This window comes from Psittacula echo, assembly GCF_963264785.1.
Source record: "Psittacula echo genome assembly, chromosome: Z".
NCBI lineage: Eukaryota > Metazoa > Chordata > Aves > Psittaciformes > Psittacidae > Psittacula > Psittacula echo.
Genome location: NC_137742.1, coordinates 78,037,698 through 78,181,876, shown reverse-complemented (window position 1 = coordinate 78,181,876; position 144,179 = coordinate 78,037,698). Strand labels below are relative to the sequence as shown.

The 144,179-nt window shown below is 39.7% G+C and overlaps 2 protein-coding genes across 5 annotated transcripts; one reads left to right on the top strand and one right to left on the bottom strand.

The window, feature by feature from the left end:
- Positions 1-54,003: 54,003 nt before the first annotated feature.
- On the top strand, positions 54,004-66,824 carry CCNH (cyclin H; the record flags this gene model as incomplete). 4 transcript variants are annotated; one of them, XM_080637396.1, is made up of 10 exons in its annotated part: positions 54,004-54,120; positions 54,266-54,388; positions 56,648-56,721; positions 57,016-57,226; positions 57,532-57,695; positions 60,050-60,120; positions 62,065-62,176; positions 62,761-62,821; positions 65,843-65,966; positions 66,482-66,824. In XM_080637396.1, the coding sequence occupies 9 exons, from the start codon at positions 54,004-54,006 to the stop codon at positions 65,879-65,881; spliced, it is 972 nt and encodes a 323-aa protein (XP_080493522.1). In that variant the 3' UTR covers positions 65,882-65,966; positions 66,482-66,824. The 4 variants fall into 4 exon arrangements, with proteins under 4 accessions (XP_080493522.1, XP_080493521.1, XP_080493523.1 ...); XM_080637395.1 differs by having other exon boundaries at positions 62,761-63,557; XM_080637397.1 differs by lacking the exon at positions 66,482-66,824 and adding an exon at positions 66,053-66,129.
- A 608-nt stretch (positions 66,825-67,432) lies between these two features.
- Positions 67,433-124,797, bottom strand: RASA1 (RAS p21 protein activator 1). Its single transcript, XM_080636948.1, has 25 exons — positions 124,101-124,797; positions 109,275-109,424; positions 106,449-106,584; positions 105,520-105,590; positions 103,562-103,679; positions 102,584-102,615; positions 100,936-100,988; positions 100,272-100,422; positions 94,009-94,087; positions 91,321-91,441; positions 89,572-89,728; positions 87,169-87,256; positions 84,463-84,540; positions 83,009-83,166; positions 82,653-82,729; positions 81,787-81,959; positions 81,416-81,575; positions 81,083-81,225; positions 80,259-80,374; positions 80,052-80,138; positions 77,357-77,424; positions 73,724-73,812; positions 72,051-72,128; positions 70,677-70,811; positions 67,433-69,835 (listed from the first exon to the last, which is right to left on the bottom strand). Exons 1-25 carry the CDS (start codon positions 124,550-124,552, stop codon positions 69,752-69,754), a joined length of 3,054 nt encoding a protein of 1,017 aa, XP_080493074.1. The 5' UTR covers positions 124,553-124,797; the 3' UTR covers positions 67,433-69,751.
- Between the last annotated feature and the right edge of the window lie 19,382 nt (positions 124,798-144,179).

Below are 144,179 nucleotides of genomic sequence, written 5' to 3'. Positions count from 1 at the left end.
ACATCTCTTGTATCAGAGGGCAGTATTAATCTCCTGTCTCTTCTTCCTCTGATGTACTTTGCTATCTACAACTGAAAAGTCCAGTACAGAGCCAGACTTTGCTAGGGAAAAAGAAGAATAATAAAAGCGGTGAGGGACAAATAAATTGGTAAGGATATTACTTTTAACTATTTTAACCCATTTCAAAAGGTAATAAATAGGGCTATTCACATGTATCCCTCAGGAACAGTATTCTATAATGATGAAAGGTAGACTATAAACCAGTGCATCTAATGTTGTTATGATAATCTTATATATACTTCGGTGGCTGCTTGCACTTAATTGTGGCATAAAACATTTTCAGTAATAAAGTTTCTTGATAGTGTTTTCTTTCAAGATTTTGTTTGGTTTTTTATTTTTATTTTTTTTAGTTTAAAGCTCAGCTAAACATTTCTATAAATAAACTGTATCAGTGTACTTCCACACAGCAATTCTTCCCCAAAATCTTTTCCATACATAAGCTCTGTCTCCAGCACACATCTATTATGAACCTCCTCAAGTTTCACCAGTGCAGGCTGTCTTTCTCATAATCTATCTGCTCTTTAGATGTCATCTGGAAAGATGAGACATCCTAGAACTTCCCCTCTCCCACCTTTCATATATAGCACCTCTTTGCTCTCCTTGTTTTGCTAAGCAAATTCTAGATGGATGAGTTATATCTGCATTCAAGAATCATAGAATCCCAGACTGGTTTGGGTTGGAAGGCACCTTAAAGCTCATCCAGTTCCAACCGCCTGCCATGGACAGGGACACTTCCCACTAGACCAGGTTGCTCCAAGCCCTGTCCAGCCTGGCCTTGAACATGGCCAGGGATGGGGCAGCCACAGCTTCTCTGGGCAACCTGTGCCAGCGCCTCACCACCCTCACAGGGAAGAACTTCTGCCTAAGAGCTCATCTCAATCTCTGTCAGGTTAAAGCCATTCCCCCTTGTTCTGTCCCTACAGGCCCTTGTCCAAAGCCACTCTCCAGGTTTCTTGTAGCCCCTTTAGGCACTGGCAGCTGCTTTAAGGTCTCCTCTTAAGGAGCCTTCTCTTCCCCAGGCTGAACAAGCCCAGCTCTCTCAGCCTATCTCCGGAGCAGAGCTGCTCCAGCCCTTGCAGCATCTCCATGTCCTCCTCTGGACTCGCTCCAACAGCTCCACATGCCTCTTGTGTTGTTGCCCCAGAGCTGGACACAGGACTGCAGGGAGGTTTCCCCAGAGCACAGTAGAGGGAGAGAATTCCCTTCCTCGACCTGCTGCTCACAGTCTGGGAATGAGCACATGAGGTGGTTCTGGGCTCAAGCACACACTGAAGATGGGTCATGGGGAGCCAATGCAAGCTAATAAAAGAACAAAAATAAGATCTAGAAAGTATTTTAATGTAAATGTTTCTCTTATTATTTTTATCTCTTTATGTGTTTATTATAAATAAACAGGCAGAAACATGGATTGCAGATTTTTTTTTCTCAAAACAAGAACAGAAGGCAAGTTTGCAGATGTAAAAGGTATACAGCAGTGAAAGAGGTCTGATGCTAGACATGGATGATATGACAACAGCAAAGTTTTCATAAATAGACTTGTTTGTTTCTGTTATATACCAGGCCAGCACAGAAGAGCTGGGAATACAGGACTGATTGTCTTTCACTAACTAGTTAGTCTGAGGAAGATGAGAAACAGGCACAACCCTAATGAAGTGAGATGCTGCATCTCAGACTGCATTTTAAACAAGGAGGTTGAGTTGATGAAGTAGTTCAATCCTTGTGCCAGAAGGCTTATGCCAGCACAGAATCCAGACTTTAACCAGTAAAGATACATCCAGTGGACCCCATGCCAACATGATATCCCAAAAAGCTATGTCAGCCCTGACTTTTGTCAGCCATCCCAGGGAAGCAAGAGCACAAGCGGGCAATCATAATGAACCCAAGAATAGGCCAGCAATGACAAAATATGTCAACGACCTATTCCTGTGCTCAGCATCATGACTGTCCAGGTCACTCCTAGAAGGAGCTTGTTCAATTTGTTCATATCTCCAGTGATGCTTAATTCAAAGCCTCCTCATGCAGGCTGTCCCAGCACTTCAGTACCACCAGAAATATTTCCTTATTGCCCAACTTCAGTTATTCTCTGCTGTGATTTAATATTACTGTTTACCTAGGTGTGGAGAGGTTGTTCCCTAACTCTGTAGCAGCTTTCACAAACCTGGAAACTGCAAGATGCCCCTTCAGACTTCTTATGTGGACAGTCCTACTTTGTTTGACCTTTCCACATAGACCATCATTCTGTAGACTTGTGCTCATTTTCATTTTTCCCTTGGAACTCCCAGCAACTGGTCCATATCTTTCTTGATGCATAGTGGCTAAGCCTGTGCATGCTACTGCAACTGAGGTCTTAATGATGAGCACAAAAATAACTTCAGGGCTTTACAGGCTGCATTTCTGTTTATACCTCCCACCATGATTTTCACTGTGGCACGGGACTTTCAACACATATTCAGCATGTGAGACACAGCAAGCCCCTAAAGCTTCTCTCCAGTTATTTCCCACTGTGTGCTGTTGTAGGTAATTAATTGTGCCCACATCTCAGTACCTAGTACATTGCCCTGCAAAGAGCATAAGATTACATCTATAATAATTTCCCAGGAGCACTTTGAATGCAATCCCAACCTCTGGCACACTTACAATGCCTTCCAGCACAAAACAGGTTGTTAAACTGTTAAAAAAAAGGCATATTCTCTGTCTCATGTTTCTAATGAGAATATTGATGAGTTGGCTGATGGACTATTGCATACCAACATTGATGCTGAAAAGTGACTACTGCTTCTGTACAGAAATGATGACAACACCAAATGCAGAAGAGCTCTTCCTTTTTAATATTCTCACATTTGACACTTTTTCCACTGTGGTTACCACAACACTAATGTAACATAGCTATTCTTATAGCAATTTCTGTCTTACTAAGTGGTGTTACTAAGGGTTTAACCTTACCTTGGCTACTCTTTCTTAAATATAAAAAATAATTAACATATTCTTTACAAACATTTTTATTACTGGGTTAGCTAAGAAATGCTGAATTCACTGAATTGAGTAATATAACTAAGCAGAAATTTCTTATAGTGCTACAAAGAAAAATATATACTGAAAAATGGAAAACAAAAAATGCAGCACAGAGATATTCTTGCATATTTTATTTATTCACAGTCTGTTTATTTTACAGTATATTATAGAAATCATATTCTAAGTAACTTGACATAACTGAAATTTAGCCAGTTTTGCATAAAGCCCACTGCAGTCATTTGAGGTCCACATTCATCTGTTACACTCAAGGCTCCCACATATGATAAATTTCTTGTACAGGTGATTGGGAAGGGGCAAGCTCTGAAATCCAAGGGTCTGGATGGAGCCTAATGAGTTCATCAATTAATTTGAGAACCACTGTAAGTTTAATTTGCCCCACATTGCAAGGAGGAGATAGTGGCTTAACAATATTCTGGAACTCCTTAAAAATGCTGGATCTCAGAAATACTTGGAATTTACCAAACTTTCTCATGTTCCCTGGCAAAAGTAGCTGGGTAGAAAAGAAAAAGGTGTTCAAACAATGTGACTTCATACAAATTAGTAGCGTCAGAACCCTGCAAAGAAGAGGTGGGACCAGAAATTCATTTTGTTCAGGTGTTTCTTCCACTGCTGTTGGACCTACTGTGGATGCCTTCCATGCTACTACTGCATATTATGAGGTAAGAAGTGAACATCTGGCAGGTACCTAGAAGGTTCAAGGTATTGGATCTCCCAATTCAGGAGAGACAGCCACCTCTAAACTGGCACTGATGACTTCCACCAGCTTCCTCTGCTGGGGTAAAATGACTCTATGTTTTATGTGACTAGGTGGGCCACAGCAGAATGGAGCCAAACCTGTCCTACTTCTTAATACAAAATGAAAGCAGAGGGATGACTTTGCTTTCTTGGAGTCCTTCCAAAGTTTGGTAAATTGTCCATTTTGTCTTGTTATCAGGGTATAACAGAAAAATTTTCTGCCATTTCCCGAGAAGCCACCTCTGCAAAGCCCAGGACAGTATTTCCAGTGTGGGTGACCAACATGCAGCTGGTGCAAGGATGAAACCTCAGCTTGCAGGAGCAGGAGTAGCAGCAGCTCACAGGTCTTCAGAATAGGATCGAATTTTGTTAACAATTTATTAAATATTGTACCCATTTTTACCCATAATCTTCAGTGTTTGAGGACATGATGTTGTTAGGGATGGTTTTTGGGGCTGTCACAAACATTTACATGAATGAAGTTCTACTTCAAGATCTTAACTTTAAAAATTCAGATCACTGCTGTTTTTAAATTTTTAATGAAAAATTGTCCTTCTCCCACACCAAAATATATTCCAGTTCCTCTAGAAACAGCTGGAATACATGTGATTGTTATATCATACAAAGCACTGGCAGAAAATGATCCTTAAGAGATGGGAAAACACACTTCTTTCAGCAACTTTTGACACAAAAATATCTGCAAAATTGCCATTCTTTTCTGCATCTGCTGATTTAACATGTAACAACACTTAAATCTAACTGCACATACCCTACTGTTAAGTTTCTTAAAATACTGCTTGAAGAAGACTTCAACAATCCAACAACAACCTTCTGGGAATATTTTGGGAGCTTATGGTAGAACTGTTTAGACCACATCAAATTAAATCAGCAGATACTATTTCATAGGACACCTGCCAAGCAGAACAAGGAGGTTTTCTTACAAAAATTATAATTTCTGGCAATCAGATAATTCCCCAGTAGAAAGTTGCATACTGATCAAATGCAGTAATTTAAGATTAGTTTGCAGTCTCTGACATCTAAAGTAGTACAAGGAGTCAAGAGTTCACCACTGAATTCTTAAGTGTAATATTTCCCCTAATACATACCATTCATTTTCTATTGCTTTCCTGGTCATTCTGAATGTACATTAACTTAAACAAGTGTTATAGATTTGCTAGGTTACTTGGGAGAATTTATAAAAATTGAGTAAATAATATAAACTTCAAGCTACTGGTAAAAAAGTAGAGCTATTGAGAGCAGGCTCTCTGTCTCTTCCTCACTAATTCTGGAGGAAAGTCTTTGCCTGCAGTGTGGCTGCCTCACATATGTATCACTACAAGAGAAACAAGAACAGAGCCCCAGATGCTTTGCAACAGTATGTCCCAGTTTATGAGACTGCAAATAGTCTTCCATCTTGCTTTTGTATGGCTTCAGTGCGACAAGAAATTTAATGCTGTTTTTTCACTCACCTGAATTCTAGGTATGAAAGACAAGCTGATTTGATACTCTTGATAATTTGATTGGAGCATGGTTTTCCCTTTTAGCTTCAGTGGCCAACAGTAGAAGTCCGTAATTAAAAAAAGGTGATGATTACAACTTTTTTTTACTTATCACTCATCAGCAGGATGTTTTACACTAAATGAAAGAGAATTATTCACTATTAGAAAAATATATGAATATATGACATGACATATATCTACATGATTATGTATCATCATACAATTATGTGTCATGCATATCTACAATGTATATATTGATGATTATGTAAATATCATAGCCATATACATAATACGTACTATATATGCATCATATATGATGTATATCTATATGTACATCATATCTATGATACGTGATACACATATAAGTATGTGTATCCCATATATGTAACATATGACATATATCATATATGATATCTATATGATATATACCATATATAACTATATGATATATAGAATACATGTTTTAAACTGCGGTTGCAAGGTTCAGATATGCTATGACACTGGAAAGCCAGGAATATTGTAAAATAACTTCTTATAAAACATGAAGGTCATTATGAAAAGCTCTGATTTTCAGCACATGATTTTGAGACAGAATGTTCATGCAATGACACACAGCAATGCATATCTCTGGTGTTATTTACAGATTGCCTTCTGCTCAGTGATTTCTACAAAGAATTAAACATGAACAGGAGGTTTCAGCACCAAAGATTCCCAAGCTCTCTTATGCCTCAGCAATGCCTCCTTGCTAAAATGAGATAATCATTTGCCAAAAGTCCCTTTTCAGCTTTCTTGTTGGCCCCTTGAGCACTGGAAGCTGCTGTAAAGTCTCCCCAGATGGACTGACACCCTGATCTTCAGACATGGTTAGGCACTCAGGGCTCTTCAGTTGCAAACCTTCCAGCTCTTTAAAGTCTGCTTTTTCTGGTGCTCAGTATTTCCTAAATATGGGGTTCCTTCAGCAATGTTTTGGTCTAGCTATTTTAAGATGAGTGATTTTGAAAATGTTGCCTGGCACATAAACCTCTGAACATGTTGAATGTCCTCCATATCTATGAACGTCAATGGGAAATAAGAGATGTTTATTGGATTTTTACTCCTTTCTTTAAATGAAGATAAGAAGATATTTTCTATAGAAACTGTTATAATTGCTTGCGTTCAATAGACATTTTATGTATAATTAGACTAAAGCTGGCTGACAAAGACATCATCATGAATTCAGTCCAAGAAGCAGCTGTGCACTATCTCAAGAAGCTGGTAAAATGTGGCTAAAGAAAATAAATGCCACAGATGTAATTAAACAATTCACAGCCATTTATTCATCCCATTAGATTGGACAACAAGCACCTATTCATATTGATGAGAAATTAAAAATATCAGATGCTCTACCCATATTTCACATTTCTATGCAATTGCCATCTTTAAAGAGTTTAAATAGAAATACCTGGCTGTACAAATCACCCATATATGACAACATGTCATGGAAATCTCCATAGCTGAAATTTCCCCCTAAGCACCTGGCCAGTTGCATGAGCTTAGCCCCATTAAAATAGGACTTTAGGCCCATTAAAATAGGACTGATATTTCAGCACAAAATTGTGCCTGGAACTGAGACTATTAAATTCCACAGTGGAATCAAGAAATCAGCAGTGGTAATACCAAAAATGTGTAAAGAACGAAAAATAAAACCACATTGAGTGTGATGCCAACGTTTTTAGGCTTCAAGAAGCTGGTTCACATAGCTTTATAAGGTTAAAACTTATCAACCCTGGTTGGAACACATTTGTTGCATAACACTGACAAAGATTTCTTAGAGACTGGAATTTTTCAATGGCAAAATTTGCACTATTCTTTTCCAGCCTCAGGGACATTTACAAAACAATCCAGCTAGATCAAAGTTAGGAAAAATTCACATTGCTCAAAATTTCTCTGTTTGGTAAGTGACCTGCAGCACGCAGGTATTTTTCAACATACAGATTTTGTGTCAGCCACTGGCCTGAAATGCGGGGAATACTATTAACCTATCCTCCTGTCTTGGGTTCAGCAGTAGCAGTGATTTTTTAACTTCTGTCGTGGTTTAAGCCCAGGCCGTAAATCAGAACCACGAAGTCCACTTCCCCCCCCCCACCTTTCTTCCCTCTGCTTCTGGAGGGACGGGGAGGAGAATCAAAAGAATGCAGCTCCTACGGGTTGAGATAAGAACAGTTTAATAACTAAGGTATAACACAAATCACTACTGCTACCACTAATAGTAATAATGATAAAGGAAATAACAAGCAAGAGAATACAACCGCTCACCAACCGGCACCTCACCCCCACCCTGCCATGATCCAGCCCTTCCGGGAACCCTCAGTTCTACCTCCTGGGCATGACGTGCTGTGGTATGGAATACCTCTTTGGCTAGTTTGGGTCAGGTGCCCTGTCTCTGCTTCCTCCCGGCTTCTCCTCCTCCCTGGCAGAGCATGAGACTCACAAAGTCCTTGGTCAGTCTAAACATCGCTGTTATCAGCTCCATTCCCAGGCCGAAAGTCAAAAACACAGTGCTGCAAAAGCTACTAAGAAGGAGAAAAACTGACTGCTGCTGCTGAACCCAGGACACCTTCTTAGTAGCTGGTGTAGTGCTGAATTTTGACTTTCAGCCTGGGAACAGCGCTGATAACAGCTATGTTTTTAGTTGTTGCTAAGTAATGTTTACTCTGACCAAGGACATTATGCCCAGTATACAAACTAGGGGCAGTTACCCAGAAGGGCCGGGCTGGCTATCGAACTGCGGGTGGTGAGCGGTTGCATTCTCTTCCTTTGTTATTTCCCTTATCATTATTATTATTGGTGGTAGCAGTAGTGGTTTGTGTTATACCTTAGTTACTGGACTGCTCTTATCTCAACCTGTGGGAGTTACATTCTTTCGATTCTCCTCCCCATCCCTCCGGAAGGTGGGGGAAAGAAGTGGGGGGAGTGAGTGAGCGGCTGTGTAGTTCTGGGTTGCCAGCAGAGCTTAAACCACAACAGTTCTTTGTGGTGACCAACGTCGGGCACGAAGGGTTGAGATAATGACAGATCTGACCAGAGTGTATTCAATCGTATTTGTGATAATCATTCATTGTTTTGGATTATATAGTCACTCGGCACAATGCTGATCTATTAGCTTTCAAAGTTGTTGCTCTTGATCTCGGAGTTTCAGCATGTCGCACCTTACTTACAGCCGGTATTTGCTGTTTTAGTGTTTATTGGATGGGGGGCTTGGGCTAAGGTTCTTGTTCCGCTGTACTTTAGGGTAATGACTTGTAATACAATAGATTCATTGATAATGAAACTGATCTGGCTTGCATTCCCAGTGTGGTCATCACCTCTATACTTTGGGAGGAATATAACAGAAATGTTTAGCAATTACACATCTTTTTAACCCTCCTCGGGTGGTCAACCTATGAAGGAGACATTCCCTTACACCCCCAGCTCCCCAGCCAGACTGTTTACAGCATCATTTAAGAGTTTCGAAGGTTTTGAATGGCCTTTGGATACCCTCGAGACCTGCCTGCTGATTGTGATGGGGATCACCATGCTGGCGAACATACAGAGTGTGTTTTACCCACGACCATTTCATCTGATCTTGAAAGTTAAGCAGAGTCGGGTGTTGGTCTTGTCTAGGGTTAGATGATGACACAGGAGGACCAGGAGATTTTCCCCAGGGCTGGACAGTCATGAGTGGCAGGGTGTGGGGGACAGTATGGGCAAGTATCTAGTCCAGTGGGACTGTCCAGTGCTTCGGAAGCATCGGAGATGGAAGGCAGCCGTATGGAGTCCCCGATGACAAGCTGCAGAAATTGCTGAAGGTGTGGGGCTTGAGATAAGAGCAGTCCAGTAACTAAGGTATAACACAAAACTACTACTGCTACCACCAACAATAATAATGATAAAAGGAATAACAAGGGAAGAGACTCACCACCCACTGACCGATACCCAGTTCTACCCAAGAAGTGATCTGGGCCTTCTGGGTAACTGCCCCCAGTTTATATAACTGGGCATGACATGCTGTGGTATGGAATACCTCTTTGGCTAGTTTGGGTTAGGTGTCCTGTCTCTGCTTCCTCCTGGCTTCCCCTCCTCCCTGGCACAGCATGAGACTCCCAAAGTCCTTGGTCAGACTAAACATTCCTGAGGAACAACTAAAAACATCGGTGTTATCAGCGTTTTTCCCAGCCTGAAAGTCAAAACCACAGCACTGCACCAGCTACTAAGAAGGAGAAAAATGACTGCTATAGCTGAACCCAGGACACTTCCTATAATAGAAGAAAGAGAAATGCAGTATCACTGTACAATCTCAAAGGAAAGGAAAAGAAGGTTGGGGCTTTCTGCTTTCTTAAATCATCCACCTCTAACTGTACCTCAGCGTGCAGTTTTTATTAATGCTCCCTCAGAGGAAAGCCTTCTGTAGGAAATTTCACGATCCATATTGTAGTGCAGACATCCTTCGTAACATACCCCTCTCAAAGGTGCTTGTACATATCTCTATTTATAAAAGAGCTTAGCACATCACAATTGTGTTCAAACTTTCAAAAAGATGCAGTTTCAATTTAATCCCCTATAGGATCTTCAGATTTTCAGAAGGGCTCAGTACCCCACAGCTCAGCTCTCATTGTCCCATACACAGCCGAGTTGCAACAGACTTTAAAATGTGCCGCTCTGTTTTGAAAATGTGTTTACTGAGTAATTAAGACTCTTCCTGAAGAAAAAATAAACAAACTAACATCAATTGACATGTCCGTTTTGAGGTATTTTCATCCAGAAGTGTTCTGAAGTCTGAAACTTAACATGAGAAAGACACTGCTCAGCAGTTTCAGTAGTTAAGGGCAATATTTGGGTTATGAGAATGCAAGGCTCCTGACTGAAATGGTATCCTGTTTTTCTGGTCAGCTCTGTTTATGGACTTCCTGCAGCAGCTAAGGAGAAAATGTGCCATTTCATTTGACAGGTTTCACCTTTCCAATCCCAGACAGAACATCAAGCAAGAGGAAATTGAGGTCTGTAATAGCCATTTGAAGCCAACAATATTTTTTAAAGCCTTCTGTTGAAATAATCCTAAAATTTTCCAAAGGACAGAGTTACCTAGGAGGTATTGAACAGTGGGTCTTTGTCCCATTTTGAAATCCCATCTGTCACTGGCCTTTCAAATTAGCCTAAAGGAATAACTTCTGTAGATTTAATTTTTTGACATTAAAAACCAAACAAACAAAAAATCCACAGAAAAACCCCCAAAACACCAACAAAAAAACCCAAAACCAAACTCCAAACTCTAGATAGCATACAGTGTATAGCAAATTGCATTTTTTATATAGATAGCTTTCAGATTCATAGAATCATAGAATCCCAGGTTGGAAGGATCCTCAAAGATCATCTGATCCATCTTTTCTTAGCAAAGCATGACCTAGACTAGATGACCCACCACCCTATCCAGTTCAGTCTTAAGCATCCAATACTGGGGAATTTACTACTTCCCTCGGGATGTTATTCCAATGGCTCATTGTTCTCATTGCAAAAACACTCTCTCTTGCATCTAACCAGAATATAGATAGCCATAGATAAGATTTAATCTGTTGACTGGGTGATTTAGCTTAATTATATGTTTGAAACCTTATTTAAAATTGAAGAGGAAACTTACAATGACTTTTATGGGCATACATTACTGTATTAGTATTAGTTCTCTTTTGTCTGAGTGAAAACACAAATATGGCACATTTTGGACTTCACTTCTGTGAACTTGGAAATTGCTCTCCTTGGCCAAATTAGCTCTGCTGAGGCAGTAAGACTTGGTTTGGTAGAAGCACACTGAGTCCAGAATTAGAAGAGGCAGGGAGGTATGTTGGAGTAGCGTAAAATTACTTATCCTTCCCAGCAGGTACTGCAGCATGATACTCTGGAAAGCTTAATTTTAGGCTGTTGGTTAAGATTGGGAAGGGAGGTGGACAAGAAGTGCACACTTTAAAAGCAATTTTCTTTTTTAAATTCATGGTGGGGAGAAAAAGGTATTTATGTTAAAGAAATACTATAGCTGTAGAAATTACAGAGCTGAGCTGTACTTTAAATGGGAAACATTTTATAAGACTGAAAAAAATTGAAGTCTGCACAAAATAATTGCATATGTAGATCGTTATTTTAGTTACACTCATTTTAAACTTCTCTAAATCTGTTTTAAAAATCTAAATCTAAATCATAGCCACCAACACTGATGCACCCACACAGACACACACAAAACACACCACACAGAACTCCTGCAACCACTCGTGCCATGCCAGACTGTTCTGATTCCTCACCAGGCATCCATGAATTAACATATTATAAATGTTCTTCCCTATATTGCAAAATTGATTACTGTCATGCTCACCAGCCACCACAACTCTGAATTCATGAAGGTTATACAAATAAGTCTGATTATTGACTTATGGTTTTATACCTGTCTTCTAATAAACATACTGACCAATTACAAAAGCAACAATTTTCCAATTGTTAGAAACAGGAAAAGATTTCATTTTGTAATAAAGATTTGCTAATCTATGTAATCAAATATAATTTGAATAAATAAAATACAAATTCCTGAATGTGTGTTAGAAAATTATAAAAAAAAAAAAAAAAAGGAGGTGAAACAATGTTATACTTAGCTATTCGTTTAAGCTCAAGGAATTAAAATAACCAAACTTTAAGTTTGGTTATTTTAGATAGGCAGTAAGCAGAAAGGTATTTTTTTTTCACCATGTTATATAGCTAATTCAACAGAAAGACCAGTAAAATGCTATTGCTTTCAAATGCAACCTGGTGTTGCTAACATGTTATCTATTTTGGGCCATCAGCTTCCTTTAGAAGTCCACCATTTCAAACAGAAGAGTGTCTAAGTTTCTTGATTTTGAATTCTGTCTAAATAGTAATGTTATTAAATGTGTACATTTTATGCCTTGGCTGGGCTTTTGTGATAACCAAATCTGACCTCCTCTTTATCACATGTCACACAAACTTAACCACTATTTCTACATTGACAATTAGCTGCTGGAATTATCTGAATTATCTAAATTATCTGAATTATCTGAATTATCTAAAAACTATCTGTTTCCCAGTTAAGTTTATGTGAAAACTTTTGTTTCTTTCAAATAATTTTGAATAATAACTTCTCCAACTCTTTTAATAACGTAGTAGACAAATTGATGATCCTCCAAGTTTTACACTATCAATACTTCTTTTTTTAATTCCACAGATTAATGTCACTTTCACAGTTGAATACTGCCTAATATTCTTGAAATATATTGCTGAAATAAAAACTCAAAATTTTCTGCTAGAATTTGAAAATACCTTAATGAATGGCTATATGGCAGGAAAGCACAGGGTGTTCTTCAACATATTCAAGTGCAAGGTACTGTCCTCAGGAGGGAGTAACCTCAGACAATTTGTGTGGCTCTTCAGTCTATTGGCCGTAGCTGCATTTTATTCCTCAAGCTTAGTTTTTGGTTAAAACAGTTCCCAGTTCCTGACCTTGAGAGTACAGGAAGGTGTGGCTTTTGGTGATACAAAGCTGGAGACTACACTTTCAGCATGAGAGCAGGAGATCATTCTCAGTCTTAAATCTCATGCTAAGAAAAGACAGCTAAGAGGAGCGTGATTAGAGCCTTCAACTACACAACAGCTGCTAAACAAAGGCTGGGAACCGTATCTCCATGTCTGAACAACGATGATGCACCATTAGAAAAAGCTTCAAACAGTAAGGGTGATGAAACCCTGAAAAACAATTCTTGGGGTTGCTAAAGAGTCTTGATCTCCAGAAACTTTTATGACTGGTAACGATGAGCTTATATCACAATCAACACAGGTATGGTCATTCCTGCCTCAGGAAAAGGCATAGACTTTTGACAGTCCCTTTTAGCCTTCAGTTTTGCAGCTGAACTGAGATCAACCAACAGGAATTTCTCATTCCTCCCTCCTTTGGTCATATTACTCCCCAAGTGCCTCTTCTCCACCATGCCATCTGCTATACCATGTCTTACAAATTCCAGATAAATTGTAAGGTCTTAAAAAGGCAGCCCTGTACCCAAACTCTAATTACTCCCTGTACATCCAAAGAAAGAAGAGGACCACACTCTGCACATCTAATAGCACTCAGCTACTCTGATAAAAAATATTTGAAAGGCTGTTTGCTTGGCATGGTATTAATGAGAAATCTTGTCTGTTCAGAGGCAGTAATGCCCCTTTTAACTTCATATCTTTAAGGAGCAGGGAATAATTTAGTTGAATAGGCAGTGGAGCACCTCTTTCCTAGTTCTCTTTTTAAAGAAAATATTAGTGGCATCAGATCTCGGGGTTTTATATTATTATTATTATTATTATTATTATTATTATTATTGCTGTTATTGCTGTCTAAAGCCACTCTTGAAACATCAGTAAAGCGGCAGTCTTTGTTACATTGGTGAAATGTGAATGCAGATGGATAAGGAGTCTGTTTAGATTCAAGTTCTCCATTCTTATAGAAGAGAAATGAGACTTCCCAAGATGTTGGCTAATCATCTCATAAAGAGAACAATTTTAAAAATATGCCTACCAAAATGATCCTGTGATCGTTATTTACTGGTTTCAGCTGTTGCTGCTGAAGACAAAGAATGGAAGAGCAATCTCTCACTGAAGATCTACACTCTTCATAGTTTTTATGATAAAGACATTTTTCAAGTGCAGAAAATCTACCTGGCAAACAAACCTGACCTTTTTTTAAAGATCACCACAGTCATTACACTTATAACTTGGATAAGTCTGATTAAAGTCAACAGTGAATTTTAAAGTGCAGATGTGGCCATATGCTAACACAATCATGGGGGTCTTCCAAAGTGATAATTTTTTCTTCCTTTTCTTTCAGCCTGACACCACCAAATCATACCAAAACCCCCATACGTTGTATACATGATTTTTGCTTGTTATACGGAGATGATCCTGTTATAAATAACTAGCTGCTGAAAGAAGAAGCAGTGAAGAGCACATAAAGGCCACATGCTGAAGTGCTTCTTCAAAGATTCCTTCTCACACTGCTGGCCAATCTCTCCAGGCTGGACACATGACAATGGTGGAGGAAAATAGTTGCTCACTGTGTAGTAAATGAACTAAGAAGGACTGTTTTCACAAGGATGTGTGCTCTGTGTCCCCTAATTTTTCCTGCGGCTCATCCATCTACCTCTCCTATCCCCTACTTGCCATGCCTGACAGCATACGCCACGATTATCTGTGTGCTGATGGAACAGCCAATGTGTGCATGCTGATTGACCAGCTGGCTGTTGCGTCTTATAAAGGACAAGGACCTGAATTATGACTTCCCTTGCCTCACCAGGAAGCACTAATTTGGGCTTGCATTTTCCATCCTGCCCACAATTTGCTGGTTACCGTCACTGAGAAGAGGATGGCCAAGTTCTTCAGTACTTTCGGAAATGGCCAAAAGTTTAAGAATTGTTCAGTGAAAGCTAGCAGACAGATAGTATGATCAGATATATATAATTTTCCTAAGAGTTGGGCTGATAGTGTGTGTACAACTGCAATTAGGTGCAAATTCAACATAAAATACAGCACAAAATATGAGTTTTGGTGACTTCATATATTACCATCTGCCATATGGGTCACAGAATCCAGCTGGGTGCGCATAATCACACTGTTCCAACTGTGAAAATAAAGCTTATTAGCTAAAGCTTCAGCATATTTCTACAAACCTACACCTTTGCAGATTTGAGTTTAGGTTCTCCACTATCTTCAGTGAAGCAGTTGGAATTTTCTTGCTTATTGACAAGCATATTTTTTCAACCCAAAGCAATTTTTGAGAAAATTTAGCTTTTGCATATCTACCGTGTGATTTTTGATGTTAGAATTGATAGAATCAATTGATAGAATCAACTTTTAGAGGCAATGTATGGCTTAGCTAAAGGAAAGAAAAATTTCTAAAGATGACCTTGATGCACAAAAGAAGCATAATAAATATGTTAATATTCTAAAAGGATTGTTTTGAAAAGCTTATATTTTTCTCCCTTCCAATAGCTAATTTATTTAACTGCAAGTCAACAATACACCAATATGCAAGTCACCTATACCTCAATAGTATCAAATTCCCTTTAACACAGAACTGGATTCCATGAAGTACTCTGCTTCTTCAAGTCCTTAAGCAAGCCTGATTTTAGTACTCCACGAAAAAGCTGGTAATGGTACAGACCCCTACCATTGCCATAATCTTAAAGGTCAGATATGACAGATTTTAATATTTTAATGGCAAAACTAGTATAAGATGAAGACAAGTTCTTTTGGCACAAACTAAGAAGATTTTTATGGCTTAGTTAATCAACTTAGTGGGAGGTGTCCCTGCTCATGGCAGGGGGTTGGAACTAGATGATCTTAAGGGCCTTTCCAACCCTAACTATTCTATGATTCTATGACTCTTATTTCCTGTTAGGATAGTTTCACATGCATTGCTATTCTTCAAACATGTTTTTGAGTGAGGACTAGTTCAGGTAAATCAATATCATTCAATTATGAAGAACTTAGTGGTTACCTTCTTGAAATCTTGCCCATCTCATAGCCACAGAAGGTATAAACTGCATTTTCTAAAAGAAGTTAATTGGATGTTGAAGACTATATATTAGAAAAAAACCTCTTCCTTGTGAGGGTGGTGAGGCGCTGGCACAGGTTGCCCAGAGAAGCTGTGGCTGCCCCATCCCTGGTAGTGTTCAAGGCCAGGCTGGACAGGGCTTGGAGCAGCCTGGTCTAGTGGAAGGTGTCCCTGCCTGTGGCAGAGAGTTGGAACAGGATAAGCTTTAAGGTGCCTTCCAATACAAACCAGTCTGTGATGCTGTGATTTTATAACAATCAGTAACAGGGTGGAAATGCCTTTAGAATGGGAGCAGTGACAGTCAATATGGTGCAAGTATTTGGCAAAGCAGATGCAGCTCTCAGCCAATGGACCAACACACACAGAGGAATGTGCCTGGGAAGTACCATTCTTCCTTGATGACATTTTACATGTGATGCAAAAATTCTTCATGGCTGCATTTTCACACTAATTTTTTAAGCGAAAGGCAAGCAGCTGCCAGCACTGAGTCCTGGTAATCTGTCTAGAAATGGAGTGTCAGAAGAAAAGCATGCTTTTTCAGCCAAGTCCTCTTCCACTTCATTTATGTGGAAATGGACTGGAGCAAAGGATGCAGAAAAGCAAGAAAGTAAAAAAAAGTCACTAATATTAAGGGCAGCCAAGAAAATATTTTTCACCTTCAAAACCTTTGGCTAAATTTAGATTTAAAGCTGCTGAGATTTCAGGCTGCTGAGATTTAAGTGGACGTAATGCCTGTGGATAGCAAAATGTTTAAAGTATTTGGCTGTATAAACAGAGTCCTTCTTAAAGAATAAATTTCACTTCAACTGAGGAAAAGAGGAAGCCTAAGCCCATCAGCAGTTTCCTAAGAATGTACAAACAGCAAAAAACTAGTGAGCTTCTAAGCAGAGGATCCAAAGTTGTGCTACCCATCTGTCTGAGAAGGCAGGATCACCCTGGTGCTCATGATGAGATCTTCAACTTAGTATTTTTTAACAGGATCACACGTAGTTTGTTTATTACCCAGAGTTCTGGTATTACACTGGACATGACCTGCAGGAAGACAGGAGGTATCAAACCTTCCACATCTTCATCCACAATCTTCACACTCATTGCTAATCTCTGGCTGGAGGCTCTGGAATGTCAGATTTGTCTGCTGAGGGCTCAGAGCAACTGTAAAACTGCATTTCAAACTCTCCTTATTTGTTTGGGTTTGGTTTTAGTTCTTGTTAGGTTTGGTTTGTTTTTGTTTTTTGTTTGTTTGTTTGTTTGTTTGTTTAATTTTTAAATTAGTTTGGGGTTTTTTTTTTATATAAAATCTGTAACTGCTTTTGTGTAATAAGGCTTCTTTCCCCCACAGCAATCACAGCCAACAAGGGCACCACCTGAAAACTAATAGGCTAAATAATAATGTGAAGTGTCTGCAGCTTTCTGTTTATCATATGAATAGAAGCAACAATGGTCACAGTAGGCAGGGCCTTAGCAGGAGGACATAAAGGATATACCTTCACATAGAGCTTTGTGTCAGTGTGTTACAAGCTCTGCAAAGGCAGAATGTGAATAATTGCACCAGATGTGTCAAAACAACAGCAAGCATGGGAATGATGCGGATTACTCAAACTTTCACTGCCATAGCTCCCAGGCAAAGAGGGGAAATGTGCATGTTTATGAGGAAATAGTCTTCTGTAGATTAATAGATTTTTAAACCAAAAAGAACTCCCTTACCATCATCTCTTTGTAGGAAATCATATTCAGATCAAGAACATGTTTATGCAGCAAAACACAGGGAGCAGACAGAAAGCTAACTTAACTTGGCTGTTTCAGTCATGAAAATGGGTCAAGGTAGGCTTCAGCCAACGTAGCTGGGACATAAGAACTTGGGAACTATGGATCAGTATATTCCTGGATATCACTATGTTGTGCCTTTGTTAGCATGTTTGCTTCCATTTTTGAACTTAAATTAGCATAACTGAATTAGCACTGACTACAGCTTCAGCTTTGTTTTGCTGCACTGTATAAATGTGAGACCAATAAGGTCAGGCTCCATCATAGAAAGTGTTTGTCACCTCCTCATAGTGGCACAAAGACAAATGAGAAGGGGGTGGCTGGGACAAATCTAGCTCATCCATACCAGGAGCTAAAACAGATATAAGCTTTCTCCTGTGATGAAGCCCAAAGGCTGTCACAAGCCCACTTCAGCAGCATGCAAAACCAGATCCAAAGAAGCACTTTGAAATATGCAACAGAGTGCAAGCAGTCTTCATGCACAGTCATCCTCCTGGTTTGTCTACTAGGACAATTAAACCCTTGTATCTCTTTGAACTTGCAGCTATTATCATGATAGCTGTAAATCTGATATACAGATGTTATTTAAGACTTGGAGAGTCTAAAAAAAATAAATAGTTCTCCAAATCAACTCACATTTACATGTTGTAGATACCCAAGCCTTGTGCTGGATCTCTGAATGGATTTATGTTTCACATACAAATGTTAACTGAGAAAAAAAGAGCTAAAAAAGAGAAATAATGCAAATCCAAATTATACTTTACTGGACGTACCAGTTGTGGGATTGCTCTGTTAAGTTCAGCCTAAAAAAAATGGGGGTTTTGGATTTGAGAATCCATTCAGAACTTCGTTCTAAAGCACCTGCAGCATGTGTCAGGAAATCATTAATATTTGATTGAAAACACATCATCTCTCACTAGGAATACACATGGCAATGATGAACCAACTAAGAAATACTGGCTCCTATACAAGGGTTCTGAAGGAATCTTCAAAGCATAGCTTGTTTACAGGGGCATATCCATAGAAATATCCCCAGAATGCTAACTTTTTCCACTCACTAAAATCTCCTTGACAACTAGCTAAGATGTTCTGAGATTAAAATCTTCTGTGAAAGAAGAGGAAAATTTGGAACCTCAGAAGGCTAAAGAAACTGGGGATTAATTGAATTAACTTCAGAATTTTAATTGGATATTGAATATTAGATATTAGGAAAAACTTTTCCTTGTGAGGGTGGTGAGGCGCTGGCACAGGTTGCCCAGAGAAGCTGTGGCTGCCCCATCCCTGGCCATGTTCAAGGCCAGGCTGGACAGGGCTTGGAGCAACCTGGTCTAGTGGGAAGTGTCCCTGTCCATGGCAGGCGGTTGGAACTGGATGAGCTTTAAGGTGCCTTCCAACCCAAACCAGTCTGGGATTCTATGATTCTTGAATGCAGATATAACTCATCCATCTAGAATTTGCTTAGCAAAACAAGGAGAGCAAAGAGGTGCTATATATGAAAGGTGGGAGAGGGGAAGTTCTAGGATGTCTCATCTTTCCAGATGAATGTAACAGCGAATCAGCAGAAAAATTTTGTACCTCTTCAGTAAATCCAAGGGCATATAATCAGAATAGATAAAAACCATATAGTTCCATTAACACCAGCTTCATGAAGTGAATTCGTAGCAGCTAAAAATCTGTCTTCCAGCATTTTGAAAAACACCTACAAAAGTTTGCTGGCTCTTACAACACACTGTAATATATAAAGGTGGGTGGGGTTTTTTCCCCACTTGGAAAGAAACACATGTTTTCTTAAAGCACAGGAGAACACATATCAGACTCAGTGTTGAAAATTACCATCAGACCATTGCTGCAGGTCGGGAGAAGACTACAATTTGGATTGATAGGAATCATTCTCAAAATATTAAAGTTGTGCTTCATTGCCAGTAAAAAAAGGAGTCTGATAAAGATAATAATAATAATCAAGATACCATTTCTGGATAAGCTGCAAGAGATGAAAAGTATTCGAGGAGCAGTAGCTACTGCTCTATAACTAAGCTGTGTTCTTCCCCTACTACTTACCTCAAAAACAAAAAGTACAGGTTAAAAAATGCAGAGAGATAGATAATGGAGCATCGGGGTGGCCAAACATCTTGATCTGCTCCAGCACCTCAGTATCTTTTGTTAAGATTTACATCATGATGCTGACCTATGTAGCAAAGCAATTTTTTCACAGCAGAAGAAAGAAGTCAGAGCTACCCAGCTGGATCAGGTAACCTTTCTTGTGCTCACAGCAAGTAATGGAGTCTTCCTTGTGAGAACAGGACTGACCAATGGATGTGCTGTCTTTGACCACTCTGAAGCAGAGTGTTTTTCATGTGATTGTTGTGTTGCTGCTTACAGTTGAACAAGCGGTACCTTGATTTTACCCATTTCCCCTCATGAAGCAAGCAAGGCATGAAAAAACAACACTTTTTCAAAACCCTGCTCATACTGACATTGGTATTTTCAAACTGAACTTTAATTCTTTGTCTCAAAAACTGTCATGTAGACTTGAGCAGCTCAGCTCCCAGTTAAAAATGGTAATGAACAGTGCCTAAAGCATGACATCAGGTCAGAATTTCTTGGATATTTGCTTTGTTGAATTTCATCCAGGCAGCCATTTGGCTTTATTTAAGGTGCATGAAAAAATGTACATGTGCACACACAACAGTTTTTCTGATCTTGAAATTTTAGTAATGACAGTGAAAGTGTTTAATTGTAGTGCAATTACAGTGTAAATGTCTAAGGCAAGGCTGGATGGAGCTTTGAGCAACCTGGTCTAGTGGGAAGTGTTCCTGCCTATGTCAGGGGGTTGGAGCTGAATGAGCTTTAAGGTCCCTTCTGATCCAAACCCTTCCGATCCGGTCCCTGTGATTTCATGATTCTACAGGCAGTTGAACTATCTACAAGAAAAACAGGAGAAAAACTCAGAAATTAAGAACACCACATATCCCTCATGGGGAATTATCATGATAGAAATGGCTGCATGCCAGCAGTGAACCATTAGCAAAATTTACTGAGGACTTCACAGCATTTCTCACATCTCTGGTACATTCATGGTAAAAACAGATTCAGGACTGTTATGATTAGACTTTTGTCATGTGATAGTTGATAGCAGAGTTTTACAGAGTAAATAGGACTGGTGTTCTCACCAAACCAAAAGGCCTTTCTGAGTGGGAGGTTTTGCAAAAGCATGAGCTTGCCCAGCCTCTGGAAGCTTGTTCTTCTGCACAGGAACTGCTTTCACCCTGGTCCACTGTCCTGCATCCCAACACGACACAACACAACACAGAGCTATATTCAGGTCTGTTCCAGACTCAACAGCTGCAGCACTGATTTTAATGGTGTGAAAACACTTTGACATCAGGTCAATATGCCAACAATGGAAATAATTGAACAGCTGCTGAAATGACATCCAATGAATAGTCTATTCAGAAAAGAAAGGACTACAATAATCAGAATGCTTGTAATTATAGAAAAAGTTAAAAAAAAAAAATCTCATAAAAATTAGATATTTTTATGTTTTTGTTCAATGCGGTATTGTACCTTGGCAGGATGGAGCTGAGTCACAACAGATCATTATCAAGTACAGAAAAAGTAAAAGTGTTGAGGATGATGTTATGACCCACTTCTGATGGCAGTGAACTAGGATGCTGAGCACTTCTTAAGTCATTTGGACTAGAAAGTGTTTTGTACCCTATAGTTGCTGAATACTAGCCAAGATAAGAAAAGCTGTTTTTAAAGGAGAAATTGCTGGCTAGGATTGTTGGCTGCTACCGCATCATACATTTTTTATGACAAAGGAGTAATTTTTATTCTCAGCAATCACTGCAAAATAAAGACAACTGCTCTTTACTAAGGGCATGACCTAAGGGCATATTGGCTTCTGTGAGTTTTTGGTGTCTCCATACTTCACCAGTTCGTTTCTTTGATTTCTTGCTGAACATTTTCATCCACTGCCTAGTCTTCTTCGGTACACAGTATGTCCAACATTCATTCCTGCATCTCACTAGTTTGTTTCAGCTCAGCTGCACATTACTATCTACCACAGCAGGTATCTCCCAGCCACCCTGGATAACCTGATTGGGTGACCCTTGATAACCTTGATTTGGAAAGTGATTTGGCCAGCCATTTGCAGTTCATTGCATAAATAAAGATCCAGGGGGAGAAATACCTTTCAGGATTGGAGCTGTGCTTGTACTCAGGTGTGCTGGTTTCCAACTTTGAGAAGCACGACCACAGGCTCAGATGTGTCTGCTGGCTCCAGCAGAGCAATTCTGACTTGCACCCTCTCAGGCTTGAGAGCCTCTCAGTCATTTGATGGGCACTGTATATTCCCAAAGAAATTATTATTCAAGTAACATCTTCAGTTAATCAAGTAGTATTCTTAATGGAGACAAAGAGCCATCTGCCAGGGCATTTTGATTAGGATTCCATTGTATTAATTTTACAGTAGTTGTGGGAAGATCAGAGCCAAGCAAAACAAATCAGGTTTTCTTCTTTCTCTTTTTTTTTTTTAACTCAGAATTATTCAATGCACAGGAATTGCCTTCCCTTGCTCCTCAGCCAAAAAAAAAAAAAAAAAAAAGACACCAAAACAACCTCAAAATCCACTCAAGCCCCCCAAATCCCACAACTTAACTTTATATTTTTCCTCTAAGTTTAATCACAAAAAAAAACCCACCGAAAAAATCTCCTCAAAAGCTGATTTAGTGTGAGGTTTACTAAAAAATGGGTCTGAGTTTACAAATGAAAGAGAAAGTTATCTGAATTTTTGGTTTGTAAGAAACCAAAGCCAGCTTCACTGGCATGGGATTTCCATCCAAACATTTGTATGTTTCCTGGAAAAACCTCCTCTTCTGTGGTGATCAGCAGCATGGAAGGCGCTTTACGTTTTAGCAGCTGGGTAAATACTTTTTATGGACTTTTGTGCATGTGTTTATGACAACACGGGTGGCACCACAGAATCAAAACAAAACCCTGCTCTAGGCTTTTGCAGAGAAATTGAGAAAAACACTTCCTTTCAAATATTTTCATGTGTTTATTGGCAATATCTTAGAAATGGCTTTCAAAACAGAAGAAAACAGGAGCACATACAGAAAACATACTTGTTTAAGACAGCCACTTGTATTGCAGACTGGGAGTTCTCAGAAACTGGCCACCCCCACCAGCCTTCGCATGGGTTACTTACTCATAGGAAATTGTGTTTCTTTATTCATTCATTCATTCATTCATTCATTCATTCATTCATTCATTCATTTATTTGTCTTGGTCAGGTCAGGAATAAGAAAAATAAAGTTTTGCTCTTGTAATCATCAGGAACAAGCTGTCATGGACTTGAAATACCAACTCCATCACAAAGTTCACCTGTTATTGTTAAAAGGAGAAAAGAAAAATATCCCAGTGTTTCAGCATTGTGTTTTGGTTGCTTAGATGTGATGTGCTATAGGCAGCTAAAAGGAATTCATTTACAGAATAATTCATATAAGCAGCAGATGGTGAAATGATAGTACCATCAGCTGTTAAAAATACTAATCTAAGCTAACTGTGAGAACTTGTACATGACCTAATCATCTACAGTGACAGTTAAACACTTCATGAATCTTTTTGCTATAGCAACCCCGGATAAGGTTCCTAGTAACCTCATAATATTGAAAGAAATCAGAAAAGTGTTTTTCAAATAATTTGCAGATACAAAAATTTCTAAAACAAACCTTTGTTTGTGTATCTGGATGAAACCGGAGAATGATTATAGATGCGCAGTCAGGCTGGCACACTGGCCTTCATTTTATTTCAGGAAAAATACTATTTACTTTCATGAACATGCTTGAAGAACTTGGAAAATTACTGTTCAAATCAGCAGCGGCATCAGGACCCCCAACCTTTTTAATAAACGACGGTTCTTTGGGGAGAGATGATGAGAAAAACTCAATTTTCTTTCCACATAAACATAATGACATGACTAAGATATTGCTAAAATAAAAGTACAACCTTTCTGTATCTCAGTTAATTAACACTGTGCCTTTGTCCTTTAATAAAAATACATGTGACTCTTTAAGGTAAGGATAAGCTATATGCTCTAACAGCATCAGGTGGCCCCGATTAAAAAGATGAATTTACATTTTAGAAGTCATTTCCTTCTCATGAAAAAACCCCTAACATACAATAAAGATTCTATATTCTAACTTTTGTATTTGTCATGATATTTCAAATTCCTCAGATGTTCCTTAGCATTGCCTTATAACTTTGATTGAGAAATCTTAAGAAATCTGATGGTTCTTTACTTGTTTATAGCTTGTGCTCACATTTATGCAAATAGGGAAAATATCCAGCAGTATCTTTTAAAAAAAAAATCACATATGTGACTGAATCTACAAAAGAGCAATCACAAATCATTTCATGCGTTCCTCCCAGGGAGAAAAAAAAAGAAAATCAAGAAGCAACAATCACAGGCAAAACTTTGCAATACAATTGCCTTGGAAAGGCTACAAATATTTCTCACAAAATAAATATTGTCCATTCCTGTCAGCCTTTTCAACCTCTTTTCTGTTCCCAGAAATTGCCAGTAATGAAAACAGAGCAGAGCCAATCAAACTGCTGTATACACTACTGCACTGTGGGAGCTGGAAGCCCTGAATTTAAAATAACTCTTCTGCATTATTCATAGACAATGTATGTTTATGTAAATTACTGAAGGCAGAAGTGTATATTAAAGCAGAAAAAGAAGTAAAACAAGTGATGTTAAAAAAACCCCACTTAAACTACACCTTAGCAGGAGATATATATATATGTATGTATGTATATATATATGTCCCTTCTACACCTAAAAATGAGTGCAATCATGTGCTGTACCATGTATGGAAAACAAATATACTTCCTGGTTTCTAGGACAGTCATATTTTTCTACACTTATGTTGGAGCAAGTACATAAACACAAAACTAAGTAGGTGAGCCTTTCAGACAGAAAGGCATTGGGGAGATTTGGTAGTGCTACCTTCAGGGAAGTTATACATTTAAAACTACAGGAGAGATATTTGCTGGAGCAGTTCTCACCTGAGAACTTGCAAAAATAGAAAAAAATCTTAAACTTAACTCTTTCAAACAAACCCACAACATTTCTAGGTCAAGGCTTCTCTTTCCACCCATTTAGACTAGTTACTATCAAGGCACATATACCATCTGCTGAAAGGAAGAGTTTTAGAGAAGATCTCATTCATTGCAAACACACAGGCAAGGGTTAAAATGCTAATTTCATTCTAGCATTATGAGTGACAAGAGGAGGAGGAACATTTATGTAAAGAGTTTTCTACTTTGAGGTCGACTCTGCAGCCCTCTGCAGCTGAGTAGTATGCATAGCACAAACACATTGACTTCTCAGATTCATATATTTGTATACAAGATTTAGTATCTTCCTTCTAATGTGTTTAAATTTGGCATTTTATTATTTTGAAAATCTCATAGTAATATATGCTATGCATTGTTATACAATATTAATGAATATGACACACTATAATGAATATGTTACACTATAAGAAATCGTTCCACATTTCATTCTTTAAATAGACTGCTGCTTGACCTAAACTTAAAGCATAACTTCTTGAGTGACAATAGCTGCAAATTACATATTCATTGTGAGCAGGAAACTGTTTTTCTGTTCTGTATTGCAATTTCGCCGCAATGCAATATAACAAACCCAACATCTTTAGAATACTGCAGATTTACAAATTGCATCTGAAATAGTCCATGTTCCTTTAAAAATACAGGTATTTCAAGTAACTCCTGAGTTATCCCACACAAACAAGAGAGGCAGAAGCAGAGGAAACTTAGGGTCAGGGTGTCTGATAGGAAAGAAGTGTTTTGAAAGAAATTTTTCCATTCTGCCACAGCACTGATTTTTCGTCAGTTAGCACCTGTATTATAACATGAAAATGTCCCAGAAACTCCACCGTTGAGCTGGTTTTAGGGTGTAGAAAATACTGTGGGAGGTAGCTGGACCTAGGGGCTACATGGGCAAGCAATACTCAGTGAGTAACTGACCTTTGATTCCAAACATCTCTCTCCAGAACACTGGTCCATACCTTATTTTTCCTACATGCACTTACACGTCAAGTACCTCTCCATCATCATCTTCCTGTATGTGTAGTGCATTCATCATCTGGGAATGCTCATAAGGAACACGTAGACAAGGGTTTGGCTCAAAAAATCTTTTGTCAAAAATCCCTCAGGGCAAAGAGCTGAGGACCTATACTATTATGTCAACTCTCATCTCTCAGGACTGTAATAAGAAATATTCAATGCCATAAAGTCTGAGAATAGAGCACTGCAATTAGTTTATGCTGTTAACCCAACGACAAGCAGGATCCACTTGACAGACTCTTCCAGAAAATAATGTTCTGCACATAGATGTCTCTGAAAAGACTTTGTGTCTTTGACTAATGGGTTGTACAAAACAAACTTGGCAGTCTTGGACAGCAGTTTGATACAGTTTGATCAAGTGTTTGATACAGGCATCTTACAATATTTCCGCGATATAGTACTCAATATCTCTGATACTGAGGAATGAAATGGTTATATATACTGTCTACATACTTTACCTGATATTTCCTCCATAGATATATATACACACGCATCAAATCTATCTATACCAAAATAAATGTGCATTATCAGAAAGATCAACATATTTACCTTTCTGACAATATTGTGAGTGTGAAAGGACCAAGTGAGATACAATCCAAGTAAGGCGATAAAACTACCTTATGCAATTTTAGGAAGCAACATAGATATTTAATCTTCTGCTGAGGCTGAGTTAAGGAAAAGAAATACAGTAATGAGTTGGTTTTGACTAGAGTGTGCATGGATTTTTTGAGAAAAATTGTCAGTGTAACCCTTAAGAGGTTTAAGAAATCCAGACTCATATCCTAGAGTCTCTCAGCGTGGTATTTTTGTTACTCAGGCAATTTAGTTAATGGCCATGTTTCTTGAAAGTTTTTGAAAATAACCTCTTGAACAGAAAATTTAGCATACTCATTGTGGTCCAAGAAGGGCAGCTCTAAGTCTTCAAACACGGCGCTCATCCTAGCCCTGAATGTCATAGCTGTTAAGTACTATGACCTGCCAAATTAGAAAGAGGAGTTCTGTTCTTTCAGAAAGGTCTCAGTGATATCCAACACATAACTCTGGAAGGCTGCAATAGCTGACTAAAAAGCTGAGACATTTAAATTACTGACTTTTAGTACAGAAATACTTTAACATATATTACACGATGGTCCTCTTTCAGTTTATGGCAAATTACAGTGAACACACTTCAGAGGCAGACATCCAAAGAATGGTTATCAGAACAAGGCAGACTCTAGGGGTGTTTGGAGCAAAACAATTCTCCAGTAAAATGACCTATACACTCACTAGGGAGTGATGCTATCTAAAAGCATTGGGGCAGGCACTACATGCACAATTTCACACCCTCATTTTCAAAGAGTTTGTAGAAGTACCAGTGTTAGAGATTTTATTTTAAACCAGTGCAGAATGACTATGGAGTCTCCAACACTGCTTGCTCATGTGCCCAGATAGGGTATTTTTTAGCTTGTTTGTGGCCTGGTGTCAGCCTTAAACACACGAAAAAGTACATGTACTAGATAATGGGAGAGCACTTGGCAGCCATCACCTACAACTGGAGAATCCATTCACCTCTGATAACGTCTGTACACAGACATAATCCAAATTAAGAACAAGCCTTGCCTTATACCTTGAGCTGTGGTCAGTAAACACATGATGAGACAGCAGCTGAAGATCTGGGGCTCATATTCCAAGCCCTTCCATAAGACTTGGGAGGGTTATATACAGATGCTGTAGCTTAGCCATAGTTGGATGATGCAGGTAGGTCAAACCACATGTGGAATAGTGTTACAGCAATGTATTCCACTTGCTACACAATCATTGACTGAATGAATAGTAAACCAATGGGAAGGCGTTTATTGCTAAACATGGAGAAAGACAGGAATAGCACAGAAATACTAAAAATTATCTGGGTGATTACAGAATATTGTGGGGGTTTTGTTTATGAAAACCTCTCTCTCAAAATGAATAATAAGTTGTAATGTAAAAATGGAATCACTGCAAAATGCCAGCAATTATTCTGCAAATTGTGCTTCTCATTGGCATGAAGCTGCAGCTGATTTACATACAGCAAAGTAAGAAATGAAGCAATGTGACACACAGGATTTCAGAAACATCAGACATTCATTCCTCCTACAAATTCTACCAGCTCCAACAAATAAATACTGCCACTTACGGATCAAAGACAGCTTTGCAATTGTTATGTGTTCACTGTATTCTAAACCTACTTGGTTTTCTTTAATGGGATTAGAACTGGGAACTTCAAGATCACACAATAGTTTCTCAAATATACCAAAGGAACACCCTTTTAAGTTTATTATGTGGAAAAGTCTATATCTTCAATTAGAATGCCAGGATTTTATGGAATGAGAAATTGTGCAGTGGAAGGATAAAACTCGCCAGAGACTTGATACTCTGGGCAAACAATGCATGCATGAAGCTTATGTGACTATCTGAACAATGTTAGCACAATAACAGCCTCTGCCTGCACTGAAACACTGCAAAGAAATAATTTCAATGTCTTTATACAGAAATGCCCTGGTTGAAACCTGCTAGTATTTTTGTACAAAACGCTGGCTATTCCAAATCGTGTTTTGGTAAAGTGGGAAAGTATCCTTGGATACTTGCAGTAACACTGATGCTGTACCAACAATAAAAAACCATAAAATTTACTTCTTAAAATATCAGCATAAACCCATGGTAGATGCAGATAGTACTCTATGATTGTCCAGGCAGGTAAACTAAACAGATGAAATGAGATCATAATTCCATAGAATATAGAATGATTTGCATGGGAAGGGACCTTAATGCTCATCCAGTTCCAACCCAGTGCCATGGGCAGAGACACCTTCCACTAGACCAGGCTGCTCCAAGCCCTGTCCAACCTGGCCTTGAACACTGTCAGGGATGTGTAACATGTTATTTTGGCACTGGATGCTAGATGATATTTCTTGTTCTGTATTTGATAGCAAATGGGTGGTATCATGACTTCTTGTTAATATTAGAACATTACAAGATAAATTAATAAATTACTTCTAGATATTGCCAGTGCTAAATCTTTCTTATTTCCCAATTGAGCAAGGCAGGTCCCTACTAAATATTCTGTCTCAGAACTTATCAAGAGGCACAAAAGCAATAAAGGCAGAGGAAGAAAAGTGTCCTTTAAGGACAGGCAAACACAGCAAGAATGACTAAACCCTTCTGGCTGCCAACACCATTGCTGCTGATGATGAACGAAGTAATATTTAGGCAATGGCTTTAGGTAGGAGCCCAGCAAAAATTAGGGAACACAGTAATTTTAAGCTTGAGGATCCCAACAGCACTTCAGGGATGCATGCGTTTTCTCCAGGATAAATTCAACATAATTGTGATGACTAAAATTTTAATTCCAGATTACTTGGTATACTACCTGCTTTGGCAATAAATCTTCCCAGCTCCACATTTAAGGGATTAATGTCAAATACAGAGATGGAAATATGCAGTACCTAATGCAGCTGTCTATCAAAGAATATTACTAATTTATTAATATACACCTAACTCTACATGAGGAGGAGTGACCAACTACACTTAAGTCCTGCCTTTCAACATGTAAAAAAGGAAGCCTGTGCTTTCATTCCACATAGTATGGGGATAAGCAGTAAAACCGTAGCTACAATAAAAGCAGCCTCAAATGCCATAAACGCAAACCAGACAATGTCACTTCTACCCAAGGGGAACTAAGCTTTTCTCTTTTCTTGTTTTATGGATTTTGAAGGGTACCTTGTTTGTTTTCGAACAGAATCTTAATATAGATGTTACACTGATTAACTATACCAATACTCCTGACTCCAACCACCCCAAATGATGCACCAGCAAGGGCTGGTGGAGGTGAAAGGAAGCCAGAGCATGTTCAATTACGCAGCTGCAAAAAAAATTACCACAAAGAGTATTTGGTCAAGCTCTGCAGCAGATTGGAGTCCAGTGCCATTAAAGATAGCTTCAGGTCATCCTGGCTGGCTTCAGTTTGATGCTCTGAAACAGTGCAAGTCTTTCATAGGTGATGTGTCCCATCTGCTAGTCCTGTGTGGATGCATTGTCCACCCCACACACTCCAAATGTGGCTGGATCCACATTTGAATCCTGAATTGATCCACAATTTGAATCACTGAATCCTGTCAGTTCAGGATCTGACCCAGCAGACAGGAACTGGTGGTAAGTGCTGCTGAAGCCTGTTTCATCCTTCTTGTCTCCAGATGGGACAGAGCTGTTCCTGAGATCTCCTTTTCCGGGTGGGACAGGGATAAAATCTGGTGCTCTATAGCAAATCTGTAAGGAAATCTATACAGTTTGAGGAGTCTAGGATTAACTACTGCAGTCTGTAGTGTTGTAGAAATGCTCCTTTCAGGCATAGCTAAACTGAGATCATTGTATCAAAAAGAAGTGTTTGTAGAGTATTTAATTACCAGAACATTCATATCAACAGTTATTTCAATCACTTAAAAATACAGAATGGTAGTATGACAGCAGAAATCACAGCTTTGATATGAAGTAGATTAGTATCAGGTTTATAGTTTTGTTATACAGAACTTAAATTCCAAGAAGTAAAAAATAAAAATATAAAAAGTAAAATATTTAAAAAAAGGACCAGTAAAATATAAATTCCATAATAAACCCCTTGCAAAACACAGCTTTTTAAAATCCTCCATGTGACAGATACCTATATGCTAAGAAACAGACTAGCTCTTTCACATTTTTCTTTTGAGAAGTTCATATAAAAAGTGGAAGACAGCAGAACTTTAATCAAATGACAAAACATGACATTTTCTGGGTATATGTGAACAAGCTCCAATCCATTTTGTAACATAACCACCTCCTAGCCTGTTTCTCTAATTTTCAGTAACACACAGTGGCTGGAATCTCCTCAGGTGTCTAGCAGCTCAGATTTCTGCAGCAAGTCCATTTGGGAATATAAATTGCCTCTTTGGAAAAGCCTTATCTCACTGCTTTGTGGATGCACTTAAAGCATTGCAACAAGGGCAGAAGACAGAGGGAATACTCAAGACCACAGAATCATAGAATCATTTAGGTTGGAAAAGACACCTAAGATCATCGAGTCCAACCATAAACCTAACACTGCCAAGTGCATCACTAAGTCTAAGTAAACCAGTCTAAAGTGCTTTTCCAAAAGAGTAAAAGCAGCACACAGTTTATGAAATTCCAGTGAAGGACAAACTCAGTCATATACCAATATACCAATAATCCATATCCTACATGACAAATCTCTTCCTAACAGAAAATAAACAAATAATCTATATTTTGCAAGATCATGGAATCATAGAATAGTTAGGATTGGAAAGGACCTTAAGATCATCTAGTTCCAACCCCCCTGCCATGGGCAGGGACACCCCACACTAAACCATGTCACTCAAGGCCTCATCCAACCTGGCCTTGAACACCGCCAAGGATGGAGCATTCACAACCGCCCTGGGCAACCCATTCCAGTGCCCCACCACCCTTACAGTAAAGAACTTCTTCCTTATATCCAATCTAAACTTCCCCTGTTTAAGTTTGAACCTGTTACCCCTTGTCCTGTCACTATAGTCCCTCATGAAGAGTCCCTCCCCAGCATCCTTATAGGCCACCTATGAGGTCTCCACGCAGCCTTCTCTTCTCCAGGCTGAATAGGCCCAACTTTCTCAGCCTGTCTCCATACAGGAGGTGCTCCAGTCCCCTGATCATCCTTGTGGCCCTCCTCTGCACTTGTTCCAACAGTTCCATGTCCTTCTTATGTTGAGGACACCAGAACTGCACACAATACTCCAAGTGAGGTCTCACGAGAGCAGAGTAGAGGGGCAGGATCACTTCCTTCAACCTGCTGGTCATGCTCCTTTTGATGCAGCCCAGGATACGGTTGGCTTTCTGGGCTGCGAGCGCACACTGCCGGCTCATGTTCATTTTCTCATCGACCAACACCCCCAAGTCCTTCTCCGCAGGGCTGCTCTGAATCTCTTCTCTGCCCAACCTGTAGCCGTGCCTGGGATTGCTCCGACCCAGGTGTAGGACCTTGCACTTGGCATGGTTAAACTTCATAAGTTTGGCATCAACCCACCTCACAAGTGTGTCGAGGTCCCTCTGGATGGCATTCCTTCCCTCCAGAGCATCAAGCGAACCACACAGCTTGGTGTCATCGGCAAACTTGCTGAGAGCACACTCAATCCCACTGTCCATTTCGCTGACAAAGATGTTGAACAAGACTGGTCCCAACACCGATCCCTGAGGGACACCACTCGTTACCGGTCTCCAGTCGGACATCGAGCCATTGACCACAACTCTTTGAGTGCGGCCATCCAGCCAGTTCTTTATCCACCGAGTGGTCCACCCATCAAATTGATGTCTCTCCAATTTAGAGACAAGGATGTCCTCTGCGACAGTGTCGAAGGTTTTGCACAAGTCCAGGTAGATGACATCAACTGCTCTGCCCCTTTTCATCATTTCTGTAGCCCCATCATAGAAGGCCACCAAATTGGTCAGGCAGGATTTCCCCTTAGTCAAGCCATGCTGGCTGTCACCAACCACCTTGTTTTTCATGTGCCTTAGCATGCCTTCCAAAATCTGCTCCAAGATTTTGCCAGGCACGGAGGTGAGACTGACTGGTCTGTAATTCCCTGGGTCATCCATTTTCCCCTTCTTGAAAATGGGGGTTATATTTCCCTTTTTCCAGTCATCGGGAACTTCACCTGACTGCCATGATTTTTCAAATATAATGGAAGATGATATAACTTGATTAAAAGCAGAAACACCCCTGTTCCCCAGTTTTATAACTTTGGTCTCAGCTTTCTAAATTGTTTTTCCTGTTTTCTGTCTTCTTTTATAATTCAGACAGATGCCAAATAACTCCCTTTCCAGCTGCCTAAAAACAGTGTGTCTGACTTTATCATCAAATTATAGAGTAGTTTAAGTTGGATCTCAGAGAAGGATTTATAATCCTGGATTTTAGCGATGGTTGTCCCATCGATGCGGTGATGTAGCCTTTTTAAGATGATGCCTTCTGGGCAGGGACTGCCTTAATTCTGTGTGCCCAGTACCAAGTGTAACAATGGCCCTTGTTAAAAATTATAAATAACTGTTACTATACACAGTTCAGAGCAATACTGAATAGCTCACCACCTCTCACTGTTTTTATAGTTTGCTACTCTTGGATTATCATAGTTCAGCACATCGTGTATGGTGGCATTATTCCAGTGAAATGTGCATTACTGTGGAATTGCAAACACATGACTTACAAACATTACAATACATATTTTTAGTTGCTTGATTCTAATTTTAATCAGCAATTCAAAATTAGCTCTGACAGACAAAACCAAAAATGTAGGAAATACAAGGTTACTCATCACTGTTGTTATACACATTAAAAGTGTCTTTCTAATAATAGTTTATTGTTAAGCTCTCTGCCATAAGACACAATGTCTCATTACCTTTGCCTGCTAAGAAAATACTGTAGAATGTCACTCATGTAAAAACCTCAAGACAAACGTATCATCGAGAAACTGATCAAACTCAGCTGTAGAAATTGCAATGCTTCCTATTGCCTTGGTCAGTGGTTTTGAGACGGCACACATTTTGCAGTCTGTGACTACCTCTTAGATCTATTTGTGTAAGCTAGAAAATTACCATGAGTTATATATATTATTATACTAAATGACTCTTCTCAGACTAGGTTTTATTTGGTGCCACTTTGTACAAACAATAAAAAATAAGAGTTTCTACTTTTCTATACCTCCCCTCACCAAAGATACTTACCCCAGAATATTCATGCAGACAAACAGGGTAGAATTACATTTAACAATTTCTACACTTAGCCTATCTAAAGGAATACTATCATTGGTTAGTTTTTAGAAGTTTATATCAGGTTTTGCTCCTTATCCCTAACATGCACCTCTATTTTCCTATCATTTATGTCACTTTCTTTTTTTTATTTATTTAGTGAACACTGACCTATCAGTGTAATTCCCTACCTATCAGTGTAATTCCCTTTTGTTCTAGTTGTTTAATTACAGTATGGAGCAAGTATTATCTATTGGTTAAAGCAGTGGGCTGAGTTTAAGGTCAATTCTTGAAACATTACAGATTTTTACATGACCTTGGATAAGCCATTCAATGACCATTTCTTAGTGCTTTAATTCCTATCTGTAATAGTGAAAGATGTAATAGATCCTAATTTTATTGCAAAGTTCTGAGGATAATTTCATAAACACTTGTGAGTTTCTCAACTGCTGTTTGATCTTGGCGCCTATAGGGACAGCCACTGCAAATAACAAATCCAATAGCAAATGAAATAGCAAATAACCTGGTAACTTCCTTCTTGACTTAATCATTAGCGACGTCACACACTTCTAAAATAGAAAATTTCTAGAAAAGAAAATTTTAAGAAATGAAAAGATAGATTGAAAAGATTAGAAAAGAACAGAGAAAAGAACAGAGAAGAAAAAAAAGGGAAGGGAAGGGAAGGGAAGGGAAGGGAAGGGAAGGGAAGGGAAGGGAAAGGGTAAGTGGAATATAGGACTAAATGCAATTTTAGATTATCTAACATATATTATGGTGAATTAACCTTTTTCTTTAATAATTAATTAAACAAAGCAATTTCAGTGTATCTCATTTCAGTATGGATCCTGGTGAAGCAAAACTTTCTCAGTAAAGCATTTGATGTGATTTCAAATGGGAGTTTAAAAAGGATAAAGATTGATACCAAGATAGTCAATGAACAATAGATTAGTAACAGAAGAGTGTCAGGCATTTACTAGTGGACTTTCTTAGGACTAATCTTTTCTAATATTTCCATTAGTGACCTTGTCACAAAAAAATCAGAGCGTGTCAAGCATACTTGCTAAGGACACAGGTTTAAAGTGTGAAGAGGAATATTCACATTGTGTAAGAATCATATTGAATTAATATCTCTTTGCAGACAATGAAGGGAATCAGAAAGGATTTTTAAAAGGATGGTCCAGAGTTGGATTTCACCTTACATGTTCTTTAATACCTCTTGGAAAACATGATTTGTCTGAGAAAAATCAATCTTCTTAACCTAGCACCAAAGCTGGGTGATGTGGCATCTTTGAGGTTGATGAAAGTCAGAATATCATAAAGCAATAAACAAGTGACCTTGGGGGAAAGAATAAGAGAGAAAGGATGTCATTTCATAGCTTGAAATACAGTGTTTACATATGTTTAGTTGTTAACCAGATTTCATGCTAGGAACTTTGAGTCCACATTGAAAATGACAAGAGGCAAAGGCAAGGTCCGAAAACAACACTTGAGGTATTGTTTTTCATAGGATGACTGCGATATAATGAAGCCATGACAAAATAAACAAATAAAAACTAAACCAAAAGAAACCAAACAAAAAGACCACAAACAACAACAACAACAACAACAACAAACCAAACAACCAATCATCAACAACAAAAAATATATCAGGAAAACTTCTATGACAGACAGGGAAGTGTTAATGCCACTGCCCAGAGCAATGGTAAGATGTTTACCAGGACATACAGTTTTGATCAAAGGAAATTTGGAGTGGACTTAGTGAAGAGAAAGTATATTTGTATGAGCTGAGAAACATAACGTCTGCCTTACACAACACTAAAAATGCTAAGCCTGACAACCTGTGGTCTAAGGGTGAGGAAGAAGGTGTGATAGCTATTGAACTATGCCGCTACAAAACCCAATGTGCTTAACATGGCCATGAATACATGTAAGCCAAAAAGTACATTAATGACTTCTAGGACAGCATATGCTATAACAACGTCCTATTCAGAATACTGGGTCCAAACAATGCACTAAATTTTAGATGGAGAAATTTATGGATGAGCTTTATGAATGGCAACCATACAGTTCTCAGGTTATGGCTCAGGGCTGCAATAAAATCATAAATAAATTTTTGACATGCATTCTGAAATCACCAGATAAAAGATGTTGTCTAATGTGCAAAATATGCTTTATAGTTAAATATATAAAATCATAGAATCATAGAATAGTTAGGGTTGGAAAGGACCTTAAGACCGTCTAGTTCCAACTCCCCTGCCATGGGCAGGAACACCTCACACTAAACCATGTCACCCAAGGCTCTGTCCAACCTGGCCAGGAGAATCTGCTCTAAGATTTTGCCACGCACAGAGGTGAGACTGACTGGTCTGTAGTCCCCTGGGTCATTCGTTTTCCCAGTACCTACAATAAATGCTTGGAGCGATGCAGAGATATTCCAGCCGCTCCAGGCAATGAGCCGGCTTCATTTGGAGCTCCGCTCAGATGCCTCTATACAAACGCCCATAGCATGGGAAACAAACAAGAGGAATTAGAGATGTGTGCACGACTACGGGAGTATGATACAGTAGGCATCACAGAAACATGGTGGGATGGCTCCTACGACTGGAGTGTTGGAATGGAAGGTTACAGGCTCTTTAGAAAAGACAGGCCTGGCACAGGTCAGGTTGTTATTCAAGGATCACCTGCTCCAAGCTCAGGAGTGTTGCATCCCAACTAGAAGGAAGTGCAGCAAGAGGGCCAGGAGACCTCCTTGGATGGAGAAGGAGCTGCTGAGGAAATTTAGAGGGGAAAAAAGAGGTTTATAAAAGGTGGAAGCAGGGACAGGCATCCTGGGAAGAATACAGGGATGTTGTCCGGGAAGCTAGGGATCAGGTTAGGAAAGTTAGGCCCAGTTAGAATTGAACTTGGCGAGGGATGTTAAGGATAACAGGACAGGATTCTATAGGTACGTAGTGAATAAAAGATTGACAAGGGACAAGGTGGGCCCTTTCTGAAAGCTATCAGGAGAACTGGCTACCTTGAATTTGGAGAAGGCTGAGGTTCTTAATGACTTCTTTGCCTCAGTCTTCACTGGCAAATGCTCTGACTGCATCACCCAAATCTTGGAAGGCGAACGCAGGGACTGTGAGAATGAAGACCCTAGGCCCACTGTAGGAGAGGATCTGGTTCGAGACTATCTTAAAAACCTAAGCATACACAAGTCCATGGGACCTGATTAAATCCATCCACGGGTCCTGAAGGAGCTGGCGAATGAAGTTGCTAAGCCACTGGCCATCATATTTGAAAAATCATGGCAGTCAGGTGAAGTTCCCGACAACTGGAAAAGGGGAAATATAACTCCCATTTTCAAGAATCATAGAAACATAGAATAGTTAGGGTTGGAAAGGACCTTAAGATCATCTAGTTCCAACCCCCCTGCCATGGGCAGGGACACAACACACTAAACCATGTCACTCAAGGCCTCATCCAACCTGGCCTTGAACACCGCCAAGGATGGAGCATTCACAACCGCCCTGGGCAACCCATTCCAGTGCCTCACCATCCTCTCAGTAAAGAATTTCTTCCTTATATCCAATCTAAACTTCCCCTGTTTAAGTTTGAACCTGTTACCCCTTGTCCTATCACTACAGTCCCTCATGAAGAGTCCCTCCCCAGCATCCTTATAGGCCCCCTTCAGATACTGGAAGGCTGCTCTGAGGTCTCCACGCAGCCGCCTCTTCTCCAGGCTGAACAGCCCCAACTTTCTCAGCCTGTCTTCATACGGGAGGTGCTCCAGTCCCCTGATCATCCTTGTGGCCCTCCTCTGCACTTGTTCCAACAGTTCCGTGTCCCTTTTATGCAGAGGACACCAGAACTGCACACAATACTCCAAGTGAGGTCTCACGAGAGCAGAGTAGAGGGGCACAATCACCTTCTTTGACCTGCTGGTCATGCTCCTTTTGATGCAGCCCAGGATACGGTTGGCTTTCTGGGCTGCGAGCGCACACTGCCGGCTCATGTTCATTTTTTCATCGACCAACACCCCCAGGTCCTTCTCTGCAGGGCTGCTCTGAATCTCTTCTCTGCCCAACCTGTAGCCGTGCCTGGGATTGCTCCAACCCAGGTGTAGGACCTTGCACTTGGCATGGTTAAACTTCATAAGGTTGGCATCAGCCCACCTCACAAGCGTGTCGAGGTCCCTCTGGATGGCATCCCTTCCCTCCGGCATATCAACCGAACCGCACAGCTTGGTGTCATCAGCAAACTTGCTGAGAGCGCACTCAATCCCACTGTCCATTTCGCTGACAAAGATGTTGAACAAGACTGGTCCCAACACCGATCCCTGAGGGACACCACTCGTTACCAGTCTCCAGTCGGACATCGAGCCATTGACCACAACTCTTTGAGTGCGGCCATCCAGCCAGTTCTTTATCCACCGAGTGGTCCACCCATCAAATTGATGTCTCTCCAATTTAGAGACAAGGATGTCCTCTGCAACAGTGTCAAAGGTTTTGCACAAGTCCAGATAGATGACGTCAACTGCTCTGCCCCTGTCCATTAGTTTTGTAGCCCCATCATAGAAGGCCACCAAATTGGTCAGGCAGGATTTCCCCTTAGTCAAGCCATGCTGGCTGTCACCAACCACCTCCTTGTTTTTCATGTGCCTTAGCATGCCTTTCAGGAGAATCTGCTCCAAGATTTTGCCAGGCACGGAGGTGAGACTGACTGATCTGTAATTCCCTGGGTCATTCGTTTTCCCCTTCTTAAAAATGGGGGTTATATTTCCCTTTTTCCAGTCGTCGGGAACTTCACCTAACTGCCATGATTTTTCAAATATGATGGCCAGCAGCTTAGCAACTTCATTCGCCAGCTCCTTCAGGACCCGCGGATGTATTTCGTCAGCTCCCATGGACTTGTGTACGTTTAGGTTTTTAAGATGGTCTCGAACCAGATCCTCTCCTACAGTGGGCCTAGGGTCTTCATTCTCACAGTCCCTGCGTTCGCCTTCCAAGACTTGGGTTGTGCAGTCAGAGCATTTGCCAGTGAAGACTGAGGCAAAGAAGTCATTATGAACCTCAGCCTTCTCCAAATCCTGGGTAGCCAGTTCTCCCGATATCTTCCGAAGGGGGCCTACATTGTCCCTAGTCTGTCTTTTACTCCCTACATACCTATAGAATCCCTTCCTGTTATCCTTAACATCCCTAGCCAAGTTCAATTCTAACTGGGCCTTAGCTTCCTTCACCTGGTCCCTAGCTTCCTGGACAGCATTCCTGTATTCTTCCCAGGCCGCCTGTCCCTGCTTCCACCTTCTATAAGCCTCTTTTTTCCCCTCTAAGTTTCCTCAGCAGCTCCTTCTCCATCCAAGGAGGTCTCCTGGCCCTCCTGCTGCACTTCCTTCTAGTTGGGATGCAACACTCCTGAGCTTGGAGCAGGTGATCCTTGAATAACAACCAAGAGTCTTGGGCCCCCCTGCCCTCTAGGGCTGTGTCCCATGGAACCTTACTAAGCAGGCTCCTGAAGAGGCCAAAGTCTGCTCTCTTGAAGTCCAGGGCAGTGAGCTTGCTGCACGCTCTTCTCACTGTCCCGAGGATCTCGAATTCGACCATCTCGTGGTCACTGCAACCAAGGCTGCCCTGGAGCATCACATTTCCAACGAGCCCTTCCCTGCTGGTGAGCACGAGGTCAAGCATGGCACCTCTGCTTGTCGGCTCCTCTATTACTTGCAGAAGGCAGTCGTCTTCCACACAATCGAGGAACCTCCTGGATTGCTTGTGCTGCGCTGTACCTTCACTCCAACAAATGTCAGAGTGGTTGAAGTCCCCCATGAGAACAAGGGCCTGTGAGCGTGAGGCTGTTCCTATCTGCCTATAGACCACTTCATCCACAGATTCCTCTTGATCAGGCGGTCTGTAAGAGATCCCCACAGTAATGTCCCCTATTGCTGCTCTCCCTTTAACCTTGACCCACAAACTCTCTGTCGACTGCTCACCTGTCCCCAGACAGAGTTCCATACTCTCCAGCCTATCCCTAACATAAATAGCAACTCCCCCTCCCCGTTTGATGGGCCTGTCTTTTCTAAAGAGCCTGTAACCTTCCATTCCAACACTCCAGTCATAGGAGCCATTCCACCATGTTTCTGTGATGCCTATTATATCATATCCCCATAGCTGTGCACACATCTCTAATTCCTTGTTTGTTCTGCATACTACAGGCGTTTGTATAGAAGCACCCTATTCTTCCTTTCTTTTAAAAAATGCCAGGCAACCCTTACAGCTTTGTTATAAGAGGAGGAACATGAACACAGGCTAACAATGTAAGAATCAAGATTGCTGCATGGATGGATACACATGGGTAGTAGAAGTCAAATTAGTTAACGATTTTTGGTAGTCTCTATAATGATATTCCATAGGATCTGCATTACAGAAGTCTTCTCTAATGTCTATAGCAGCACAGAAAGATGCTTGCCAGGCTACATTTAGACATTTTGTCACTGGGTGCTTTCATTATGCAGTGTACACAAACTGTACAGTACTTTGGCTAATAAAACAACTGCTCTTAATAGGATATTGTGAGCAATAAATGACAGCTACAAACAGAGAAGATGTTACTAGTACTGAAAGACTAAGTATTTATGTGGCATAGTTTTATAGTCATACTTGATAACAAGCACTGGTCCTGTTCTGCTTTCCATTGCTGTTTTAGATCTGTGCAATAGCTGAGCAGCATTTACAAAGAAGAATTGGGGTGGACTGCCTCTCTGTTTGCTTCTCTTTATTCACCTAACCCTTGTACTCTTAGAAAATGGTCACTTAGGAAATACCAAAGCAACTAAACTACTCTAGCTTGACTAGTTTATAAAGCTAACAGAAAGGTCACATATTGCCTTGGTTCCAATTCTGTCACCATCTTGAATTTACATATTTAAAGCAGGAATATGTGAGAGAAGGAAAATGAGTTGGTTGCCATTTCTCTAACTATTGAATTCACTGTGTGTGTGGGAGTAAAAATAAACTGAAATATATCCCTGGACACACCCCAGAATAGCCATGCCTTTTTCTTTCTTGAAAAGAACTTCAAGGGGGGTAATATGGAGACCTTCATATGCTCTGTGCTTGTAATTTCCAGTGGAGTCAATGATTTACAGCTGGTTTAATTGAAGCATAGTACATAACAAGCTGAAAAGTATTTCAGAAAGATAAATCTTGAAGATAACATACAAAAGTACTGAAGAAATAATGTGTTCAGAGGGCTTCTCCAAGCATAAACTGATCTCAAGTTCTTTTTGTGTTGGAGTTGATGATACTGGTCACCTCTCAAAAGTATTTATTACCTTAAAAGTAATACAGAAAAATTAATTCAACAGGGGTTTATATTTAATTCATTGAAAATAATATACCTATCCGCAGATTGAAAAGATTGTGGAATCTTGTGAATGATATGGTTTGTTTCCCTTCAGGGAAAAGAGCAGCACATTATTATGTAAGCATAAAAAAGACCTTCAGCTGTGCAAGTTCTCTGTCATCATAATTTTTCTTTTACCACTTTGCACGAGTACCACAGCAGTTTACACTAGCAGCACTGAGAGTGCCATGCCACTGTAAACAGCTCTACAGATTTTTCCTGCAGTTTCTAGTCTTTGATTCAGTAACACGACTTTTTCTTACCGAAAATGAAGACTGGTTCTGAACCGTAACTTCAATGAAGAACAACTTTCTCTGCCAATTAAGCTACCTCATATAAAGAATGCGTCATATTCTCTACAGTTTTGGAGATGGCTTCAGTATGATACCTCTAATATTTTTCCCCCCAAGAATCTTTTTATAGATTATGAATCACTTTCAAGTTACTCTCCGATGAGTCCACAGCACACAGAGTTTGAAACATGACCACAGTATTCTGATAAATGAAGCTCTTTAGGCACAAAATTTGTTTCATGCCAGAAGTGATAAATCTTATCCAGCACTTACTAATGAGATCTGGTAGTGTTTTTGAACGAACAGAAGGAAACTGCCTTTATTGGCATGATACCTGATTTTACTGGGATAAGTTTTCATGTAGGTGACGATTTTCCTCCTATAAACAAGCAGTTATACATTACATGCTTAGAGTGAATTTATGACTAGCTCCTACTATTGCAAAAATCTGTCAGTCCATGTTGTGTAAGTTGTTTTGAACCAGAAGACCACAGGCAAGCAAGTCACAGTCTGTGAATACCACCAAAATCTCCCTTAGCATTTTAAAGGAACATTGTACTCAAGTTCAGCTTGTTTATCTACAGGAAAAGATACCATGTTATAAATTTTCCACAGATAAACTTCAAAAAAAGAAAGTCTCTCATGCCCAGAAATAGCAAAAGTTTTCTTAGATACATCCTTCCTCTTTGTCATACTCATAAAACAACTGTAATTTTACACACTTTCACTTTTAAGCTTGTGCATAAGGCATACGTTGATGATGTTCCTGGACATGTCATTTCAAGACTAGTTCAGAATGTGGGGGAGATCACAGGAGTAAATCGTGAGCATTGAATTACAATCTGACAGAAGCCAAGCTTTAGTTACATTTGAATATGTATTTCAGGTCTTCATTAAGCACCACAGAAAACTCAAAGCCCAATTTATTGCACGTATTTAAATGACTGACTGTCATCATTGAGAGAAAAGTAGGCTACATTCTGTCAATACTCCTTCTCATCCCTCCGGAAGGTGGGGGAAAGAAGTGGGGGGAGTGAGTGAGCGGCTGTGTAGTTCTGGGTTGCCAGCAGAGCTTAAACCACAACAGTTCTTTGTGGTGACCAACGTCGGGCACGAAGGGTTGAGATAATGACAGATCTGACCAGAGTGTATTCAATCGTATTTGTGATAATCATTCATTGTTTTGGATTATATAGTCACTCGGCACAATGCTGATCTATTAGCTTTCAAAGTTGTTGCTCTTGATCTCGGAGTTTCAGCATGTCGCACCTTACTTACAGCCGGTATTTGCTGTTTTAGTGTTTATTGGATGGGGGGCTTGGGCTAAGGTTCTTGTTCCGCTGTACTTTAGGGTAATGACTTGTAATACAATAGATTCATTGATAATGAAACTGATCTGGCTTGCATTCCCAGTGTGGTCATCACCTCTATACTTTGGGAGGAATATAACAGAAATGTTTAGCAATTACACATCTTTTTAACCCTCCTCGGGTGGTCAACCTATGAAGGAGACATTCCCTTACACCCCCAGCTCCCCAGCCAGACTGTTTACAGCATCATTTAAGAGTTTCGAAGGTTTTGAATGGCCTTTGGATACCCTCGAGACCTGCCTGCTGATTGTGATGGGGATCACCATGCTGGCGAACATACAGAGTGTGTTTTACCCACGACCATTTCATCTGATCTTGAAAGTTAAGCAGAGTCGGGTGTTGGTCTTGTCTAGGGTTAGATGATGACACAGGAGGACCAAGAGATTTTCCCCAGGGCTGGACAGTCATGAGTGGCAGGGTGTGGGGGACAGTATGGGCAAGTATCTAGTCCAGTGGGACTGTCCAGTGCTTCGGAAGCATCGGAGATGGAAGGCAGCTGTATGGAGTCCCCGATGACAAGTTGCAGAAACTGCTGAAGGAGAGGGTGAATCAAGTCAGTTTGCCGAGATGAAAGCCATCCAGCTGGCCTTGGACATTGCTGAACAAGAAAAGTGGCCAGTACTTTGTCTCTATACTGACTCATGGATGGTGGCAAATGCCCTGTTGGGGTGGTTGCAGCAATGGAAGCAGAGCAACTGGCAATGCAGAGGTAAACCCATCTGGGCTGCTGCACTGCGGCAAGATATCGCTGCCCGGGTACAGAACCTGGTGGTGAAGGTACGCCATGTAGATGCTCATGTACCCAAAAGTCGGGGCACTGAGGAACCCCAGAACAACCAACAAGTGGATAAAGCTGCTAAGATTGAAGGGGCTCAGAAGGAATTAGATTGGCAACATAAGGGTGAATTATTTTTGACCCCGTGGGCCCATGACACTTCAGGCCATCAGAGCAAAGATGTAACATATAGATGACCTTGTGACTGAGGGGTGGACTTAACAATGGACGCTATTGCCCAGGTTATTCACGACTATGAAACATGTGCTGCAATTAAGCAAGCCAAGTGGTCAAAGCCTCTTTGGTACAGAGGACAATGGCTGAAGTACAAATATGGGGAGGCCTGGTAGATTGATTATATCACACTCCCACCAACCCGCCAAGGCAAGTGCCATGTGCTTACCATGGTGGAAGCAACCACCAGATGGCTGGAAACATATGCTGTGCCCCACACCACTGCCCGGAACACTATCCTGGGCCTTGAGAAACAGATTTTGTGGCGACACGGCACCCCAGAGAGAACTGAGTCAGAAAATGGGACTCATTTGGTGAATAAACTTATAGACACTTGGGCCAAACAACATGGCATTGAGGGGGTATATCACATCCCCTACCATGCATCAGCCTCTGGGAAAATCCAACGGTACAATGGGCTGTTAAAAACTACACTGAGAGCAATGGGTGGGGGAACTTTCAAACATTGGGATACACATTCACCAAAAGCTACCTGGTTGGTCAACACCAGAGGATCTGCCAACAGGGCTGGCCCAGCCCAGTCAGAACTTTTACATATTGTAGAGGGGGTAAAGTTCCTGTGGTGCACACAAAGAATTTGCTGAGGAAGACAGGTCTGGGTTATTCCTGCTTCAGGTAAAGGCAAGCCCACTCATGGAATTGCTTTTGCTCAGGAACCTGGACATACCTGGTGGGTAATGCAGGAAGATGGGGAAGTCCCATGTGTACCTTAAGGGATTTGCTTTTAGGGGAAAACAGCCAATGAACTCAATTGTATGCTGCTGCCTGCTATGTAATACTTTTATAACCCACCAACTAGATATCTTCAGATCACCGGTGACTGGCCCTGACTTTCCTCCTACCACCATTCCAACAAAGAATGAACTTTGACAAAGCCAAATGAGCTCAGCAGTGACCAGACAAGTTCCACGGTGTTATCAGCAGGCAACAGTCCAACATTGCACACCATCTCTCCTGCTCTGAAAGACTGTTACAAGAGATGGAGCCCAACATCATGGACCAGATGAACTCAGCAGCTTTATAGGGATTGGTCCACGCACTAAGGAATGATCTCTCTCTGTGTATGTGTGGATGTATATATATATATGAGACAAGAGTGATGGTATATTGAAGAATGTGGGATCTGAGCATGACGTGAATGGTATGGAATAAGGGGTGGATACTGTCCTGGGTTCAGCAGTAGCAGTGACTTTTCTCCTTCTTAGAAGCTGGTGCTGTGCTGTGTTTTTGACTTTCAGGCTGGGAATAATGCTGATAACACCGATGTTTTTAGTTGTTCCTCAGGAATGTTTAGTCTGACCAAGGACTTTGTGAGTCTAATGCTCTGCCAGGGAGGAGGGGAAGCCGGGAGGAAGCAGAGACAGGACACCCGACCCAGACTACCCAAAGGGGTATTCCATACCACAGCATGTCATGCCCAGTATACAAACTGGGGGCAGCTACCAGGAAGGGCTAGATCACTGCTCAGGTCAGGCTGGGTATCGGTCGGCGAGTGGTGAGCAGTTGTATTCTCTTCCCTTGTTATTTCCTTTATCATTATTATTATTGGTGGTAGCAGTAGTGGTTTTGTGTTATACCTTAGTTACTGGACTGTTCTTATCTCAATCCATGGGAGTTACATTCTTTCGATTCTCCTCCATTCAAATAACACAGGCTGTCATGCAAAGTGAAAAGAAAAAGGTTCTTAAATTTAATCTTAGTAGAAAATTTCCTTTCTAGTGCACATACAAGCTGCTAGCATGTGATCGCAATTACATGGCAACCAGTTTAACCACAGAACTACAGGACTGAAGAAAATTTTCAGAGTTCATCATGGTCTCCACTGGCCAAGTCAAAATCACCTCTTATTTGTGGCACTTTTGACAGACATGTCACAAGGGAACATTTCTACAGCAATTCGATGTTTTTGCTAACATCTGAATTGTGTTCTTCTTTCTTCTGTATCAGGCCAATGTCCTGTCCTTCAAAGACATGCAACATTTGTGGCTATGAAAAGTATTCTTGCCATACTTCTATTTACTTCAGACAACTCCCATCTTTAGAAGACTTTCAGAATTTTTCTTTCAGACTCTTGAAGTGGATCATACATTTTTATTGGAAGTCCCCCAAATGGGGAAGTGGTCCAGCTTACGTGTGCTACGCAAAGCAAAAAAGCAGTATTAATAATGATGTGCGCATCTGCAGTAGCCTGATGTTGGTTCATATTCAGCTTTTCCAGGGGACAGCTACCCACCAAGGAATGACTTATATAGATACTTTGCATCTTGCATTTGTGCAGCTGATCCCACATAACCATATTTTGCACTTTCCCAAAATTTTCTCAGAATCACTTTAAACCTAATTCTCTTATCCAAAGCACTTGTAGAGCATCCCAGGCTGCATTTTTCTGGAAATGTAATATTTGGACATGTAGTACATCATCCAGCTGAAACTACTGAAGCATACAAGATGCAGAACAGACCGTTAGGGAATTCTACTCCATCTCATTGATAGGTTATTCCCTTTTTTGATCACAAATCAATATTGTGATAATTGAAACAATTTCATTGTGTCTGGTTTAACAATAAAACTGGAGTGAACATAACCAATTCCAACTGGTAAGCTGGCTTTCCCCATGTCACAAAGTATTTTTACTCCACTTGTTAGATCAGACATTCAAGAAAAATTGAGGCAACTAATTTGACTCTGTCCTTCCTAAACATATGGAATATGTTAGAAGTTTTTGTGAAATAATTCTGAAACTGTTAATTATTTAATCTCAAGGAGAAGAGAAAATACTTCAGAGACTAATGTCCATGGTCATCAGACTGCCCTCCTAGTAATTTAAGGTCATTCAGACATGTACAGTCTCATCCAACTTATCTTTCTCCAGGGTCAAAAGAAAATTGTAAGCCCCCTTGGGAACCATTTATATTTCTAAAAACATTTCTTCTCAGTAGTTTGTTGGGAAAGATAAGGATTTCTTTCTCCTGAAAAGTTTAGCTTGAGAATTTTTGAGAAGAGAGTTGGGCTTGTTCAGCCTCAAGAAGAGAAGGCTCCTTAAGGGGAGACGTTAGAGCAGCTCCCAGTGCCTAAAGGGGCTACAAGAAAGCTGGAGAAGGGCTTTTGACAAGGGCTTGTAGGGACAGGACAAGGAGGAATGGCTTTAATCTGACAGAGGGGAGATTGAGATGAGATCTTAGGCAGAAGTTCTTCCCTGTGAGAGTGCTGAGGCCCTGGCACAGGTTGTCCAGAGAAGCTGTGGCTGCCCCATCCCTGCCAGTGTTCAAGGCCAGGTTGGACATGGCTTGGAGCAACCTGGTCTAGTGGAAAGTGTCCCTGCCCATGGCAGGCGGTTGGAACTGGATGAGCTTTCAGGTCCTTTCCAACCCAAACCAGTCTGGGATTCTATGATTCCATGAATGTATTCTAAAATATCCACTGTAACCTGAGGGTTCTCAAGGCACGTCAGGCTCCAGGCTACTGAAACACTCTTCCCTGCTTGCCCCCAAATCTCTACTCCTGTTCTTCCCCAAAGATGGCTCGGCAGCACAAAAGGTGACAGCAAACATGAGGCAGCTCAGTGAAATTTCAAGATCTACAAAGACATTTCCATAAGGCAGGCACCTCATCTCTGTAACCCAAGACCTATTCCAGCATGGAAGTTGCTTTTGAGTATCAAGAAAGAAGATCTATGCCATTTCTTGCAAACTCTTATGTTCTCAGGTCAGTGCTTATCAGGTTAGGAAACATTAGATGCACAGCTAGCCCTCACAAAATTGCTCACTGATGGGCTTAATAGTGTAATTTGACTAATAGATCAGAACAGTACTTCATATCATCCAATTTCAGTGCATCTACTTCTCAAATTCCTCATTCATTTTCTTTATATCTTTACAATGAAGCTATAAAAGCATTTGCCAGCCTTCATCAGATTCCTTTATGTAATAGTTATTTCAGGCACTATAGTTTAAGAAGGATCCAGTTCCTTCATTTCAGCATATCCTACAAACATGAAAGAAGAACATGTTTTCTTGCCAAACTGAATGCAATAAAGAAGTTAAATGAAAGAAAAAAAAACCAAAAAACAGCTAAACCCACTTATACAGCTCTGAATTCTGTGAAGAGCTACTTCCGTTAAGTCCAGCAAAGCACAACTTTCAGAATGCTGAGGTATATAGGAGATGTTTGGCTTGGAATTGCAGATGACATGATGATCCGTTGCTCAGGGTGGTATTCTGTCTTCTGGCACTGCAAGACAGCCAAACAGGGAGCACACCCCACCAAAAACGTGCTTATGACAAAGACGGAGAACAGAAGAAATTATTTGATCCCTGGTATTTCACAGATGAGGTGCTGGGTGTGAACAAATCTCTTCATTTCTTGTCCTAAATTTTAGAAATCTATTTTTATTTTCTATTACCCTATCTTCATCTTTAGAAGAAAAAGAGACAGGTATCTGATGTCCATATTTCCAATGAAAGGGCTGTGTAGAAAGACAGTCATCTCAGTCTTCTCTTCCTTCCAGAAACACCTGCCCCTTATTAAGGACGTGAGAAGAGGAGGAAGGAGGAAGCAGGAAGCAAGCTAAGTAAGCAAGTTACACAACACGTTTCCAAAGTAGCAGGGAAAATGGGGATCCTCACTATCCAGTCTTTCAAGTAACTACGCAGGATGGGCCAGGCTTTATCTCTCAGTAAAGGACTGTGGATAAGATGAGATAGAAAAACACAATTACAGAAAAATATTTTAAGTTAGAAGTTTATTTTCATTCATGAACACAGCTATGAATAATTGTGATTAGAAATCATGTAATTCCAACACAACATACAGATGTCTTAGGTAATAAGGAACAATGTAAAAAAAGAGTAAATATCACAAACTGTAAGATTCAAACTGTATAAACTGTATGCATTTAAGAAAGGAGTTTTGGTTCTCCTGGGTCACTGTCATGATCTCTGGAAGAGATAATGAATCCTCAACCTTGTCTCTCAGCCCACTTTGTCTTAACAACATAGAGAAAGCAGTGACTTCTTTGTAGGAAAAAAACCTTTTCTTATTAATATATTATGGTCCAAGAGCCATTTGTCTGATGCTTCCAGCTCCTGTGTCTTGCCATGATTCCATCAGCTACTGAAGAATCAGAATCAGATGCATAGTATCCAACTCCATTATCTGCAGCATTTAGACCAGAGGGCAAAACCTTACACAACAAGTGCAGAAGTAGTTTTGTCTGCTTCCACGTGGTTGTGTTGCCAGAGTAACTACATCCTCTAAAATCCTTGTGTTGCAGGACATCTGTCTGGCTTAACATGACCACTGGCTCACTGAGAGACAACTTCACAGCATGGCAGAAGCATGAGGATAAAGAATGAGGTTGGCACACCACACTTCCATATATGAGGTACTCACATGTAAAGGCTTCTTAGACTGCCATGGCCAAAAGCATGTGAAGTAATCACATAAAGTAACCTTAATTTTCAGGTTTTTTATGCCTTAGGCAGGAAAGATTGCTCATGGAGCTTTGCAGGCTGTACCCAGAGGGTCAAAACAACTGACAGATCCTTTAGTGAAAGCAACCTATCTTTATCCTTTCCAGTCCCTTTGCAAACACATACCAATTCGAAGTAAGGTCTCAGAAAGAACTCCAGCAGCAAATAACCCTGACATTTAGGGGAGTTCACATAAAACCTTACCTTTGCAACACACTTGTTCCTTTATGTTAAAGTGAACTGAAGCCCCACCCCTGAGCACTACATTCTGCTACAGTTCAGGTCCAGACCAGGATCTCGTGTTGTAGCTGACATTTATTTACTAAAGTGGTATCTGCCTGTGCTAACTAATTAAAAAGAAAAGTAAAGAACATCAGGGCAAAGTCAGTAAGGGGAAGTAAGAAGTAAAGAAGGAAAAGTAAGAAACAAGGGATGGAACAAACAGAACTTTCCCAATGAATGATTCAGGACATGTCAGTGAAGAACGGCAAAAATAACTGTAAAAGCCAGCCTTGGCTTTTGGTTTTCAGGAACATCTTCCACTGACTGCAACAGATGACCTGCACAGTATCAAAAGGAACATACAAATCTGATTGCTGAGAAGGAATTCATCCCTCATCACTGGATGAATGTGATGGCCCTAATTTAAGAATAAACAAATATCTGTGCCTCAGCATACTTAAGTTCTGCTCCCATGATCCATGATATCTTTAACATCATACACTTAACATGCTTCTGAAGTTGTACCTTATTAAATGCAGACGGTTTTCCTTTATAATTAAAGATGTAATTATTTTTTTCATTTTTTACTTTTTTAAAGTCTGTGTTTTTGCTAAGTATTCTAACTTGTATGTCCCTGTATTACATATTCATACTTAAGTGGATTATAGCTATATATACATACATTTTTGTACTGGTTTGAATGACCAGTATATTTTGCTAGCACAGAGTAGTGCTCCTTTGACAAAAGGATCTCACTGATGAGACAAGGGGGTGCACAAAATTACAAAATCGAACATATAAACCTTTAGAATCAGTTTTAAGTAATGTTAAGTTTGACGGCTTTGTAACAGTAGCAATGGAAAATTACTGAGGTGCATGATACACAGAAAAAAAAAAAAGTAGAGTACAGCTAGAGAACATACTGAGAATTCTTGTACAAGATAAACTGTTGTAGTTGACATAGTTTTAGGCCCTATGACCTTAGTACAAAAATGGACGTAAGAAAAACAGGCTAGAAGAACAGGATGCAAGGATAAGGAGTATCTGGAAATGGCAGATGTCCAGGATGGGCTGCAGTTAAACTAACTGATAAGGACAGGAGGATTGTTATGTCTGTGGTGTTAACGAACCAGTTAAGCTGGTATAAGCATCTACTGTGAGTGCTTCAAAGGCTGCCAGAAGTGTTGAAGATTGTTGGAAGAAGTAAACGACCCTCAGAGACCACCACCGCAATTTTGTGCGCATGCGGGGAACTTTCTGGAAAATAGTGTAATCCATACATAGCCTCATGAATATGTATATACGTCCAGGGACTATATAAGGACGGCTTGTGTAGCAATATGGGGACACACGTTAGGAGGAGCTATCCCCTGTGTCTCCCAGCACCGCAATAAAGAATACCTGCTTGTCAACTTGAAAACTTTGTTGGCAAGTTTGTTCCTGGAGTTTTCTCCGAATCACTGATACCAGTGACACTAAATGAAAAAAAAAGTATTACTTAGCATAAGCAACAAAAATTCTAACTAGTTAACTAGTGTTAGGACAACTGATAGGGACCTTCAAGCTCATCCAGTTCCAACCGCCTGCCATGGGCAGGACACCTTCCACTAGACCAGGTTGCTCCATGTCCTGTCCACCCTGTGCATGAGCACTGCCAGGGATGGGGCAGCCACAGCTTCCCTGGGCAACTGTGGAGACATGGTTAGCAAGCAAAGGTCATGTTCCCATGTCTGAGCTTAATTAAGCACAGATTCTGTGAAAGTGAGAAAAAACACCAGTTGTGTACAGTTGCCGACAGTGGAAAAACCCTGGAAGTTAACCAATAGAGATAGAAGACCAGCTGGCCAACCTTGTAGCTAAAAATTGTCTGTGAACTAGGAGCAGAGACCTTGAGGGGAGGATGTGTATATGAGCAGGGGAAAATCACCGAAAGTGCACCTGGAATGTACCCAATGCTGTATATGCCAACCAATCACTACAGGAAGCTGTGTGTACGTGGCAGTTTGACACTATATATACCCACTATTTGAGCACAATAAACGGATCACTTTTATCCATCATATTGATTGTGCATGTGTTCCCTCCGTGCGCGACGACAGGCAACCTGTGCCAGGGAGTCACCACCCTCACAGGGAAGAACTTCTTCCTTATATCTAATCTGAACTGTCCCTGATTAAGTTTGAAACCATCACTTCTTGTCCTATCACTACAGTCCTTGATGAGGAGTCGCTCTCCAACATCCTGGTAGGCCCCCTTCAGATACTGGAAGGCTGCTATGAGGTCTCCATGCAGCTTCTGTTCTCCAGGCTGAACATCTTGTCTTCCTATAGGAAGTGCTGCAGTTCCCTGATCATTCTCACGCCTTGTCTGGACTTCCTCCAACAGCTCCATGTCCTTCTTGTGTTGAGGACACCAGAACTGCATGCAGAGCTCCAAGTGGGGTCTCACGAGAGCAGAATACAGGGGCAGGATCTCCTCCTTCGACCTGCTGGTCACGCTCCTTTTGATGCAGCCCAGCACAGGGGTGGTTTCTGGGCTGCAAGCACACATTGAAGCTGGCTCATATTCAGTTTCTTTCCACCCAACACCCTCAAGTCCTTCTCCGCAGGGCTGCTCTGAGTCTCTTCTCCACCCAACCTGTAGCTGTGCCTGGGATTGCCCTGACACAGATGTAGGACCTTGCACTTGGCTTGGATGAACTCCATGGGGTTGGCACTGGCCACCTCTCAAGTGTGTCAATGTCCTTCTGGATGGCATTCCTTCCCTCCAGCGTGTCAACTGAACCACACAGCTTGATGTCATTGGCAAACTTGCTGAGGGTACATCAATCCCACTGTCCATTTCGCTGACAAAGATGTTGAACAGGATCAGTCTCCCAACACCGATCCCTGAGGGATACCACTCGTTACTGGTCTCCAATTGAACATTAAGCAGTTGACCACAACCCTTTGTATGTGGTCAACAAGCCAATTCATTATCCACTGGGTGTCCAGCCATCAAATTTATGTACCTTTTTTAGAGACAAAGATGCCATGCGGAACAGTGTCGAAACTGTCCTTAACTATTCATATCGTGACTCCACCACTTCCCTGGGCAGCCTGTTCCAATGCCTGACAACCCTTTCTGTGAAGAAATTGTTCCTAATATTTAGTCTAAACCTCTCCTGGTGCAGCTTGAGACCATTTCCTCCTGTCCTATCACTTGTTACTTGGGAAAAGAGGCCAACTCCCACCCCAGTACAACCTCACTACATATCAACCCTGATGTGAGTGGGCTAGAGAACTATTTATTCTCACATACTTCTTTTTAAACTCACCAAGATGGATTTCATTTGCTAGAACATAAAGAATTCCCTGCTTTCTTTCTTTCCTGTTGTGGTTTAAGCCCAGCCAGTAACTCAGAACCATGCAGTCACTTGCTCACTCCCATTTCTTCCTCCCAGCTCCCAGAGGGATGGGAAGGAGAATCAAAAGAATGTAACTCCCACGGGTTGAGATAAGAACAGTCCAGTAACTAAGGTATAATACAAAACCACTACTGCTGCCACCAATAATAATAATGACAAAGGAAATAACAAGGGAAGAGAATACAACTGCTCACCACCTGCCGACCGACACCGAGCCCAACCCGAGCAGTGATCTGGGCCTTCCGGGTAACTCCCCCCAGTTTATATACTGGGCATGACGTGCTGTGGTATGGAATACCTCTTTGGCTAGTTTGGGTCAGGTGTCCTGTCTCTGCTTTTTCCCAGCTCCTCCCTGGCAGAGCATGAGACTGAAAAGTCCTTGATCAGGGTAAACATTATTGAGCAACAACTAAAACATCGGTGTGTTATCAGCATTGTTCTCAGGCTGAAAGACAAAAACACAGCACTGCACCAGCTACTAAGAAACAGAAAAATGACTGCTACTGCTGATCCCAGGCCATACTCCTAACATATTATTATTTGATGTTGATAAATTAACGGTTTCACAGCTAGTTTGGGTCAGGTGTCCTGTCTCTGCTTCCTTCCGGCTTCTCCTCCTCCCTGGCAGAGCATGAGACTCACAAAGTCCTTGGTCAGTGTAAACATTACTGAGCAGCAACTAAAAGCATCAGTGTTATCAGCACTGTTCCCAGGCTGAAAGTCAAAACCACAGCACTGCACCAGCTACTAAGAAGGAGAAAAATGACTGCTACTGCTGAACCCAGGACAATGCTGTATGTATTTATTTCACTACACATCTCTGTGATGTAGGGTCTCTGTGGGCAAGGGTCTCTTACCTCAGGGGGTGTGAGTTTTAGTATTACAATGAACCAAACTCCTTTGGGGACACTGGTATCCTCTGTTTTGCTGATCTTTTCCAAATAACCTATGTGGCTTTGACCTTGGGTTTCTTCTTAATCTTTCTCAAGTTAGCTGTTACTCTTTTTCTGACCTAGATGCCTTTTTTCATACTTCTACCCTGACATTCCCCCTTCCCGTTCCGGGCCCGCCCTCCCGTCAGCGACCCTTAGGCCTCCCCCCACCTCCCCGCCGCTGAACTACACCTCCCAGCAATTCCCCGCCCACACCGGAAAGCGTAACACCGGAAAGCGTGGGGGCCGCCGTCATCATCATCGTCATCATGTACCACAGCAGCACCCAGCGCAAGCACTGGACCTTCTGCAGCGGGCAGGAGCTGGAGCGGTGCCGGGAGGAGGCCAACCGCAATTTCCACAGCAGGGCGGCGGCGATTGGGAAGGTGTGGGAGTGGGAGCCGTGAGGGGGGAGAGGAAGAGGGCGGCCGGGAGGGGTATGTCAGCCTTCCGGCCTCCTCTGAGGGGGGGAGCTGGGGTGAGGGGAAAGGCGCAGCACATGAGGCGAACTTATCTTTGCTCACCCTCAAGGTCCAGCAGAACGACCTTCGGCTTCTAAAGCCCCATGAGGAGCTGGCGATATGCAAGCACTACGAAAAGCGGCTGCTGGACTTCTGCTCCGTCTTCAAGCCTGCCATGCCGAGATCCGTGGTGGTAAGCGGCAGAGCCTGTGTGTCTTGTTCTTTGGATATCTTTCAGATTTTTTTGTCTAAGAGGGCTGCAGTCTGTGTTTCAGACGCTTTTTTCACTCTATTTTCAGAGTAGTGTAGATGTTCCAAAGCCAGAGTATTATCTATAGAATCAACGAGGTAGGAAATCAACTGTAAGATCATCAAGTCCACCCTTTACCCCAGAACTTTAGCTGTAGCTAAAGGAGGGAGTCCCAAAGTTGAGCTGTCACCCACTTGTTTCTCAAGCACTGGTGCTTGTCTGACCACAAAGCATGATTTACTGTCAGTAAACTAACCTACAGAGGTTAAAAAGTAAAAGGAAAAATACCTTTGAATGACTTACTTTGAGCACATTTCAGAAGGGAGAGAGTGGGGACTCACAGCTGTAGCAGGGAATAAAGTTGTGCTGCCTTTGTCACCTAGCCATTACTATGTATAATCTGTATTGTCTTCTGTGAGTTCCAAAGGTGCTGCTGGTCTGGGTACTTGTCCATACTGGCCCACACATACTGCCACTCATGACTGTCCAGCCATGGGGAAGATCTCTTAGTGGTATTCTTAGATCATCATTTAACCTTAGGCAAGGCCTAAACCACATGCAGCAACATGCTGGTTCCCAGCAAAAGGAGCAGGCTGGTTTCAAGGGTACTCAAAAGACATTAAAAATCCTTAAAATTCTCAAATGCTGCTGTAAATAGCCTGAGGGGGAGGGGCAGAAGGTGTGGGAGGATCCTCTTTCACAGGTTGGCCCTCCGAGGGGGGACAGAAAAGGGGTGTAATTGTTAACATTTCCCATTACATGCCTCCCAGAGTACAGAGGCGGTGGCCATGCTGAGAGTGCATGCCAGATCAGTTTCATGATCAATAATTCTATTGTATCACAAGCCATTGTCATAAAGTACAATAAAATGAGAACCTTAGCCCCAGCTGCAGAGCTGATAAACACTGTAACAGCAAGTACAGGTTGCAACTAAGGTGTGACATACTGAAACTCTGAGACCAAGCACAACAACTCCAAGAGCCAATAATTCAGCATTGTGGCAAGTGACTATTAATCCGAAAGAATGAACGCTTATCACAAATACAATTAGACACCCTCTGGTCAGATCTGTCGTTATCTCAACCCTTCGAGCCCCACGTTGGGTGCCAGAAACGACTGCCGTGGTTTAAGCACAGCCGGTAACTCAGAACCGTGCAGCCATTTTCTCACTCCCTCCCTTTTTCCCCCGCGCCTCCCCGGGGGCTGGAGAGGGGAATCGAAAGAATGTAACTCCCACAGGTTGAGATAAGAACAGTCAGTTACTAAGGTACAGTACAAAACTACTACTATTAACAATAAGGAAAATAACAAAGTGAGAGAATATAAAACTAAAAGAGAAAGAAAAAACAATAAACACAAGTGATGGCTTACCAGCTGCCAACCAATACTCAGCCCAGCCAGAGCAACGATCTGACCTTTCGGGTAACTCTCCCCAGTTTATATACTGGGCATGACGTGCTGTGGTATGGAACACTTCTTTGGCTAGTTTGGGTCAGGTGTCCTGCCTCTGCTTCCTCCCTGCTTCCCCTCCTCCCTGGTAGAGCATGAGACTGAAAAGTCCTTGATCAGGGTAAGCATTACTGAGCAACATTAAAAACAACGGTGTGTTATCAGTGTTGTTCTCAGATTAAAGCCAAGCCACAGCACTGCACCAGCTACTTAGGAAGGACTTAAAAACAACTATTACAGCTGAAACCAAGACACCCTTGTTAGAGTACATGTGCTGGATTAGACCTGGCAAGTAATGTTTACGGAAAACATCTGCTTTCATGCCGATGGCGTTCAGACCAGCATGGAAATTTGGCATTCGCTGCAGTACTTCTCGACACACAGAGAAGCATAATTGTTAAACACATTGGGAAACTTACTGATCTAAAAAGTCAGACGTTCTGTCTGGGACTACTCACAACTTTCAGAATCCTTTTCAGTCTTTGATTTTTAAACTTCATGTAAGTTTCACATTTTTCTCATGAAGATATTACAGGCTTTTTGAGCATAAATATTGTAGGCATACATATATTAGACTTTCAAATGGCCTTTGTGTATCCAGTATGTCTGTAGTATATATTCAAACATGCCTCTTCTGTTTCATGATTTTATTTTTTTTTTTTAGTTTATTTTTCTTTTTTCTTAATCTGTTTTTGCTTCTACACTTACTTTTCCCTCCCTTGTTTTGTTTTGTTTTTTTTTTTTTTAATCTAGGGAACAGCTTCCATGTATTTCAAACGTTTTTACCTCAATAACTCAGTGATGGAGTATCATCCTCGGATAATAATGTGAGTTATCAATGCATCTTAAGTTATTCTGTCAAGCAAAATATTGGAGGTTTAACCTTTTTTTAAGATTTTTTGTTTTTCTTTTTTAATCTGTAAAGACCGAAAAAAAATGAGAAAGGACATCTGAGAGCTTAAATACAAGTAAAGGCAAAGTATGGTCACTTCCAGTTTCCATTTGGAAGATTTTTGTGTTCAGAATATGGTGTTTTGAAGATAAAAATTTTCTGAACAGGACTCTTGATAGGAAGCTGTGTACTACATATGTCAATTTTTTTCCTTTTTTCCCTCCTCAAGGCTGACGTGTGCATTTTTGGCCTGTAAAGTGGACGAATTTAATGTGTCCAGTGCACAGTTTGTTGGTAACCTTCGAGAAAGCCCTGCTGGACAAGAAAAAGCTCTTGAACAAATACTGGAATATGAGCTACTGCTTATTCAGCAATTGAACTTCCATCTTATTGTCCATAATCCATACAGGCCGTTTGAGGGATTTCTAATCGATCTGAAGGTAGTATTGTTTAATGTGCTACATACCCCCTATACGGACATGATATAAATCTGTCATGGGTTGTGTTAAAAAACTTTATTTGCTTTTGTGCCTATGATTGTAAAAGATTTAGTTTCTAAAGTGATAGGCAGATATCTCGGAGGAAGTTGGTTTAGTTGTGGCTGTAAGCACTTTAGATTGTTTTTGGAGTAAGAAGATGGTCTGCTACTTTTTAGCATTTCAAAGTACTATTGAATTATGTAGTCTGAGCTCACAAATGAGAAGGCAAGGAACACCTACTTACTTTCTGAATACTTCCTTTTCAGACTCGCTATCCAGTGCTGGAGAATCCTGAAGTTCTGAGGAAAACAGCTGATGACTTCCTCAGTCGAGTGGCTCTGACGGATGCATACCTGCTCTTCAGTCCCTCACAGATAGCTCTTGCTGCCATATTATCCAGTGGTTCAAGAGCAGGAATTAATATGGAAAGGTAATATTTTCTTTTTCATTATAGGTATGATTTAAACATCTTATTTGCTTCCTGTATACAATAGTTGGATGGTAGACATTCTTAAGTAGTACAAGCGTGTACTGTACACTGACTCTGATGTGTTCTTTAAATATTTTCCAAAACTGAAGCAGTGCTGATTTGGTTGGTTGTTTGGTGGGTTTTTGTTTTTGGTTTTGATTTTTTTTTCTGTTGTTGTTTGGGCTTTTTTTTGTTTGTGTTTTTGGTTTGTTTGTTTGGGGGGTTTTTGTGTATTTTTTTTGTTTTGGGATTTTTTTCCCTCCATTTTCAAAATGTAGGTGACAAATGCAATAGTTGGTATATGGTTTTAGATTTGGAAGAAAGGGAAAAAAAAAAAACCTCCAAATGGATGACTTTGCCCTAATCAGAGCAGCACAGGATTTTCAGACTCATCTTGAGGGTTAGAATGAAGAACGTGGAAACACAGTAGAAACTGAGAGTATTGAAACACTTAAGGAATCACTTACGTTAAAAATTGTAGGTCTTTTTTTTTTGTCTCAAGTTGCAGTCAAATGAAATTACACTGAAATGACAGCTGCTAGGTGTGTGGAAACTGAGTGTTGTATTTGACTGGTACAGCTCTTCAGTTTCCATCGAAATGGACTAAATGGTGTCAGTCCCTTTAAAACAGCATGTAAATGCTGTTTTAAATCAGTCCCTTCTTCCTTTATTTTGTTTAGCCACTGGTGTTTTCAAAGGTATTATCAAACACTTCGATATCATTACTGAAATGCATGTTTTGTTTGGTTTCTTTCCTTTTAAGGACAGAACTCACTCCTTTCAGAAAAACAGCTAAGGTAGTTGCTGTAAGTAGCTGCAGCTGGAGTGTTTTAATCACATAATGCTGTGTGTGAGCTATTTGCACCTAGAGTGTAACGACTGCAGGCAACAGGGGCTGATGCAAAATGCAGACAGTTCTTTTTAAAGATATTTCACTTCCATCTGCTCTAAATGAGTATCAAATCCCTCTTGTTCTGAAGGAGCAAGACAGTAAGGAGTGTCCTCCACAATGTTGACTGTCTGAACAGTGTAAAAACATTCAGGTGTTTACTGTGACTTGAAACTTGTTGGATTTCATACTTAAACATATATTCTGTACTACTTGTGCCAAAATTCAGAAGAGCATGCCTACAAAAAGAACTAGAATAATTTGTAGATAATGTGTGAATCGAGGTATGTCCACTTTTGTCTTTGCATATTTGTGAAGAGCTCAAGTCTTCATCACCTGTCTGTACCATACTGTTGCTATAACCTTGTCATTTATTGTTTTATGTGAGTTTGACATGCTGGGTATGAGAGAAACTAATGCTGCAGCTCAGGTCATGTGGACGTGTGGGTAGGTACACACCTGCAGGGGTGGGACAAAGCATGGAAGATTTGAAAATCTGTTGCTGCCATGACCTTCAGTGTATAGTTCAGTCTTGAAAAAGTGAAGGCTTCAGGAAAACATAGGTGCTCTGGCTAATAGGTGGCTTCAAATTAATCTTCAGTTCTGGTATTAGCACAAGGTTAAATAATACTCTTAAATTTGAGCTCTACAAGAGCACTGGTGTTAAGAGAGCAGCTATCAGCTTTGCAGTGGCTGGTGCATCTGTCTGGGAGCTGCAACTGATACAGCTGATAATGTCAGAAATGAAGTAAGTTTGAAGTTAAAACAGACTGAACAGGTTGATACACTTTGGAGTCTTTGAATTTTTTTAATTTATCCGTAACTACATTCCCTGGGAAGGGATATAACTACTTGGTTGTTGCCAGTCCTGTTGAGGGTTGTTGCTTATGTGTTTTGGTGTTTTACTTAGGTGCTGTGTGTATGTATTAATGTTCTTACTAAAAGGAAGCTGGAATCTCTGAGGGAAGAGGAAGGGATGCACAGACTCTTACAAGACAGCTTTGAGCCTTTGCTTTCAGCTGCCAAAAGAAGTTACTCCATCTTGCAAACTTTGCTGTCTCTTGGTCTGACTGAACACTTCTGTACTATTTGCTTTTCCAACAGTCATACTACGTAATAGTGTGATGTTAACATGACACTTGACAGTCTTAAATGTGAGTTGACTTAAAACAGTGAGGCTCAAATCTAATTCCATACATGGCAAGAGAATACTTTCTTCATGTTCTTACAGAAGAAGAATGTTGCAAATTACAGATTTGCTTTTTTATCATTTTATAGCACTTGTATAACCAGAATGTTCTTGCTAGGTGTAATCATGAAGCTCTAGCAGATGTAAGTAATGAATAATACATACTTTATTACCTAATTTTAGCTGCTACAAATAACACTTTAATGTAAGGACTTACTCTTCCATGTCTTTTTGCAGTTATTTATCAGAAAGTCTTAAGCTGAAAGAAGACAGAACAACCCTAGCCAAGCTACTAGATGGCATGAAATGTAAGTAAACATTGGGAAAATATGATAAACAGTATTTCTGAAGTAGGAAAAACAGCTTTTAACAAACAACAGAAACTTTAAGCAGAAGTTTGTGCTTCCAGGGGTTTTCTTTACCTGGTTGCATGTGTAAGGGAATTAAAACACGGATGGTAGAATGAACTACCTAGCTTGTGGATGCAAGGGGAGACGGTGAGGCTTTCCAGTGATATGAATAAAAGAAACTGAAAGGCAAAGGGCCTGATGCTTCTGAGAATATAAGTGCTACAGACAGTTAAGGGCTAGCAGCTGGCTACAAAGTGAGAACTTTGTTCTGGGAACTAGGTTATGGGTTTTGTAGATCGGGATGAAATGACTCTTTTTCAGCCACTGTGTCTTAAAAATTAAAAAGCCTGCACATAACTACTTCTACCACCAGAAGGTATCTTTTCTAAGCTAAATGATTAGTGTTAAGTGATATGCCAGGATTTGTATTTCACTTCTGTTTTGCAGCAGTAAAGATGTTTCAAAAGATGTTTAGGTTTGCTAGTGTGAGAAACATATAGATAAAAATAATAAGAATGCCAGCATGGTTTAGCTAAGATAATGGGGAATGTAGTATACTGATTATTACCATTTCTAAATTAAATAAAAAAGATGGGATACAACATTTCCAGTAATCAAATAATTATTTAATGCACTCATTTAAAATGGGAGGGTGATAGCATTAAAAATGCAGTCCTTTGATTAAACTGACTGTAGTAGAGAATGCACTATACAAATCACTAGGATCTGCAAATAAATTTAAGTTGAATTTATAAAACTTAAGATGCTCTTCCCTTTCTCTTCCTGCTAACAAATTCAATCTTCAGGTTTCCATTGCTGTGATGCAAAGGAAATGCTGGGATCACTTACTCTTCACTTGCATTATTCTGGAAGGTAGCTTCAGCCCAAAGGCAACTCTTCCATAAACAAATGATTGCTGGAATGAAATTTTGTAATCTCTGTGTATGATTAGTTTAACAGAAAAATGCTGATAGGATTAAAAAAATCTTGTTTCTTGCAGGGTAGCTGTAAATTTAAGTTTAATTCTTAGCAAGACTGAAAGCAGTCTTTTCTTAAGAAGGAGGTACGATGCTGAATGTGAAAAATACCTATGCTTTTCTGAGGCTTGTTAGCAGAGAAACGTGAACTCTACCTTGCTATAACTTACCTTGAGGAAATCCAAGATCAGTGATACTAATGACTTGTTTCAGTGTAGTTCTTGTGCTCGGCTTCTGCTGTACCTTGATGATATTTAAAACTAATGCTCAGAATAAGATGATAGTTAAGCCTTTTTGATCCTATAAAGTTTCAGTGCTGGTAGGATGGGAACTTCTCTAAGTGAGCAGTTAGGGGGAGTTAGTATTTAAATGTCTGATGCTTGCTTTGACAAACATAAGGTTTTTACTTTGTGATCTTTCTGTCAGCTGTTTTAATATGTTGCATGTTGCTTACAGTGTCTTTTGACTCTCTTTTAAAAGCTACATATGGTGCTTTCAAAACAGTGGGGTCCTCCATGAGTTGCAGGAGTCTATCCTACCTCGCCATGATCTGCAGCACGGGCTGCAGGGGAACCTCTGCTCCGGTGCCTGGAGCACTTCCTCCCTCCTTCTGCACTGACCTGGGTGTCTGCAGGGCTGCTGCTCTCACATACTCTCATGGCTCTTTTCCAGCTGCAGTTGTGCAGGTTTTTTTTCCCTGTGTATGTTCTCCCAGCAGTGCTGCCACTGTTCCTGATGTGCTCAGCCATGGCCTGTCTTGTAGCTGGCTGCATTGGCTCCATCAGACATTGGAAGCTTTGAGTAACTTCACACAGAAGGCACTCCTCTAGTCCCCCACTGCCAAAATCTTTCCATGCAAACCCTGTACAACAAGGTAGAGCAGAAATTATTTAATGTCCTTAGGGCTGTGTTGTTGCCATTGTAGGCATGAACAATCTTATAAGGAAATACGAGCTGCCAAAGTCTGAAGAGGTTGTTGCTCTAAAACAGAAACTGGAGAAGTGTCACAGCTTGGATCTTTTACTTAATACAAACTCGTAAGTAAATACTTAGTCTTTGATGTTAAACTTCTACCATTTTATTGCCATGGAAACATTAGTTTTCTCTGTGTGAGTGATGGAGAATGAAGACATCTAAATACATACACCAGGATGTCTGTTCACATGCTTAGTGTGCAAAAGTGTCTGCTGGAATCTGAGAACCAAGATTCAAAAGCAGTGCTTCCAGTAATTTATAAATGTCTTCTTTTGTGCTGACTTGCACAAACTAATTTGCAAGCTCCAATACTGATTATTTTGTAACAGAGCATTTGAAACCCTGGTGGCTTCTAACATCTGCCCACTTGATGTCATACATAGTGAGAATCAAGGACTTTAAAATCATGTGGTTAAAATAAGAATTGTGTAAAGGGTTAATGTTTTCTTAAGACTTAACGTTGATGGCATAGAACTTCGTGATTTTCTTTTCTGCCCTTTTCACTTTACTGCCCACTGTGGACTTCTAGCAAGCTGCTAGTTTAAGCACTGGAGGTTTTTTATGTTACAGATAGGTCCATAATCTTAATTTTGTGGCCAAATAAAGAGACTGACTTACAAAATTTTTTTTTCTGCTTGGGGGTTAGGAAGAAGAGGAAAGGTTATGAAGATGATGAATATGTTGCAAAGAAACGTAAAATGGATGAGGTCAGTAAACCTATTGTACAAGTACTTTTTTTCCACTTTAACTGCCATGACAAAAGCAACACAGCTACTGAGACAAACTTCTGTACCCATTAATATTCTTTTATGTGTTGTTCAGGCAGAATACATATATCCTGTACTTAGGAGGGTTCTTAAATACCCCAGTCTTTTGTGGGGAGGGGAAGGAACATGCAGGCCATACTTCCTGCGTTCTGTGAACATTGAAAGTATTTTAACAAACCACAGACCAGCATCAAGATTTGTACTTCAGCAGGGGAAACTCCCATGATGCCAGTGAGGGGGAATAGCTGTGAGACTGAGGTTTGGAGTGCTGTGATGAAAGGAGTTTTTGAAAGCCAGGAACTGAACACTTGTGGGGAAATTCCAGCTTTACAGGTGGAAACTCACTTAGAATTATGGGTGAAATAAATGAGTATTTGCTGGAATAAAATCAAAGTAGGCTTTTTGAAGGAAATTTTTACGTGTTGATTTTTTTTTTTTTTTTTTTTTTTTTTTTTTTTTGCTGACTAGTGTTTCTAAAACTGTTTTCAATGCTTTATTTGGCGGCTTGCACAACGCAGAAGTCAGCTGCTGGACTGAATTTCTATGTCAGCCAGTTTGCTAGCAACGCTTGCATAAATTACAGCTGGGTAGCTAGTACCCCGGGTTATAAGAACAAATAGAAATAAGGTGGAGATGGACTGAGGAGAACTGCTCAACAGATGAAAGCAGAATTAAGGTAATCCTTCAGAGCTAACCTGAACGCTTTTCAGAGCTTTTATTTATGACATTGACTAGAAGCTGTAGAGTATGCATTCTGGTGGAGCTTTGCGAAGAACTATTTTTAACTGGACTTCTCTTGATACTGAAGATGTTGTCCATCTAGATGATCTAGGACACCTTAAGTATGGCATTTAGAAAAACTTACTAACAGCTGAAGAGGGCTGTCTCTTAACATAAAATACAGGATGTGTGTTTTCACTTCCGTAACTTCCACTTTCTCACAAAATGGCTGAGAACAGATTCTGCTGAGCTCTGGAGACTTGCTCCTTCCCTGCCCTGGTTTAATTTAAAGGTGCTCTTATTCTAGTTATGCTGCTATGGCTTGAGGCACTTTGTATCTTTGTTTGTTGGTGTGTTTTGATATTGTGTTGTTTTTCTAATAAGCATATATTCAGAATCCTTTTTTTAAAGAAATAAACTGGTTTGATAAATTCGCCTGCAGTATTTCATGATAAGCTCTTGCACAGTGTTAACAGATCCTGGAACTGAGGATTTTTAAATATTGGTGTACCTGAATTGTGAAGGATTTGAACTTGTATAATTTCATTTCTGAGTAACTGTCACATACAAGAGCATATCTGAGCTGGCCAGGACGTAAAGGAGCAAGTGTGCTTAACTTTTTGAAAGCTTGTAGTGCCTGCGTACTGCTTAAGCCGTGAGACTTCACTAATACTGTAGTTAGCTGATAGTAACGATGTATGTATTTCTTTAAATAATTAGGCTGTGGCGTGCAAGTGCACAATCAGTTCTAATCTATTTGTAAGATTTTTGTTTCGTGATTTAATCACAGCTGAAGTTGATATCAGTGTCAAGGCTGTAACTGGTATGGAAATGATACGCTATGAAATGATAGAAGAAACATACAGATAGTGGTTAAGCATGGCTGACTCAGATGCTATAAAAGTGGTGAAGCCATAAAACCCACAAGATACTAGGAAAAAGCTGAAATACGAGCTCTTGGGGAAATATCTATGTTGTCATTCATGAAGAAGCATGAGCTAAACTTCATGCAGGTGCTGAAATGTGCAGCTGCTAAAGTGATACTGTCCCTATGACTTGAAGAGTAGGCATGGATTTTTCTTTGTGAGGGTGGTGAGGCCCTGGCACAGGTTGCCCGAGAAGCTGTGGCTGCCCCATCCCTGGCAGTATTCAAGGCCAGGCTGGACGGGGCTTGGAGCAATGTGGTCTAGTGGGAGGTGTCCCTGCCCATGGCAAGGGCTTGGAACGGAGTGAGCTTTAAGGTCCTTTCTAACCCAGACCAGTCTGTGATAACTAGGTTTAAGTTTAAAGGGCTTCATCACCACCAGTTGAAATATCTTAGTCCTTTTTCTGTTTATGGAATACTTCTATTAGGCATTAAATCCTGGGCATGAAGAGCATAGCAGAAAGCAAGAAATAGGCCTTAGTTCCACGAGGCTTTCAGTCCTGTGTTCTGGAATTAGCTATTAATAGCTAAACCAAATATATATATATATATATATATATATAATCTTCCCCATGCTATATTTGCTTGGCTGTTATTTCTGTTTTAGGCCCTACAGAAGGCTCTGGAGCATGCTGGATAGAACTGCTTGGGAGAGGCATGCAGGAAACATTTTAAATTAACCCATGAATCAAAACTTAATTGGAGCCTCATGCCAGGCTGGGTCCTAACTAGAGCAATGCCTTTAACTGCACTCACATTTAGCAGTGGGAGAAAGTCTGAACAGGAATTCAGATTGTGGGGAGTCTCAGGGAAGGAAATACCTTTAGTGTCGTTCAGCAGTTCTTGGCCACGACCTTAGCTGAGGCATGTCATGAGAATCTGAAGGGGATCTTCACAAACGTGTTTCATCAGGTGACTTCGTGTAGGCTCCTCATTTCCAGTTAACCAGTTAACTGTCAGTTAACCAGGCCTGGCAGCTGCTACCCAGGAGGCAGTAGAATGGAGCCTGCAAGACAAGCAGGGCCCAGCGTCCTGACAGGAACGTCCTGACAGAACCTGGCAGGTCTGCCAAGTCATGCGGAGAGGTGCTATGCTTCAGATCAGTCCAAATTGCTGTTCAAGTCTGTTAATGATAGCAGGCACAGTTGAGAGTTATGGAATCACCTGTGCTGCTTGAATTGTGTTTGACTTCTAGTAGAGGTTTCTGTGGCAGCATATGCTGTGCACCTGCATTTACATGCTGCCTGGCCCACTGTAGTATAAACCACACGAAAGTCACTCATTGCTCAAGGTGTTGCTGTTTTCCCTTCCATTAGGAAGAGTGGACTGATGATGATTTTGTGGACTCAGTGTAACCTTGAAGAAAGATGGAATCTGACGACAGAAACTGAAGTGTCGTGTGAACCTGTGTGCCACAGGTTCCTTACTCTCTGTCATGAGGTATTTATTCTGTTGTTTTTTTAATGGCAATAAAGCATTTAAATTCACTAAAATGATTAATTCCATTAAACGTTCATCTATTCAAGGTCACACATCAGTACGAATCATAGAATCAGCCTGGTTTGGGTTGGAAAGGACCTTAAAGCTCATCCAGTTCCAACCCCCTGCCACAGGCAGGGACGCCTCCCACTAGACCAGGTTGCTCCAAGCCCTGTCCAAGCTGGCCTTGAACACTGCCAGGGATCAGGCAGCCACAGCTTCTCTGGGCAACCTGTTCCAGGACCTCACCACCCTCACAGAGTAAAAACTTCTTCTCTTTTATCTAACCGGAACTTGCCCTGATTAAGTTTGAACCCATCACCTCTTGTCCTGTTGTTACAGTTGCGGATGAAGTGCCCCTCTCCAGCATCCTTGTAGGCCCCCTTCAGATATTGGAAGGCTGCTATGAGGTCTCTATGCAGCCTTGCCTTCTCCAGGCTGAACAGCCCCAACTTTCTCAGCCTGTCTTTCTACAGGAGCTGCTTCAGCCCCCTGATGGTCCTCGTGGCCCTCCTCTGGACTTGTTCCAACAGCTCCATGTCCTTGAGTTGAGGACACCAGAACTGCACACGGTACTGCAAGTGGGTTATCATGAGAGCAGAGTAGAGGGGCAACATCACCTCCTTTGACCTTTTTGCTTTAGGACATGTTTGCTTTAAGAGATCAGACACTTTGGAAGAGTTTTGGTTGAGGACCAGTTTTGAGGTGTGACCGCAGAGTGGCAGTAGCTGATTTTGACTGGGTATTTATTGAGGTGAATAAACACAAGGCAAGGGCAACAGGCCCATCTGTGCTTTAGAGCAGGGTGTGCTCCCCTCTTCCCAAGCTTGTTGGAGCAACTGAACGAATCTAGCTATGGCTGTAACACTTGGTACCTTTGCAGCTGTTACATGCACTGAGAGGCTGCAGCAACATACTTTACAGTATGGGAAGTCTTAATCACACCTCTGACTTTACAGTTGTGATCTCAGGTGGGATTGCTGTGGCTTAATTTACCTCAGAGTAACTGAGAAGAGTGAAGTCCTCGTAAGCATTTAGGTGTCTTCCGTATCTAGAGCAAAGTCTATTTCCTTTCAGTACCCTGTTTTAGAACACGAAACAGTTCCATAAAACACACCCCTATGTGTAGCATCAGGAATTTCTCAGTGTCTTCCTTGTCAGTCCATATGTAACAGGCACATAGCCAACCAAATCTGTTCTCACAGTTTGTATTTTTACACTGCCTCCACCCCACCAGCTGCATTTAGCCACTCTGGTTTTGACATATCCTTCTGTACCTGGGCCATCAGCTAACTGGTGAGGGAAGAAATGCGGCTATCACAGCTTCACTCCACACCTGGCACCATTCACACAACACTCATGTCATCCAGGAGAGAAAGTGCGACTGAGCACAGCTGAAGTCATGTGCTGAGGTTCTGAATGGGCTGGGAGCTGGAAGCAGAGCATGCATTACTTCATCACACAGAATAAACTGCAAACTGGGAGGTGTACAGGGGGAGAATAAGGTTGTTAATTATATTTTCCTCTGAGGTACAGTTTATTACAGGCATGACAGCCATAGGTTAAACAGCAGCTTTATGGGATGATCTGAAAAACAATTCAGTAGCACCAAGATCTTGCATTACCTCTCTGCCGAGTGTGATGATCAGGAATCCTCAGCTACAGCACTGCAGGAACCTGAGCAGCCCCACAAGGGCCCGCTGCAGGCTGAGGATGTGCAGTGACCTTGCAGCAGGGACCCAGAGAGAAAGCTTGCATGAGTTATGAGTGGAAAAAGCAGTTCTTATAGACAGGAGATAGTGTGGTGGTTCTAAAGGTGTAACAACTGTGTTCATGTTACACAATTGCCTTGTCTGTCGATCTCAGCATCCTTTTATTCCTGACTGTATCACTGACTAGAGAAGTCACAAATGTTGATGATTAAATACCCCCAGAATCAACCCCATATTTTAGTTTTAACGAACAGTTCATGGCAGTTTGCTCCTTTCTTCTGCTTAAGCAACAGCCACCAGCATCAGTCATGATGGCCGCACCCAGCCAGATACGGGAAACACCACAACAGCTCAGCGCTGTACCGCTGGCTCGGGAGCGAGTTGAGCACACACCAGCTGGAATACGTCTGGTATGAAAACGTGACTATGAGTCAGTTATCTCACTGCATTTGTTATGGAGCCCATAACAGACTCTGTAACATAAATGTCCATAACCTAGTGGACAGCCCAGGGCTGGTTAAGCATGCCAGGATCTCCCCTTGAGTAGGGACACCTTTTGGGGTCATTGCTCAAGCTAGAGAGGTTCCTTGCCGCATCAGATGCTCAGCAAGGGAATAAGCACACTGAAACTATAAAACCTCAGCTAAGGGATAGGAGGGATTGAATGTGCATATATCCTTTAAACATAAACCACTGACCAACTCTGGGACTAAGTTTGGGTGGAGCCACACCTTGACTCCTCTCCAAGGAAGAGTCTGGAATGCAGGGGTGACCTTCTGCACCTAGTGACTCAACAGGAGTATCTCCCTGACTGTTCCCTGTCCTCTAATTCAGTAAATACTCAAGTGCACTTTGCCACCGAAGCTTGTTAACCCACTATCACATTTACCACTGAACTTGAACTCACTCCTTTATATCACTCTCCTCCTACAAGTAAAGTGCATGACTCCATCCATGACACAGATCTAGCACTGGCTGTCTTGCTCTGTGAAAGGAATGTAAACGTTAAGGCACATGGACAAGGTAACACTGTTGGAGGATTTACGCTAAAGAAGAGACACCTTGTGAGCATTTCAAAGTGCATTGTGTGAAGACACGGTAAAAAATTTCCACAGCAGCCAAAGTTAGAGCCAGTTTCCATCAAGAGTTGATCTGTAGCTTGATTTATTTTTAAAAACTTGTCTTTTCACTTATAAAAATAATATTGATGCTAGACTTACAGCACACAGAAGACTGACCAGTACATATTTTATAAAATGGTTTAATGAATGCATGCATGGCTGATACAACAATCAATAAATTTACTGAATTCAACTTATTTACTGTTGTAAACATTTTACAAAAGCATTGTGATTTAACTGGATACACAGTCCCTGATGGAAGAACTATTCAGACTGAATCAGTGGCACATCAGAAAAATAAAGCTGACAAGACCCATTCTGCATATTCTCTTTCGACATGATTCCAGCCAGAGAAACAGCATGGTACAAAAAGTGTACAGTAAAGATTGTTCCTATGATAACATCAAATTCTTGTGAATACAAGTTAAAGTGGTTTGAAACACTCAAAAGTAGCAATTATTGTAACCAGTCAGAAATTACAGTAAGAAATGTTATCCAGTTATATGTGGCTGTCAAAGCAATGCACTTCATGTCAGTTGACGATCCTCTTCCAACAAGACGAAACTTTGGCAATCGGAGGTGCTTAAAGTGATTTTCAAAGTTCAAGACACAGTCACAGCACTTTCTGTGCGGAAGGTGAGCTGTACACCAAGGCTCAGAGGTTGTGAAAACTGTTTCCAAATGGAAAAAAAATATACCCCCAAAAAGTGCAAATGTCCTGCACAGATAGCTTAAAAAAGCTGCTGGTACTGTCATTCACCAGCAGAATCTTTGTTTTTCTTTTTGCATAGTTCACACATCACTGGGAATGTGACAGGGTGTGCTGGTTTTGGCAAGAGCAGAAGAAAGTGATACTGGTGTGAGTAGCCATGTTGGGCATGCTGGATCCATGCAGAATTCAGGTAGAGGGCTGCTACCTGATGTTGTTAGACACGCAATACTGATTCTGTTTTTGTTGAAGCAGTTCAGTAATAGCCAAAAGCTTCTTCAGCACGTGCTGCATGTGGAAAGAGTCAGTAAAACTGTAGGTTAGCTACTGGAGACAGAAGAGTCATGTGCTTGAGAAGCATCTTCAGCATTAGCCTATCAGACCTACTGCTAGGAAGTTTAAAATATCATAGACTGGTTTGGGTTGGAAGGGACTTTAAAGCTCACCCAGTTCCAAGCCCCTGCTACAGGCAGGGACACCTTCCACTACACCAGGTTGCTCCAAGCCCTGTCCAACCTGGCCTTTAACACTGCCAGGGATGGGGCAGCCACAGCTTCTCTGGGCAAGCAAAAACAATTAAAAAAAGGAAACATAATTTGATAGTACGACATTACCTTCAAAAAACCAGTGTTACCAACTCCAGTCTTTCCATTCACAGACCTATTTGCTGCTTCATGGCTAAGAAAGTGTCCTGCTAACACTTGTAAGAAACGCTTGCCAGGTTTGTTCACAAGTGTACTGGCAAGGTAGGAAGCAGAAACAAAGCATCAACAGAAAGCTAACCAAAGGAAGTTTAGTTCTCAAGTGGGAAAAAAAAAAGATCTGAAAACAAATGATCCAGAGAGCCCATCAGGAGACAGTAGTTTTGTGGGTTTAGGCTTCCTTTAGAAACTAAAACTTCCTCTGGAAACTAAAACCAAACCCTCTTTGGTTTTGTTGCATGAAGAAACAAAACTATGGACTAAGCATCTGCCTTCACTACTAACAACCTCCTAGTGAATGGTACAAGCTTCAAAACACTTACCAAGTCAAACTTGAACAGACACTATGGAAGAGTCCTGGCACTATGGTTTAGCTCCAGACATGCTGTCAGTACCCAGAGACTCATTCGTTAGGCATTGCTGCTTACCTGCATCACACCTCTCTCGTTACTGAGTGTCCGGAGCTCATCTGAGTGTGCCACGCAGATCTCATGCAAGGCCGCCAGGTCACGAGACAGGTCAGTCCTCGAGTGCTCGGTAGTGTCTGGAAGCTCAGGAACATTCTTCAACAGAAAAAGCCAAAGAGCGGGTTTAGGGTGCACATGGGTAAGTTACAGCTCCACAGCTCCTCTGCTAATGTTGTTGCGCACTACAAACACCTACTGTGATGTTAATCCCTCCAGCTATATCTCCATCTTTCTACTACAAATGATGTATACTACAATTTCTACTCCTGCTAGAAGGGCTCTTACTAGAAGATCTGGTAGTGCTACACCACCACTGAGATGACCACATACAGCAACTCACAACCTTCCTCTAAAAGAGAAGGGATCATAGAATCATGCAGTACACCTTCACAGTAAAGAACTTCTTCCTTATATCTAATCTGATATGAGGAATGGGTTTAAACCCATTACCTCTTGGAGGTCTCCACTTCTCCATTCAGGAGCTGCTTTTTCCCCAGTCTAAATTGAGAGAACAGCAGCAACAAAAAACCCCAGCAAAATCTGCAACTCAGTAAATTGGTCATAAACCAGTAGTATTGTAATTAAACCAGCAAATTAATCCAACACACGTTTTCACGTTTTTCTGAAAAATCAACAATTTTCAGAGCCCTTGTGCAAAACCTGTAATTTAAAGGAAACTGACCTATCATAGTATGCAGAAGTTAAAATTTAACCAGAAAAAGGTGACATATGGCAACCTACCCAAATGCCACACTCACTGAGTTTTTTGTATTTGAGTATTTTATATCTTATCAAAATATGTATGTATATAAAATATATAAAAAATATAAAATATATACCCAAGATGTCTTGCGGATGACTTTTAAGGGACCAATTGAGTAAGATCAACTCATTTTTTTCATCTTGGTTTTCAAAATGGTTTAAAACCAGACATGTATAACAGGAGGACCTAACTCCTGCTACAGCTGTCATGTACAAAACAGCAACAGTTTAAAAGAAGGCTGTAACTGCAGCTCACTTTCAAACTACAGTATCTACAATGGATGCAGTGACACATCTGCTAATGCACAACTGAAATTCAACCTGTAATTTTTAAAAGCAGAATAATAATTTCCATCTCTGGTCAAAACCGTAGGAAAAGCTATTTAGCAGAATTTTTGGTTTAAAACCTATTATAAAAGATTAGTGTTTGCATAAGAAAAGTGTATTCAGTTACAAGCACTCAAAACTGTGGGGGTGGCAATGCATTTCTGGGCTAGTTGATTAGAGGTGGAAAGACTGTTCATTTACAGTGCTGCTGTGTAACTTCCACTAAAGATATTTTTAACCACTTACCCCCAGTTCGTCCAAGAACATGATCATGCGATGTTTGTTGCTCTTGATGAATGGATTCACCCCTTCCATATATGGCTCCTAGTAAATTTTAGAAGTATTTATTAGCAAAAAAACCCCAATCAATGCCAAGATACTTGTCACACCTGCTGTAAACAGTGCAGTCAGACAAATAACACTGCATATAATGTGTGTAATCTGGAGTGATTTTCTTTTCAAGTGAATTTCAAATGCAGGTGTGCAGCCACTCAAAAGACTACAGAATTCAGAATTTTCTTAGAAGGATCAGATATGCAACTCAAATACCTTCTTGTACATGCCTACTGATGTGAATTTGCATTGAGGCGAATGTCTCTTGGTACCTACCTGAAGTGAAAGCTCTACTTTCAAAGATATATGATCCTTGTTCTTCCATTAATGTTTACATTCCAAGTTATGTATTTTAGAGAAATAACTTTATAACACCTGCCCGAAGTCACTTTCATTATGCCTAAATCAGCAGATTTATTTTTCAACTATGTTTTGGCGTGGTAACAAAGACAGACCAGTTGTTGCTGTCATTCTTAGTGTTATTACAGAAACTTTATTTAAAGCTGTGTCTTTTTGGTGCAATATATATACTTGATTTACAACATTATGTCTAGCAATAGAAAAGTGAAAGTGAGTGCAAGCAAAAGAGGTGCTTTGAAGTGCTGTACAACAGAACATACCAATATAAGGAAGAATTAAATGCAGGATGAAAGTTGGGGAGGAAGAAAATTCAGCTCTTCACTTGTTTCAGGATTGGATCACCTATACCAAGCTGCGAATTTAGGCCTGATTAGTCTCAATCTGAAAGTTAATTACTATATAGAGTCAGAGCACATGTGTGGAATGCATTTCAAGGTTGTGTATGGAAACACGACAGTATAACTGGAAGATGACTCCCCTTTGATGTCAAATAATCAATCAAAACGCAAAAAAATCTCCCATGCTTTATTTAAGGCAGAGTATTTATCCTTCTGATTCTCTATGCTCTAGAAGTTCTTATAATGACTTTTTGATATATGGATATTCCAAAAGAAAACGTGTTCATTTTACCATCCTGGATGCTTGTGGTGGGATGGCTGACTGCCCTTCCTCTCCCTCTGATCCCCTCTAATATAGGAAATACTCAAAGTATGATTGCTGGCTTTTCTGTTGCACATGGAAAAAAGAATGCTCTGCAGACTCCCAGGGTTGTCTTTGGAACAAGTACCTGCTGAGTCTATCTGTGTTCTCATGGCATCAACATAAGGTTGCATCACACTCTGTAATACCTACTGTTACGGTCATTCATTCATCAATTGTTTTAACAGACCATTGCTGGTGTTCCTACCAGAGATTCAAAACCTTAATGGAATCTACCAAGGCATTAACATGAGTTTATAGATGACCTCTTCCCAAATGATTATGACTCTTCTTCCCAATCTGACCAGACTTGATGCTACTGCTCTGGGCCAGATCAACACCTCCTTTAGCTCTAAATGAAGAATACAAACAATTGCAGTAACGAGGCCTCCTTGCTAATGAGGACAAACAGACCATGTGTCAGGCTTTGCAGGAGAAAACAGCAACAGATTTTTGCATGCGTTACACAGCAACATTGAAATGTACTGGGAACAGTTCTCGGCTGCGCTCTGTGTGTAAAATAATACCTTGGCTCCAAATTCAACCAGATTTGCTAAATTCTGCACAGATTTGGCGACCAGCGTCAGCGTTCTTGCAGCAGTGGGGGAAGGAGAATCTGGCAGAAATACAGAGCAGAAAGTTATTGGTCATTCTGTTTAAAACTGACAGCAGGTATGTGAGAGTAAAGCTCTTCCCAGTTCACACCTTTTCATGGAATAATATATTTTTAGTATTACAACAGAACTGCATGTGGAAGACGTCACTTTGTTGTCATGTGTTCAGCAGTAGCAGTCATTTTTTCTCATTCTTAGTAGCTGGAGCAGCACTGTGTTTTTGACTTTCAGCCTGGGAACAGCGCTGATGACACCGATGTTTTTAGTTACTGCTCAAATGTTTACACTGACCAAGGACTTTGTGAGTCTCGTGCTCTGCCAGGGAGGAGGGGAAGCCGGGAGGAAGCAGGGACAGGACACCTGACCCAAACTAGCCAAAGACGTATTCCATACCACAGCCCGTCATGCCCAGGATGTAACTGGGAGCTACCCAGAAGGGCTGGCTCACTGCTCGGTCGGGCTGGTTTTCAACGGGTGGTATTGTATTCCCTTCCCTTGTTATTTCCCTTATCATTATTATTATTGGTGGTAGCAGCAGTGGTTTGTCTTATACCTTAGTTACTGGCCTGTTCTCATCTCAAACCATGGGAGTTACATTCTTTCGATTCTTCTCCCCATCCCTCTGGTGGGGGGGGGAAGGGGGGGAGTGATCAAGCGGCCTGTGTGGGTTACTGGCTGCACTTAAACCACGACAGTTCTTTTTGGCGCCCAACATGGGGCATGAAGGGTTGAGATAACGACAGATCTGACCGGAGTGTGTCCAGTCATATTTGTGATAAGCATTCAGTGTTTTGGATTAATAATCACTTGTCACAATGCTGACTTATTGGCTCTCAAAGTTGTTGTTCCTGATCTCACAGTTTCAGTATGTCGTACCTTACTTAGAGCCGGTATTTGCTGTGTTAGTGTTTATCAGGTGGAGGGCTTGGGTTAAGGTTCTTGTCTCGTACTTTATGGTAATGACTTGTAATACAATAGAATCATTGATCATGAAACTGACCTGGCTTATGTTCCCAGTATAGTCACCACCTTTCTTCTTTGGGAGGTATATAATAGAAGTGCTTAGCAGTTACACATCTTTTTTCTCCTTCTCGGGTGGTCAACCTGTGAAGGAGATATTCTCTTATCCTTCCCCCCGGCCCCCGCTCCCGGAGGGACGAAAGAACTGTTGTAGTTTTAAGTGCAGTCAGTAACCCACACAGCCTGCTTGCTCACTCCCCGCCCTTTCTTCCCCTCCCCCCTCGCTCGTGGAGGGACAGGGAGGAGAATCGAAAGAATATAACTCCCACGGGTTGAGATAAAAACAGTCCAGTAACTAAGGTATAACACAAAACCACTGCTGCTACCACCAATAATGATAAGGGAAGTAACAAGGGAGGAGAATACAATACTACCCATCGATACCCAGCCCGACCCAGCAGGGAACTAGCCCGTCCAGGTAACTCTCAGTTACATCCTGGGCATGACGTGCTGTGGTATGGAACACCTCTTTGGCTAGGTTGGGTCAGGTGTCCTGTCTCTGCTTCCTCCTGGCTTCCCCTCCTCCCTGGCAGAGCATGAGACTCAGAAAGTCCCTGGTCAGACTAAACATTTGAGCAGTAACTAAAAACATCGGTGTTATCAGTGCTGTTCCCAGGCCGAAAGTCAAAAACACAGCGCTGCACCAGCTACTAAGAATGAGAAAAAATGACTGCTACTGCTGAACCCAGGACATTGGTGAAATACAACTTATGCTGCTTTAGTAATGTGCAAAAAAATACATTAAGATGAACAGCTGATCTTCTGTAATAGTAGCATACAGAACAAGTATACATAAAGTGGTGTTGTAAGAGGTGAAATAAGAACCATTCTCAAAAAGATAACACAGTTCTGTTGGAAGGAGGATTAATTTGTTCCTAAAAAAAAAATAATTTGCCTTTAGAATTAAGATCAAAAAGCAAGTTTACCTTTTCCCTTATTTGTGTATTTTCCACAGAAGTGGGCTCTGATAAGTTACACAAATTATACTGTAAGTTACTGCGTAAGGAAACCAAAATAAACATGACATGCAATCATGGGTTGTATTTCCATGAGATTATAGTCCTTGCTGTCTAAACATCACACTTAACACTTCACATTTAAATCAGTTAGAAGTTCCTTTCCCAAGAAGTGACATTACCTAGCGTTGTCTGACACAATTATTTTTTCCTCCAGTTAAGTGGCTGTGTTGAAAGCCATGTTTGAAGTTCTCCAAAATGGGTGTTGTTATTATATAAGCTATAAATATTATAATTCAACTATAAATATTATAATTCTTCATTGTCTACCTTCATCTTTTGTTGTTTTTTCTTCCCTTCCCTCTCCAAAATTCATTAAAAAATAAGTTCTAATTTTTCTGGCATAGCTGCGGCAATGCAGCTTATGTCAGTTATTCATCCATCTAGTGCTTGGTACAATACAAGCCTTGGAAGCAGCAATGCTGGAAAGCATTGCTAGCCTTGGAATCTGGAACTTCAGGTTAGAAGAACTGATCTAAGGAAGTGACTGACTTTAAGAAACCTCAAAAGATGCTAGAAATAAAAGGTTTAACTTTTGAAACAATGATTATTTTCTTTTCAGTCACAGCTGTTGAGGCGATCCTGGGCTGAGCCTATACACCCAGCCTTCAGAATACTTTTTTTCTTATTACAGAACAAGATATGTTGGAAGCTTTCCTCTTTTTCTTGAACAGCCCTAAAAAGCCCTGCATGGAGTCTGTATGTTCACCTTAGCAGTAGTCTTGAATAATAGCTGGATGTACATCAGCAGGACTTTAACAGACAGGTTGAAAAGTGATTACTCAAATTTAGAACCAACTTTTTACGCCTGTAGACATGGTGCAACTCAAGTTAGGAGGTACTTGAGAATTACCTTAAGAAATAAAATCCTAAAGAAAGGACCACTGTGTCAGGCCATATCTCTCAGTGCTTCCTCCAAGGCATGTATGGAAATGATTACTGGGTGGCAGAAAGGAACCCTCTTTTCCATACAGCCCTTCTCTGTATAGAAATTATATACTACACTTTAGTGTAGATTAAAGAGAGATGATAGAAAACATGCTACATCATCTTAAAAACTGTCTATGAATAAAGAAAAAAAGGCTTTCTAAATCCGATTTCTGATTTCCTCTTATTTCCATTTTACTGGTAGAAATTTTACTGGTAGAAATCAAAACTCAGCTAGGGAGAAAAGGAGGAAGAGCAATGGCTCATGCAAACTAAATGCCCTCTAGCTTGGGGTGATCTTTGCCAAGGAATAAAACAGAAACAAAGATGAAGTGTAACATAGGCAAACTTTAAACTAGGCAACTCAGACATCCAAATATTTTACCAGAGTTTTCAGTAGTTAACAGCTTTTCTTTGTTTCCTCTCACAGAATAAGTTAGAATGCCTACAGACATTTCCAGGTGCTTAAGGCAAGGGCCATGGGATAATCCATGCTTTTGCCCTTAAAGCTTCATGACGGGAAAGCCGCATGTTTCATGCCTACTATATAAAGTATGAATTAAAATCTGAAGCATATAGTCACCTGAGATGATATTAAACATCCTTGGATTCAGGATAGCAGGACAAATCAGGCGAAGAAAAACAAAGCCACTGAAATGAGAAGAAAATTGTATTTTGTTCAGCAAAATTAGAGAATTAATGTAAAAATTGTGTATTCTTTACGGATTCAAATTAGCACAGAATCTTTTTGAGACACACACTAACCAACCAGCCTGTGCTCTGTGAATACGTTAAAATGACAGCTAAATTATCATGCTACGACTTCAACTACGGTTAGAGCTGAACAAATAGGCATCCTGATTTCCCAGTTAAGGTAAACTGTTGAAACCATATGGGAAGATCCTAATTGTAAAGCTAGTATCAGACCACACCAGCTTCAAAAGGAGGAGGCCCCAAAGGTTTTCCATTGTTTGCTACCACAAGGCATCCATCCCACAGCAACTGCTTGCCAAGCCAATGCAGCAAGGAGTGTAGGAGCCGGTGGGCAAAGGGAACCTTTTGTTTGGCAGCAACACAGCCTTAAGTCAGCTTAAGTTGATCCATATCCTGATGACAGTATGCGACAGCAGAGAAATAGCAAGGGATCTGCTACTTTCCTCCATTAACTAATTGCTGCCATCTAGAAAGCTGGGAAAAAAGCACTCTGTTTTGATGGCAGAACTAGCAAATCATTAACAGAAACCCACAAGAGCCTCCAGTTGCATGAGACAAAGATAACTTCATGTTAATAGCAGAAATAAAAACTATCCATCTCTGGTTAACTTCAATTCTGGCTAATTGCTATATCCTGAAGCAACATGTGGACCAACTAAAGCAATTTAAATCATCTGTAATTTGGTTTGGAGTGCTTGGACACTGCCAGCAGACTGGTTCTCACCACAGCAATACCAAAGCCAGACCACTTACAAAAGAAGGAAGGGGACCTTGCCTGCTGATAAGTACATAGTGACAGTAATGTACATATTACTTGAAAATGACACACATAGTAGTAAGGTTAACTTACCTTCCATATGTACAAGACATCCAATATATAACTTTTAGGTACTTATTCCTTCAAGAGCCATGAATTATGGGCTACGAGTTCCCAAGACAGCAGTTTTTGGCCATATGTAAAGCTATAATATCTTATATGGTGTAAATTTAAAGCTATCAGGAAGTAATTAATTTTGAAGTCATGGCATACACAGCAATTTCTCTTTTAAAGTGCCCAAACTTGAATGCCAGTGAGGTATGAACCTAGTATGGACCCTGCTGATACAGAAGAAGAAGCTCTGATGCTTCTTAGCCTTGTCAACCTGCCTAAATTAAGTCAGTATCTATAAGGGGGTTTATTACCAGACAGAAATCACTAGTGAGGCACTTGTGAAGACTATCATCACAAGAGAGCAAGGGATCCCATATTTACAGCATCCAGGGTAGACCTCTGGAAAACCCTCCATGCGAGCTGTGTCCACTAGGGAAAGCCACATGGTTCTCTCTGGAGCTGGGGAGGAACATACAGAGACGTGGTACTCATGGCTGAGCCCTACAGCCTCTCAGAGAGGGGCTCTCACAGCAAGAGCAGCCTCCATAATGCCCCTGCATCGTATCCTGGATGACGTAACGGCTTCTGGTGTCAAAATGATAAATGCAAGCCAAAGACAAGTTCTCTGAAAGACTTCCTCCATGGGAAATTAACCATGGCAAATCATATGACTGCCAGACACCACAACCCATGAAAGATGTGGCTCTGACACCCTTAAAAAACCTGGTAGGATTTAGGAAGAGTGTCAAGACCACATCTTTGTCAAAGGTTTTTGTTTGACCTGCACTGGCAATGGACAGTGTTAGAACTTTTGTATTACATTCGCTTATGGATCTGTACTGGAGTTTTTGTGGCTGGTATGAGTTCAGAGGAGTCAGGTTCAGTAACCTCCTGCAACATTTTTGGGGAAGCTCTGGAATGTTTCAGCATAATTGGCAGGAACAGATAAATGAAACTAAACCATGAAAGCATAAAATTAATGCTCGTTTTGGAAACGAGCAGAGTGTTGATTCACAGCGATCAGAACCAGCAGCCCACCATCAAGTGACCAGGAGCCTTCTCTGATGCAGAAAACTACATATGCCAATGCTAACAGTACCTCGGCAAAATCTAACAGTCCAGTTGTCTTTGTGAGAATGTATCTGACTCCTTACTGTGTTGGGTCTGCATTTTAAAGTGCATGGATCTTAAAACATGCCAGATTTCTTCAGCAATTAACACACACTACATAGGAGTCCCTGGGAAGGGCACAGTCCTCCCAAACGGCATATGACAGGAATGTGATCTTCAGAGCTCACTGCTCTCTACTGGTATCAGAAAGGTCAACTACTGCTTTGAGAGAAATTTTTCTTTCCCAGCATGAAAAAGGAAATCACTACTTCAGATTAATTTGTAAAACTTGACAAAACACAAGTAAATTCAAAGTTGAAACCGTTAAGTAGAGCTGCACTGGCCTCTATTCTACACCGTCTTATTGTGGCAAGGCTCTATGTACATAATTAAGAATCTAGCAAGCTCATAATCCTTAACTGGGATATCATGCTTCATCACCATAAGTATCTTAAAGACTGCTGTAACCTAAGTAAGTAAGGTACAGTTTTGTCACTGAAAAGAAACATAGATGAGCAGCTGAAGTATGTCTTTAACAAGAATTTAAAATATTATTTTCAGGGTAAAGTGACAAGTAACTTACCTAACCACTCTGGTTCTCATGGTGGTATTAGCTGGCCACTTGTTTTGAACAGACTTCTGTAGGCACCCGTAAATATACCTCAATGTCCTGCAAAAATAAAAGCTACTTACTCATTCCATTAAACTCACAGGAGCAGAAGGTGAACCAGTTAGACATCATTTTAGGATGCAGCATAATTCACACCAACAGGAGTTTTCAAATACTTACGGCGGCAGTATCTCTGCAGCCATGAATATTTTCTCCACCAATTCTGAAAGTATACTGAGTAGATGTGCCAAATTAGTGTTTACATCTTCATTTTTTTCTAACTTTGATGGATTTAACTACAACAAAGAAGAGAAAAAGATGTTTCTCTAACTAGAACTACATATATAGGTTTTCAATATACACACTGAATGCTACTTCGAAGTAAGTTAATTATTCTGCTGCTGTACAAGTCTCTTACAGAACTCACAAATCTCTTTCAATGTCTGGTCAGGAAATATGAAGAGGCAATTGTTTTGAGTTCCAATACACTAGGTTTTTAACAGCTCATATATTCACTGCTATCGATCGGCATGACCGCCCATCATTTCCACAAGTAAGTTCAAGTGAAACATAGAAATTAGCAGGGTTATTTTAAAAACAGCTTCAGACCCAACATCAATCATTTAATATCAGGAATTTTAAATTAAAACTAAAGTTCAGACATTGACTTCTATGATATCTTTAGTTTATTAGAAATTACTTAGGTCAGGACATTTGGTAACTGCTACAGAACAGCCTAAAATTGCTAAAGATAAATAAGTAATTAAAAGTAATTTTAATTAAAAAATTTAAAAAGTTTTACTGTGAATAGTTTAAAGCCAAAATCTAGGAAAAATTATCTCTCTTAATGAACCCATTTCCTATCTTTCTCATGTAAATAAATTTCAGTTTTGAAACAATAATAAATGTCTCTGAAGCTAAAATTTAATGCAAATGCCAAACATAACCAGTAGATAAGTGTGTCAACAAACCAAAAAGTTTTAGAACTTAGCTCAGGGTATCACCTCACAGGACTGCTTGCTCTCCATTATCTTTAATATAGAGTCTTTCAGTGCATGGTGAACAAAACTTGTTGCTGTGGCTTTCATGTACTGCTCCATAAGTGTACTTGCTAAAGTGGTGGCACGAAACAAGGTAGTAGCTTCATCTGGATGAAAAGATGGCAAAGCGAAAAGTTGAAAGGAGCAGATAATAAAAAGCAGAGGAAAAATGAGAGATGTTTACACTATGACATATGTTGTAACTAAAGGAGGAAGAAAAAAAAGGTGGGTGCTGGAGCCCTTCCCTCCCCACCTGCCCAGGGTTCCACTGAACAGCAGTGTAATTCAGTGCAGTACCTTCCATGCTTATCTCCCTGTCATTCAGTGTCCGTAACAACAAGGACTCAAGCTTTTCATGAAGAAAAATCTTCAGTAAAATGCCAGCCAACAGTGTTCTATCCTGTCCACAAACGTGTGATAGGGCATAGACTACATGAAGTTCTTTCTGGAGTATAAGCTGAAAGAAGAACAGAATTTCAGAATATTCAGAAGCTTCTCCTAACATATAACAGCTTTGGAAAGACTAGTACCATACATCTGTAAGTGATATATAGATGTCACTATAAATACCATTTAGTAATGTCAACCAGTCTCATTGATAAGTGTCTCAAACAACCAACAAACTGAGATTTGACAGACAAAACAAGGGAAGTTGAACAACTTCATACCTCTTTAAACTCATTGTACTCCTCTTCTGGCATGATCTTCTCCATAGAGTATCGTGCTCGAACACGCAAAGATCCTGGCTCAATACCCTTTAATGGTACATGGGAACTGAGTTGAAACCACTCATCTGTTGCATGTCCTTTTTGTAATCGGCTTAATTGGCAACGCATAAACACTTAAGGGAAGAAAGCATTGTTCAAGTACGTTATCTCCAACAAAACAGTCCTACTATTGAATAAAGAACCAGTTTATTTTCAGCACATATCATCTTGTTTCAGCAAAAGACTGTTAATAAGAGTAACCAAAACTTTTGCCATCAATATCTTGACAGATTCTCTCTTCAATCATTTAACAGACTCCTGTAAACTGCAGAAATGCAAAGCATTCTGTAAAGAATGTATACTATACATTCAAAAATGCCACATGGGTACTGACAGAGTTTTCTTTGTAACACCTAAGCAGTGACTGAAAAAGTGCTACCCTGCAAATCCAGGTAGCAGTGAGGAACTAAAACCTGATAATGTGCTCATAATTCTCTGTCCTCTTCCCAGCCTCAGACTGATACCACCATCAGGTCTGCTCCTTGACCACTTTGTTATTCCTTACTATATTTATTATAACGATGAAAGACAACTTGAGATTGTAAACCTGAGTTTATTACTAAAAACCATGCAGGTTCTCATTGTAAAAAACATTAATGGAATGCCAGTACCAGACAGACAAAACATACAAATGCAGCAGTACAGTGAGCATGAAAATGACAGTGTTTGCGACAGTGTGGCAGTGTTTGACCAGAATAATGAAAACCATGCAAAAATCCACTGCTGCAATACATATGCATCTTTTACAGAAAAAAAAAAATACTTACATATATCCGGATCTTTACTTTTCTTTGTTTTGTTACTAAGACTTATCTCAAATCTATTAATATCAGCTGAAAGATCACTAGGAGAAAAGACAGAAACCCTCTATTAATATTATACTTGGCTGGCGTTTAAGCTTACTCTAGACTCATTTCAATCCTGCCAAAGACATTTGTATTAACAAAATATTTAGGGCCTACAGAAAATTCTGCCCATGCAGAATTTGGCTGAAACGCTGCTGTACAAACACACATACGGTATTTTTAAAAAGCATATGTAAACCCAGTACACACTGTTAAACATCTTGAATGCAATGCAACTAACAAGTGAAATTCAGTAATTAAAGAGGATTAAAACTTACTCAAAGACAAATTCTTCTGACCACACAGGGTTCTGCCCTTCCCTGATGTGTGTTTTCGCTACTTGGACGCTGTTCAGGTAGATGTTACAATATGGATTAGTAAAATGCTTTACTGGGAGCGTATGAGCTTCTTCTACATGCAGAATAAGACTGCTGACCTAAAAAAAAAAAAAAAAAAAGGGAAATACACAAAATCTACTTTTGTGGCTACACCAGAAATACGAAACACATGAATGAATGACTCTCTATCCTCTACACAGAGGAGTAACGTTAATATATGAATACTGAATATAAACTAAAATTTTCTACTAAGAGCAGCAAGTAACATAAGTAATGGAACAACATTTAAGAGACACCAGTAACAAAAGAAGAGTAACTCAAGTAATTAGTAAAGACAAATCTCCAGCCCCATGTTTTTAAGCATCTTGTTTTCTTTTTTTTTTTTTTTATCTTTGATGCATTAGGTCTTGCACCTTCTTTGCAGAGAAAACTTTACTGAAATCAAAGACAGGTACCTTGAATAAAAGCCAAGCATGATTCCAAACACAATGGCTTATTTGCTGCTTTCCTAAGAGATTACATAGAATTACCTTGTTTAACACATTACATTCTATTCTTTTATGTAGCTGATCATTTTCTTCACTTTTTGAATTAAAGGATTATTTCAGATTTTCATTCTTTCTGCTTTGTTTTTGCAGCTTGAACCCCCCAATTTCACCTTCCACTTTATCTGTGAATTGACCTAATTTAGTTCATTTATACATAAATATCCAAACATCTCTAATACTAACTACAGAATAGTTGTGTGTTCTGAAAAATATCCTATTCTTTTCTCTGGTGTCTGTTAAAACAACTACATTCAATGCTCCTAACATTCAAAAATATCAGGAATTCTTGAGTTATTTTCCTGTTATTCTCCTGTCATCACAGATTTCACGATTTATGACTGACTGTCCTCTACCTCTGAGGACTTCTGGCAAACACAGCACTTTCAAGAGTACAAGAAAGATTAAGCCATAAGCATGGTTCACCATGTATTTGTTACTGAAAATTAATAGTCTTAGTTACATATCACATAATTTTGTCAATTTTTTGAAGTTTTCCATAAGTGGAAATAATTTTTATTATTTTAAAATAAGAAAATATTTTAAAAGTTTAGGTGATACAAATGCTGATTTCTTTACACTTTTATTCCAATTTAGTTAGAAAATAATATGTAGCAAAGCACATCAGACTGGCTAACACCATTCTCAGCTGTACATATGTGCTGACTATAACAAAGTGTAAGTCATTCTCTTTGGTTTCACAAGGGCACAAGGGCATTCACAAGGAAACTAAGTACATGCAGGATTTACTACTGCTGAAAGGAAAATTCGGAGATCTGTTAGTATAATTTTGCAACAAGGAGAGAGAACACTCCTTCACATGCATGGCCAGCCCCATATCAGCTTCACCTGACGAAGACGTTTATTTGATGTTCCTGGACTGGTTTTTCTTAAACTGCAAAACATCTGCAGAGCTTTCATCCAGTCCTAAGAGAGAAGGATACAGAAGAGTGTAACAAAACAAAAGTCAGATACAGCTTCTTTCAATGGAAGAGACATACCTAAAAAGAATACCTTAAATTTTCCCTTTAGCTTGGCAAAACTTAAGTTTTCTGTAATTCCAAATTTTGGAAGTGTGAATATTAAAGCAAAATTCTTATCTTTATGTAGCAAAACCTAATAAGGGATTTGCAAGTCTGAACCATTTTCAGAAACATCGAGCATTACTAACAGAAATACAGTGTGACCTTTACCAATTTTCCACTCTAGTAACATTACACAAAATTACAAATGGTATAAAAAATGAAGCAAAACTTATTTACTGCTGAGAAAATTAAGGTTAGCAAGCCAAACTGTTCTGATTATTCTCTACAGTACTTCTATAAGGCTAATAATACTGTGCATACTTCAAACAAACTAGAACAACACTAACAGAGAAACACAGAGCATATATCCAACATTCCCCAGTTTGTCTGCTCACAAATGTGTACAGCTGAGCGGGTGGATGGATTCCATTTGGATCAAGGAAGTAAACCAGTTGACTAACACCAAAGTGATTGTAGAACCTTTGTGTGTGTTTTTTTTTAAACAAATAAGCTGCTAAGAGGCACTGCCAACTTGCCAGGCCACCAATGAAAAAGTCACTGCAGCATGAGAAAGTTTCTAACAGAGGAGCTTTGCAAGGGGCCTTTGGAAGGTGGAAGCTATGAAGATATGTTATAGCCTTGTTCTCTATTTTTTGTCTCCTGAATTTTGTATAGCTCTTGGAAAGCACATAATTTAGGTATTGACCAATAGCTTTATGTCTGTGTCTCAGAGATCCGCCATGCATTCTCAAAGTAAAAATTAACAATGTTATTAAAAAAACTCACAATGCTTTTTCAATTTTACCCATCACATTTTAAAGACACAAGAAGATGTGCTGCACCTATTTTCAGCTAGGCCGCTTTGCGAGTCAGGTTTCAGCTTCCAAATCCTTCCACAGAAGCAAAAGCTTCCAACTTGTTTCTTTATTCTCAGGAGTAGCAATTGAAGAAACAAATGCCTCCTAAATACTCTAACATAAATATTTCCTGGATGCACAGTACGCCTCCCTATTCACTCATAGCAGGAAAACCTTTCCCCTTTAATGCCAGAGCTTACAGCAGTGAGAATGAACAATGTGCCACATTGTAAGCACAGTGACACTCACATGTAAGGCTGCATTTTACATTCCCTTTTACTTCATACAAAGCACAAAGATGCAGTTCTCAGAATGGTGCTGCTTTGATATTTATTTACTGCACTGTAAGAGCCTTAATACAGAAATAAAACTGTTCTATGAAATGTTGCAGAGTAAAGAAAGATGAACTTTCTTAAAAGAGAAATATCTATAAACTTTTCTGGGTCAAAGCCATATTGTAAAAAAATTAAAAAACCCCAAACAACAGTATTCTGCATAAATGCAGTGAACAGCCTGTTAAGCCGATCAAAACCAAAAGCAGATTATGCCAAATGGTCACAGAACAAGACAGGACAGTCCGTCTTCTACGCATTCTTAATTCTTTGGATTTCTAGAACACCAAAGACATTGCAAATGTGACAAAAAATGAGTTTGCAGAGATGTGTGTGGTAATTGATGTACACTCAATTTCTATACAGTGCCCTGCTTCTTAAAGACAGCACATGAAAAGTTGTGCAGCAAATGACACCACATCATTCTGATGTCATCTCAGCAAATTTCATAAATTTGTATTCATTTAACAGGAAAATTTGTACTTTCCTTTTATATAAAGCACAAGAAGAATACTAAATTTATATAACCTCTGTGGTCTGGTGGATAGCAAGCTATTATGAATGCTGTAAACAGCTTTAAATCCATTCTAATAAAATCAAATGCAAAGCTTCACTTCTGATGCAACAGGTGTATTTCAGAGCTGTGGACTTTCAGAGGTGTACACTTGATACATAAGGATATTGTCTCATCTGAGGTATGCTCCCCTGCTGGTGAGTGAATTTCAGAGAATTAGGCTTCTATGCTACAATCCTTAGTAAGCAAACATAACCTCTAGAGTTAGTCACTGAATTAAACCAGAAAATCTTACTTTTTGTGCATCATCAGGGCCCAGGACTATGAACAGCCACCAATTTTTGGACAGAGCAAATAACTGGAAAAGGCAGCTGATCAACATTCTTTGGTCATTGGGTACAACATAAGTGCATTAGCATTTTGGTGCGTATCAAGAACATGCACTTTGAAGGAAAACTCCCACTTACCATGCTCTGGTTTATAACATGCAAAAATCCTGGAGAGTAAATTATTCTATCTGAACTATGTCAAAAAAATGTGTTCTCCAGAAACATTTAATGGAAAATAATGGTGGTTTAGTCCATGAGACCCAACTGGACCTTCTACAAAGTAAAACCCACAAGTGCATGTAATCTAAGTGCTGGATTCTCAGCATCAATCCTTGCCCTTACAGATCCACTGCTACTCCATTATAAGACGTGCTGACATAGACATACTCACTATTTGTTATACACTTGCTTCTTGTTTTCAAAGTGCAATATCATTAAACACCAGAAGACAAAAGAAAAATTACTTCTTAAATTACATTTACCAACAAAAGCTCTCACCTGTGCTTGTTCTGGAGTTTCGCCTGCAAAGTAAAAGATGTAATGCTCTTCACTAAAGTGCTGAACTACTATCTGAAAACAGTTTGGCCTTAAAAATAAACAAAACAAAAAATGTAAGTTTTATTAATCTTCGTAATATTAACTGACACCTTGACTTGTTGATCTATGCCATAACAAAGTTTCCACAGAACTAATACATTTCTGATGTTTGGCTGTAAGAAGCACCGAACATCACATCAATCTCTGTTTATATATATGCAGCATCACCACACGTGGAAAGAGGAAGAACTCTAGCTAAAAATAAATCTTAGGTCCTTTGAAACTGCATTTTGGTTTGAATGCATTATGTCATTTTAAGAATACCACATTTCAGTTCAGCTAGTTTGTTTCAGAACACTGAGAAACTTTCAGAATGGTCTGTACTGAATAGATGTGTGCTGACTTTCAGTTAAGGCAAAAAACAGCTGTCTGGTAATGGAAAAGACTTGCTGACAAGGACTATTCCTAAAGGCTTTAAAAGCAGCAGATATTCAGCATTAGTTCCCAACCACTTAATTATAAATTAAGGATGTGTTCTTTCAGGAGTTCAGTAAAAACATTAACATAAGGAATCCTCTACCTGAATGTGTCTCTAAGCTCTCACGATCAAATACCAATCACCAAATGTACGTGACAAACCTCTACAACCTCAAATGCTACATTAGCACCTTTGCCATTTTGCGTACCTCCACCCATTTGCCAAAAAGTTAATAAAATATTTTGCTTTGTTAAACTACAAGGTATTTTTAAAGTGTGCACTTCACAGTCACCTTTCACACTGCTTTCAAGGAAATTTAGTTCTCCCAAAAGCCGTGTTACATAGAGGATCCTACTTCATCTGCAAGGGAGTTTCAGTCTTCTGTTGCCCCTTCCATTTCACTGCCTGGCAAAACACTGACACAGCACTCTGCGGCCATGTCAGAAAGCAGATCTGGGGCTACTTAAATCACTGCCACCAAAGAACCATGCAGAGCTGCAGACTCCACTGTACTTTGGAGAAAAGAGCAAAGGTAGTTTCTACCAGCTACTTAAAATGTAGGGGGAATTTTGTCTCAGCTACATTTCCTCACTAACAGCTTCCTAAGCTGCTGCATCCATGCACCTCCTCCGACTCATATTGTCACCATCCAAATACACTTTAACCCACAGCACAGTGTTTCTTAAAAGGTGTTAAGAGTCAGTGCTCCTTGTATACAATACACACCAAAGCCTCCTGCACAATTGTCACCTTACACAAGGAAAGTATTAGTATTTTTTTCCTTACTTTTCTGGTAGTCTCTATCTATGCTCCTCATTCCATTAGTTCAACAGATTTTTTTTCAAAATTATCAGAAAAGAGTAAAAAACACCAGATGAGATCAAACAAAAGCACCAGTCTTTGCAGCTTAAGAAATGCCACTGAGTTGAAGCATTTGTCTTGAAGTTTGCTCACAAAAATAACTAGAAGTTGATTACGTACCATTTTAAAATAAACATTAATATCTGTGAGATAACCAGACTTACTATCTAATACTTGTAGGAGTAAGTATACTTATTTTTTCAGTAAGACAATTTAATATAGGATGGTAGAGGTTTTTTTATAACTACCAATGAACACATATGTATACCCTTAATTAAAAATTATATCCAGAAGATTTTTGATTCTCAGCTTCCTTGCTGATAATCACATCCCTTGTAGTTGGCATATTTTGAATATAAAAATCTTACAGTCAATAAGCCTTGATGTGAAAATTATCTGAGAATATAGTAATTGTGCAAAAACAACTTCTAAGGATGTTGACTTATAAGAACTAGCTTACTATTGAGCTGGTCTAATCCAACAAAAGTACTTGTTCTTAAACAGAAAAGCCCTTACAGACTCCATCCAACCAAGTTAGCTTTCAAATCCTATCAAAAGAATGTAGCTTTTTCTGAATTGACAAAACTCTTTATCTTGTCAATTCCTGGTTCAAAAGGACTAAAACTCTCAGTTCATAACCTCTAATGTCTGTAAAAAGAAACATGGAACAATTAATGCCCTCAATATTCAAAAATGACAATGTAAAAAGCTCAAATCATCATCACATTTTATTTCACAATAAAACTTTAAGACTAAATTCTAAAATTTATAACTATATGTAGTTGTGTTTATACATAGTGACTAGCAATCGAGTTGCCAGGCTAAACAAGTTACTGTTCTTCAGCTACATCTGCCTACATATGTTCTGGCAACCCACATCAACTACAGACTGTTGGTGTGAACCAAGAGCCACAATGCTAGCCAGGGCTATTGGCCTGCTAGCAACATACTGCCCATGTCTTGCACATGCTTCAAACTATCAGTCAACTCACCTGCTGCACACAGGAGAATTAAAAGTGTCCTACCTGCCAAACAAACTGTCGTGTACTCCATAGACGGAACACACGCTAAGGTCTATTAGTCCTTTGGGTTTTGTGGCTCGTTTTTCACTTTCAAAATAAATAAGCTGGGCATCATTTCCCTCTAATATGAAGTACAAGTTTTTCCATCTCTTTCCTTTACCTGTAGAAGACAGAGTCAAACAAAATAAGTTATGATATTGTTTAGAAGAAAATGTATATTTTATAAGTGAAAGAACAGGGCAGCAAAGCTTTTGTCAAATTGTTAACAGAAGAACAATGTACAGGTAATCGCACTTAAGTTACAGTATCATTATACATACACAATTTCATGCAACACACGGCTAAAACTAGACCCTTTTCACAGATGCAGGTAGAGTTGTAAAAGGTTCTCTAAACATTTTCACTGATTTCAACAGGATCAAGCAAGTGCATATGAGCTACTATGAATAGCGAGTTACTGAGCATTAAGACTGCATCTACACAGTTACAATTTTAATTAAGATAGAGACTCCTGACAAAAGTTACTTCTAAACTCTGACCAGCGTTTAACAGACTGCATCACAGTACCTTAAAACAGCACGTCTGAAGAACAGAAATGGGAATATGTTATAAAGAAACTTAAATCAGAACCATTGCCCAGACAAAACCACACTTGATTTGTATGGTTCCACTAGTTTCAGAGAAAATGGTTTCTGAATCCATTCTGCAATGGATTAGGTACCCTCTGAAATGAATGTGCTAAGTCACAGTCCCATTTAGAAAAAGCTTTTAGCCTTAATTTTATACTTTAGTAATAAAAAATTCACCTTGTGCTTCAAGAAACGAGTACTGGCACTGTTTTGAAAAGACAAATCTGACATCCACTTATTACCCTGTCTCCCAGAGGCCAGAGTGATTTTTTTTAATTTGTTCTGTATGCAGTTCTATGTGCATCTACCTACACCTATACTGCAATCCAGTTTGCACATTTACAGTATCTCATTATCACTTCTAGCTAAAGGTTTTCAATTAATTCTTATTTGATTCCTTACTCTATTGACATCCCTCTACACCTTCTCTCAAAATGAGCCTTCTCAATAGAAGAGATGCTCTCCTTGTCCTGTTCAGAGGGTTTACAGTTTGGAGTGGTTTGGTTTTTTGAATATCTCATTTATATTTGGCTATATTTTATTTTACATTTTATTTACTTTATATTTGGCTATTTCATTCTATGATTCTGTATGTAAAATCATACCTTCTTTCTCACTCTTGGTCACTATCCAGATTACTATCTGTAACTTATCTTTCTAGTTATGGTCTCTGTCATTTGCAGAAATCTTATTACTGATAGCTTTTGTGCTTCCATCAATGTTAATTTTTAAAAAGGTAGAAATATAGCACTTAGTAAGGGATTAGCCTCTTAAGAACATCAAAGACTTGCTCAATGGCAGTTCTTCAGGGTTATATTGAGATGAGTCAAGCAGTCAGCTTTTCACCTATTTATTAGATGTTATGTTGACTGTGTCAACATTAGCATCCTAAAAAAGTCATTATGTATCTTGTACAGCAGAATATACATTTTAAATTTAAGATTTAAAACATGTAACTTGGAATAACAAAATTTAACCAGCTGCACTCTCCAACAAATGTACAGATTTATAACATTTTAGCTAATGATCCTTATGTGTCCCTTCCAACTTGAGATATTCTATGACCCATATATGCATTTTAGAAAAAAAAATAAAAATATCTGTAGAAGTAAATATAACTCACTTTTTTTGAGAAGATAACCTTTTTTGATAATATTTTTATAAAAGGCATCCTTTGTTTTCCGACGAATTGTATTATAGATTTCTTTTCCATCCACGGTATCATTAAGCACTTGTTCTTGGTGCTGGTAAACATGTAAGAAAAAAATATTTTAAGCTCAGAAAAAATTGCATACTATGTAGCTGCAACCAGGATCATCTTCTTGAATGCTACTAACTCACTACTATTGTTCTCTCATGCATTCTAATAAAGCAATATAATTTTTCATGCTAGAAATTTAACTATTTCCATATTTCCACAATTACGATAGAAGAACAAAATTCTGAATAAAGATCAACTTCTACAAAGGAACAATGTGTCTTTTTCATATTAAATAAAAAGCAGCATCTTTCACTGCCATTTCTCTCACATTTATGCCAGTCTTTAAGGCTCTGTCTTCTACCAAAGATTTTGGGACTGAGTAATCATGGATAAACTCTGAAGCACCAAGAATGGTGTAGATCACAATTAAAAGTGACTCAACATTGCACAGTCCCTCATTAATCTCATTAGAACTCCTAATGTCCTAATTGAGTAGAACCCAAGACAAAAGAAAACAGAAACAGGAAACTGAAAAAGGATAAACTCACACCGAAAATTACAGGATCTGAAAACTCAAGTAGTGGATAAGAATGGCCGAAAGCCAAGTTTGACTTCACTGAGTAAGCTGATCAGCAAAAGTTCTTTAGCCATAAGAAAACATGAAAAGAAACTGTCAAGCAGTGAGAACAGCATCAAGATGAACAGGCTCATACTAAATATTCTACTTTTCTTCTTTCTTTGCACCTACAGGAATTATGATTTTGGACAACATGACAAAAGTAAGACAAAAAATACTTTGGTAATGCTAGCACAAATTACAGGACCTACAATAGAAGCAACATCCAGATGTGAGCTCAAGATTGTCTCCAAAACATAACTACACAAGGAACAGTGCACATAACAGATCTAGAAGGAAATATTTATAAGTAAATTCCATATTAGACAGAAGTCAACCAGACTGGCCCTAAAGGTATAGCAACACTTTTGCATGGTTGTTTTTCCCTCAAAAACATAGATCATGGTAGTATGTGGAAGTGAGATAACACAAAGCTGAACATAAATTGTACTTCCTACCACTAATTTTTTTATGAAAAAGGTCACAGATATAGCTGAATAGGTTAAAAGAATCTGAAGTAGTTTCACATGGAAAACTAGCTAATGCAGAGATTAGTAATACAGGAATCGTAAGTGCATATGCAAAAAGTTAAAATGAAATAAATCATTGCCATGATTCAAGAGGAATGATGGAGCATGGGAAAAGTTAGTAGTGAAGATTTTCAAGGAGCAGTCTCAGGATTCACGTTTGCCCAACTACATTACCAAGTGCAAGTTAACAGCAGTAAAAAAGTGCGAAGTACTGATGACACAACACAATTCGCAGTTCAGGAAAGATTAAAATAACAAGATGCTGGGAGTGGACAGAGCTAGGACAGCTGACGCCAACTGATCCAGGGGATATTCCCTGTCATAAAACATCATAATAAGCAATAAAACTGTGTGTGGTTGTCTTCCTCAGAGACTGGCTGAGCATCAGCCTGATTGTGGGAAGTGGTGAATGATCACCTTTGCATCACCCCCACCACTTCTTCCTTCCTTCGCTTATTAAACTGTATTAATTTCAACTTAGGAGTTTTTTGCTTTTGCCTGCAGGAGAAGGGAGGGCGCAGGTAAAGGTGTGGGTCCTTAGCTACTTGCCAGGGTCAACCCACCACAGAAGTGATAGCTATTCTAGGATATTTCTGTTAAGCACCTTCCAGAGAAAAAGGGAATTACCCATGGTAATGGTACTCTCAACTGTTCTTGCCAATCACATTCAAGAAAGGTACACTAGCACCAAAACTCGTGGCAGCAGGACAACTATGAGAACATTACAAAGACAGGATCAGCTTTGAAATGGTTAGCTTAGTGAGCTGACTAAGAGAAAATACAGGAAATATTCTTGTATTAATATGACAGATCTCACAAAGGACTATGAACTGACTGTAACTCTATTTAGGGAGGAAATCAAAGGCCATTCTAACTTTTCCTGTTTCTAACCACTGAAACAAGAAAGTTTGGGAAAAGAACAAAATACACAGGTATACTTTGTATGTATACATGTATATACATAAATAGCTTTATAGCTATAAGCTTATTAAAAACTAGATGATGTGGTGCGCTTATCACTGGTGGCCTCTCCTATGACGAACATCTACTCTGGGGTAAGAACACTCCAGAAAAAGCTTGGCATCATCCCTGAAGCTTTTGTGTGCATATAAGTTTCCTCTGGCAGAAGAAAAATCCTGGACACAGAAGACAGGAGGGCAGCCTGCTTTCTCCTAACATAGGACTAAGGCACTGCATGGTTGAGCCAGGTACCAGAGTTAGGGGCACACTGCAGAGGATGAGCACCTCAGAGGACAGGCAAAGCCTACCATCTCTTCTGTTGACAAGACAATCTTTGGTAAGTGAATACAGTTGAGGATAAATCAGAAGAAACACACAAGCTGAAAACATTAAAACTGAAGATGATGCTATTTAACTACAATTATTGTAATTCAGTTTGTAAACTGCCTTGAAGATAATTAGGTCTGTGTCTTCAACAACAAATGCCCAGAGATGAAATCTTACCTGCATTGGAACAGGATCTTTAAGGTAATATCCTTCAACAATCTGTTCTTTTCTATAGTGCTCAATGATGTCACCAATACTGTTTCAATATGAAAAAGAGGATTCAAATGTTAAACAGGTTAGTTTTCCCTCAATTTGAGAATCTGCTTTTCCATACAACCTCCAAAAACTTTTCCACAAAGTTTTAATAAAATTAAGTGTTAAACATTGTAATCTCCTTTGTAGTAATGAGAATTTACTAATATACTGAAGTCAAGAAAGTTCACAAAACTGTATTCAGAATGTATTAACTCTAAACTCTGCAGAACATTTCAATTTGTTGCTTAAAATGCCAAATGAGGACACTGCTTTTTCCACACTCAAGTAGCACATGTGCATTTACCGGCTCTTCAGCCAAGCTGAAAATTGGTATTTCATTGGCAATAATTTCCAGACTCCTAGAGTAACTAGGGAAGAGGAATGTGAGATACCACATGTGCAGAGCAATTCTTTCTAGGAGGATGGAAATATAAAAACAGAAAAGGCTTGTAGCAGAAAAAGAAAATACAGATTATACTGGGAAATCACTGAACTACCCGGTTAAATTAAACACTCAATCAGTAGCACTATGCTACCAGGAAGCATTCATTCTAAACACCAGATTCAGACTGCAATTGCCTTTGGAAGCCTCAGGAGAGAAGTGACAGGTACAAGCTGAAATTCAAGGCATCTGAGTTGCTCTAACTTATTTTCGCAGTTACTGGGATCTATACTGTAATAAAGAACAGCAGCATGAATATCTATAGAAATTAATCATTTGTATGCAAAACAGCAACAAAAAAAAAAGGCAGAAAACAAACATGCTGAGTGTGTCTTCTCACTTCATGCATACTTAGCTGTGTGTGCAAATAAGGCATGCATCAATATTATGCATGTTACAACTGGACTTAGTTGTATCTAGCACAGGAACAATATCTGATACTGTAAAAATAATCTCAAATTTTAAATAAAGCTTTAGCAAGACATCTATGCTCACTTTTCTTTCTCATTATGGAGCTATAAACTAATGCATGCTTGACAAAATAATGCATTTTCCTACAAACAGTTTTGGCTTTAAGTATGCTGAATGACATACTTCTTTTTCAGTATTACTGAAATCAAGTCATTAATTCCAACTTTTACTGAAATGCAATTTGCACATGCCATTTTCTGCATAAAAATTTAAACTTTACCACACTACAGAAAATACTGACTCAGTCATTATATTTTGCATGTTGCACAGCTATTGCCAGCATCTTGTAATAAATAAAACAGCATTTTATTATTTTTCTCACTCATCAAATCAAGCATACCTTGACTGTCAAAGCCTCCTCTCCCTCCTTGGTTGAAAATGCCATCAGGAGTTCCTTAATATAAGGAGCAGGTGCCTAATTTCTTCCAATTTTTTAAAATAGGCTGAGGAATGTATTTGAAAACTCTTTTGTAGGCAAAAGTACATACAAGGACTTTATGCCTTCATGGAGTGACTAACAGATTGGCTCTGCAGGCCTCCTCTCCCACAAGTGAACTTGATTCAGAGGGACACTCATATACTGCCTTACACTATGACAGATCAAATGCCTGAACCAACTCAACGCTGCAAACACAAAGATTCCAGGTATCTCACTTGCAGACTCACATTCTGTAGTGTACCTGGAGGCAGACAAGGTACACTACAGAATGTGAATCTGCAAGTGATTCAGAGATATCCAACATGTAAAACGTCAAGCATGAAATCAGACTGACCAAAATCTTATCTACGGGACAGGAATGAATCACACCCTTCTTCAACATCTGACAACAACAAAAATGCACAAAAATGCAACAAAGGGAAGGATAAATAAGCATGTATCAAAAAAAATGTAAATATGTTAAACTCGTTTTAATATACAGAAATAAAAATGGATCTCAACAGAAATAAAGATGGATCTCAATACCACATTATAGTTACTTTAAGAACTTTAGAATGCTCAGCACACTGTTAGGTTTGGCTTCTTAGGTTCTCTGAGTCTTGGCTACTTGCATGATTTAAAAGTATCTCACCATCATGAGCAGTATCAGGTTTTTTTAACACGTAGAGTGAATTGAGAATTATCCCAACAGTTCACATTTCAAATAATAAAGAATCCAGGCAGCAGAACTAAGCAACACATTCCAATCATCTACTAAATTTTCAAATTGAGCTGTCTCTTAAATCCAAGATAACATGAAAGTTTGTTCACTGTATAAACTATTGGGCCAATGTTAATCATTGCCTTTGACAGAATCAGAACCAGCCCTAATTTTAGTTTTTTGTGAATGCTACCTGTTGAATTTGGCAAGACAGGCATAGAGAAGAAAATGACAGAGAAATGACCTGGTATGCTTTTCCTACCATATGTTCTAAAATCGTGACTGAAACAATAAATGCTATCTTACATGAAATCTACTGTGAAACACATATGGAAGTTACTGTCAGGACAGCTGAACAGGCCCAAGCCCTCAGTTCAAAGCAGGGTCAACAATGGCAGGTTGCTGCAGCCCTTGCTCAGTCACATCCTGAGCATCTCCAAGGATGGAGTCTCCCATACCTTTCAGATAACTTTTTCCAGTGCTCCACCATCCTCACAGTAAAAGCCATACACTAGCAATTGCTCATCTTTGGACTGACATCTCATGACACTAAAATACAACTGGCACTAAAATACAACTGTATAAGATCTGCCTGGGATGGAGTTAATTCTCTTCATGGTGGCAAACAAAGTGCTGCATTTTAGATGTGTGACTGAAACACCTTGTGGACAGCACACCAGTGTTTTGACTATTGCTGAGCCACACAGTGGATGGGGTGGGCAAGGAGCTGGGAGTAGACACAGCAGGACAGCTGGCCCAAACCAGCCAGAAGGATATTCCCCTCCACAGAACGTCAAGCTCTGCAATTTAAGCTCAAGAAAAGGAGGATGAGGATGTGAAGAAGCCTATGGAGGGGTGGCCCCTGCCACCAGCTGAACATCCTGCAGTGTTTGCTCATTCCTTGCCCCCAGGACAGGGAAGAAAACAGGAAAAGCAAATGTGACAAAACCTGTGTGTCAAGATAAAGACAGTTTAGTAAGCGAAGGGTGGGGAAGGACATCAGTGATTGAAAAGCAATCATTCATCACCCCTCGCAAGCAGACTGATGCCCAAACAGTCTGAGCAACACCCACCTTGGAAGATGAAACATCCCCTCCATTTTTTATTGCTGAGCACTATCTCTTTGGTCAATTAGCTTCTCTGGAAAACAGAGAAAGCCTCAACACTGTGCAAGCTCTGCTCACCAAGAATCAAAACACTGGTGTGTTACCAACAGTTTTAGGCGCAAATCTGAATCATGGCACGAGCTAGCTGATATAAAGAAAATTAACTCCATCCCATCCAGAATCAGCACAAGCAACAAGAAATGGCTTTGGCAGTTTTTCTGTAAAATTGTAGGAGATGATCAATAGACTAATTTGTTATCTGTGAAATAAATACAGAAAGATCACAGAAGCTAAATGCTTTACTAAATTCCATGGGAAAATACTTCTTTGTTACATAGTCAAGATAATTCCTCCAGTACGTATGCAACATGGGTGCTGTACGTTCAGACCTTCAGGTGGGCTGCCCTGCAGAGCTGATACAAGAGAACAAAATAATAAAAGCAGACCTCTGTATGACAGACTGCAAACACAGACTGATGGTCACACAGAAATTTTAACATAGATTTACATGGAGAGTGGTGGGAGCACATGCAAAAGGCACAGGTTGGAAAAAATTAGTCTTCCTAGTCAGCACAGAATATGAAACCCTGAGATACACCCAGGGCCTCTTTCCCCATGATCATCCAGAATAATTCTGGAATACAAGCAGATACACCATTGCATATATAGGTTATCATGATTCCAGTCCCACCTCTGAATATTCCAAATACCCAAAAAATAAAATAAACTTCTTTCATTTTGTGCTTCCTTCCTAGTCTTCAGCTTCCTACTTTTGCATAGAAAATCTTGGTCTACAATTTATTGAGACCAATACCCTGAAAAATAAAGAGCAGATTGCTTTCATTTTATCTTTTGCCTCAATTACAATCACAAAAACTGTAGAAGAATATTGAAAATACTCTACTACCAGGGATTATTTAGTCTAATAATAGTATCAGATTTCAAAGGAGATATTTTGAGAGCATTTATGGAAGCAGCTTAACATAAAAAAAGCTTATAGTTAATAGAAACTGTTAAACAGATGCATTTAAACAAGCAGCAGCACTTCTTCTACCTGGATTTTTCACCTTGAAGGTAGACACACTGCATTTTCAGATAAGCAACAAAAACCAATCTCTTATAAGCACCAAGAAATGCTTACAGTTTCATTAGCTTGCATAAATTCATGCTTTGTATTTCTCTGTTCTGGATTTAATGCCGTGTTTGTTGTTCTTCAGCCACCACTTCCGTTTATTCCACACAACAAAACCACATTAGTCATCACATATTTAAAGATTTCTTTCTTACAGTGTCCCTCTTAAATGAACTAATACAACTGAAAAGTCCACAAAGTTATTTGCTCTTTTTCTGCTTCTAATTTATTGCCATCTACAGATTTTGGGCAGTTAGCATCTTCATTTTGAGGCCTTATTATCTTGCAATTCATTATCTTGCATACTTCACTACGTGTCTGCGCTTCCAGGAAGTTTACCAAGCTGCAGCATATACTAAGTTGGAAGAATTTGAGCCTATGAGTATAGCAGTAATTTTCCAGAACACACAACAGAAATGAAGCCTTTTAAAGCTATGCAGATTCTGCTTCACACTGAGGAAGATTTCTGCAAACTAGGTACCAAAATATAAACAAAACATAAAAATCTAAAAGACTTTGTAATAACTTACTGCTACTTTACAATCTTGTTTTCCATACCATAGAAAAAATCTTCTTCAGATAAATGTAATTTGTATACATGCCTCAAGTGAATCCAGCACTGTACTCTAAAGTAATAACTTACTTTATGTTATAACTCTGTGAAGGTATACTATTCAATGCTGCAAAACCATTTGAAACTAATAAGAGTTCCACTGATTTGCTGATTGTTTGACATCACCTCGGGGGGGTCTCCTACCCTATCAGCCTCCTGAAAAGCCACATAGCTAGAGAACGGGCGAAAAAGCATTTACCTTTACGTAAGAATGACACTGAAGCTAGCTTGGTTTTCAATGAGGATGTCTGGAGACCAGACTGATTAATGTAGAAGGTATTCAAGCAGCATGGGTGTGGGGTATGCAAAGGTTCATAAGGGTCCAATTGTTTAGCCTCACACCATCATCCATTTGAAGTCATATGAAAAAGTCCACTGAACTTCTTAGTTAGGAGACCTCGACATTTCCTCAGACACACCAGCTGCTGGATCTCTACCCACTCAGAAGCCAAGCTGGAAGTGAGAGAAATTCTCTATTGGGATGACGAATGCCCTGGTTCTAGGTGAGCAAGTCTGGAAAAGTGATGATTTTGTGAGACAAGGTAATGGCCTCTTTTAAAAGAGGAAGGCAAGTTTTCACCACTGAGAAGTCTTGCATCTGCAACTCCTCTAAAAGCAAGATCAAGAATTGATCTGTACTGATAGCTTCTCCCACAAAAGGGGAAACGTATCTCTTGTTACTTCTTTTTCTTTTTGTACAAATTTCTGTATTTTTGTACCAATGGCAAAAGAAATGTATCCCAAGTTTGCTCACTCTAAACAAAGTGATTTGTACTTCTGACCCAAGTACAAAACATATATTACAACACAATTTAATGACTTTTCCAAACCATTATGGTATTTTTTCCCTTTTCTTGTAAATACCCATTTTTATTATTTGAAAACTTTACTGAATGTCTCAGATAAAGATGTTAATTTTATTTTCCCTTTTCAAATAATCAATACCAACAGTAGTTTCCAAGACAACACAGCACTCTCTTACAGATCCACAATTAATGGATTCACATGATCCATACAATCCATGATCTATAGCATGAAGAAAATGGTTTGCAGAAGAAAGAAAAATACTTCAAAATAAACAAACTACAATCAGGCTTCTGCAAGCTTCAAGAACTTGCTCAGTTACAAGTAACTACGAAGCAAGTTAGAGAAAATGGTTAATATACTATTAAGAAAACTACAGTCTTAAGATCATAGCAGAAAATAATTATCAGGCGCAAATTAGACAAGTTCTTTACACAAGTATAAAATACACACAATTCATTTTACTACTAAAACTTACCTATTGTAGTATCTGCCTCCCATCATAAACTGATTGTTTGATGTTGGACATATTTTAAAACGCTGAATATTTTCACTGGTCCGAAAATAAAGTGAATAATCACCAGGTGTATTATCTGAAGGCCTCACAAGAAAACTGCACACCTGACCAACTGAAAAGATACCATAATAGCGTTACTTTTCTTAGTGAAGCTACAGATGAGCCCTCATCAAATCTATTTCCACATAAATTAGCAAGAATTGCACACTTGAGGAAATGCAAAGTCTGTAAGTTAAGTCCCAACAGTAATCTCAAACTCAATGAACTAGCACTAAATTGTTGAAATTAATGCAAACTGGTTTACCTGTGGTGGCCTAGCCACATCTTTGCCACCTCTTTACAAAAGCATACAAAAAAAGTTTTACAACAAGTTTTCAAAAATTAGTAACTCCTGTTCTAATATTTAAAGTATGTTATTTAACAATGTGGGTTAGAAATCTTGGTGGTTTTATTTGAAAAAATTGTTCATTTGAAGAAATTGTTCCTCTATAAGGGCTAAAAAAGGTTTGCAATATATTTCCTTTAAGTATATAAAAGCATATATTCTCCACAGCATTTTGATGAAGACACCAATAAGTAAAATAATCCACTACTACGACAGTATTTCAATCAAAAATACAAGTACCTGTCATCAGCAAATTGTAAGCCTCTTGTTTGGAGATCTTCCCATGGTACCATCTTAACAAAGATGAAGAGAAAAATTAGAAAGCAAGACTACCAGCTTTCTTTTTTTTCTTTTTTTTTTTTGGCTCTGGTGACATCCAAGGTTCTGGCACCTATGAATTAATCTTTATTTAAAAAGACCTAATACATATAGATGAGATAATGATTATGCTACTTATGATTCTGTTCTATCAACAGCATGAAAAAAACTAACAGTAACAGGTATGTAAATAAATTAATTTCAATCAAAATGGCTAACATTTGGAGTTGACATTCAAATCCAACTGTGTTTAGAGATTAAAACAAACTGTCTAACCAGCAGATAATTTAACAGGCATCATTTGAAGTCAGTCACATACAGCAATTTACTTGAACCATAAAATCCAAAGCTCAAACAAGGTTAAAGACCATATAGAAAAAAATCTAAGTGAATTTTGCCAGAAGCTGTGGAAGTAGAACCTAGCTTTGTTACTGTTGGATACTGCTGAACTCACACCTTATACCTTCCCAGAGTCCTGCATCAGAGCAGTGCCCTAGAAAGGTTCAGCAGTCTCTGCCCAGTTTCAGCCTGAGACAACTATACTAACAAATTGACTTAATAGCTTGTTCTGTCCTTTAAAGGAAAGCTAAAATATAGCCTTTTTGTGTATCAGAAAGCAGCTTTAGATCTAACTTCACTTTCTATACTACAATTAGAGGATAACTTCCGGCTACTGGAATGCTTGAAAGAATTATGGTCTCCCTGAGATTCCTCTGAGTGGCACAAATAACTGTGAACAGATAATATCAAAGCTTCTAGCATCTGTTACCAAATTTGTTTGCAAATAAATAAAAACACCTACATTTGAAAGCATCCCTACTGCCAAACTGACTAGCAGATCACTAGCAAAACGTAAACAAACAACAAATACACCAGTGATTTTCTTTCTCCTATTAAGATAGTGAGAAATGCCTTTTTCAGCCATCAGCCTCTTGGATACTGCAAATTGGGCAACAGAGAAAAAGCAGCAGGTGAAAATATAGCAAGCAAATAGGAGGACAGATGAAATAATAAAGCCACTGGGAGTTTTTTGAACCTTCTTTTGCCACTCACAATTACTACTGAAAATAATCTATCAACAGCTTGACATACCAATACATTGTTGATTCTTAGAGTGTATTCAATATTAAAAAAAAATATTTATTTCATTTAGTTGATTTTTTAAAATTGCATTCAATATTAAAAAACCAGCTGTAAATATCCACTAAAATTTTTTCACTGGAACTCTGTTCTCTCTCCAGCATTTAGAGTTGTGCAGATCTCAGTAAAGGCTACCTCTAAGGCAAACACTATATTCGACAAATACTCCATTGAACATATCTTGGCTGAAAGTGATCATACAGGGACTCATCTAGAATCTCAACACTGCAAAACACACTAGCAATAGACATACCTATTACAGGACTCTTTAATATTAATTATCCATGCATCTTCAGCAGCTAGTATAGAAAAGAGTCTTAAGATGAAAAAACAAATGTCTTTGGTTCACCTTCCCAAAAGCTGGGAAATTTCATAGCTGAAGTCTACAAACACTTATGATTGCTTTTAATAACAAAACCAAAATCCTTACATTTTGCCTTCATGTGGATCTTCTTCTCTTCCCTAATGAGAAAATTAACATATTAAGTGCATGACAACAGTACAGCTAAGAGAAAAAGAACAAAAACGAAACAACAAACTTTATAGGTTAAGACCTTATGCAAAAAAAAACATCAGAAGCCTAAGACGTTTCTGAAATAAAGGGCTTATTGCAGTTCTATGAAAAGAAGATTTCCTCTTTATTCACGAAGTGGAAACTCAATCAAAATATGTTATTTCAGAAGATTGCTTTTGTCATGTTTCAAGTCCTTCTTTAGAGGTGGTAACTTAAAATCTCAGCTTTCTTAAGATTAACTTAACTACTGATATATCGGTCTACAGTTCAATAGTCTAGAATTGCCACATCAATTTAGCCTTTCACAGCTTGACACAGATCTGTGATTAGCTGCAGGTAACACTGCAAAACACAGGTATTATGCAGGAAAATATTATCAAAAATATCTGATTCTAAAGCAATGCTGTTTTCTTCTTCTGAAGTACATTAAACCACTTGTTCCCCTACAGCAACTGAATTATCTGCAGGTCACCTGATTAGCTTCCTAAGCCTACACAAGCCCAAATATATTTTTAACCCACAATTCATCTTTAAGAAAAAAAGAGAAAAACCTACCATAATGCAAAATTACATTCTGGCAAATATGAAGAAATGCAATTAAACGAGTAACAGATCTTTCACCAGGACAGTACAGCTTAGTAAGCTGCCTAGTGAATTTACTGTACTATTCAATTTTACTTCTCTGTGGACAACATGTGAATAAGCTTTTTTGATACTGAATTAGGTTTACAGGTTTGTTATACTATTTTAAACCAAGCAGATCCAATTACTAGGCTTAGAAAAGTATATAACTAAAAAACTGGCAATTAACTGTCACTAGTTTAGGTTTATTTAAATATTATTTTGCCAAAAAAAATAATTCATCTAAGAAATTTAAACATAAAAATTACTTACCACTTCTTCTACCAGGTCTTCCACAATAAGACCTTGCTCATCTGTCCGTAGGTTTGTAACCCACATCCAGCCATCTTCCAGTTCGTTATGGACAATAAACATGTCTCCTTTTAGGAAACTGAAGAGGGTTACAGAAAGATTTTATATCAGAGATACAATCATAGTAAAAAATTTATGAATGTAATGAATTCTTGATTGCAATTTACTCAAAATATATGAGAAAATCTGCTTGTGAAAAGGCATGAATTAATACCCCCAGCATACGATGTGTATTTTTCCTGACAGTTAATCTGTTACTATATACGAGCTTATACTTTTATGTTTAGTACCTAATATATACTTCAGTTCCACCAAATTCAAAGTGTGCTAAGGATGCATAAAACAAAAATAATACAGCAATATTAAGACAGTAATACTGTTCTTTTATCAGGAGGGATCAATTAATAAACACAAGCAAAATAACCAGAGATACCCTTAATAGTCTGTAAGAAAATAATACTCCTTTCATGAAAATTAGTATCATATAATAAAAGTTTGTGAAATCTCTTAGAACATGATATTCTTTATGTTCTCACATATGAAGAATAGCGCTACAAATGGAGTACAGAACAGCTCCCAGAGAAGCCATGTGATTAGCTACAAGAAAAGCAGAAACAAGAAGCATTAACATGTCTCAGCTATGCCACGAACAGAACTGTAACTGTTTTAGCCATGTAGATCTCAAAACTCAAGCACAGAACTTCGCATTTTAATTTCATCCTAAACAAGAGAGAGAAGTATAATTTTCTAAAATTTCTGTTATGATAGCACTGTAATAAAATGTTTTTTTCCTCTCAAGTTGGTAGGCACTTAATGGTCTCAATCTATCTTTTTGCTCTTACGGATAGTAGGAAGCCTTACTTGCAATGTGCAATTGAGAGTCCTTTCTCTGTTTTACCCCCTTCTAATCTGGAAAACAATCTCAAAGACAAATATCCTCACAGCATCCTTTAAAGAGGTTAAACAGGATTGGACAGTGAGCCTTGAAATAATTTCCATCTCAATAAGGATATAAAGCTCTCATATATCTTTCTCTGTATCTTAGGTTAATATTGCCAAAACCAAGCCCATTTCCAATTCAATCGGTGTGTTTAATCAACTGAGTCTGTCTCATTAGAGAGATTACAAATTGATACAGTATAACAATTAACAGAAAGTATAAGAATATGAGAGATAAACCTGCAATTCCGTAATTTTTTAAGATCTTAAAATTATGGGAGATTACACACTTAAAATTATCATTTTATTCAACACAGAGTTTTCCCAAAAGGGGGGAAGGATGTGAAGGCAATGGAAGGGAGAATCATTCTTGCTCCATTTTATGGACAGAGAACTTAGAAAGAACAGTCACCAAGTTTCTAAGCACAGGTAAGAAAACGAATACTAGAACACTGAACAAGGCAAAGCTTCTTTAACATTGGTTCGTTCTTCTTTTCTCGAAGAAAGCATTAATTACTCTATTCTTCCATTTACAAGCAGTCAATGCTCACATTCTCTGACCACTGTCTAGTGGTCAGAACTTGTTTGGCTTGAACTATTTATCTGCTATCAGTTCTGTGGCAGTCTGAACAGAAGCCTTGCTCATTCATTTCACATTGTAACACATGGCATTTCTGCACATGATTCTTTCATACATAAATACCTTCTGGGAAAAAAAAACGTAAGGCTTTATGAAGCGTACTTCAAAATAAGAACATTACTAATTTTACTTCAATAAACCTAATGTAATTTCCTTACAATTAATACAAACACGAATGCCCTGAAAGTGCTATTGCTATTTCCAACAGGAAAAAGCTATCATCCTTTAACCTGTGTTGGGATGCAACTGGATAGCATTTGTGCATGAACATATACTTAAATCATTAGTATTTATAAATACTCTTAAGAATTTCACAACCACTACTATCATTAAAACATACCTTATTTCATCAGTTTCTGGCACTTTGGTGTAAGGTAAAATTGCTCGAACTCTCCTTCTGTCCTCAACAGGCTACAATTTAAGAGAAGACAGCAAAGGTAGTACTTTTCCCTCGTTCTAGTGTAACACCGTTCTTCCCACTGTTAGATTATTCTGAGTCAAAAGACTAGGAACAGTCACTTCTACCCCCCTTGCCCATTTTAGATATTCAAAGCTCAAAACCCCTGAGAGCTAGAAAAGTATAATTCATACAGCTAGCTACAAGAGTTCTCATTTTGTTTTGATTTCTAGCATGATAGATAATGTATGCTTATCATCTTCAAAATAAACTACCACTATGATAAATCCCATAAAAGTGTACTTTCAAACTTTCTTCCACTTAAAGAATGGAAATTTCTGTAAGTTTAACATTCAGAAACATGTTTGTTTAGGTTCTGTTTGGCAGGCGAGCTTTATTTTAATTACTTCTGTTGTTTCAGATGGGCACATGGAAGAAGCCCCATTTTCAGAAACTTTAGTTACTTTCAGGATGTGTACTTTGAAATCCTGTTAGATAGACAAAATATCACAAAAGAGTAGAGGTTACATTACATGGTGGTCTTTACTAACCAAGAACTGCACATTTTCTTGTTTACCTCTCTTTACTCCCAAAGCTATTACATTTGGAGATAAACACAACACCTGATACCTAGCTCTCTCATTACACATTTTCATGAAATAGCAGTTTGGGGGGGGGTGTTAACCATTACTTTGTATCAGCAAGAATGCACTCTTATATTCCTTACACTTCAACTTATGCTGAGCCTATGTAGAACTACAGTAAACTTTCTATCATGATTTTTCCAAAGAAAACTGTGAATGGTGATTAAAGTTACCAACAATGAAATAAAAGACACTTAGAAATTTTATTATAACAGTTTTGGTACTTGCCTCTGGAGGTGCTACTGGAAATAAGAGCTTTTCCCCTTTCAGCAAACAGGACACATGACTGTAATAACCGATTAGGTCCGAAAGTGAAGCAAAACGACGCCCACCAATGTAATAGTCTCCACACATGGCAATAATCCTGTTAATGAGAAAAACCAGCTTGACATAAGGTAATATTCCACTATGTTGCAGGGCATATACCTTTCTTAACAAGCCTATATACATTCAGCAAAGTATTAAAATATTCTAACAGCAAGTAATGGCACATGATTATACAACGCAGAACACAATCACCTTCAAAAATCAGTCACTTTCTTACAGTTAGTTTAGTACCCATATTAAAAGTTAAGAAATTACACTGGAATAATCAACATATCTCCTAGACCCAATTGCTAGTGGAAAAAAAAAAAACATTTCAGTAGTTTAACACAACCCCAAATTCTTAGAAAACCATACATTTTATTCTTAAAGGGTTGTGTTTTTCTTAAAAATACAGAGACTTGTAAATGCACTGACATACCAAAAACATGAAGTACCAAGTCTGTTCACATTACTAGGCAATACTAATTCTGAAAGCAGCTAGGAATTGTTTATTTAGGTAAAAGAGTTAACAGTATTTAAAACATTCCTGTTAAACTGAAGAGTCATTCGTAAAAGTGAAGAAGTACTTAATCCGAAACAATTTTAATATCTTTGACCAGACAGTCCAAAAAAATAATCACATTGTGTAAACTGATGGCATCAAGCAGACCTAGATTTTTCCAGAACATAGAGATCAGACAGCAGTCCATCCTTACAAAAATATAAGAAATTAAGAAACAAATTACTACCAAGCTAAGCAAATCTTGGTGTTAGGAAATAGCAAAAAAAAAAAAAAAAAAAAAAAAAAAAGGAACAAAAAACCCAACAAAATCTAAAAGCTGATGTTAATTGTCTCTCCAGTTTCCAGATGAGATGCTAATTATCTTAATGATATTTCAAAATACATTACAAAAAAACCCCATATTTGAATCTTCTTAGTATTTGACCTTTTCAGAATGCTTGTGAACAACCCAAAAACAAAAGGGGGAGAAGAAATTCCAAATGTTAAACTACTAAGAAACTTATTCTTCATCCTAAATGACTACACTATTTAAATCTTCCTTCTCAATTCTTGAACTTAATTATTTTTTCCAACCAATGATGTAAGATGTTTACAAAGATGAATCTTCAGAGATGAAATCTAAAGCTTTTAGGCATATAGCACCGCAAGGCGAGTCAGAAAACAACGTAACTTTAAGGGCATAGGCTAGATCTTTTGACATTTTCTGTGAGATTTCCTGCTAAATTATTCAATACATTAGGTTCTAAATTAAATGCAGCGTTTCAGATTATTTTCTCAATCTTAGGTGAAACCTTTCTTCAGAACACTGAGCTAGCAAATACAGAAAGACTTCCATAATCACAGAAAATTCTGAAGGGAAAAGATTAAAAGATAATTATTTTCCTTCAAAATCCTTTCTATCACTGACTCACTGAAAAGGTAACACTTCAGTGAATAAAAGATTTAGTTTTGAAGGTTCATATGCTGCAAATCAGTCATATGCTGCATGAGCATATATGTTTGTATGCAACTTTCAAGAGGCACCAAAACTGTTAAAATAGTTTAAGACACTTTCATCTAAAATGTTGGGATTTCAGTTCCACGGAAATCTAATAAAAGTTTAATGTGAAAAATAAGAATTTTAGGGAACAAAATATGAGGGACATTTTTTATAAATGTAAGTTATTAAAATTAATCCAGGACTCTAAAACAGCACTAGGAAGCAAATATTAGCACAGTTTACTTTTCTGCTACTGCTACATAGTAACCAGTTACCCAACGCTGAGAAGCTGAAACTGTATCTCAGATCACAAGATGCAAACAAGATATTATTTGTGTGCTATATTGTTTGCACTTAAGAGGATTATGCCTTTCATGTTAATGGTACATCAGGACCTCTAACCACATTTCTTCACGCGGCAGATGCAACCAAATCCTCCCAGCGTTTGCAAACCATGAACATAGTGGCTCATATGTTAGCATTCTGTATAATTCCAACATTCAGAAGTTAAAGAAATGGCTTTGAATTTTTTTGTTGCTATCAAGGCAACATTTGCTTTCAAAAACATTTGCTTTCTGATTTGCTTTCTGTTTTGTAAAGATGAAAATATTCCATTTGCTGACTAACTCAACCTCTTCTCAATACACCTGATTTACACTAAGAATAAATGAACTTACTAATGTACACAGTTTGGAAATGATAAAATAATCCTAGTTAGAACACTGGATAAAGAGTTACTTGTATTTAGAACAACTAATTCTAGCACACACTGAGGTTGTTTCCAGCAAACCTTCAGATGAATAAATACATAATTCTCCTTATTTCTTCCTGGGTTTTGAGGGTTTTGGTTTCTGGCAGGGTTTTCCCTCAAAATTAAGGAAGCAACCACATGTGCCAGCACTTAAGTAAGTCTTGTGAGATACAATGGCTACTACGGAACAGACTCAATCACCTAGACTAACTAATAAAACCTACATGTTGTTATAAGCATATTCACAACCTCTGTGAATACACTTCAACAGCCAGATGTTGGGGTTTGATCACATTTTTATTCTTTAGCCTATAATTTTTAAACAGCATATCTTGAAACAATTAAACAGTAGTAAAAAGCTGTACCATGCAAGAATAAACATATTGTTATAATACATATTGTTATAATACAATGATTATTTTCTGTTTGTACTCTATCGTGCTCTAAACCCAAAAGTAGATTACAGTATTTTAAAAGAAAACATTTAATTCTCACCTAAAATGATTGACATTTGTTTTACTAAGGAATGAAAGCACAAATGAACCTGGTCTCCGATCACTCTCTCGAATAAGGTAACTTCCAGGTTTCCCAGCTTGCCGAAGACGTTCTTCTGCAATTGTTCTGTCAAGTTTTCCATGATACCACCTGAAAAAGAGAGTAACAACGGATGTCCCTTAGAATGCCAGGTTTTTGTATATTCTGACAGAACAGACCTATAAAACTACCAAAAGCTTTCAGTCAGAACTGATGTAACTCTAAAGCTTTGATTTAAAGTTATAGCAGCTTTACATGCTCAGCCTCCTAGTTTACTTATTTCAAAGAAACAGTATTTTTAAGGCAGCATAGTTTTTCCAACATTGCTTCTCCCCATGAAGCACCCAAAGGGTGGATTCTCAATCCATATACCATGAGCTTTTCTCTCCTCCTTAATTTGCTTATTTTAAATAAAGAGAACCAGAAGTGAGTGATCGGACTTGGAAGACTTGATTTTAAGCCTACACAGGCTGGATTTTATAAAAGCATAAACTAAGAAATAAATTGTAACAACCTGTTTCCAGGCTGTCACAGATGCTGCTGTAGCAAAGCCTGCACTGAACTGGAGTGACAGCAGTCACCAGACCACCATCCAGGCCCAAAACAGTCTTTCCTAATCACAATGTCAATTAAAAGCACGTGCAGATGTGTGGCAAATCACAGACTGCAAAACATGACAAAGAAACACTTCAGTCTGAAGTAAAGGTTAGGCTGTTACCATTTAAGCATTCATTTGCCTTACCTTCAGCTTATATACACAGTTTTCATCAGGACACTCATTCTACTCCAAATGAAGCAACAGGTTTATAAAAGAAAGAAAAAAGACCAAAGCAACAGCAATGTGAGCACCATTCAAATATAAACACAAGCATTGCTCTCATCACCCTCACAGCCACAGCATGTTCCAGAACTACATACTGTAGTAACTTATTGGCTCTCCATCCATCAACTAGCTATGCTTAATTCAGTCTTTCATTTCTACACTCAAGAAAACATCAGCTTCCATAGAGCCACTGTTTTAGACAATTTAAATCCATTACCACTTCACAACATTTGCTTTTTAGTTCTGACAGTTCACATATGTCTTGCACGAGTCACAAAAAATGCATTTTGAATGACAGATGCAAATGGCCTTTTGAACTAATATACATGATAATACCAAAAAGTGCACAAGATTACAGTTCCAAAAAAATTAATAGCTGGGCTGTTGATAAAATCTAACCAGAAGCATTTATTTATTTACGAAAAGGAAGCAAAAGCTTTGAGAGCTTTTGTCAGAATGAAAACCAGGTAGACCAAACCGGTAAGTACTATTCATACCAGCAAAAGCAGCACCAACACAGATACTGTTTACCCTGGCAAAGCTCTGTGCTTGCTAGTATGGCTCTCTTTTGCTTCTCTTCCTCGTCCTGATCAAAACAAGTTAAATCAGAAAAAGTGCTGCTGTGTCTGTACAACATACAACTCAAGGCTGCTGCAGGCCCAGATCCTGCCTCATAACATTCCAGGAACTTTCCTGATCATGAAATTCGTTGAAGTCAACATTCCACAAAGCCTATTTTAAACTAACAATAGTTTCACTAAGGACTTATCTGTTCCTATTTATCACACATTTGAGAGAAATAATCCTAACTCTATCAACAGACACGTTGCATTACACTGACAAAGGCACGCTTTCAAAATGGGAAGGTGGGACTGCTATTAAGAATGCAAATTACTAATAAAAAATATACTAGGAAAACAGGCACAGATTGCTTGCAACAAAACATTCACATTTTCTATAAGGGATTTCTTACAAATATAGCACAAACTTGGGTGTTCCAATTTTAAGACCAGAAGCTTTGAAAAAAAAGGACACCTTGCTAGTGACAACAATATATATTGGAATATCCCATACACTGGATCATTTGCTCTAACAGTGAACAGGAGATAGGTAGATGGATAGATAGATGATTGATTGATAGATAGATAGATAGATAGATAGATAGATGAGATGCTCTCCCACTCAACAGTTTTACATTAAGTCTAATAGAAGACACTGCGTGGTAAAGCTGAAGCAGGGTTAAATTATTTGCTCCTCCATTTCAGAAAAGGTTTGTTTTCCAAAATAAAAAATACGTAGTTAACTGCTGAGTGCAGTCAAATTCAGTGTCACTGAGCACATCTGAAATATTAAAAGCTGACAGGAAATGAACTGTATTTTACAGCTTGCACAGATTAATGTAATGCCCAAATTACCCTGTACCACTACAGAAATAAGTATTAGTACTGAATTTAACAACCAACTGATATAAAGATACATATGGCAGTGAAGCCATTAATATTGAGCAATGACAGCAGAAAACAGAGGAAGTGATATCCTCAGGAAGTCTCTAAGGTAGAATACATCTTTAATAAACCGGATACACACTTAAGTACAAACTTTAAAGACACCAATTCAGTACGCAAAACGCTTGTTGATGAAAAAAATCCTGCATTTTCCCAGAGAGCAGAATTACATTACTAGACAGAACCACTTTATTCAAGCAATACACAGCCTAAGGGTGTTGAAAGACTTCATTTTTAGAAGCGCAAGTCTTATATTTCATCCAGGTATCACCTCACCTGTTTTCCACATTATATGAAAAAGCATTGTGCAACTTTATATCATTAACTAATTTGATAGCAAACAGTAAAGACTTTTTTTACAGTACTCAATCTGGTTTAAGGAAATCAAGTGCTCAATTAAAGACTGGCTTTTTTATTTTTTTTTTTTTAACACTTCAGTTCAAAGGTTGTGAGATTTTATTGCTTTGAAATACATCCATAGATCAATCTTCCTCTGAATACTGGCTAACGTACTGAGCACAAATTCATAGTAGTGAAAAAAAATTAGTAACACTTAAGTTGTATTATCAGCATTAAAAGAAGCACAACAGAAATAACTAAACTACAGGACTTGCCCTACTTGTAATTTCATTAGAGAACAGAGAGCAGAACACTAAGAAGGAAAGCACCAGGCTACCATAAATTCTGAAACAAAATAAATCCAGATCCTCTGGCTTTATTCCCCAATCAGGTATCTCAATGAAGATCAAGTTCAGTGCTTTTTGAAAAAACATCACAAGAAACTACCTTTCCCTCTTCAAGTTTTATAGGTCAGGATCAACAATTCTGGCATTTTGTAACCGTGACAGTTTCAAGTTTAACGTGCTCACAGTCAGAAGCAATGCTGATCCAGATCTCTTGATTTACACTGAATATAGCTTCTGGGCAGACATCAAAGGGAGTCCTAAGTACTACCTACAGTACACTACGAGTCTCATTAAAGGAATTAAGGTTTGGGTAGGAAGGTATCTAGCTGTTTGTGAATATGAAGTTGCCCCTGTGGCTGTGACCAAATGTGTGCACTCAAAACCATAATGTGTGCACCAGCACCATCACTGCCAAAGACAATCCCTATTATTTCTACTCAGTCACCTCTGCTTGCTTGCTTAGTCCTTCCTAGGAGCATTTTTGTATTTCTAACGTCAACTTTGCAAATTTTTAAATGCTGACAATCCACAGTGTTTTGAGCACACATAATTAAATGACATTCTCAATCACAGCTAGTGCTCTGACAATACAATAGCTATTATGAGGCACATTAAAAGAGAAAACCAAGTAGCCTTACAACATAATCTTACGGAGTGATTCAATCAATTACCAACTATATATCACAATTTAGGTGCTTGCTTCTGTGACCACTCATTTAACTGCTGTAACCATGCATTTAACTGCTGTAACAAAACCTCTAGAATGGTTCTGTATTTTGCTTCTAAGAAAATACCAATAATAGGCTCCCATGCTTCACAAGCCAGTCAGAAGCTCTGCAAGAATGCCCTCCCATGTGCCAATTTAAATCAAAAGCAGCATGTTCAGAACTCCAACCCAGTGTATCACAATGTTAATCATAGCAAACAGGCAGAAGCAGGCACAATAGTGTCAGAAACAGCTTACGTATCCATACAAGCAACACAGAGCTGCACTGGAGTGGTCCTCAAGCTACACCCACAAGCCATTAACCTCATGAAATGAGCTGCACTGCAGTTAGAGCTGTTATCTCCAGCCTACAAACAAGAGCTCCTTAATTTTCCATCAATGCATGGAAGGTGCTGGCTATCAGACACCCAGTCACACCAAAAAGCACTTTCTACTGTGGGTAGGAATGCAACTACACTGCAACCCTTTACAAGGTCATGGTACAGCAACAGGACTTCTGTCCCCCAATATGGATGCCCCACAAGGTCCATGCAAGGCACAGGCTCTTTACAAAGAGGTAGCAGATGGTGAATATATATCATCTGAAAGGAGGCAGCTGCTATTATGTGCGGAAGCATGTCACACTGTTCAACCAAATCCTTTTATTTACATATTTCTTTTTTACACATGGAAAAAGCAAATATTATGAAGCTTTGTTGTTCCACTAAAAGATTCTGCTGTTGCAGTATGCTGAAATTTTTACTTAGGAATGCAGTAGGTAAGGGAGCAGGAAACGCAGGAGAGAGTGCTGAAGGGGTGTAAAAGTGTTTTTCAGCGACATAATACAAATGTAGGTGTTGAAAACAGCTGCAGTGCAGACCTCTATTTCCGTCTAGAAAAAGTTATGGTGCACAGGAAAAACAGTCATCAAATGCCATATCCACTTCACTCAAAGCTCTGCTGAGCCACACCTTGCTGCTTCAACAAAATCCACGGGAGGAATGGAAAATTTCCACGAGTCATGGTCAGCACTCCCCTCCTACCAATTCGGTCACTGCCTTAGTACCCTGCACATGGTACCAATTCTTGCTACCGCCTCCTGAGAACATGAGCTCTGTTCCCATTTTACTGTGAGGGTGGTGAAGCACTGCAATGGGCTGCCCAAGGAAGTCGTGAATGGTCTGCCTCTGACAGTGTTCAAGGCCAGGTTGGACAGAGCCTTGGGCGACACGGTCTAGAGTGAGGCATACCTGCCCATGGCAGGCGGGTTGGAACTGGATGATCTTAAGGTCCTTTCTAACCCAAACCATTCTACGATTCTATAAAAGGACAGCAAGAACAACTACCTTGAACTGGGAAAATCCTCAATTTCAAATGGCACAAAGAAACCTCAAGTAGGGCTTCTTGAAGACAAAGGTTAGAAAAAAAAACCAAAAATGCCCAAAACCAACCAACCATCAACAAAAAACAAACAAAAAAAAAACAAACCCACAGCAAAATATCCCATATTCTGATTTGTTTCTTCTTATTCTGTTGACACCAATCAAACCCCCCCTCAAGTTTTCCATCTGAAGACTTGATGCTCTATTCACCATTCAAGTTTCATTTCAGTCTTGCAGTTTTTCTCAGCCTAAAATGCATTCTTAGTTTTACCATTTTTATCCAAACTCTGCCTTTTAACACTTTATCCCTCATCTTTGCCAGATTTGTAAGGCTGCATTACCTCCTTTACGCACATTATTTGTAGAGATTAAATTAAGGTAAGCTTCACTCAGACTTCACTAAATTCATATCCTTCTTCTGTCCTGTTAGTTACCAGTCAATAGTAATCAAATTTTGGCTAAGCATCTGCAGTTCCCACATCACAAAAAACTTCCTGCCAGAAAAAGCTCTGCAAATATGTATGAGCTACTACATGAATGCAGCTTTAAGATAACAGAACAGGAGTTGAAACTAACTTGAAGCAAACTAAGTGTTCTTTGTCCAGTTAGCATGAAATCAAGTGTTAGACACTGTTCTAGGAGAGAGAGGGTGGGGTTTTTATCCCTTTTGCATCCCCATGCATTTTTCTAAGAGGCAGCACAAGGCATGTTACCACAGAATCATAATATCAGCTTGGTTGGAAAAGACCTTTAAGATCATCAAGTCCAACCTTTACCCCAGCACTGCACTGACAAGGACACCATTAAACCATGTTACTGAGGCCCTCACCTACACAATTTGTGGACACTTCCAGGAACAGTGATTCCACCACTGCTCTGAACAGCGTGTTCCAATGCCTGACTACCGTTTTGCAGAAGAAATTATGCCTAATATCCAGGAATATATCCTTAACCTCCCCTGGCACAGCTTCTGGCTGTTTCCTCTTGTCCTATCACTTGTTCCTTGGTAGAAAAGACCAGCCACCTCCTGGCTTCATCTTCCTTTCAGGTAGTTGTAGAGAGCAATAAGGTTCCCCTGAGCTTTCTCTTCTCCAGACTAAACCTCCAGTTCCCTCAGCCGTTCCTCATCACACTTGTGCTCCAGGCCCTTCACCAGCTCCACTGCCCTTCCCTGGACCCACTCCAGCAATCCAGTGTCTCTCTTGTAGTGAGGGGCCCAGAACTGAATGCAAGATTCAGGATGTGGCCTCATCAGTGTTGCACATACCCATGCAAGCCTAACAAAGAATAACTGTGCTTTTCTTGTTCAGCTGTTCCAAAACCCCTTAGAAACAGCAAGTGAAAAACTGAACCATGTCACACTTCAAGGCTAGGAACCAGACAACTAACTACACCACAGGCACACCTTGGTATCCAATCTGATAACTGTGTCATCTGCAAACACCTCTGAAAGAAGCCACTAAAACATTTTCAGCAGCGTTTACATCAACTCTGGGCTAGAACAAAAGAGATCAACAAACAACCTTGGTACATCTTAGCAAAAAGACTATGCAAAGATGAAAGAACAAGATAAACATACAGCCAAAAAGCAATACACTTAAATAACTTCACTAATGAAGAAAGGTTCTAAGTTTCAAATGCTGTAACAATGCTATAAGCTTTAATAAACAGAGGTGAGACAACAGCATAATATCCAACACAGCCAAAAGATTTGTTCCAATCCTACCTGATACATATTTATTGACAAGAAGAATGATTGATTGCCTATCTCACTTTCGCAAAGTCACAAATAAGCAGATGAAATATAGCTAATCTGGCTGGAAAAACACCTCTTGAAACAGTTTGCATTTTCTTACTGAAGGATCAGCTTAGGAAGTGAATTCTGGAACACATTAAAGCTTTTAGCAAGAAACTTCCCATTTTCACAAGCTTCCAACTTGCGCCCTTAGGTTAAAACCAGGCCTTTTTTCTGTTTGAACTAAGAGTAACTACTACAGAAACAATGTTAATACTGCTACACAAACCAGCAGATACTCTGTGGCAACAATCAATGAATTTCTGAGACTATCATCTTGCCTGTCATTCCTCTCATGAAATGTACCAGAGGCTCCTTCACGTTCCTCCTCCTTTCAACTCACCACCTCTAACCAAGCACAAGTTTTTGTGCTGTGTTCCACTCTCACCTCCTCTCGCAGCCTGGAATGTCTCTTTAGAGAGGCACATCACGCCCATGTATAGGTAACTACTTCTATAATGAGGAATCCCTGACAGTTATACATTAGATATCAAAGACAGGGACAGTGCCTGAGTTAATAGATGCCCAACACTTCCCACATGCACAATGAACAACATTAAGGGAATATAACCTAGACAGTACAATCCATACAAGGAATCCAACCGTGTGACATAAAAGAATTGTGTGTACAACTAGAACTACGAAAAGGAAAAATAAAAAAAATAAAATAAAAAAAACCCCAACCAAACTGTTCTAGATTTGAATATAGAACAAGAAGATTATTAGAGAGGCTTGATAAAATTTTGCTTTTTAGAATAAGGACATTTCTCTGATATTTACATCCAAAGAGTAGAAAGAACAACAAAAAAATCTCCATCAATGCTTAGACAGCACAAAATCATGGAATCACAGACTGGTTTGGGCTGGAAGAGACTTAAAGCTCATCCAGTTTCAACCCCCTGCATCATCAGCAAGTTTGCTGATGACACCAAACTGGGTGGTGAGGTGGACACTTCAGAAGGCAGAGCCATCTTGTAGAGACCTGGGCAGCTGGAAGAGCAGGCTGGTGAGAACACTAAGGAGTTTAACACAGCCAAGTACAAGGTCCTCCTGCTCCTGAGATGGCACAGTCAAAGAGCCCAGTCCAGACTGGGATCTGTGGGGCTCAGAGCAGCCTGGCTGACAGGGACCTGGGCATCCTAGTGGACAGGGAAATGAACACAGATTGGCAGTGTGCTGCTGCAGCAAAGAAGGCGAATTGGATCCTGGGCTGCATCCAGAGGGGCATTGCCAGCAGATAGAGAAGTGATCATTCCACTCTACCCAGCTGCCACGCTGCACATGAAGTGCTGCATCTGGTTCTTGTCCCCATGATATGAGAAAGATGCAGACAGACTGGAGAGGGTGCAAAGGAGAGTCAGGAGATAATAAAAGGGCTGGAGAACCTGCCCTATGAGGAAAAGACAAGGAGTTAGGTCTCTTCTCTCTGGCAAAGAGAAGGCTCAGAGGGACCTCATCATACTACTTCTTGTTTTACAGTGAGAACAGTCATTCATTGCAACAACCTCCCCATGGAGGAAGGAAAACCTCACTGGAGGTTTTCAAGATGCAGCTGGACAGGGTGCTAGATAATACCAGTTATGTTCCCTTTCCCACCACAGATTGGACCAAACCATCTTTCGAGGTCCCTCCAAACCTAGGTTGTTTTATGGTTCTCTAACTAGTATATTCCAACCCCAACAAAAGTGTATACTTACAAACACCCACACCCCCCCCCAGACATTTAGGGCTTGAGGATGAACAGCTATTACTATTTAACAAAAAAGGAAATCCTAACAAGAAGAACTGATTTCGTATGAGGCTGGCTTGAGAAGCAGGTGAAAAGACTGAAATTTTAAGATTAAAATTACTATTTCAGGGCCTGATCACCACAATAATCAGTCTGCTAGCTTACCAGCACTTTTCTGTACCAGTACTAGAACTGAGTATCCTGAGGACCTTGATAATCCATTCCTGAAATATGACTGGAGTTTTCAAGTTAATATAGCAACATTGATTTTTATACTTTAATTTGTACACACTAATACTTGCAACAAAATCATACCTTAGAAGGAAAAGGTAGATATTTCAAGCAAATCACACGTCGTGTTTCAGCCACTCCTCTCAGTTTTGTATTTTCTGTGCACTTGGTAACTCTATCCCAGCATCCAGGTCATTCATCAAACTGTTAAATAGTGCTGGCCTCTGCGTACACCCTGGGTGTCCACCTGGACTTTGTGCTGCTGATCACCACCCTCCAGGACCAATTTCAATCCACCTCATTGTCCATTTGTCTAACCTGTACACTGCCAACTTGTCTATGAGCAGTCTATTGGACATGGTGTCAAAAGCTTTACTAAAGTGGAGGTAAACTCTCCCTCTTTCTCCCTGAGCCAGTGACCTCACTGTAGAAGGCTGTTACATTGGTTAAGCATGACCTTCACGCTGACTACTCATCACCACCTTCCACACAAAACAGACTCATGTAAGAACAGAAGTGTTTTTATGCTCCAGCACAACAGAGCAGATATTTTACATAAAAATAAAAAAATACTAAAGACTGCCTGCAGCCTTGATATTGTATTTAAAAGTATATAAAACAGTATGAATATATAGAACTTGTCAAGCACTGGTTAACATTTTATTGGTACTGACCATACTCTGGAGGGACACACAGTCATTTCACTGTAACACTTCTACGAAGCACAAAGATAATATTATAGGAGATGCCTTCTCCTCTCTCATACTGTGCCTACCAGTAAGACAAATACCAAGGTGGGTTTTCTTTTGTTTGTTTTGCTAAAGAAGAAAGAAAGATGTGTGAGAAAATGGAAAACTACCATAAAAGCCCTAAGAATTTACAGCTGAACCAACAGATGAGGTCCTACACTGAAGAGACCCATGACTCCCAGAAAAAAATTTGTGTTCTTCCCTGCTCTGCAGTCACAAAACATTAAGACGATAAAAGGTGAAGAAATACAGCACAATATTATGCTTCTCAATAGGGCAGACCAGTAGATGAAGTGCCCAGGTCCCACAGTGAAGTTCTGCAAGTCAATATACGACACAAAGCAAAAACTAGGTGAAGTGCAGGTCAAGAGACTCTATTCACTATTTAAACAAAATGACAATATCTGATGTTAACTTGAAATACTGACTAAATGACTGAAAAATCATCCTCAAACTTTTTCTGGCATCAAATACTGTTCCACTTCTGGTTTTCTTCATCTGCAGCGTTCATTTATATACATATCTAACATACTCAGTTTACTTACTGCTTCACTTCCTGTATATGGTTAGATATGATTCTGCTCTGCTGCTTTTAACCATCCATTTAAAACAGCACTTCTCATATCAGACAGTCAGCCAGACCTAAAACCAGATTTATGTTCAGGTCTATTTTGTAAGTGGCTAAATAAATATGCTAACCATCAACTTCAGAAAAGTAAGGTGTTTCCCTTCCGTGAAGAACAGGAATTAATAAAGAAATTATCTAAAAAAGAAAAGTTGACCTGCCAACCACAGTAGCTGCTAAAGAGAAAAGAAACCTCAGACACTAAAATCAAGTTACATCACACTACATTTTTTGTTTATACACTACCTAACTGAATATGCCAATATTACCTCCCCTCAGCTTTCAGTGCAACAGATTCATTCACTGGTATGGAAAAGGGCCTTTAGCCATGATTCAGGAGAAAAAAAACCCTCCTTTTCATGAGTTACTGGAATGAACTAACACTGCAAAACTCTGGACATGCCACCTTTGACACTTACGTGAAGAAACTAGAACTTCACACTAAGTTCAGGTTGATCTAGTTTAATGCAGTCCATGCTGATTTAATGTTTCTCTATCCATCTCTATCTTCAGCTCTTTTTCTCACCATTGTGTTGCCTCAACAGGCACCAAGGGCTGTAAGAACACATCTCCTTTGGGTAATATATGTTTTAACCAGACAGTTTAACCGGACAGCCTATTTCATTTTGTATGGTTGATAGCTTTCAATTTCAACTGATACCCATTTCAAACTTATAACCACTGTTCATAAAACACCATATGAACATGCTTGTGTTGCTAGAATATACTGGATCTGCTTCTGCCACATGACTGCACACTAAGATCTAAAATAAATTTGTTAGCTAAGATTTTTCGTCAAATACATAAATAACAATAATTCTACATACCACTGGTTTACCATCAAATTAAACAGCATTCATTATTAAATCCAAAGGCATTCACACTATTTCAGCCGCTGTCAGTGAGTTCTGCAAATGGGGTAGAAAGCACAGGGGAAAAAATCTACCAAAATAAACACAGAGTTGCCCACTTATCCCCTAACATCCTGTGCCTTCCACCTAGCATTAAGCTAGAGCATCAACATACTGCTGCTGTGCTCCTGAAAAATGAAACCCCACACATGCACTGAACAGACAAGCCCTCAGTCAGTTTCACTCTGGATCAAAAAAGATAAACATCAACCTTGCTTGGGGATTTTGCGTTTGTGAACAAAGAGAACCTGCTGCATACCATCTCCTCCCACTGCCAGAAAATTAAAGAAAACACATTAAGAGAAGGCACACTCCCCTTTTTGTTAGGTACATGGAAAAGAGAAGAGGAAATTAATAGTATTAGGTGCTTGCTAGCAAAGACGAACACATCCTGACTACCCTGAACAAACTATATTTACAGCATCCTGATGGGAAGTGCAGAACTTGCATCTGCTTCACTTCCCATCTCTTCAGGTTAGTTACTGTAAAAGCCAGAATGTTGACTATACAGCATTTAAAAACTTATTCATGTTTACAGAAAACATTTGTAACATGGCCTAACACTTGCATTCTGGGAACTCACTCACATTTTGTTTGGTTTGTGTTTGTTGCTTTTTTAAATTCACAAAACAAGTTAGGAGATGAAAAACTGATAAAAGTTGTGTATAAGTTTGTGCCAAAAATTTCACTGTATTTTATACTTATCTAAGATTGGAGTATGAACACCAGCAGCATTTACCAGGTGTTCTTGGAGTCAGTAACCAAACACTCAGTAAATCCTGGAATGCATATCCATGGGAAGAAAAAGAAGCCTAGGGAGTCATCAGTGTTATGAAAGAAATAATGCCTTTTCATTCTTCAACACAGTAGTAATTTTATATCACAAAGCAAGGCCAGGAGTTAAAAATCACTCTCAGTTTTATGATGTACACATTATATTGTCAGCAATTAAGACAAAGAAACAAAACCATTTGACAGATTCGTGGAATTATCCATCAAGGCAACCCTGCATGCTTCCTATAAAAACTGAATGAATTAGGAGGAAGTGGGAAAGGGAGGAGCTGGCAGTTGTATTTAAACAAATGGAACAGCAGTTTTGAAATCACATTCAACTGGAGAAACTGAACCCAAGTTTAAATCACAATATCAACTACTGCTTTTAAAGACTTAGATTGGGCTTTTCCTTATGTAAAACTATAGATAATATTGATTTTTGTTTCTGGTAATAAATCAAGAGTTCAACTCAGTAGAAGCAGACGGTACGACGACAAAGAAAGGGCACTTCCAAAATAAAACAGCAGGACTGAAAGAATACAATTTACTACCGACATATGGCCAATTTAAATGACTTCACTGAGAATGGTAAAACCTGATGCTGTATAAATTAATTAAGGGATGAATGAAAGGGAAAAAGGCTTCTAATTATTTTAGCCAGCCAACTTCAATTTTTTTTATAGAAACACCACATAACTAGGATAAAATTACAAAGAAAAATGTTAAGTATATGCAGTCACAAACTTCTGATTTTTTTTTATTATTAAATGTATTTTATTTCTTGGATGTTTCTGTATTAAAGAATCCTCAAGAGAAAACCATTTAACTATAGAGCTATGCCCTTGGTCCTGCAAAAATGACAATGTCCCCTTTGTCTGAGTAAGGTAAGCAGCCTTGTAAACCAAAATAAAATCAGGGCCTCTGCAGTCTTCCCCTAGCATGCACTCCCTCTCAGAAATCCAACATCCTCTTTTATGAAAGTTCACCATCATGCTTGCATATGACTTAGAAGACAATATTCTGACTGCAAAATCCACTCAGAACTGTAGATGTGGTAACAATCACTAAATATCAAGCAGGTGACTGTTCACAAATAATTACCCCACTTCCTAAAAGCATTTCAAAAAGCTCAGTTTTTGGCTTTCGCCTCAGTTCTCTGAGGAACTTTGCTGGGTTTAACAGAAGAAGCAGTGTGATCTTTCAGAGAGAAAAACAGACAAGCAGAATTCTGTTATCTTGCCACCTTGGCACACCATAATGAAGAAGTAACTTTGCTTTTATGTGCTCCTATTTTCCTCCTTATCCTTTGTCAAACCTGCCTAATCCTATTTGTAGCTCATTAGGAGATTCTACAAGACTATTCAAACACTGTCTTCACAAAAGAAGGCCTTAATGTTTACAAACTTCCACAAGAAGTACAGAAATTAAAAGAATAAAGGATTACTAGGAAGGCTGTCAAAGTTCGAGAGATTAAGCTAAAAGAAATACTGTAATGTTACATGTTATGTTCTCCTTACTACAGCAATGGCTCCTGAAACCCTGGAAGGATGTGAAACAGCGCAGAAGTTAATACTCTCTGTCAGCAAGAGAATGCAAAAACTAAAAAAACACAACCCAAATTCAGATGGGTTTTCAGACTAACTTTGTGACCAGTATCTTGGATACATTCTGCCACCCTGGACCTCAAAACCCAAAAATATCAACTATACTCACTGTAATTTCAGGAACAATATATGCGTAGATACTGATGAAAGCAATTAAAGCCTTTCAAGCAATTTCACTTTGAGGAGAACATGGCACCTGCTCAAGGGCTACCTTCTGTTCTAACAGAAGCCTTGCAAGCACTCTGCTTGAACCACAGACCTTCTAGTTAAATCCAAAGATGGTGTTTAGGTATTTACTAATGGCATTAACCCTACATAACATTATTTAACCTTACATTTCAATATAAACACAAAACTGATCTGTCTCTGCTGCAGGATTCTTTCTATTACTAGCACTGTAGGAATATCTGATTAGCCTAATGGATAAGCATAATAACACCTAAGTGCAGGTTTACAGTGTTGGGCGTTGTTTTTTCCAACCGCCTCATCTCTCCAAACACAACCTACATAAAACCAACTTTATTCTATATTGGTTGAGCAGCAGAGCAATTAAGGCATTATTTATAAAAAAACAGCCTTTCTGCTGATGCTTTAGAATACGGAATTAGTTTTAATTCACTTTAAATCCATGATTCGAGACTGCCTGAATTCAGGAAAAAAAAAGACCAAGCACGTGTGCATGTCTGTATATGGAATGGAAATTCCAAGTATTACTTTTTTTTTTTTTTTTAAGTAATACAAGATGATGACACGGCATATGAATTATTTTATGCCTCGGATAGTACTTTTGTTCGCTTTTATTTCAAAAAGAGATTTATGGCTCTTCTAAGAAAGACCAGGGCGCTACCGGAGGCTGGAAAAGTCTCCCCAACAGGTAGTTAAACCACAACCGGAATAGCTCACTCTTCCGGGCAGCCTGATATGAAAACTTGCAGAACCCAAACCCGGCTACACGGCAGCGCCTGTTTCTCTCGGCGTTGACCCCGGCTGCTCCACCTCCGGGAGCAGGGGAGCCCCACGCCGCCGCGCTCGCCCTTCCTCTGTGCAATGGGGCGGCGAGACTCCCGTCCCCGGGCACCCCCGCGGCGGGGGCAGCCTTCCTGCTGGAGCGGAACCGGGGGAAGGGGGGGCCCAACTTCTGCGGGAGTTCCAAGCGGGACACACGCTTCCCACCTGGAAGGCCCCGCTGCTCAGAGGCCGGGATGGGGTTCAGAGGAGTGGGGGGCCAGGAAAGGGCCAGACCCGGGGGAGGGGGGCGGCTACTCACTGGTTGGTGGGGGGCGCGTTGAGCGGGATGGCCACCTCCTCTTCTTCGTACTCCGGCCCGTCCAGAGAGTCGCCTTCGTCCACAGTCCCCAGCCCCCCCGCTAACGGTGGCGGCGGTGGCGGCGGCGGCAACGGGGGGAAAGTGGCCGTGCCGGGATCGGCCACCCGGGCCGCCTCCAGTGCCTGCCCCGAGCCGCTCGCCGGAGGGGCAGGCCCTGTGCCCAGCTCCAGGATCCCCAGCACCGAGCACAAAGCCGGGCCACTCGGGGGGCCGGCTCCCGGGCTGCTGCTGCCGCCGTCACCACCACCGGGGCCGGGCGGGAAGGGGCCCTGCTGCCCCGGCCCCTTGCCTCGGCACACGGCGGGGTAGTGTCCCGGATCCGCGGCAGCTCCCGCGGTCCCGGCTGAGGTAACCGAGCCGCCCTCCTCACTCCCGGCCTCGGCCGCCATCATGTTGAGCCTCGCCCCCCCTCCGACCCCTCTCCACCGGCCGCCGCAAGCCGGAGAGGTGGCGACAAAGGGGCCCCGGCTCCCACCCCCCGCCCCGCCCTGGCGGGGAGCGGAGCCGGGACGAAGGCAAAACTTCCCCGGAGGAGACGGGCCACGAACAATACCCGGCTGGGTGGGGGCGCGGCAGCTTCGCAAGGCCGCGGCGCGGCTGCCGGGGAGAGGCTCCCGCGGCCCCGCGCTCCCTCCCCGCAGCCCGGCCGCGGACAGAGCGAGCGAGCACCGACACACCGCGCCTGCGCAGAGCGAACCCTGGCACGCCTGCGCGGGAGAGCGGGCTGGGGTTCTGCTCCCACAGGAATCGATCGAAGCGGAGGCCTCCCCCCGGCGCTGGGATAACAGCGGCGAGGGACGTGGAGCTGTAGGAATGAGACCAGAGGCGGCCACGGAGATGCTGCGAGGGCTGCAGCAGCTCTGCTCTAGAGACAGGCTGAGAGACCTGGGCTTGTTCAGCCTGGAGAAAACTCCTTAAGGGGAGACCTTAGAGCAGCTCCCAGTGCCTGAAGGGGCTACAAGAAACCTGGAGAGGGGCTTTTGACAAGGGCCTGTAGGGACAGGACAAGGGGGAATGGCGTTAACCTGACAGAGGGGAGACTGAGATGAGCTCTTAGGCAGAAGTTCTTCCCTGTGAGGGTGGTGAGGCCCTGGCACAGGTTGCCCAGAGAGGCTGTGGCTGCCCCATCCCTGGCAGTGCTCAAGGCCAGGTGGGCGGGGCTTGGAGCAAGCTGGTCTAGTGGAAGGTGTCCCATGGCAGGAGGTTGAAACTGGATGAGCTTTAAGGCCCCTTCCAACCCAAAGCAGCCTGGGATTAAAGAGGACCCTTCCCTTTGTTTTTTATTGCAAAGACATGGTATTCTGTCAGTAAGACTAAAAATAGTATCCTAGCATCTACACCATGCTTCTTGCCTTGTAAGAGCTGGGACTCCACTGCTGCTTAAACCTGCATTCTTCAGACTCCCAAGCCTATCTTCATCATTAATAATTGTGCTAATTTAAGTGGGTTTACTTGGCACATCAGCTTCACCTCTCCCATAACTACCTCTGTGTTCAAGAAAACATCGTGTGACATTACCAGGCAATAGAACATGTAGGTATCTTAGGATTTATTTATTTCATTCCCCTCCCACCCCCCACTGTTAAAAGAGCTGACAAATAGCGGCACGTTGACACTTGCATGTCTCGAGTGTTCTCAGAAGGCATCTAAACATTCAGGTTTTCAAAGCTTTGCTTTACCCAAAAGTATTAAATGAATTTTTCCTGAGGCCACTAAAACAAACTACTGCTCCCACTTTCACAGCTCCCCAGCCAACCTCTTTTTATCTGCTGAAATTAAGTTTTCATATCTTGCCTTCTAAAGGCAAAATCTGCTTCCAGTTACACCACTAAGATCTGTGGAATTATGCTGGGTTTGTGCCCAGTGTGAGTGAAAGAAGAGGCTGGCTCCACCAGCCCTTTTTTCACAGCACTTTAACGTGTTCATCCGCAGCTGTTTGTCTTTTTAAGACTTTACAGTTTCAACAGCGATCTCTTACAACTGATTTTGCATTACCACTTTCCAGTGTTATAAATGTAATGTCAAACAATGCTCTATCCTGCCACTTCTGCGGGTTTCTCTTTGCTGCTGTTTGCTTTCCCTTACAGATGTTTAAACAAAATTATTTTAATGCAGCCTTGTAGCTGTTTTGGTAGTGATATGCCTAAATATAGAAATGTAGTGTAAATATGTATAAGGTTCCCTTGACGAAGCTGGCTTTTCTAAGTGCCTCCCAGGGCAGTAGCATGTGTATGGGCGCACAATGTGTGTATGAAGGCTAAAAGGACAGCTATGCTAAGGATTTCATAGAATCATAGAATCAACTGGCTTGGAAAAGACCTTTAAGATCATCAACCTTTCCCCCAGCATTGCCAAGACCACCGTTAAACCATGTCACTGAGGGCCTCATCTACACAGTTCGTGAACACTACAGTGAGTCCACCGCTGCCCTGGGCAGCCTGTTCCAATGCCTGACCACCCTCGCTGTGAAGAAACTTTTCCTAATCTCAAATCTAAACCTCCCCTAGTGCAGCTTTAGACTGTTACCTCTTGAATGGGGCTGTGTGGCTGTGCCAGTCCTTCAGGAGGTTTATATTGAGGAAGGCACTTTTAAATTTGGCGAGGATTCCGCAGAAGGAGGGCTTTTAGTGAGATCAGATGACCTGTCTCTGCTTCTGACACAATGTTTCTGTTCACTTTGCAGGCAAATTGCCTGGGTCGCTCTGTGCTGCAGGTAACACAAATTACCCTGCATTTCCTCCTTCTTAAATTGACTCCAGTTACCCAAGCCTTCATGAGACTTTATTTACATGAATATATTTGCGTGAAGGAACAAATATATTTTTCTTGATATTTCTCATCTTTTTCTGAAATCCCCAGTGTAAATGATGCTAGGATAGTTAGTCTTCCATCTCTGCAGTATGCATGGCATCAGGCTAGATTCTCTGGAAAGCCTACTTGCATGTTCCGTAGAGTCGGTTTGCAGGATAGTGAATCTGTGATTATACAGGATTTCTTCTCTGCCAGCTATTGGGTGTGATGTCCCTTACGCTTGGACTAGAATTGAAAGGTCAGAGCACAGGTAGATTAAGATTTTTCTGACCTAATTTGAAGACCAATCTATAGAAAGGCCAAAACTGAGTCTGACAGGTAGAAGTACATTGTTGCATGTATGTTAATGCTGCCATTAAAACTACCTGCTCATTTGTTGATTTATGGTAAATAAAATACTTATCTCAGGATTCTGGCCATGGAAGGCTTACGGTCTGTGCTGTTCATGTAAATAAAACTGAGTGGTCCCAGGCACTTGAATAATGGTTGTCTGCAGAGTCCGGGGTGTAGTAACCTTTTCTGCTCTTCCCGTGAGCATATCACAGGCTGACAGTGTACCACTTGGCTTGAGATCCCCTGCATACTCACAGGGAAGCTTCATCCACTAGTGTGGAGTACATGCAGCCATAATTGCCATTATTTTATTGATAGTGACGGCTGTCCTTCACACATATAAGAGTCTGAGATCCAAAAGTAACTCTTCCAGTGTAGTTGCAGGTGAATTTCAGTGGCATTGAGGCCTTTGAACAACACTCTTATATCAGAGACCCTTGTTTATGTAGGATACATGCGCTGTACCACTCATAACACTGGTGGGACTGGTCTAATTGTATGTACCGTAATGATGACAGTGATGAGATGTTCCAGACAGTGATTAAAAACTCGATTTTTCAGGCTGGGTTTGTCACTGATTTGCATGGCCTTGGGCAAGTCATTTGAACAAGGTTACACTTTCTCCATCAGTAAAGTAAGAAGCTATTTCACAGATGTGTCAGAGGATTAATTGGGTTTTTTACTGCATTTGAAAGCTGTTAAACATAATGCTTATTAGAATGAAAAGCCATGTGAAGTGAATGATGCAGTATTTCAGTCATTTACAGACAAAGCATTACTTGGACCATGGATACAAACACAGTTTTATCCTTCAATTTCACTCCTTATTTCAGCATAAAACTTCTCCTCCTCTCCTCCTTTTCTACATTCCTCCTTTCTTCCTCTCATCTTCTCCTCCTCTCCTCTCTGTGCAGTTTGTTTCCACTTTTCCAAAGTGTTCTCCTATCTCAGAAATAAATGGCAGCAGGGAAATTGTCAATCTTTCTATTGCAGGATGGAGTGGTAAGAGAGCAGCCTTCCTGTAATGAAGAATCTGAAACACTCCAGCTATCCAGTTCTTCCCCTTGTACTCCCCAGCTATATAAGAAACAGGTACAGACTCAGTGCTTATTCTTCCTACATGCGTAGCTGTTACAACCTGACAGAGGCCACATGTATTGCTGGAAAGGTGAAAATATGGGCAGAGTCTGGGCAAGAACTTGAATCCTAATAATTTTATTTCCTGTAACTTAAATTCTTTGCTTCCATCTCATTTATTTTTGTTGGATAAAGCTGACTGTGTTCCCAGGCTGATTATCATAAGGTAATCATTGAGCAGTCATCATTACAATCTGTATTTAATTTTGGGTCTCTGCTGTCAATTCTCCCATGTTCATGGTACAAATTAGAAGCCTTTGTTTGCATTGAATATTTTGTTAGATCATTAATGATAAGCTATTTTTATAATGTTTCCCTTAATTTTAGATCAATAGTTTTCAAATGTTATTTTAGTTTAATGACTTCCTGATTATTATTGATTTTCAAGAACATCTCTGTCACCTAAGAAACAATCTCTCTAAGATTCCAAATTATTCCATAACCTTTTGTCCCTGCTCATTTTGTGTAGTTTGCTATCCTTTCAAATACATGTTTAAGCTGGAGATGAATGAAGCCCTCATAAAAGACGATAGTCTCCATGCGCACAGAATTTGTATCCTATCTTTAAGAGTCAGTATATATATGACTTTAAAATTAATAAGAAATTACTGATGGATCAGTATACCTTTATTTTTTTTTCCTCTTAAGCAGATGCAAAAATATTTGTGAACAACTACCTTGAGGTAATAATTTTATAGTAAGCAATACTGTTCTTTTCATTTATTTTGTGCTTTGCAAAATGGCTAAAAAGCTTTTGTGTAGTTGCCTATAATTGTTCACTTCCTCTTTTCAATTTTAGAACAGCATCATTACATAGGTAATGATTTAATTTTGCGTATTTAATGGGTATAAGTAGACATGGTATTTCAGTCGCTTTTCATGAGCCCTCAGTGCACACAAAAAATCTTCCTTTCAGAAACAAATTGATGTGACACTTCGATACTCAGCCTCTCCACAACATGTCTTTGAGTTTGAAGCATTATGTTAGAACATTGAGGATCAAAATCTTTTCTTCCTGGCAAATTTTGTTCCTTGCTGACAGCAGTCTGGCCATACTTCAACCCAGTCATTCTAGTTGTGAACTTTGATGGAAATACTTTTTCTACCTTTACTATTTGTACATCCTGACAGATTTGCTCAGAAACTGTTGCATTAGTTTTCTAAGAATTAGAATGCATACAGTTTCTATGCCATACCATTTAAATGCTATGCAGAGCTTACTAGTCTAATCAAAGGGTAATTGTCTTTCTCTTGACTTAAAAAACACGTTTCTTTGTTTTGAATGTAGGACACTAATGCAAGTACAGATTTTACTATAATTATTACCACAGTACCAATGAATTTTCAGAAAGCCTGTGTATTTTCTACTGCATTTTTCAATTTGATACGTTTCTAGTTTAGACCATTTTCCCTTCTTCCTGAAATTTAACATGGTGTTTTGTGACATGATGGTGGAAACATACTATATTGACTTGAATGAATGTTCATCTTGCATTATATAGTGTATCAGCAAGTGAATTATTCAGAGACAATCATTATAAGCAACAGTAATGGCATTCACATAGTGTAAGAGTGTGAAAAAATGAAGTTGTGTAGAGGAAGACCAGTGGAGTAGTACATCAGAATACTTAAATTGTTCTGCTTATTGTATATTCCTGTAGACAAATACTTTCTATAATATCTGTATGTGTATGAGAAAAAGCATATTCATCGATGCCCCTTTTTGTGATGTTGCAGGATTTTGCTTTTTAGAAAAGCCACTGTGGTTTGGCTTTTGGATCCATTCCACCAGTAGAGTTTAGAGTGATATCCTAGCACTTCATCTGAATCTCCTGCAGCAGTTGTTTTAAAACCAGGCACAGACAATGAAAATCTTACTGCTTCTTAGATGCAGATTTTCTACTTGTAATTGTTACTTCTCAGTGACTATCAGCTCATATCTGGCAAAATATAATGACAAAGCAGCACGTTTCAGAGATAGGCTGTTTTTTCAGGCAAAGTACATTCAAATCTAGCTGTACCTGTGCCAGCTATTTTCAGAGCAAGATCTTACACAGCCCTGGGTTGGTACTAACTTGGAATTGTCAGTGTAGCCTTTTCATTAACAGGCAAACCTGAAAATACAAGAACCAGCCTAGAAACTGGATGAAACTGATCAGTAAGTGGAACCCAAACTCCAAGTTACATATCTGGCATTCCTGAGGAAGACTCTTATTAGATAATTGCCATCTATAAACCTCGTGTGGTGTAGATGAAAAAAGAGGTAAGTTTCAGTCACAGGAGTGGTATTATCTTAGCACACAGGAGGCAAGTGGGAGCGTGCTTTTCGTATAATACTGCATGGCAGCTTGTAGCTGCCACAGTGTGTGTTCTGTCTGAAACAGAACAACAACTGCAAGGGCAAAGTGGACACAGAGCCCAGAAAATAGACCAGCCATGCAAATGGTGTGTTTTTCCAGAGGAAATGTTGCAAGAGTCAAAGCAAAATAAAGGACTGGTAAGGGGAAAAAAAAAAAAAAAAAGTAAGTACACTTTAAAACATTTACTTTATTTGCTTTGAAAACCTGCCTGTGATTTTTTCATACATGATTTTTCATATATGTTTTTGTCCTTACCAGTATCCTCTCTGACAGATTGGCTGTCTTAATTAATTAAACAGCACCAACATTTTTCCACTTTTCTGAGACCTCATTTGTGTCCCTGAATGGCTTGTGGCAAAACACCCCTTTAAGTAAAGTAGCATAAGAACAAGTACCACGTGAATGCTCTATCAGCCTTACATAAACACTGAGGTCTTCTAATTTAAATTCCATCTTATTACCTATATTTAAATGTGAGAGAAACCTGTCTATGCTTATCTATATGTGTAATTAATGCCTTCACATAAAATGTGCATGGATTCTCTCTTGAGCCTCTGAGTGTCTCCACTTATGGATATCTGAACAGTTACTTTTTAAGCATTGCTAAAAGCATCCTCATTTTTTGAAGCTGATTTGTTAGTAGATAATTTTTTTCTGTATGAAGAGGAGAAAAACTTGAGTTACAAAGGACAAACAATATTTTTTCCATTTTTAATTTGAAAATATTTTGCATGTAAATAATTTTTCCCTGCTTAGTTAATTACAAGTAACTTCCAAAAGAGTTCTCAGTAATTACTGAGCTTAGGTTTGTGCAGCGTATATCTGTTGATGGACAAAAATTCACACTTTGGTAAACATCTTTGTATTTTTGCAGCTGTTTATATACCCTTTGGATGCTTGTATAGGTGCTTTTACAGGAGCTAGGGAAAGGAAAAAAGTCTGATAAGAATGAACAAACAGGAAAATGTGATTACACTCGTAATACCTACAGAACTTCCTTTGAGACCCATGATGTAACCTATGCAGGATGATCCCAACCATTGTGTGGGGCACTGTCTCTCATTTCAAGGTTGGGTTGTTTTTCATGAGGTTTACCCTGGTTCTTTTAAGCAATAATTAATCACACCACTGAGGAACATATCATTTGCATTAGTTTCAATCAAATAATTTCTCAGTTTGTGGTTATTGGTTGCAGTGACTTGATAAAAGCTACCTACCTATATTTTGTATTTAAATAAAGGATATGTATGATAGACATAGCTAGCAGGTGTTCCTGTAAACGAAATTACATGCATAACATATAAAAATCAGTAGAAGACTATAGTGCATATATTACTCAGCAGGCTCATATTCTGCATTGATAGTAGAAATCAATAGCCTTGCTTACTAGAACAAAAATAAAATTTAAATACAGTAGTTCTAGATGTATCGGGGATATAGGCAACAAATAGCTATATATTGATCTTTTCAAGGAATATTTATATACTGGAGCTCATAAAACAATAACAGTGGAAATTTTTAATTTTTTAATTTTTTAATTTAAAGTTTCTGGTTGCCATAAAATAATAAACTTTCTGACCTATATTTTTAAATTGACATCTAAATGAACAGTGTCATCAAAACCTGAAAAATCGGGAAAGGAAATACTGTTTTGAGTAGCAGATGTGAGTTTAGCTAAGATGTAGCTAGATCTACTTTCATGGACATCAGATCTGCATAACGCCAATAATTTTTCAAATGGCTGCTCACACGGTGCCCACAAGATTTGTGTGTACACTTCTGTCTGTACAGAAACCCATATTTGCATATGAGACGTAAAAATATATTTGCAAAATTGGTAACTGTGTCTGATGTCATATTTGCACATCTAAAGTATCCATTCTGTGTATGAAGACTACTATTTCCTTATGTACATAATCCCATGGAACAAGTTCCTTCAAGTATTACATTGGGGTATTTTAGGTGTCCTGTTCTCCTACTTTAAGGTTAGTTGCTATAGATCCTCCATCCTAGGATGAATTTTTCAGTTAAGTGTTTCTCAATTAAAAAGAAGAAACAAAATGTGAAAATCCAATATCCTAAAACCAATTCTTAACTATCTTTGTTATAGAATATAAGGACTTAATTGAGACACAGTGTATTAACCTGAAGTAGAAATTAATAGGTGAAGTCTTCTGGTATGTATTGTGTAATTTCCCAGACTCCTGAACTTTTTGAACCTATATTAATCCAAATGTATACTTTAAAATACTCCACTTACAACTCTCTATTATTATTCTGTTTATTTCTTATGATAATATTTACTTGTATGAAAGGAATTTGTTTAAGCTAGTTGTATTTCTGTTGTTGACTTTAAAATCAATTCCACAGTAAGGAAACCGGTAGCAATAGAAGCATAAGTAATCCACAGATTTCAGGTATGGTTTAACTTATTCTAGAGTAACCTAAACATAATCACACAGTGATTACCCAATTTTAACATTGTGGATGAAATGCTTAGAGGTATTAAGCAAGAATTTACTGTCTGATATCCCACTGTTCTGGTTGATTTTAAGTTGGATCTGATGTGATGGTGAAATCACTGCTGAACCTAACCACTTTAAAAGGGCTTAAAAGCCTAATATATGTGCTTCATCATGACATTCTTGAGGAGGAGGAAGATGAGAGGAATTGTTGCATCTGATCTATGACATTTGCTACATGAGGACAATTACTGTAGTAGCAGTTATCAATTATAAATAGTATTACTTACACTTGACATTTAAATGATAACTTATACACAGTGTTTATATTTAATCTGAATTTTTTCCAAGATGTGCTGGTATGTAGTTAGTTCATTTGCTGCTTTTGCAGCTTCCATGAATGTCTTTGCCACCTTCACTGATACAGTGCAGTTTGCAAGGATATCAATTTCCTCATTAATCAGCAATGACACATTGATTTTTCTATTTATATATAGAGGAATGAAAGGTGCAACTGTTTAAAGAATTCTGTCAACCACAGAATAGTATAGTCAGAATACACAAAGCCTTGGCTGTATTCTGAAAATTTTATGATGTAAACAGCAGCATATGCATAGGTTTTGTATCAGGACCAGGGTCTAGCACAGGGAATAGAAAATCAGGGAAGGCTAAACTCTGGTAGCCTTCTAACTAATGAGAAATCGCAGTGTAGAGGGTTAGGAGGAGTTTGTGAAACAAAGATCTGCCTTGGCATACACAAGGAATAAGCACATCTGGTCCCTGCACCAGGGGAGCATAGAGGCAACGTGATGGAAGGTTCCACTGTCAATAACATTAAGAAAGGTAGCAGTTTAGTAACACTTCAAAAAGAAGAGGAAGCAGATGATCTCGATATAGTGTAGTTGTTTTCCTGAGACGTTTTGCTTTCTGAGAAAAGCAGCTTGCAACGAAAAGTGCTGCAAGCTAAAGGTACTTCTGCATTTGGTGGTTAGTGGTGGCTGGTAGAGCTTGCAGTGGAAGCTCACTGTCCCTCTGACATGAAAGGTTAGGGATGGGAAGTTTTCCTTTAGGGCTTGCAAGACAAGCTCCAGCCTACTTTCAACAAAGCTGCAGCAAATCAGGAGCCATTTTCTCTCCAGGAAACAACTTTTTCTGGCTTCTGGCCAAATTAATGTGTGATGATGGTCAGCAGTTCCACAGGGAATGAAGTGAGGCTGTCAATTTTAGGCAAGGTTAATGTTACATTTCTAATGGAATTAGAGCTGGCAGTGGAAGTAGGTCTTCACAGGAGCTTATGTATGTAGGATTTTGAGCCTGCTGCTCCATCATTTAAAATCTGGTTTTCCCTGTGTGAAGACCTCTTTCTTCAGTGGCAGATTAGCTCATGTGTCTGCGCAAGAAAAGAAAGTGTCCCTTCTCACTGACAGAGGATGCTTCTTAACATTTGTACTTCTGAGCTTCTGTGTATGAGTAGGGGAACTGTGGACCGACGGATCACCTCCTACAGTCACCTTCCACCCTTAATTGCCTTTAAATGCCTGGCAATTCTACGCCTCAAGTTAAAGCAGGTGCTACTTGAAAAAGTTACATGCTTGTGTATGTATGTCAGAGGTTTACAGCAGCGAACATGGTACAGTTTCAATCTACAATTCAAGTATAACTCACATTTCTGTAACTTGAATTTCCTCTGGAGAATTTATTCTTGTGGGAATGAAAAGTAATTTGCATTGACATACATTTGTTTAGTTACATCTGTGCCAAACTTTCTAGCAATTCTGCATTTGCCTTCCAGCTCTTCTTTCTCCACCACATTACTGTCCTAACCAGCCAATCCACCTACTGGTATCACCTCTGTTTCCCAGGGAATAGAGTCCTTGGATAACAGGAATGCCTGACATGACCTGCAAGAAAGCCGGAGAAGGTTTTTTGACAAGGGCCTGTTGGGACAGGACAACAGGAATGGCTTTAACCTGACAGAGGGGAGACTGAGATGAGATCTTAGACAGAAGTTCTTCCCTGTGAGGGTGGTTAGGCTCTGGCACAGGTTGCTCAGAGAAGCTGTGGCTGCCCCATCCCTGGCAGTGTTCAAGGCCAGGTTGGATGGGGCTTGGAGCAAGCTGGTCTAGTGTAAGGTGTCCCTGCCCATGGCAGGAGGTTGAAACTGGATGAGCTTTAAGGCCCCTTCCAAACCAAACCAGTCGGGGATTCTGTGATTCTATGACCTTCTTGTCTGAAGGACAGGGTTTGGCCATATTCTGCCTTTGCCCATCCTACAGGTTTGATATCAGCATAGCTAGAAAACACACTTTTAGTTAGACCTTTACCGTATCTCTTCACCTGAACTGAAATCATGGATTGTATCATAGGCTAAGAAGAAATTAAAGCAAATCCTACCTATGTGGCATATTTCAGATTATTTCCATGACAGTGGAGAAGCAAGGTCTCAGAGGAATTGCTATGCAGTGCTATAGTGAATATAGAGTCCAGTGACTCCATAAGCAGCAATTTCTTATGAATTTGTGCTGTAGATTTCTATGCATCTGTGCCTCTTCCACCTTCCTACATCATCACTATTTCTTTTCTTCTCTAAATACTGCCTGAGGAGAAAGCATAAGATGTAGCAGGTTCTGAATCACTTGTGGACCATTTGATTGAAAGGCACATGCAGACTTGAACCATTTCTCTCAGTGGGGAGGGAGGAGAAGGAGTCTTTTAACCTTACCTATGTTTCCTGAAACTTCTGGAAAGGTAAATACTTGAGTCCTGGTAAAAACTGGGTAGACATTGGGCCACTAGGTTCAAAGGCTGTTGGAGGAGTCAGGCATTTTCGCACACATGGAGCATGATCACATATTCTTAGAAAGGAAGGCCAAAAAAGATTGCCTTAGAAATTATGTTTGTTGAATGTTATAGATACTGTTATGTGCTAATGTGCTACATGCATAGAGACAGCTGGTTCCACAGCGTGTTTTTAAAGTACACAGAGAAGAGGTAGAAAGGGATATATCTCCAATATTTAAAAAAGAACCAACCAATCAGAAAAACCAAACAATCCAGAAGAGGTTCTGGGAGGACAGAGATTATACTAATGTTATCCTGAGTCTTTGTAATGGAAATTTAATACTGCAGACCAATGCCTGAAGTGTCCAGGTTCTGAAAATCATTGATGTTAACTGCTGCTTGCTGTCTTTCTTACTTTGTTCTAAAAAGGCAATAGCATAAGAGAAAAGGCTAATACAACTACTGAAAAACTTATAAGAATGTGGAAATTTGGCTCAGCAATTCAATATATATTTGAAGAGAAGGAACAAAACAACAAGGTGGTTGGTGACAGCCAGCATGGCTTCACTAAGGGGAAATCCTGCCTAACCAATTTGGTGGCCTTCTATGATGGGGCTACGAAACTGATGGACAGGAGCAGAGCAGCTGACGTCATCTACCTGGATTTGTGCAAAGCGTTCGATACTGTCCCACATGACATCCTTGTCTCTAAATTGGAGAGACATCAATTTGATAGCTGGACCACTCGGTGGATAAAGAACTGGCTGGGTGGCCGCACACAAAGAGTTGTGGTCAATGGCTCGATGTCCGACTGGAGACCGGTAACGAGGGGTGTCCCTCAGGGATCGGTGTTGGGAGCAGTCTTGTTCAACATCTTTGTCGGTGACATGGACACTGGGATTGAGTGTGCCCGCAGCAAGTTTGCCGATGACGCCAAGCTGCGTGGTTCGGTTGATACTCTGGAGGGAAGGAATGCCATCCAGAGGGACCTTGACACACTTGTGAGGTGGGCTGATGCCCAACTTATGAAGTTTAACCATGCCAAGTGCAAGGTCCTACACCTGGGTCGGAGCACTCCCAGGCACAGCTATAGGTTGGGCAGAGAAGAGATTCAGAGCAGCCCTGCAGAGAAGGACTTGGGGGTGTTGGTCGATGAGAAAATGAACATGAGCCAGCAGTGTGCGCTCGCAGCCCAGAAAGCCAACTGTATCCTGGGCTACATCAAAAGGAGCGTGACCAGCAGGTCAAAGGAGGTGATCCTGCCTCTCTACTCTGCTCTCGTGAGACCTCACTTGGAGTATTGTGTGCAGTTCTGGTGTCCTCAACATAAAAAGGACACGGAACTGTTGGAACAAGTCCAGAGGAGGGCCACGAGGATGATCAGGGGACTGGAGCACCTTCCGTATGAAGACAGGCTGAGAAAGTTGGGGCTGTTCAGCCTGGAGAAGAGGCAGCTGTGTGGAGACCTCAGAGCAGCCTTCCAGTATCTGAAGGGGGTTTATAAGGATGCTGGGGAGGGACTCTTCATCAGGGACTGTAGTGACAGAACAAGGGGTAACGGGTTCAAAAAACAGTGGAAGTTTAGATTGGATATAAGGAAGAAATTCTTTACTGAGAGAGTGGTGAGGGACTGGAATGGGTTGCCCAGGGAGGCTGTGAATGCTCCATCCTTGGCGGTGTTCAAAGCCAGGTTGGATGAGGCCTTGGATGGCATGGTTTAGTGTGAGGTGTCCCTGCCCATGGCAGAGGGGTTGGAACTAGATGATCTCAAGGTCCTTTCCAACCCTAACTATTCTGTCATTCTATGATTCTATGAAAAGGAGAAAGAAATAGACAGATCTCAGTAGCCACAGCTCTGGCAGACATGTTATCTGCAGTGGTGGAGTCTTATAGCCAAGAAAATCAGACACAGAAGCAGTCGATGGAGATACTGAGTAGGTGTCACCCTGCACTGAGGGGACAGACGAGTTGTTTTAGGGATGCTTGATGAAGTGATGACTGCATGAAATTGTAGTTACAATTAAAGCTTTATTTTTCTTAGCAGGGAATTATGATTAGCACAGAATTTGTGCCTAGAATGGCACAGGCCTTCTACAAGCAGAATCAATGTAGTATGATTTGTATGCAGTGGAATACAGAATTTATATTACAACTTCACTGATGATTTCCAGTCATGAGGGCTCTCTGCAGACTGGGTCAGATCTTAATATATGGTTTGCTGTATCAGTAAAGCAATTGCAATCTTGACTTGAAAATCATGTAACAGCAGCCAAGCTGCTCTCTCAGTCCCCAGAGGCTGCAGAGGACAGTGGGAGGGTCCCTAGCCATGGGGGTCCTGGGTCTCACTGTCCAGCAGCAGTTTGGATCCAGGTTCGTCTTTGGGACTTGTAACAGTGTGGTTTCATGTACTGTTGTCCATTGTTGTCCAATTTTACTTTGTGCTGTTACTTTTCCCTCTCCTGTGCTGAATGTCTGTGACCTTCAAGGCCAGTGAGGGTGAGTGGTTTGTCTCTGTGGTGCACAGGACAGTCAGGGCATGATAATGAGGAAAAGGGAACCCATATATAATTTGCTTAGTCACAGAGAATGTCTGCTTGCCACGTAGAATGGCATTAGTTATGCTAACCACATTACTGGGGTTGGGAACAAGAGATACTGGTGACAGTAGTTGGTGCTTGTGGTCCAGATGATCACTTTCCACCATTTTTCTCACTGGAATCTTGCCACACCATCCTGTTAGGCACACTAACTCTACAGAAAAACTTCATAGAAAATACATGCCATAAATGCCCATCACAGTGTAACTCTGAAAACATTCGAAACAACATGTTCATTTTTCAAAATGAGTACACAGACATGCCCCTGGCAGGCCAGGAGAGAGCTGCCATGTAGAGAATCTTCTCAGCTCTGCAAACTTTTCTCCTTTGCTCCTTGGATGTGTGGGATTGAATATGCACATGCTTGTAATTCAAGGCAGGTATTGCCTGCTGCTGCGAGACTCGCTGATTACACTTACTATTTACCTGTCTGTTTCCCAAGAGCATACTCCTCCATCATCCTGCATCCCTTTTTGTGGCAGTTAATTCTTCCTTAATCAGATAAAAGGTCTCATCAGCTGCTAAAGAACAGGCAAAGTCTTTTGGAATAGTGGAGGGTGCCAACACCATTCATTTCCAAATCACAACTCATGTAACAAGCCAGTCTTTCTATATTGCAATGAACAGATGAGAATGTCTGGGAATTTCAGGGGGTTTAGACTAGCCTGCAATAATGCTAATGGAACTTATAGATGTGATCTGACTTAGATCACATTGAAGAAATGCACCTTAGTGCATAATAAGCTCCTATAGGAACTCCTAATGGAACTCCTAATAGACCTCCTAGTATGTATGTACTCTATTTAAATACACCCTAGTATATATATATGTAGTATATATATGGTATATATATAGTATATATACTATGTATAGATGTATACTATTTATTATTAATCTCCAGTCATATTAATGGAATTAATAGACCCCTCACTCTATTTGTAATCTATCCAAATCCTTATATATACTAGGGTATATGCATAGATACCCTAGTATATATGTGTGTGTATATATATATATAGTATAAATAGGATGTATAATAGATGTATACTATTTATACAGTCATATTAATGGAATTAATAGAACCCTCACTCTATTTGTAATCTATTTATCTATTTGTAATCTATCCAAATCCTTATATATACTAGGGTATATACATAAATACCTTAGTATATATGTGTGTGTATATATATATAGTATAAACAGTATGTATAATAGATAGTATGCATATGTGTATTTGCAAATTATTTGTGACAACTAGGAGTTGTGGAAACCCTTGCAACATAAAACAGCCACATTAGTAGCTGCACACTGCAATACTGACAGATGTGGAACTGTCTGCATCAAATCAGTACCTGTTGATAGCAGCAGTGATCTGGGACTGAGCACTGATAGTTTTGAATCAATAAATGACTCACAGTGGCTTCTGATCTGGCCTAAAATTTATGCAGGTGTTCAGAAAGATGTTTTTAATAATGATTGTAGAATCTGGCATGCCGTTATAGAATAAGTATACTGCTGGCTACATTGTGCCAGATATTCCCACATGTGTAGTAAAAGAAACTATATCCACCCATGAGAGTTACGTGTACTTAGGGGGAAAACCCTGCATGTGGAAGCTGAGAGTCTTTGCAGCTGTTTGCTTGGACGGGGCCAGCTTGGATTAAATGCTGACATTAATACTCACGTTTTAAATACTCCTCCAAGTACAGTAAGATCATCAGTTGAAGAAACATGGGAGAGAAAAAAGGAAGAAAAGGAATAAAAAAAATTTTTACTACATAGAAATACTGTAAAAGTTTTGCTTCAGTTAATAGTGCAGCTGAATATAATGACATATCTGATAAACATCTGTAATCTCTCTCCAGCTGTCAGACTGAAAAACAGTGTAAATTCACTCAGCCTGTAATACAGTTGGATACAGAATGAAGATCTCTGATAGAATGCTGAAAATGTAAGCAGAATTCACTCAGTTGCTTAAGAATCAGCGCAGTGCTTCAGGTTTACGCACAATGCATTCAGTAAAGCTATTTTTGTGCGTCTATGATTCTGTCATTTCAGTGTGCAAAGGAACCAACTCAAACAATGCACAGACCACCAGCCTCAACTGTTCCTCCAAGTTCTCAGAAGTCCAGAAAACATGTACGAGAAACAATATTCAGTTATCTTACCAGGTAACTACAACAGGAGAAGCAGTCCCTGTCAGAGAACTACAGTGCAGTTCTTAGAATAATTTGGTTGCTCTAATTTAGAATTTAGTGTATAAATTACTTTATGATCAAAAGATAACTCCTCAAAAAGTTCAACAAGGCCAAGTGCAAGGTCCTACACCCGTGTCAGGGCAATCCCAGGCACAGCTACAGGTTGTGTAGAGAAGTGATTCAGAGCAGCCCTGAGGAGGACTCAAGGGTATTGATTGATGAGAAACTGAACATGACTCGGTTCCAGTGTGCTCTTGAGCCCAGAACCCACCCTGTCTGCTGGGCTGCATCCCCAGAGCGTGAGCAGCAGGTCAAGGGAAGGGATTCTCCCCCGCTGCTGCGCTCCGTGGAGACCCGCCCTGCAGTCCTCCGTCCAGCTCTGGGGCAACAACACAAGAGTGACATGGAGCTGTTGGAGCGAGTCCAGAGGAGGCCACGGAGTTGCTGTGAGGGCTGGAGCAGCTCTGCTCTGGAGAAAGGCTGAGAGAGCTGGGCTTGTTCAGCCTGAAGAAGAGAAGGTTCCTTAAGGGGAGACCTTAGAGCAGCTCCCAGTGTCTAAAGGGCCTACAAGAAACCTGGAGGAGGGCTCTGGACAAGGGCCTCTAGGAACAGGACAGGGGGGAATGGCTTTAACCTGACAGGGGAGATTGAGATGAGCTTTTGGGCAGAAGTTCTTCCCTGTGAGGGTGGTGAGGCCCTGGCACAGATTGCCCAGAGAAACTGTGGCTGCCCCATACCTGGCAGTGCTCAAGGCCAGGCTGAATGGGGCTTGGAGCCACCTGGTCTAGTGGAAGGTGTCCCTGCCCGTGGCAGGGGTTGGAACTGGATGAACATTGAGGTCTCTTCCAACCCAAACTGTTCTATGATTCTATGAATTCCGTCATTCTTATAATTCTTATAATACTGTAGATATTTCTCATCTGTTAATACACAGCAAATTGGATATATGAATTTTAAACATACTAATGCAAAGTGATATAAGTAAAATAATATCTTTTAAAAGCTACTTGCAGTTTTCAAATCTTATTTTTTCAAATACTATTTTTTCACTGATACAACTGAGAATTTATTTGCACATACACAAGCCAGCAAAGGGTATACAGTGTTCTGTTACTCATTTCTGTCATTTTTAAATGTCTCCACATTTTGTATATATGCCATTCAGTGTTAAATATAAAATTCATGGTAATGTGTGAGATAATGACAAATCAACTATGAGAAAACAACTCACCCCAATCGTATATTTGATGTGGGATTAAACGATAGATGTTTCCATTTAAACAAGTTCCTAGGCTGTCTCACTTGGCATTTTTAAGATGTAAATTTTCTTTTCCTATTCTAGGCAATCTTTTTTTAGAATCTCTTTCTGAATGTCTGAGAGGTACATATGTTGTTCTTTAACACCTATTAAGATAAGATAAGGAACAAAGCCTACTAATAGTGTTCCGGTTCAGAGCCGTTCCATTTAAAAGAGTCATTTCAGCGGAACATCACAGTTACGCACAATGGTCAATACTAAACCATTTTAAAAGGTTTTTGGAGCACTTTCATGTCTTTATGCTCTGTAACTTGGGATGGATACTGAATTTGCTTGAAATTCTGTTGCTTTTGGGAAGAAATGTTTGTATTCATTTAAAATAACTTGGTTCTGGTTTGATTTTCATATTGCATAGCAAATGTACTATGCTGTCAGAACAAAAGGCTTTGATTAGTCTCTTGAATTTTCTTTCTCAGATCATTTGCGAAAGCCAGGTTTTCATTCTGACTCAAGAGTGAAGCAAAATGTCAGAGCCTCTCTGTATTTTAGGAACCATTTGCAACCCTTGCAGACTTGCACTAAGTGTACATAAAAATGGTATTATATCTCCACCCTTACGCAAGCTGGTTTCAGAACTGCACGTTCAATGGGATCCACTACGTGCTTTTTTCTTTGCCATAGTGAAAACCACATGTAACTTGGCTCATAATTATTAAGAATATGTGTTACACAATTGCTCATGCCCTCTGAATGTATATATGCAGTTGAGGGTTGGTTTTGTTTTTTCGGAAATGAAGATCAGTGCCTCTCTCATTCAAAGAATACAACCTGCTTGGTAATATGTCATGAATATTTCTTCACACATGTCAAATTGGCTGACATTTACGTAGAAACAAAAGAAGAGAAGGTTGTGAGAGCAGGGACTGAAACAACCCAAAATACCCTCTGAACAAAGAAGGTTATAAATGCTCCATCTGTCCTTCAAAAAATTGAATTCTTTGAATGCAAGGACCTATACCTCTGTAGTCACTTACTGGATAGGGGTAAAGCTGAACTACAAAAAAGTAGCAAAACAACTTATGTGAAAACACTCAAATCAATGAAACACAACACAAAATGTGCATCTAAAGGCAGGTTAGATTCCCAGAAATCAGTGTGAGAAGGCTTTGAATAATGATGGTTTTAGATCTCAGAAAAGGAAAGAAACCCAAGTGTCCTCGAGTTTTGGAGAAGCTACTTTGAAGAAGTATTTTTTAATCCAGTTCTGAAGAAAAGAGTTAAGCATCCATTAATCACGTATTTCTTATAATGATGCCAGGAATTCCAGCAGTTGCCTACAAAAAAAAAGTATTCTGTATTTTGTGATTCCAGATTAGCTGAGGGAAATTTGGAAAGAATAAACGATGAGTACATTTTGAGCACAGGGCATGAGAAGGTACATAAAAAGAAGATAAAAGGAGGGCAAAGAGGAGACTGGTTAAACTGCTTTAAATCCATATGTTAGTCTTAGCAGAAAAAAAAAAAAAAAAGAAAAGAAAATTCTGATAATAATATCTTGGCTAATTAATGTAAAAAATTTTCAGGTTTTGGCAATTAGAACTTAATTCTGGTTTTATAAAAGAAATAATATTTTGTGCTTATTCAACATAAAAAATGAGAATAATTTAATTAAAAGGTATTGCTGAAATTATTTAATATGTGTTATAAAAGACACTTGAAATGTATTTCAAGTATGCTTACTTAGGGAAAATCATGCTACAGCAAAGGAAGAGGAACACTCTGTTTCTCTTGGCTAGACTATGAATAGGTTTCAATACAGCCACCCTACTGGCTGCAGAGTATTTTGTTTACTGCAGTGAAACTCTGCTGAGGAAACTAGCTGCCATGCAAAGCAAAGGTGCCACGTTGAGAGACCTGTGTTTGTCCTGAGCAACCTGCTTCTTCTTATGTGGGACAGACAGCTCAGCACTGTCTGAAAATGGAAGCTCAAGTCCTGGTGCCTACTTAGCCCAATCCTACCTCTGTCCCAGTACCGTAGAATTACCTTGAAAGACTGAATCATAAATAAAATGGGTGAAGAAC

Coding starts and splice junctions, on each gene's coding strand:
- RASA1 (XM_080636948.1), bottom strand. CDS start 124,552: ATGATGGCGGCCGAGGCCGGGAGTGAGGAGGGCGGCTCGGTTACCTCA. Junction 102,616..103,561: donor AAGACCTGGTAGAAGAAGTG/GTAAGTAATTTT, acceptor TTTTCTCATTAG/GGAAGAGAAGAAGATCCACA. Junction 73,813..77,356: donor GATGTTTAATATCATCTCAG/GTGACTATATGC, acceptor TATTTCTGCCAG/ATTCTCCTTCCCCCACTGCT.